Genomic DNA, 144,179 nt, shown 5'->3' on the forward strand with positions numbered 1-144,179 from the left:
ATTTCCTTGATTCCTTGCATCCTCTCTCGTTGCCTCCTTCTCAAAAACCATTGGATGAGATCAGAAAGGAGGGACCTCCCTTCTGATCTTTCAAACCCCAAAAGGAGGCAGAAGGACACAAGGAAAGGCAATTGAGATTCTCATTGTGTGACATTTAGTAAATTGGTCTCCTTCACAGTGGCAGGTGCGTGCAACCTTGGAGTTCAGGTGCTTGAAATCATCAATATGTCAGCAGCACCCCCTGCTGGCATAGATATGTGGCTGTGTCACTTCATTGTCGGTTCTCTCTGAGAAGCTTTCAGACTAAAACTGTCTGGCATCTGAAATTCTGTCACAGATAATGAATGCATTGCATAATTCATCGTATTCTTAAGATGAAAAGGGGTTAGGTTATTTGTGACAGCCTTTCAGAATAGAGAGACACAACTGTCCAATATGACATGTTTCTGTCAGATACACCAAGGGGGCGATATTCATAAAACATTTTAGCCTAGTAGTACTGATCTAGAATCGGCACCCTCCTACCCATATAATTTTATTCATTATGATCTAAAAGGCAAAACTGATCCTAGATCAGCACTTCTACACTATGAAGATGAGCCCTGCTTCTCATTGCAACATATTTCCTAAGGACATTTTCATAGTGCTAAATAATTGTGGGAAGTGCAAAAATTGCCATAACCCTCATTATATAATCTGGCAGCATAGTTTAATTAGGAACTTTTCTTCAACAATGTGTGTTATAAAGAGGTGACTATTCATGCATTGTTCAGTAAAATAAAAATGTAATCACCTGCAAGATTGAGGTTTACAGTAGTTTTGGACTTTTGGACTACGAAAACATCGACCTTTCGTCTTCTGTCAGATTAAATACAGTATTATGATACAATCAATGTAGAAATGATATACAAACAAGTGATTTCACTTCATTTTTAAGACGCATCTTTACATTTCAAACATCAACATCATATCATACAGTCACAGAACTCCTTCCATGCCCAGAATCTCTGTAAGGCATTACTCTTTTTTGGTGGATGTCATGAATGGCAAATATAACTTTAAAAGATAGCAATAAAAAGTGTCTGTCACATAGCAATATGGTGAACACTGGGGGCGTGCCAAGTTTAAAATATTGGGCAAGTTTGTTTTGCATCTCCCAGTGACTTGGGAGGGTGGAGATTTCACTTTAGGACCAATGGAATGGTCTAAAATAGACAAACTCTGCCCTCCGGTGTACCAGGAGATGCATGCCAACTCAGCCCATTGATGAAAATGTAACCACATCCACACATTCTGAATTGGTCCTTGGCACAGTTAGCAACCCTAACATTTAAGGGATTACGTTGCATATCAAACAAACCAAACATTTTATTCTGCAATAATAACATAACACTTCTTGGAATAGTACAAACATTCAAAAAGGACTTTGTTCTGATCCATAATTCTTAAAGTGCAAAGCAAAGCTTCCACAGGAAAAAATACAATACTTTTTGAAAATACCATTAACGCATTGCCAAGCAGTGACTGCATTGCAGTATGTGAGCAATAAAAGCTGGGGAGTGTTCATTAGGCACTGAAGGGAAGAAAACGACAGGGAAGGACAACTAGAGTCCAACTAGAAACACTCATTTTCTTTTTTTAGTTTTACAACTTTTTTTTTCCATTGCGTGCCCTAATGAACACAACCTTAGTAACACCTCACATTACAGTAGCCTCATATCAGTCTAACTTCAGTGGAGTAACTGAAGTACCTGATACATTCAGCTCTGCAGAATTCAAAACTATTCACGCTTTAGCCAAGTCATTATTCATAAAAGATAGACAGTACTACGCCTACTGACCAGACGGACCAGTCACTTGACAGTAGACTACCAATCTCAACTCCAGGACCTGGATTCACAAAACACTTCTAAAGAAAAATTAAGAAGCTTCTTAAGAAAAAAAAAGAGAAAAAGTCCAGAAGATTGTTCATAAGTGCAATTCACAAACATATTCTTAATAATTCATGATTTTCTTATGAACCTTGTAAAATATATTATTTTGAAGGTTTGTGAATTCGGGCCCAGTCTCTCTTTATCTGAAGATACTGCAATGTATTTGGTGAGTGACAGGACAGGTCAGATGGACAGGTCAGTATCTGGAGTGTCTGACATAGCTCTGGGACTGGTAGGACTGATGGCACCACACTCCTCAGGGATACTGTGGGAGGAGTGCCCGTTCACACTGGCATTGAGACACAGCACAGCAGTGCCTGTATGGATGAGACAAAATGGAGACTAGGCTCATTTTCAGCAGGAGAATACAGGAGAAAGTATTTTGAAACGGAGGTGCCTCGTCATACATGAACTTGTCCAATTAGAATCCAAAGTGTTTCGGTACGTTGTGTCCTCCCCTACTACACACCAGCCCCGACTAACAACTTATAAAAAGGGAATGTATGTGTGCAAGAAAAATACTGAACTAACATAACAAAATGCTAAAAAATACACTTTTTATTTATTTCACCTTTACTTAACCAGGTAGGCTAGTTGAGAACAAGTTCTCATTTACAACTGCGACCTGGCCAAGATAAAGCAAAGCAGTGCGACACAAACAACAACACAGAGTTACACATGGAATAAACAAACATACCGTCAATAACACAATAGAAAAAAAGTATATATACAGTGTGTGCAAATTAGGTAAGATAAGGGAGGTAAGGCAATAAATAGGCCATAGTGGCGAAATAATTACAATTTAGCAATTAAACACTGGAGTGACAGATGTGCAGAAGATGAATGTGCAAGTAGAGATACTGGGGTGCAAAGGAGAAGAAAAAAAATAACAGTATAGGGATGCAGTAGTTGGATGGGCTATTTATAGATGGGCTATGTACAGGTGCAGTGATCTGTGAGCTGCTCTGACAGCTGGTGCTTAAAGCTAGCGAGGGAGATATGAGTCTCCATCTTCAGTGATTGTTGCAATTCGTTCCAGTCATTGGCAGCAGAGAACTGGAAGGACAGGCGGCCAAAAGAGGAATTGGCTTTGGGGGTGACCAGTGAAATATACCTGCTGGAGCGCTTGCTACTGGTGGGTGCTGTATGGTGACCAGTGAGCTGAGATAAGGCGGGGCTTTACCTAGCAAAGACTTCTAGATGACCTGGAGCCAGTGGGTCTGGCGACGAATATGAAGCGAGGGCCAGCCAACGAGAACATACAGGCCGCAGTGGTGGGTAATATATGGGCTTTGGTGACAAAACGGACGGCACTGTGATAGACTGCATCCAATTTCCTGAGTAGAGTGTTGGAGGCTATTTTATAAATGACATCGCCGAAGTCAAGGATCGGCAGGATAGTCAGTTTTACGAGGGTATGTTTGGCAGCATGAGTGAAGGATGCTTTGTTGCAAAATAGGAAGCCGATTCTAGATTTAATTTTGGATAGGAGATGCTTAATGTGAGTCTGGAAGGAGAGTTTACAGTCTAACCAGACACCTATTCTAAGTCAAGACCGTCCAGAGTAGTGATGCTGGACGGGCGGGCAGGTGCGGGCAGCGATCGGTTGAAGAGCATGCATTTAGTTTTACTTGCATTTAAGAGCAGTTGGAGGCCATGGAAGGAGAGTTGTATGGCATTGAAGCTTGTCTGGAGGTTAGTTAACACAGTGTCCAAAGAAGGGCAAGAAGTATACAGAATGGTGTCGTCTGCGTAGAGGTGGATCAAGGACATTGATATATACAGAAAAAAGGGTCAGCCCGAGAATTTAACCATGTAGTACCCCTATAGAGACTACCAGAGGTCCGGATAACAGGTCCTCTGAATTGACACGTTGAACTCTATCTGATAAGTAGTTGGGGAACTAGGCGAGGCAGTCATTTGAGGTAACCAAGGATGTTGAGTCTGCCTATAAGAATGTGGTGATTGACAGAGTCGAATGCCTTGGCCAGGTCGATGAATACAGCTGCACAGTATTGTCTCTTATCGATGGCGGTTATGATATCGTTTAGGACCTTGAGCGTGGCTGAGGTGCACCCATGACCAGCTCGGAAACCAGATTGCATAGCGGAGAAGGTACAGTGGGATTCGAAATGGTCGGTGATCTGTTTGTTAACTTGGCTTCCGAAGACCTTAGAAAGGCAGGGTAGGTATATGAATAAATAAAATGAAATCACATGGAAGATGTCTGGTATGTGAATTCACAAACATAGAGTCTGAGAAGTGACATAATTTGGTAATTACTGTAATGTTTGAGGGGAGCAGTGTGCGTGTGTGTGTTTGTTCATTCATATCTCTTACGGTCCATCTCATAAACACAGCTGTCACTGTGAGCCTCTGTGTCCGAACAAGTCCGTGTCCTCCTCTGGGTTGACCTTTGACCTGATAACACACCCTCCTTTGGCGGGAGACCAGACCTGGAAATGACAAAGGCTTCACTTAGAAACATAGCTCCAGGGTGAATTTTCCCCTAGATACAGATCTAGGATCAGCTTCCCCAACCCTAACCATTAGTGGGGGAAATATAAAACTGTCCCAAGATCAGCGTCTAAGGGCAAATTCACTCTACACCTAGAAGCACACGGGTAATGACAAGGACCTTTGTAGTAGAACCAGTGGAATGTTTTCTGTACGCAAGAATACCTGTCGAAATTGTACGTGCCCGGGTAACTTATGGACCGCTTCATCTGCAAATGAAAAAAGGAAATGGACACCGTTAGTACCTGTGCCTATCACTGAATATCAAGGACTTTAAAATTACAAAATATGATTCCTACATTGAGCCTATTCACAGCAGCATAAAAGCGAACATCCACAATTGTGGTATATTCCAAAACCGTTGTATCAAAAGTAAGTAACATAGGAAACTAAAACACAGTCCCTGTTCAAGTCTACAGAAGCCCGAGGCAAAAAAAAATAAAAAATTGTACACTCTTGGAATTCTCATTAGAACGACTTAGTATATCGTTTGAATGACTTAGTATCTTGTTCAAACGACTTTTAGTATATTCTTCAAACAATTTGTATCTCGTTTGTCATTCAAACGATAGTATCCATTTTAAACAAATTAGTATAAGTAGTTTCAACCACTTATCTCGTTTGAATGACTTAATTGTTATTTTGTCTAATTAGGCCTCATTTGTTACGTAGCTTGTCAGACCGTGTAATGATTGCTGCAGCCATTCCATCCATTGATATGATTATTCATTGACAGTTCTTTGATCATGCAGGGCTGCTTTTGAATGCCAGAGCATGTAAATAGGCCGCAGAGCGTAATTTGAGCAGATTTAAAAAATGGTGTCGGCCTTCTCTTCCGCTCCAATGTCACTCTGGTACTGCTCAGCCACAAGTTCTGGCCATGCTCTGCCTAGCATTTTTCGTTTCCTCTATCACTATTTCAATTAGGCCTATTCAGTTGTAATCATTTAGCCTACTCCACCCACAGTAGTCTATATCTAGTTTATATTCTACTTTCTAACTATAGGAAATGTAATTTCAATTTTGAAGGACTTCAAATGTATTAACAGATGTTTTAGGTAGGCAATAAATAGGCTACTGTCAAATGTTTTTCTTGGAATAGAAACACCATAACATAAATCAATTTAATTAAGCTATAATCTCAGAAATAAATAGTAAATAAAAGGCCACTATGAGCTTCTTTTCATAAATAATCATCTCAAACTGCCACAGTCAATTGATTTTGCGCACAGCAACAAGCACCTACAAGCTTCACATGTGCAATGAGTGTGGGAAATGTGCTCTACAAATATATTTGAATTATTATAAAAGACAGAAAAATACACATGTAAAAGCTTAATTACATAAAGGAATAGTAGTGAGAATATAGACAAGAGAAAAGAGGTACGTAATATATTTGAAAAGCCTCAAATTGAAAAATGCATTGAGATAAAGCCGTCACCTTGTGTGGATGTTATTTCAAAAAAATCTATTACATTTAAGTAGGGACCGGCACAGAGTCCAGCAGGACAGTGTCACAAGGCTGCATAGTCGTAGGCCTACACTTCACCATTGCTGTACGGAATACACAGCCGTCCTTGATTGTGAGCTAGAATTAAATGTGTGCAACACTACACGTAAACAACGGTTTTCCATCAATAGAATCAATGTAGGGAGGTAACGTGATATACGAAAATTGCTTAGACCGCATTTACCGGTAGGACTAGTTATCTTACGCGCTCTGGCAGAGAAATAGCCTGTGAGTTCTTTAACAGTAGCCTAAAGTAAAGTATCCATCACCAACAAATTCATGAATTTCCGAGATAATAGGCTGGTTTATGCTGCGAACAACATGCTTTTATCAGGCTACCAAAATCACCTACAAAAACAGGTTCGTGATAGGCCTTTAATTTAATAGTTAATAGCCCACAGTTTACAATAACAGGAAAAAATGTATTTAAATCACTGAAATAAAATGAAGCGGTAGTAAACTTTCATGACATTTAATTTAATCTTTAGTGTTGGCTAATGGTTTACTGAAACATAAGGAAGCTATCTGATTTTCAAATCGCACCGATGACAATAACCTACTAACTTGATGGAAAGGCAAAAAATATATATTGATTTGAAAGCATCCTTGAGAAGGAGCGCTTGAGAGGGAGAACCATGTGCAATGGATGGAGTGTTGCTAAATAAATCCTTGCATTGCAGGGATCCACTTGATTTTTGAATGACTACCTCATCTATGTACCTCACACATACAAATAATTGTAAGGTCCCACAGTCAAGCAGTGAATTTCAAACAGTTTCAACCACAAAGACCAGGGAGGTTTTCCTATGACTCGCAAAGAAGTGCACCTATTGGTAGATGGATTAAAAAAAATACAAAAAAACAGACATTGAATATCCCTTTGAGCATGGTGAAGTTATTAATTACACTTTGGATGGTGCATCAACACACACAGTCAATACAAACATACAGACGTCCTTCCTAACTTAGTTGTCAGGGATTTCAGCATGAGGCCAATGGTGAGTTTAAAACAGTTACAGAGTTTAATGGCTGTGATAGGAGAAAACTGAGGATCAATCAACAACATTGTAGTTACTCCACAATACTAACCTAATTGACAGAGTGAAAAGGAAGCCTGTACATAATAAAAATATTCCAAAACATGGAAGGCACTAAAGGCAGTAAAGTAGACACTAAAGTAATAATGCAAAAAATGTGGCAAAGCAATTAACTTTTTTCCTGATTACAAAGTGTTATGTTTGGGGCAAATCCAATACATTACTGAGTACCACTCTCCATATTTGCAAGCATAGTGGTGGCTGCATCATGTTATGGGTATGCTTGTAATCATTAAGGACTGGGGAGTTTTCCAGGATAAAAAAGAAACAGAATGGAGCTAAGCACAGGCAAAATCCTAGAGGAAAACCTGGTTCAGTCTACTTTCCACCAGACACTGGGAGATGAATTCAACTTTCAGCAGGACAATAACCTAAAACAAAAGGCCAAATCTACACTGGAGTTGTTTACCATGTTCATGAGTGGCCAAGTTACAGTTTTGACTTAAATCTGCTTGAAAATCTATGGCAAGACCTCAAAATGGTTGTTTAGCAATGATAAACAACCAATTTGACGGCACTTGAAGAATTTAGAAAAGAATAATGAGCAAATATTGCACAATCCAGGTGAGGAAAGCTCTCAGACTTACCCAGAAAGACTCACATCTGTAATTGCTCCCAAAGGTATAACATGTATTAACTCAGGAGGTTGAATACTTATCTAATCAAGATATTAGTGTTTCAATTATCAATCATTTTTTTACAAATGTTATAATTTTTCTTCCAATTTGACTTTACAAAGTATTTTGTGTAGATCGTTTCCATTTTAATCCCACTTTGTAACAACAAAATGTTGAAAAAGTCAAGTGGTGTAAATAGTTTCTGAAGGTATTGTAATTAAACAGTATTTTAGGGAGTGCAGATTACCAGCGTAGAGCTGTTTTTACGCAATAATCTGTGTTCTCTTTTGGTGATATCACCATTGCGCATGCACTTGGTGACAGTGTGTTAGATTACAGCCAAAAATTGTTTTGTTGGGTTTGTAGTGAGTCTCTTATAGAACGTCTGATAATTCAGTTGCCTGAGTAATTCAGTTTTATAGACAGCATATTCTTGTACAGTAAAAGCACCTCCCTTGTCCACTGGGTGGATGATTATAGAGGTGTCATTCTGCAGATTTAGGGGCTTGTTTCTCAGAGCGGGTAAAGTTATTCCTAACATGGGGATATGAAATGCAAATCTTTGAAATTGTTGCATGTTGAGTTTATATTCTTGTTTAGCATACATAGGGGACTGTATAGCTATGCTTTGGATCAAGTCAAGCAAGGATGAAACAGATAAGAAGAGATAAGAGATAAAGAGATAAGACATCTGGGTAGTGTTCATTAGGCACCAAATGGGAGAAAACGGATTGAAACGGAGTGACAACCTGTAATTTTCCAATACGAAATGCTCATTTTGCAATATGTTTAAAAACGTTGTCTGTTGCATGCCTTAATGAACACACCCCTGTGATGAAGCTGTACAGAACATGGTGAAGTTGCCCCTAGACATTGATCATGGGTCAAGTGTTGCATTTTCCCCACTAATTGGATTGGGGAGGGGAATCTGATCCAAGATCTGTACCTAGGGGAACCTTCACTAGACAGTACATTGAATACCATCCTACCCGGGCCATCTGTATTGGGGACGGAGAAACAGGGGACATCATCATATCGTCTGGAGGGTTCAACAGCACCATGTCTGTCTTGAACTTGGAGTTGGCCATCTTCATACATTCTTCCAGTGTTTTGATGAAGGTGTTACACGTGGCACTCAGTAAAGAGGAGGCCTCATTCAGAGTCTGGAGCAACAAAGAAAAGACAAGGAGAGGCGAATCAGTCAACTACAATTGGAGATTGGGCACGGACAAAAATAAAAGACATAAATATACACAATATTAAGCCTAATATACACTGCTCAAAAAAATAAAGGGAACACTTAAACAACACAATGTAACTCCAAGTCAATCACACTTCTGTGAAATCAAACTGTCCACTTAGGAAGCAACACTGATTGACAATACATTTCACATGCTGTTGTGCAAATGGAATAGACAACAGGTGGAAATTATTGGCAATTAGCAAGACACCCCCAATAAAGGAGTGGTTCTGCAGGTGGTGACCACAGACCACTTCTCAGTTCCTATGCTTCCTGGCTGATGTTTTGGTCACTTTTGAATGCTGGCGGTGCTTTCACTCTAGTGGTAGCATGAGACGGAGTCTACAACCCACACAAGTGGCTCAGGTAGTGCAGCTCATCCAGGATGGCACATCAATGCGAGCTGTGGCAAGAAGGTTTGCTGTGTCTGTCAGCGTAGTGTCCAGAGCATGGAGGCGCTACCAGGAGACAGGCCAGTACATCAGGAGACGTGGAGGAGGCCGTAGGAGGGCAACAACCCAGCAGCAGGACCGCTACCTCCGCCTTTGTGCAAGGAGGAGCACTGCCAGAGCCCTGCAAAATGACCTCCAGCAGGCCACAAATGTGCATGTGTCTGCTCAAATGGTCAGAAACAGACTCCATGAGGGTGGTATGAGGGCCCGACGTCCACAGGTGGGGGTTGTGCTTACAGCCCAACACCGTGCAGGACGTTTGGCATTTGCCAGAGAACACCAAGATTGGCAAATTCGCCGTCATGGTGTGGGGTGGCATTTCTTTGGGGGGCCGCACAGCCCTCCATGTGCTCGCCAGAGGTAGCCTGACTGCCATTAGGTACCGAGATGAGATCCTCAGACCCCTTGTGAGACCATATGCTTGTGCGGTTGGCCCTGGGTTCCTCCTAATGCAAGACAATGCTAGACCTCATGTGGCTGGAGTGTGTCAGCAGTTCCTGCAAGAGGAAGGCATTGATGCTATGGACTGGCCCGCCCGTTCCCCAGACCTGAATCCAATTGAGCACATCTGGGACATCATGTCTCGCTCCATCCACCAACGCCACGTTGCACCACAGACTGTCCAGGAGTTGGCGGATGCTTTAGTCCAGGTCTGGGAGGAGATCCCTCAGGAGACCATCCGCCACCTCATCAGGAGCATGCCCAGGCATTGTAGGGAGGTCATACAGGCGCGTGGAGGCCACACACACTACTGAGCCTCATTTTGACTTGTTTTAAGGACATTACATCAAAGTTGGATCAGCCTGTAGTGTGGTTTTCCACTTTAATTTTGAGTGTGACTCCAAATCCAGACCTCCATGGGTTGATAAATTTGATTTCCATTGATCATTTTTGTGTGATTTTGTTGTCAGCACATTCAACTATGTAAAGAAAAAAGTATTTAATAAGAATATTTCATTCATTCAGATCTAGGATGTGTTATTTTAGTGTTCCCTTTATTTTTTTGAGCAGTGTATTACTACATGTGCCTCAGGCCTTCTTAGGTGGTGTGAAGAAACTACTCCTTAAATTGGCAACACAATTTGTTACTAAAAAGTGCTTGAAGAGTTTACAACGCTCCAAACTACAACCATTTTAGTCACATTTCACGACCCTTTGACTTGGCTGTGAAGGTTACATTTTTAAAATTGGACATACCGGTGAGAGTTGCACATTTTACCTGGTCACCTCAATCAAAACTTCAAATGTTTTGGGTGGATAAACCCATGCTTTTGTCAAACAGTAAAGTGCATTATCCTCATGGTTCCTGTAATGAAATTGTCTGGCCTGCCACTGTGCCTGTTTTGATGGGGCCGGCTGATGCAATGAGTGAGTCTCTCACACCCTCTTCTCCCCCCTCGTGCACCCCGAAAAAATGCATTATGATTGTATAACATTTAAAAATGTAATTGCGGGGGTAAAACAACTTTGGAAGCAAGCCGCTGTCCATGCAAAAAATAGGAGGATCTCGGCTTTCTGTAGGTATACTTATTATTTCTCAACTCTCAATATTTAGCTCAAAGCACACTGTTTTACAATCAAGATGTCTGATATGGCTTTGAAATACGGAGCGTGCGAACTGCATATCAGCCATCACGAGTGCACTAGGCCTCATTGGGAACATTTAATATACTGTTAGATTAATACATGGCAACACAAGCAGTAGGTGTTATATTTTTAGTCAGCAATCTAGCTAATGTGTTTGAAATGTTCACTCCCTTAGGTGGTGAATTAGTACCAATTTAATTCTGGAGTCCTATTTTGACAGTAAAACATAACAATAATTAATTATCAACCATTCATGACAATCACTGGATTATGTTACATATCAAAAATATATTATATTCCTGCTTGGACATGTTATATGTAACAACGTATTTATTGAATACTATATCAGTCCATTACACTAGCATTGTACATCTAAATTACTTTCTATTGCGTGACCCCGACCAAATTGCTGCTAGTGCCACCAACTGAAAAAGTTACTGGCTCCAGTGCCACCAGGGGGAAACGTTAGTCTGGAGCTCTGGCTCAACCCTGGGCTTGCAGACACACCAAACACCCACGATGAGTGCCTTGCTCAAAGGCACAACTGCAGTACCAGCTTGCACCAGATATTTTCTCGCCAGCCCAGGGATTCACACCGGCAACCGTCCAGATCTTGGCCTGTCGCTCTGATCTCGAGTACAGTGGCACTACCACGACTTCATTTGGCGTAGATGAAGAGTAAAAGAGCAAATGGGGAAAGGTGGATACCTAGTCAGTTGTATAACTGAATGCATTCAACTGAAATGTGTCTTTCGCATTTAACCCAACCCCTCTGATTCAGAGAGGTGCGGGGGGGCTGGCATAATCGACATCCACGTCTTCGGCGCCCGGGGAACGGTGGGTTAACTGCCTTGTTCAGGGGCAGAACGACAGATTTTTACCTCATCAGCTCAGGGATTCCATCTAGCAACCTTTCGGTTACTGGCCCAATACTCTAACCACTAGGCTACCTGCCGCCACGCTGGTGATTTCTGACAGCCAACACTAGGGCTGCATCCCAATGGCACCCTATTCCATACAGTGCACTACTTTTGACCAGGGCCCATAGGTCTCCGGGCAAAATAAGTGCAGTATGTAGGAAATAGGGTGCCATTTGGGACACAGCCTAGCTAAAACCATGCAGGTATAGTTACCTCCGAGCTGGAATTGGAGTGGTCTCCTTCCTGGTCCTCCTGGCCCACAGACTCCTGTATTGTGTGGACCTGCTGCATTAGCAAGTCACAGTAGAGACGCAGCTCGGACATCTTCGTTTTCAGAGATTCTGTCGTCTCTGTTATTTCTTCCAATAAAAAAAACAGAACACTGTTATGTTAGTGAGAGGCCCTTTAAGGTAAGGTACTGTAACTCTAGCCTGGTCAGTGGTCCTAGATCTGTTGGTGCTCTTCAGTTTCCCCCTAGGATTTTTTCCAGCAGCAGTGTCAGAGTTAGCGGTGAGGGGGGTCTCCCTGCGGGGGAGATGGGGTCTTTCTGGGGCATACATCTATACATCTCCATATTTTTTTTACCATTGCGGCCACGATTGCGATATGCTTGAAGGGGAAACACAGCCATTTCCAACTTCATTGCTGTCATTTGGCATCACAATTCCATAAGGATTAGTCAGCAAGAGAGCATAAACAGACTGACATCCAGGTTAAGGTAACACATGATCACTCATCTAAGTTCGGTTCCCTTTTTAAGGGCAATGTGAACACAAAGCTCCCCAGGTTCACTTGTCATTATTCCCGCACCACACAGACTACTGCAACACTTCCCCTGCCATGCCCCTCACATTGGTGCCACAAAACAGAGATGATGATGAGAAAGTTCGTGGGGAAAACATGTCCGTTTTTGGATATTGATTAGCGATTTTCAAGGATGGAGAGAAATTCCCAAATATGTGTAGAGATTTGTACTGATTATTTGTTTGCAATATGTGATCTAATCCAATGTAGATTTGGCCATGTGTTTTAAGGTTATTGTTCTGCTGAAAGTGAAATTCATTTAAGCAATTATTTTACTCCTGAACGTATTTAGGCTTGCCATACCAAAGGGGTTGAATACTTATTGACTCGAGACATTTCATTTGTAAACATTTCAGAAAAACATAATTCCACATAGACATTATTGGGTATTGTTTGTAGGCCTGCGAGAGAAAAATTCAGGTTTACCAAATAAATTACTGGGAGCTTGAGTGTGCGGCTCTCTTTATTTTTATAGCCTACAAATGAAGGATGTAACACATCAAAACATGTAAAAAGTCAAGGGGTGTGAATACTTTCTGAAGGCACTGTACATGAATGATCACAATACAAGTTCAAAGACGGCCGCAATTAGAAAAAAATGAAAAACTAGATTGTGCTGATTTATAGGTACATTGTATCACGTCACAGATTAAAAACTCTGTGGATAGTGCCCAAACAAAGACTTCATATCTGAATTCCGCCATCTTTATGCACCTTCGCCATTACAGCATTATTTAATCTGCAGTATTCTTCTGCTATTTATTCTGTTACCAATAATATTTACATGCTAATATTATGTTCTGATTAGAATTGTCTCATCTTTTAACTAAATGCAATCTATTAGCTTTCAAAATGTTAGTTTTGAAGTTTTATTAGTTGTATTTATGGGATACACATGGTATACATCGTCCAACGAAATGCTTACTTGGAGGTTCCTTCTCGACAATGCAACAATAAGAAATAATAAAATATAAAGTAAATGGCTTAGTAGAATAGAATAAATATTTTAGCATTGGTATAATACAGGAAGTCTAATATTTACAAGTGTATTGTGGAAGGGGGGCAGGGCAGTGTTTAATCTGAGCAGTATAATAAGAGCCTGGTAGCAGCAGTTGTGAAATGTGTGTAGCATGAACGTAAACTCAGCAAAAAAAAGAAACGCCCTCTCACTGTCAACTGCGTTCATTTTCAGCAAACTTAACATGTGTAAATATTCATATGAACATAAGATTCAACAGACATAAACTGATCAAGTTCCACAGACATGTGACTAACAGAAATGGAATAGTGTCCCTGAACAAAAAGGGGGGTTAAAATCAAAAGTAACAGTCAGTATCTGGTGTGGCCACCAGCTGCATTAACTACTGCAGTGCATCTCCTCCTCATGGACTGCACCAGATTTGCCAGTTCTTGCTGTGAGATGTTACCCCACTCTTCCACCAAGGCACCTGCAAGTTCCCTGACATTTCTGGGGGGAATGGCCCTAGCTCTCACCCTCCGATCCAACAGGTCCCGTCGTGCTCAATGGGATTGAGATCCGGGCACTTCGCTGGACATGGCAGAACACGGACAATTCCTGTCTTGCAGGAAATCACGCACAGAACGAGCAGTATGGCTGGTGGCATTGTCATACTGGACGGCCATGTTAGGATGAGCCTGCAGGAAGGGTACCACATGAGGGAGGAGGATGTCTTCCCTGTAACGCACAGCGTTGAGATTGCCTGCAATGACAACAAGCTCAGTCCATTGATGCTGTGACACTGCCTCAGAACACCCTCCACCTCCAAATCGATCCCGCTCCAGTGTACAGGCCTCGGTGTAACGCTCATTCCTTTGACGATAAACGCGAATCGGACCATTACCCCCTGGTGAGACAAAACCACGACTCATCAGTGAAGAGCAGTTTTTGCCAGTCCTGTCTGGTCCAGCAACGGTGGGTTTGTGCCCATAGGTGACGTTGTTGCCGGTGATGTCTGGTGAGGACCTGCCTTTACAACAGACCTTCAAGCCCTCAGTCCAGCCTCTCTCTATTGCGTACAGTCTGAGCACTGATGGAGGGATTGTGCGTTCCTGGTGTAACTCGGGCAGTTGTTGTTGCCATCATGTACCTGTCCCACAGGTGTGATGTTCAGATGTACCGATCCTGTGCAGGTGTTGTTACACGTGGTCTGCCACTGCGAGGATGATCAGCTGTCCATCCTGTCTCCCTGTAGCGCGGTCTTAGGTGTCTCACAGTAAGGACATTGCAATTTATTGCCATGGCCACATCTGCAGTCCTCATGCCTCCTTGCAGCATACCTAAGGCACGTTCACGCAGATGAGCAGGCACCCTGGGCATCTTTCTTTTGGTGTTTTTCAGAGTCAGTAGAAAGGCCTCTTTAGTGTCCTAAGTTTTCATAACTGTGACCTTAATTGCCTACCGTCTGTAAGCTGTTAGTGTCTTAACGACCATTCCACAGGTGCATGTTCATTAATTGTTTATGGTTCATTGAACAAGCATGGGAAACAGTGTTTAAACCCTTTACAATGAAGATCTGTGAAGTTATTTGGATTTTTACGAATTATCTTTTAAAGACAGGGTCCTGAAAAAGGTGCGGAGAATCAGAGCAGGTTGTGGCTGGGGGTGTGTGGGGTCCTTTACGATGGGGTCCTTCCTCAGGCAACATTTTGAGTAGATGTCCTGGATGGGTGGGAGTACGGTCCCAGTGATGTATTGGGCCATCTTCACCACCTGCTAGAGGGCATTGTGGTCGTGGACGGAGCAATTAACGTACCAGGCCGTGATGCAACTGGTCAGGACGCTCTCAAAGCGGTAAAACCTTGAGGACCCGGGGCAGCATACCGAATTTCTTCAGCCGCACTCTTGACAAGAGTGTAGTTGGTCCATGACAAGTCCTCGTGATGTGGACACAGAGGAACTTAAAACGTGTGACTCTCCTGCTTCCTCCTCTGGTTCCTGAAGTCAACAATCAACTAATTTGTTTTTCTGACGTTGAGGGAGAGGTTGTTGTCACGACGCCACAATGCCAGTTCACTTACAGTTGAAGTCGGAAGTTTCCATACACTTAGGTTAAAGTCATTAAAACTCATTTTTCAACCACTCCGCAAATTTTGTGTTAACAAACTATAGTTTTGGCAAGTTGGTTAGGACAGTTTACATACACCTTAGCCAACTACTTTTAAACTCAGTTTCACAATTCCTGACATTTAATCCTAGTAAAAATTCCCTGTCTTAGGTCAGTTAGGATCACCACTTTATTTTAAGAATGAGAAATGTCAGAATAATACTAGAGAGAATGATTTTTTTCAGCTTTTATTTCTTTCATCGCATTCCCAGTGGGTCAGAAGTTTACATACACTCAATTAGTATTTTGTAGCGTTGCCTTTAAATTGCTGAACTTGGGTCAAACGTTTCAGGTAGCCTTCCACAAGCTTCCCACAATAAGTTGGGTGAATTTTGGCCCATTTCTCCTGACAGAGCTGGTGTAACTGAGTCAGGTTTGTAGGCCTCCCTGCTCGCACACGCTTTTTCAGTTCTGCCCACACATTTTCTATAGGATTGAGGTCAAGGCTTTGTGATGGCTGTGTGAGTTATTTAGCTTCTTTTTTTTACCCCAAAGTTCACTTTAAAGAGGACTGCGATTGGTTATTTTAAAGAGGACAATATGTGAAAACACCCTAAAGGATAGGCCTATACAGTACATGTTCAATTAGGACACTGAATGAGAACGCATGAGGGTCAATGTGAGAGGGAGACAAGCACAAGGGAGATTAATGACAAACAAAGAAAACACTGCTGGGTCAGTACCTTTTTCTTTATTGGCCCTCGTGTCAGCAAGGCCGGCTTTGGAACTTCCAAGTGCCACAAGCCACTTCTGTCGTTCGGCAGCATTGACAGCTTTGACGTAAAAATGCTGCTCTCCTGGTATGATCAGTTCCAGTCTGTTATTGTCAGTGGGGTGAACTAATGAAAAATACATCAACACAACCCTTCAGCACAAGAATCAACCATAAATTGAGATTTCAATAGCAAATACTACCTGTACTGAGATTAGAGGGGTTTAACTGGCAATCTGGGATTTAAAAGAACAATGAAGCAGAAACCCTGCCAATGTTTGGGAAAACAGCTGAGGGATGGGAGTTGAGAAATGTAACCACTACCAAATTCATTGGGTGAGTGGCACAATATAGGCCTTTCAGAAACAAATCATACCTTTGATTTCACAGACGGACATCTTAATACTTCCTTTGCTCCCTTTGCAGACATCATCTTGAGAATCATAGTAGGAAATTATTCCATCGTCTAAAACAAACCAGCGTGGCTGCCACCCTGTAATCATTTCAGATGAGCTAGGTTAGTTCTTCTTGCACTGACAACTTCTGTTTTTACAGGTTGGTTCTTCCTGTGCAGACAACTGATGAATCAACATAGCTAGATATCAACACAACCAACCAGTATTACCAAGAACACCTAGTCAAACACTCTCTTCCAGGTAGCCTAAACTCAACTCCACAATTTACGATGGAGTTGAGCGGTGACTAGTGTGAGAAGGGGGCAATTGCGACCTGCAATTTGGGGCAGAATTGCACGTGGGCATTCTTGCATATGTAGGAATCCCTCTTTATACGTCTATTGGTCCATTTTTAAGCTAGGATTCCGGTACACAGGCGGGGGTTGGGGGCGCTCCAGTACAGTAGGTGGCGATAATGCACCATAACGATGGATGCCAACTGACAATAAACTCCACAGAAGAAGAGACGGGGAGACAACGGTCGCTAGCTATGGTAAACAGTGTCCTTCACTCCCGCCTGTCGTGCAATGTTTTCCTGCAGTTCTGTTAACAAGGGCAGTTCTTCGGCAGGCATTTAGGACAATAGGTGCTAGCTAGCAAGCTAGGACTCCGTTACACAGCAAGCAGCAGGCGGGATAGGTAGCTAGCTAGCACACCGGTAGACAGTATCCCTCGCCCCGGCCTGTCAGGCACTGCTTTTCTGCAGTTCTGTTAACAATGGTGAGGCCAGGTGTTTGGCAAGAGGGAGCAAAAGACACTGTGTGCTAGCTAGTTAACTGGGTCATTCCTACATTGCGGTGCATGTTCTGTCGCCAGGAAATATCAGTTCTTATTTAGTTTAAAATGTGATTCCAAAAAAATGTAAATATGAGATCAGGTGTCCTTTACCTTAAAAACACCAAAATATGGATATTGAAAGGGCATTTTATGCATTTTGAATACTTTTTCTGTGGATTTGGGTGTTTTTGCCATGTACCCAGGTGTTATTCATCAACTTCTAATAGAAATATAAGCCATAAAAAAATCCCCCCCCCCAAAAAGTCATTATTTTATAGTCCTAGTTAATAAAATCTCAAAGTTTTTTTTTCATGATTGTATTTATTTGTATTGCATTTAAAATGTTCTGTATTCTTGATATCACTTTCTACCTTGTTAGTTTGTAGTAATTCTCCTTTAAAGCTGTAATTTGTAACTGTTTGGGTGACCTGACCAAATTCACATAGAAATATGAGTTATAGAGATGAAATTGTCATAGAAAGCAAGTCTATGTGGGCTATTTCTATGCTTCCCATTCTTAAATTTAGTTTTAGCCTCAGTTTTGTACACCAGCTTCAAACAGTTGAAAATACAATATTTTTAGTTATGGAAAATATTTTTCACAACTGTTTAGATGGTACAATCATTCTCTACAACAACCTTGCTTATTTTGTCACATGAACTGAAAATAGCCCATTCTATTAGAATTTAAGCAACAGAAAATGACAGAGCGATTTCTGCATAGCACATCTTTAGACTTGCTTTCAAAGACAATGTCATATCCATAACTCCTATTTCTATGTTCATGTTGTTGTTTGGTGGGAAAACAATGGTGCAAAGCTAAATAAATATAAAACACTCGGTTTGATTTATTTTCCCATGTTTCATGACACTTGTCTGTCTCACACATGCATTTCCACCCTATTAGGCTAAATTATATAGAAAATGTAACACATTTTCTAAATGTTAAAATACATTTCATATAGAAGTTCAAAACCTGTTCAAATGTTTACCATTATGCTAGTTTAAGCTCAATCACCCACAGAGCTATGGCTAATTAAGGCTACACATTTCCACCCTGTTAGGTTCTACCTTGCCTAAATATCACTGTTTCCATGGTTAATTATGAATATCAGTCTGAAAGAAGTCGCTGTAAAAAAGACGCAATAGTCTCTACAAGGCAGAAAGTTTAATAAAATTATATTTACACTTAATTTACTGGTTGTACATGCTATTGGTTCTTTTGGCGGTAGGAGGTGGAGATAGGGTATCCACAGGAAAGTGTTGTTTACCCCACTATTTGTGGCGCGGTGGGTTCTGTCGCTTGTGTTTTTAATCTGTTGATGCATTGCACGTGATGCTCAATATGTAAAAAATAGCCGAACATAACCAAATGTAGTCGACCGAAGCACATTTCCTCACAATCAGCTGGAAGTGTTTGCCGTTCGGTTAGGCTCGGCCATATTGTGTAAGTGTTTGTCACATGCGAATTGCATCAGTATTGAAAATAAAAACCAGAAATACAAACAATAAACAGACCAGCATAGGCCTACTTAAGGTCGGGTTGATAACACTACTCTGGGAATATTTTGTCTCACGTTCCTATCTGCAAAAGGACCAACCACACGGACAACCGGTAAAGTATGATTTTATTCAGCACTCTGGCTCATAGAGGTTGTGAAAGGAAACTTTCCTGGTCCAAACGTTAATTTCTATGTCTAGGGTCTTTAGGCTAGGTTCCACCCTGTTATTATTATGCAATGACTGTATGGGGTTATGCACCTAAAATAGATCAAAGTGTCTTAGTTTGACCAATATGTTTTTCTGAAAGTCAAAGATGTCCTTTTCCTGAATAAAAAAATATATACAAATATTTGTTTTGTATTCTAAAGTTATGAGGTCCAAAAGGTACTGCAATGTAGGAATGACCCAACTAGGAGGACTCCGATGCACAGCAGGCGGGAGGCAGGGTGACACCGATAGATATCTAGGACACTGGTACAGTGTTCTTCACCCCCAAAAAACGTTGATAATACTTGTATTTCCCTTTTGACAATATTTTAATCACATAGACAATCAGGGGAAATCCAGAATATCAAAAGTGTCACAGAAGCATGAAGATGGCATATGGGGGGGGGGGGTGAATGCCCACATGCAGGAACGCCCCGAATTGCAGGTCGCAATCATACACAATTGACTAGTGTGGGCAGACTGGAACATCAACATCACATAAAAAAACGACTGATTTCAGCACCCAAAGAACAGCCCGCAATTACACACAACATTGGTAATTGTATGTGACAGCTCCAGTCCGCCCACAAGCACAGCACTAGTCACAGCCCAACTCCATCGTAAATCGTTGAGTTTAGTCGGTTAGTGCAAAGTTAGCTAGCTTATAAGTGTAGGTTGTAAGTTAGTAAGAATCGTATAAGTTAGTTACCTTACACATATATCAAATGACACAGCAAGGGCTGTGAAGGGCAGACAAGCAGAGGTAGGTTGTGTATCTAAGCTAACGTTAGCTTAGCTAAATTGAATGTCAGTGTGACAGCTATGCTAACGAGATAGTCAAGCTAGCTAGCTAAACTATGGACCAAACACATTAAATGCATAACGTTACCTGTCATATAATTTGTCCACTTATAGAGAACTCCTTCCATAATGAGCTTGCAGAAATACCACACGATCCACGTCCCCAAAAATCTCGTCACTAGCTAATACTGATAACGTACCAAAGCTAATAAGCCATTTAGCTTGCCAACTTCATGATGATAGCTAGCTAAAACCAAACTAAATATGTATGTTAACCTCACAGTATATAGTGCCATGTGAATGACTATGCGTCAGCCAACAACACAGTGTAAACTCCGTTCATTTTGTTATCGTTTTGTAATTGAACTAGCGTTGAATAAACAATTGCCAGCGGATTGCTTCCTAGCTAGCTAGCTATATTTGTAAACAAAAATAACGTCACGTCCGTTTTGAGCCTTCAAAATACAAGCTCTCGTTTGATTTAGATGCCTTCTTTACAAGCACAACTTTACACCCCGTAATTATCCTACATGGAAGAGATAAATAGTAATAGCGTAAACTCTGAAAATAAGTTATGTTTTAAACACAGGTTTAGATCTTATACGTTTTGTTCTATGCGTTCATTTTCATCAGCTAATTTCACTTTTTGTGAATTTTGAAGAATTTATGTAATAAAAAAAGCACAAAGGCCTATTCATAAAGGTAATGTTAACTGACTAATATTATCTCATATAACAAAAAGTATAGCATCTCCTAAACCTGTGTCAACCTCAGACCTTATTTTGGCATTTATTCCAAAGGGATGGTTGAACAAACCATAGGAAACTAATTTCCGGGTTCTAGGACTACAAACTGGCGAACTCTATAATCGATTTGATTTCATACCCCCTGCTTTTGGTGAGATGAGGTAACTGGCAGTTAATCCAAGAAAGAAGACGAGTAGGCGGCCTGTCCATTGCAATAAAAACGAGTTGTCTTAGCTTCCCCTGTAAACTAAAGTGCACTTAAAAATTCTCAATACTATTTATCCATCCAGTTAATTTCTAAGGCTTCGTTTCAACCTTGGTCAAAACGGCGGACCATGCATGTATTCTTCTCCTGTACCTTCACCCAAACATGCTGGACTGCTCTTCAAGACTGGTTTGCGCTACCAGAGATAGCGTTTTCAAGCAATTATATCATATACTCTATATGGTGATATTATAAAATATTCAAATTCGGAATTTCTGACCAATGTAATAAATATTGCCCATTTTTTTATCCACAAAGTGACATTTACGAAGGCTATCCACAACTTTGTTTTCCAACATGAATTCCACATTTATACACAATCCCTTAAATTGATGAAGAACAAAAAAATATGTAAACTTCAGACAACTGTTATGGATGCAAATCTGATTTTATGAGAACCCCTGCTACAGTATGTACTGTTCTACTCTTTTTTTTTTTTACTTTTTTTATGTATCCTATTATTTTCATTGTAAATCCTGCGCAGGCCTTTGTTTATATGATATTGTGAAACTATTGTGCCTATTGTTGTAAATTGAATTATTGTGAATCTTTTTTCTTCTTCTTAAAACTTCTAATTTGATTAGAAGACATAACAATTTTACATAAAATAATAATGGTCACAGTTATTGTTTAAATCATCAAATGTAATTTTGATTAATAAAAATGAATTACAATAATAACTCCTTTTTTGACATAATACATTACCAGACAGTTATTTGGACCGATTGAAGGTTACATCAAAATGTTAATTAAAAGGTCCCTAAAGAAATAAAATAACTTAATACAACAAATTTGAACAGAAAGTTAGCAAAAATAGATACGATTTTGCTACTATGGTAAGGAAAATACCTGTCTATTTGTGGAAAAATCACCATGATTCATTCTTTAGAACACATCCCAGTTTACCTATCTTATTTATGGCCCGGCACATGGAAAACAATTTGTCTTTAAAATTATTTGAGCAAAAATTATTTCACTTTATTTGGAATGGCAAGCCAGATAAAATAAAACGTGCCTATTTGTAAATGAATATGAATTTTGAGGGCTTAAAATATTAAAGCATTAAACCTCTCACTAAAAGCATCAGGGCTCCAGAGTGGCACAGCGGTCTAAGGCACTGCATCTCAGTGGTAGAGGTGTCACTACAGACCGTGGTTATATCCTGGGCTGTATCACAACCGGCCGTGATTGGGAGTCCCATAAGGCCGTGCACAATTGGCCCAGTGTCGTCCAGGTTAGGGTTTGGCCGTTGGTAGGCCGTCATTGTAAATAAGAATTTATTCTTAACTGTCTTGCCTAGTTAAATAAAGGTTAAATAAAATGAATTTAAAAAACCTGTCATCGAAAAGTTATACTTAAACCCGAACTTGTTCTCCAGTAGATTAGTAAAAATGGATCATCCCTTTTTCAAAAATATTTCCTTTTCTAAAACAAGCCACACAAAGCTGGTTGCAATTCCAGTTTCATCCTCCAGAAAAGACAGATCAAATATTACAACAACTAATATGGTTAAATTCAAATATACTACACTGAACAAAAATATAAACGCAACATGTAAAGTGTTGGTCCCATGTTTCATGAGCTGAAATAAAAGATCCCAAAATGTTCCAGAATTATGCACAAAAGGCTTATTCCTCTCAAATTGTGTACATACATTTGTTTACATCCCTGTTAGTGAGCATTTTAGCCTTTGTCAAGCTAATCCATCCACCTGACAGGTGTGGCACATCAAGAAGCTGATTAAACAGCATCATCATTACACAGGTGCACCTTGTGCTGGGGACAAAAAAGGCCACTCTAAATGTGCAGTTTTGTCACACAACGCAACACAATAATGAGGCTATATACAGGGGGTACCGAAACCACGTACCGGCGGGGGTAAAGGTTAGTCGAGGTAATTTGTACATGTAGGTAGGGGTAAAGTGATTATGCATAGATACAGTTGAAGTCGGAAGTTTACATACACTTTAGATAAATACATTTCAAATCAGTTTTTCAAAATTCCTGACATTTAATCCTAGTAAAAATTCCCTGTTTTAGGACAGTGAGGTTCACCACTTTATTTTAAGAATGTGAAATGTCAGAATAATAGAAGAGAGAATGATTTATTTCAGCTTTTATTTCTTTCATCACACTCCCAGTGGGTCAGAAGTTTACATACACTCAATTAGTATTTGGTAGCGTTGCCTTTAAATTGTTTAACTTAGGTCAAACATTTTGGGTAGCCTTCCATTTGCGACCAAGCTTTAACTTCCTGACTGATGTCTTGAGATGTTGCTTCAATATATCCATTTTGTGAAGTGCACCAGTCCCTCCTGCAGCAAAGCACCCCCACAACATGATGCTGCCACCCCCGTGCTTCACGGTTGGGATGGTGTTCTTCGGCTTGGAAGCGTCCCCCTTTTTCCTCCAAATATGACGATGGTCATTATGGCCAAGCAGTTCTATTTTTATTTCATCAGACCAGAGGATATTTCTCCAAAAATTATGATCTTTGTCCCCATATGCAGTTGAGAACCGTAGTCTGGCTTTTTAATGGCGGTTGAGGAGCAGTGGGTTCTTCCTTACTGAGCGGCCTTTCAGGTTATGTCGATATAGTACTCGTTTTACTGTGGATATAGATACTTTTGTACCTGTTTCTTCCAGCATCTTCACATGGTCCTTTGCAGTTGTTCTGGGATTGATTTGCACTTTTCTCACCAAAGTACGTTCATCTCTAGGAGACAGAGCGCGTCTCCTTCCTGAGCGGTATGACGGCTGTGTGGTCCCATGGTGTTTATACCTGCGTGCTATTGTTTGTACAGATGAATGTGGTACCTTCAGGCGTTTGGAAATTGCTCCCAAGGATGAACCAGACTTGTGGAGGTCTACAATTTATTTTCTGAGGTCTTGTCTGATTTCTTTTCTTGTCTGACATCATGATTTTCCCATGATGTTAAGCAAAGAGGCACTGAGTTTGAAGGTAGACCTTGAAATACATCCACAGGTACACCTCCAATTGTCTCAAATGACGTCAATTAGCCTATCAGAAGCTTCTAAAGCCATGACATCATTTGCTGGAGTTTTCCAAGCTGTTTAAAGGCACAGTCAACTTAGTGTATGTAAACTTCTGACCCACTGGAATTGTGATACAGTGAATTATAAGCGAAATAATCTGTCTGTAAACAATTGTTGGAAAAATTACTTGTGTCATGCACAAAGTATATGTCGTAACCGACTTGCCAAAACTATAGTTTGTTAACAAGAAATTGGTTGAAAAACGAGTTTTAATGACTCCAACCTAAGTGTATGTGTCATGGTCGTTTGTAGAGACGGACCAAAACGCAGCTCGATATGAGTTCCACATACTTTATTACTAGTGAAAATTAACAAAACAATAAAAAATAAACGAACAAACCATGACTACGTTAGTGCTATGTGCACTAACTCCAAACAATATCCCATAACACACAGGTGGAAAAATGCTACTTAAGTATGATCCCCAATTAGAGACAACGATAGCCAGCTGCCTCTAATTGGGAATCATACCAAAACACCAACATAGAAAAAACTAACTAGAACCCCATATAGAAAATATAAACTAGACTAAACCCCTAGTCACGCCCTGACCTACTCTACCATAGAAAATAAAGGGTTTCTATGGTCAGGACGTGACAGTATGTAAACTTCCGACTTCAACTGTAGTAAACAGCGAGTAGCAGCAGCGTAAAAACAAACGGGGGTGTCAATGCAAATATTTGATTAATTGTTCAGCAGTCTTATGGCTTGGGGGTAGAAGCTGTTAAAGAGGCTTTTGGACCTATACTTGGTGCTCCGGTACCGCTTGCCGTGCGGTAGCAGAGTGAACAGTCTATGACTTGGATGATTGGAGTCTGAACATTTTTGGCCCTTCCTCTGACACCGCCTAGTATGTAGGTCCTGGATTGCAGGAAGCTTGGCCCCAGTGATGTACTGGGATATACACACTACCCTTTGTAGCGCCTAACGGTCGGATGAACAGCTGGTGCCATACTAGGCGGTGATGCAACATGTCAGGATGCTCTCGATGGTGCAGCTGATTAACTTTTTGAGCATCTGGGGACCCATGCCAAATCTTTTCAGTCTCATGAGGGAGAAAAGGTGTTGTCGTACCCTCTTCACAACATTCTTGGTGAGTTTGGACCATGATAGTTTGTTGATGATGTCAACACTATGGAACTTGAAACTCTCGACCGCTTCACTACAGCCCCGTTGGTGTGAATGGGGGGCGTGTTTGGCCTTCCTTTTCCTGTAGTCCATAATCATCTCCTTTGTTTTACTCACGTTGAGGGAGAGGTTGTTGTCCTGGCACCACACAGCCAGGTCTCTGACCTCCTCCCTATAGGCTGTCTCATCATTGTGGTAGGCCTGAGGAGGCACCCCCGTGTTGAGGATCAGCGTGGCAGATGTGTTGTTGCCTACCCTTACCACCTGGGGGAGTCCCGTCAGGAAGTCCAGGATCCAGTTGCAGAGTGAGGTGTTTAGTCCCAGGGTCCTTAGCTTAGTGATGAGCTTTGTGGGAACTATGGTGTTGAACGCTGAGCTGTAGTCAAAGAGCAGCATTCTCACATACAGTGGGGAGAACAAGTATTTGATACACTGCCGATTTTGCAGGTTTTCCTACTTATAAAGCATGTAGTGGTCTGTAATTTCTATCATAGGTACACTTCAACTGTGAGAGACGGAATCTAAAACAAAAATCCAGAAAATCACATTGTATGATTTTTAAGTAATTCATTTGCATTTTATTGCATGACATAAGTATTTAATACATCAGAAAAGCAGAACTTAATATTTGGTACGGAAACATTTGTTTGCAATTACAGAGATCATGCGTTTCCTGTAGTTCTTGACCAGGTTTGCACACACTGCAGCAGGGATTTTGGCCCACTCCTCCATACAGACCTTCTCCAGATCATTCAGGTTTCGGGGCTGTCGCTGGGCAATACGGACTTTCAGCTCCCTCCAAAGATTTTCTATTGGGTTCAGGTCTGGAGACTGGCTAGGCCACTTCTTATGCTTCTTATGGAGCCAATCCTTAGTTGCCCTGGCTGTGTGTTTCGGGTCGTTGTCATGCTGGAAGACCCAGCCACGAACCATGTTCAATGCTCTTACTGAGGGAAGGAGGTTGTTGGCAAAGATCTCGCGATACATGGCCCCATCCATCCTCCCCTCAATACGGTGCAGTCGTCTTGTCCCCTTTGCAGAAAAGCATCCCCAAAGAATGATGTTTCCACCTCCATGCTTCACGGTTGGGATAGTGTTCTTGGGGTTGTACTCATCCTTCTTCTTCCTCCAAACACGGCGAGTGGAGTTTAGACCAAAAAGCTCTATTTTTGTCTCATCAGACCACATGACCTTCTCCCATTCCTCCTCTGGATCATCCAGATGGTCATTGGCAAACTTCAGACGGGCCTGGACATGCGCTGGCTTGAGCAGGGGGACCTTGCGTGCGCTGCAGGATTTTTAATCCATGACGGCGTAGTGTGTTACTAATGGTTTTCTTTGAGACTGTGGTCCCAGCTCTCTTCAGGTCATTGACCAGGTCCTGCCGTGTAGTTCTTGGCTGATCCCTCACCTTCCTCATGATCATTGATGCCCCACGAGGTGAGATCTTGCATGGAGCCCCAGACTGAGGGTGATTGACCGTCATCTTGAACTTCTTCCATTTTCTAATAATTGCGTCAACAGTTGTTGCCTTCTCACCAAGCTGCTTGCCTATTGTCCTGTAGCCCATCCCAGCCTTGCAGGTCTACAATTTTATCCCTGATGTCCTTACACAGCTCTCTGGTCTTGGCCATTGTGGAGAGGTTGGAGTCTGTTTGATTGAGTGTGTGGACAGGTGTCTTTTATACAGGTAACGAGTTCAAACAGGTGCAGTTAATACAGGTAATGAGTGGAGAACAGGAGGGCTTCTTAAAGAAAAACTAACAGGTCTGTGAGAGCCGGAATTCTTACTGGTTGGTAGGTGATCAAATACTTATGTCATGCAATAAAATGCAAATGAATTACTTAAAAATCATACAATGTGATTTTCTGGATTTTTGTTTTAGATTCCGTCTCTCACAGTTGTAGTGTACCTATGATAAAAATTACAGACCTCTACATGCTTTGTAAGTAGCAAAACCTGCAAAATCGGCAGTGTATCAAATACTTGTTCTCTCCACTGTAGGTGTTCCTTTTGTCCAGGTGGGAAAGGGCAGTGTGGAGTGCGATTGAGATTGTGTCATCTGTGGATCTATTGGTGCAGTATACAAATTGGAGTAGGTCTAGGGTTTCCGGGATGATGGTGTTGATGTGAGCCTTGTCTAGCATTTCAAAACACTTCATGGCTACGGACGGTAGTTATTTAGGCAGGTTACATTCGCTTTCTTGGGCACAGTGACTATGGTGGTCTGCTTGAAACAGGTAGGTATTACAGACTGGAAGAGATTGAAAATGTCAGCGAAGACACTTGCCAGTTGGTCCGCGCATGCTCTGAGTACACATAATGATAATCCGCCTGGTCCCGCGGCCTTGTGAATGTTGACCTGTTTAATGGTCTTGCTCACATCGGCTACGGAGAGCGTGATCATAAACTCATCCGGAACAGTTGGTGCTCTCATGCATGCTTCAGTGTTGCTTGCCTCAAAGCGAGCATAAAAGGCATTTAGCCCCTCTGGTAGGATCGCGTCACTGGGCAGCTCGCAGCTGGGTTTCCATTTGTAGTCCGTAATAGTTTGCAAGCCCTGCCACATCCGATGAGCGTCAGAGCTGGTGTATTAGGATTCAATCTTAGACCTGTATTGATGCTTTGCCTGTTTGATGGTTCGTCTGAGAGCAGAGCAGGATTTCTTAAAAGTGTCCGGATTAGTGCCCCTCTCCTTGAAAGCAGCAGCTCTAGCCTTTAGCTTGGTGCGATTTTGCCTGTAATCCATTGCTTCTGGTTGGGATAAGTACGTACGGTCACTGTGGGGACGACGTCGTCGATGCACTTATTGATGTAGCCGGTGACTGAGTTGGTATACTCCTCAATGCCATTGGATGAATCCCGGAACTTATTCCAGTCTGTGCTAGCAAAACAGTACTGTAGCATAGCATCCGTGTCGTCTGACCACTTCCATATTGAGCGAGTCACTCGTACTTCCTGCTTTAGTTTTTGCTTGTAAGCAGGTGTCAGGAGGATAGAATTTCCAAACGGAGGGCGAGGGAGAGCTTTGTACTCGTCTCTGTGTGTGGAGTAAAGGTGGTCGACTTTTTTCCCCTCTGGTTGCACATGACATGCTGGTAGAAATTTGGTAAAACAGATTTAATGATGCAGTCAACTCCATGCTTGAAAATATGAAGAGTGGTACTCAGTGATGTGTTGTGTTTAATTTTCCCAAACATAATGTGTTGTACTCAGGACATAAAGTTTTAAAAAATTGACAATTTTTTGGGCCGTTTTACTTTTAGTGCCTTGTGCACAGACTTCAGTCTTTTCACTCTGTCATTTAGGTTAGAATTGTGGAGGGACTACAATGTTGTTGATCCATTCTCAGTTTTCTCCTGTCACAGCCATTGAACTGTTTTAAAGTCACCATTGGCCACATGGTGAATTCCCTGAGCTGTTTCCTTTGTTAGGTATGCATAAATGGCTGTAAGGGAGTCAGGCGCAGGAGAGAAGATATTGGGTAGCAAACAGAGCCTTTTATTAGGCGAACCAAAAACACGGCACAACGAACACGAAATACAATACGGGTTGACATAACCCAGCGCAACCAGCCTAACGTGCGCATACATGAAACAAACAATCCCACACAAAGACATGGGGGGAAACAGAGGGTTAAATACACAACAAATGATTGAGAGGATTGAAACCAGGTGTGAGGAAAACAAGACAAAACATATGGAAAATGAAAAGTGGATCGATGATGGCTAGAGGACCGGCGACGCCGAGCGCCGCCCGAACAAGGAGAGGACCCGACTTCGGCGGAAGTCGTGACATCCTTCCTCTCTGGCGACTGAGTAAGTAAGGATGCCTGTATCTTTCTAGTGACTGGGTGTATGGATACACCATCCAAAGTGTAATTAATAATTTTATTTTTACACATCTACCAATAGGTGCTCTTCTTTGCAAGGCATTGACAAACCTTCTTGGTGTTTGTGGTTCAATATGTGTTTGAAAATTCTGCTCGACTGAGGGACATTACAGATGTGTGGGATACAGAGATGAGGCAGTCCTTCAAAAATCATGTTAAACACTATTATTGCACACAGAGTGAGTCCATGCAACTTATTATATGACTTTTTAAGCATATTTTTACTCCTGAAGTTATTTAGGCTTGTCATAAGAATGGGTTGAATACTTATTGACTCAAGACATTTCAACTTCTCATTTTTTAATTAATTTGTAAATAATTCTAAAAACATAAATCCACTTTGATATTATGAGCTATTGTGTAACCCAAAATCTAACCCCAATTCTCAATTGATCAAATTTAAAATTCAGGCTTCAACACAACTAAATGTGGAAAAAGTCAAGGGTTGTGGATACTTTCTAAAGACACTGTATAGCCTGATTCAACAAAGGGACAGAAGAAGCAGTAGCAATGATGTAGAAAATGAAGGGAGGAGGCTCTTGGACTGGTCATATCTCAGGAAGTGTCTGTGGTTGGAAGAGCGCGCTTGTTTGAAATGGAAAAGCTTCTCGGTAGCTAATGACAAAGAAGAACATCAAGACAAAGCAGCTGCTTTAGAAGTGGGATGCACTGTTGAGCGCTACATCCCGAGGGGTTTGTGCTGATTGTACAGAGATTGTGACAGCCGGTTAAATGGTGCCCCTTGAGAGGGCAAGAACAAGATGTCAGGATGTATGTCAGGAGAAGTGCAGTATTATCATAAGGGGACGTATACTTGGAATAAGGAGGAGGAATGGAGGGAAAAAGAGGCAAAGGAGTTCGAAGAGAGAGAGGGAGGAAGAGGTTGAGCCTGAGTAGGTTAAACATGGCGGGAAAAAGGGAGATTATTTGTTAAAGAAGAATGACAGAAAGTGTAAGCAGAGTCGGCTGTACGTCAGATCGAAGACAGGAGGAGAAATGGAAGTGAATGAGGGAAAAGTATCGGAGGTGGTAGGTGTGGTGAAGTTCTCGGAGCCCAGGCTAAAGTTGAGTCTGTGACAGTAGGAGTGAAAAGTGGACCCTTGCCTTTTGGCTGATTCATTTGTGGTTTCAGGGTGGGTGAAAACAGAGGTGGGTGCTGTGGAATCGGTGAAGGTAACCAGAAGTGGTCTTGTGATAATTGCTTGGGTTTCTGCTTGTCAGAGGAAGCAGGTGCTCTGTGTTAAAGGAATGGGGACAAGAGATGTGAATTGTTTTGCTCTCAAGGAAATGGTGCCATTGAGAGGAGTGTTTACTGGGGTAGCGGTAAATGTGAAAGTTGACCAACTGAAGGGGAAGATTCATGGTGTTTGTGATGCTCGTCCTTTGGTGCGATGCAGACAGGGTGGCGTGAGTGGTGAAATGGAAGAGTTGTTGTCTGTCCTTTTGATGTTGACACTGCCCAACAAAGTGCTGTTAGGATAGTAAATTATCCCGTACGAGCTTTGTGCCAAATACATTGTTGTTATAGGTGTCAAGCTTATGGGCATGTTGCAGCAGTGTGTAGGAGGGAGGTTCCTAGGTGTGAGAAATGTGCAGAAGGGCATGAGACAAAGGAATGTGTAGCATTGGGGAAAATAGTGGTAGGTGTTAATTGTAGGGGTGCCCATGGGGCTGGGGATCAGAAATGTCCGGTGTAAGAGAGGCAGATTGAGGTTTCCAGGGTTATAGTGCAGAAGTTGTTGTATGCTGAAGCAATGAAGAAAGTAGAGGAAGATGGATGAAGGGGGAGGGATCCTGAGAGGAGTGGTGTGAGTAGTACAGCTGTACAAGGATAGGCCAACAAGTGAAATGTTTCAGTAAGATTGGATTTTTAGCATTTATAGCAATGGTTATCAACTGTACTGCAGGGATAGAATGTAAGTCGCGGAAAATTGAGGTTGTGGTGGCAGCTGCAGAGAGGTATTTGGATGTGCAAGACTGGACATCAGAAGAGTTACAGGGTATGTTAAGTGGTGGTATCCCATCCTTTCATGCTGTTGGCCTGAGGTAGGACTAAATTGATTTAAACAGTTGAGTAGGATGGTGAGTTTTTAGTGAGTGTAGGGTTAGATGGTAGGGTATTTGTTTAAAAAATAAAAATATAATTCTCAAGCAAAGTCTAAGTGAGTTATATTCCAGTCTAGTAGGTGGCGGTAATGCAACATTTATTGGATGCTAACCGCCGTTAAACCTCATCGACAAAGAAGAAGATTTAACAAAGGACTCCATGACGGGTTTTGATAGAACCAAGCAGCCAAGAAAATAAAAACAGTCCGTGTTTTGCGATTCGCGCCAAGTTGAAAGCGCGAGCTCTCATCTCTTCCTTTCCTTTGTGTATCACTTGTGCATGTACTGTCAGGGGCGTGCGAAGTGGGTTAAATTCTTGGCGACTAAGGCAACTTGATACGGCTACTTTTCTCCCAAACATCTGTACACACCGTACCGCAACCATGTCCGTCGGCGTAGAGTCTGGATTTTCAAACGACGAGGTGCTGAACATTCGTTACCCTCTCCACCGGGCGTGCAGGGATGGAGACGTTGTTGCTTTGTGTTCGCTTCTTCAGTGCACCACAAACCAAGCAGACCTCATCACGGAAGACTCCGTCTATGGCTGGACTCCCATTCATTGGGCAGCACATTTTGGAAAGGTAGCTCGCAAACAATCTAAAACCAATAGGGATAGATGATTCATCCTGTCACATTGTTAGCAGGCGTAAATATAGCTAGAAATGCTGTTATCATTTTCGAAGAACTGACAAAGTTAGATTTTCCGATTTGTGATGCTAATCCGATACAATTTAAGTATGTATATTTATCTAAAACGTTACAATGTAGCAAGCTGTCTCTGAACAGCGACTTACGTCATTTCTCAACACTCATCATAAGAAGAATGTTTTCTTATATTTTCTAATTGTTAACGTTAGGTGTTTGTTCATCTCCATAATGTGAAATCAAATGTTATCACCTAATGTCGTGAAACGTGCGTGCGTTCACACCTGAAAGCAACTATTGTGTGAATGTACAGCTATGTAATAGCGACGTTGATTGTCCTAATAGTAAATTCATGCTGCTGTTGAAGCCTAGTTGTCAGTATTTGTTGGGCCATAGAGCTAACGTTAGTCTTCCCGAGAAAGTAGCTAGTCTTCCCGAGAAAGTAGCTAGCCTTCCCTTCCTGTCAGTTTATTTCAGGAAATGTCCAATATTTTATAAAGCATTGCATCGTTTTCTATTGGCTGTGCATGGGCCAATGGCAAACAACCCGCCAAAAAATATCTACAGTTGAAACAACTTGCACGTACCTGCTCTGCATACATTTATAGGCTGTGCTGTGCTCATGGAACAAACCATTTTCTCAAAAGTCTTACATGACTGTGGCATTGTTTTATTCAAACTTTGTTTTACAAGTATATCCCATAAACAAATGTACGTACATTTTTCCCCCCACCAATATCTTTCAAACTCTTGACTTGTTTAATTGAAATGAACTGACAGGCTCCCAACTGGGATCACTGGTACTCACAACTTTAAGAAGTTAAGAACGCAACAGTACATTTAAGAGCACCATAATTGTTTTATTTGTATCTATTGAGATATAGCCTATATGAATTCTAGCTACTTCTGAAGCACATGCTGTGCCCTAGAAAAAAAATATTTAACTGTAAATACACTTTTTTTAAAGCTACACTTTTAAAATTAACAAGTCATGTGTAATATGAGGTTTCAACATGTAAAAGCACAATTTTCCTATTGCAATACATTCTAGAACATTTACACTGTCTCTTTAAGAACGTCAAGTTTCTGATGACAACATGCAAGAGATCTGTCATTCGTATATTGCTATGATCATAGATCTCCTGAAGAAGCGTTTCCTTTCTTTTTGTGCCCCCAAATTTTTGGATATACTGGTAATGTTACCAGGTTGTTAGCTAGCTAATGAGGTAACAAACATGACTGAACAATGTGTAAAACAAATGGTTAAACTTGCCCGCAAATGGCTTTAGAACAACCTGTGACATGGTTTATGAATAAAGGGGTTTGTTTTTCTGGCTGGGTTACCCCAGTGGGAAGAATTTGAGCCGGGTGAAATGTGATTGCATTTGTTTTAGAACCGGGCTGCCTCCTGGGGGTGAGCCAGGTGCCACGCTCTGGCCTATGGTGAAGTCTGCTCAAAACAAAAGGGAATAATTACAGTGGTTTAAAAATACTTAAATGCTACTTAAGTAGTTTTGGGGGGTATCTGTACTTTACTATTTATATTTGACACCTTTTACTTCTACATTCCTAAAGAAAATAATGTATTTTACTCCATACATTTTCCCTGACACCCAAAAGTAGTCATTACATTTTGAATGCTTAGCAGGACATGAATGCTCTAATTTGTTAAACGTATCTATAGGTCATCCCTGGTCTAACCTACTGACTGATCTGGCGGACTCACTAAACACACATGCTTAGTTTGTAAATTATGTTGGAGTGTGCCCCTGGCTATCCGCAAATAAAAAAAATAAGGTGCCGTCTGGTTTGCTTAATGAGGAACTTGAAATGTATACTTTTACTTCTGATAAAGTATATTTTAGCAATTACTTTTAGACTTTTACTCAAGTACTATTTTACTGGGTGACTTGAGTAATTTTCTAATTAAGTTCTCTTTACTTTTACTCAACTATGACGATCACCGCTGCGTAATTAAGTGATGAGTAGGACTGTGTTTTCATATGGAAAAGTGATTGATTTTGAAAACCGCTGTATTGGCCTTTCCAATGATAACTAGTTTTGAAGTTTCAAACATTTATTTAATGGACAATAGATGTTGTATGTTTATGGACGATGCACCATGCTGCCTTGTTGACCACATGACCGAGCGGTGCAGATTTATGTTTGATTTGAGAAGGGCGCTCCTCCCTCCTTGCTTTCGTTCAGTGACGTGACGGGCCATTGCTTGGTTCAACCTGGGCCAGCGTAATAGAGCTCCCTCAATGTAAAATGCATTCCCCCAATCCTCGACAGGAAGAAAAAAACATTGCACTGGTGATATGGGTCAGATCTTTTTAAAGGGATGGTTCGGGATTTTGGCAATGAGGGACTTTATCTACTTTCCCAGAGTCAGATGAACTTGTGGCTACCATTTTTATGTCTCTGTTTCCAGTATGAAGGAAGGTAGAGGTAGTTTGTGAGCATTGGCTAGCGTTAGCATTGGCTAGTGCAATGACTGGAAGTCTATGGGTATCTGCTAGCATGCAAAACTACCTCTAACTTCCTTCATACTGGACATAGAGACACAAATGGTATCCACAAGTTCATCGGACTCTGAGGAAGTAGATAAAGGGCCTAATTGCCGAAAATCCTCGAAGTACAGTGTCTTGGGAAAGTATTCAGACCCCTTGACTTTTTCCAAATTTTGTTATGTTAGCCTTATTCTAAAATGGATTAAATGTAATTTAACTCATTCTTCACACAATACCCCATAATGACAAAGCAAAAACAGATTTTTAAAAAATAATTATTTTTTCCCAATCTATTAAACATAAACAGAAATACCTTACATAAGTATTCCGACCCTTTGCTAGGAGACTCGAAATTGAGCTCAGGTGCATAATGTTTCCATTGATCATCCTTGATATTTCTACAACTTGATTGGAGTCCACCTGTGGTAAATTCAATTCATTGGACATGATTTGGACAGGCACACACCTGTCTATATAAGGTCCCACAGTTGACAGTGCATGTCAGAGCGAAAACCAAGCCATGAGGTCGAAGGAATTGTCTGTAGAGCTCAGAGACAGGATTGTGTCGAGGCACAGATTTGGGGAAGGGTACCAAAACATTTCTGCAGCATTGAAGGTCTCCAAGAACACAGTGGCCTCCATAATTCTTAAATGGAAGAAGTTTGAAACACCAAGACTCTTCCTACGCCAGGCCAAACTGAGCAATCGGAGAGGGAGGTGCCCAAGAACCCGATGGTCACTGACAGAGCTCCAGAGTTCCTCTGTGGAGATGGTTGTCCTTCTGGAAGCTTCTCATCTCTGCAGCACTCCACCAATCAGGCCTTTATGGTAGAGTGGCCAGATGGAAGCCACTCCTCAGTAAAAGGCACATGACAGCCCCCTTGGAGTTTGCCAAAAGGAACCCAAAGACACTCAGACCATGAGAAACAAGATTCTCTGGTCTGATGAAACCAAGATTGAACTCTTTGGCCTGAATGCCAAGTGTCACAGCTGGAGGAAACCTGGCACCATCCCTTCTCACAGTGAAGCATGGTCGTGGCAGCATCATGCTGTAGGTATGTTTTTCACCGGCAAGGACTGGGAGACTAGTCAGGATCAAGTGAAAGCTGAACGGAGCAATGTACAGAGATCCTTGATGAAAACCTGCTCCAGAGTGAAGGTTCATCTTCCAACAGGACTACGACCCTAAGCACACAGCCAAGACAACGCAGGAGTGGCTTTGGAACAAGTCTCTGAATGTCCTTGAGTGGCCCAGCCAGAGCCCGGACTTGAACCCAATCGAACATCTCTGGAGAGACTTGAAAATAACTGTGCAGCGACGCTCCCCATCCAACCTGACAGAGTTTGAGAGGATCTGCAGAGAAGAATGGGAGAAACTCCCCAAATACAGGTCTGCCAAGCCTGTAGCGTCATACCCAAGAAGACTCGAGGCTGTAATTGCTGCCAAAGGTGCTTCAAAGTACTGAATACTTACGTAAATGTGAGATTTCCGGTTTTTATTTTTTATAAATTAGCGAACATTTCTAAAACTGGTTTTACTTCGTCATTATGGGGTATTGTGTGTAGATTGATAGAACAATTTAATACATTTTAGAATAACAGTAACAGAATAACAGTAAGAATAAGAGTAACAGAATGTGGAAAAAGTCAAGGGATCTGAATACTTTCCGAATACACTATTTTGTCGCATATGTGACCAAATTGGTCACACTAGAGCTCTGTGTTTGTCACTGGCAAGGTTCCCCTGGGTGAGGTGGTTTGGATAAAGTTCCACAGATGTTAGAGAAGGAACAGGGCAGAAGAGGGAAGGAATGAGGCAGTTATTAGTTACTATTGTGCCCAAAGCCGAAACAATGAAACAGCTGCGTTCTCTGCCCCGTGTCCACAGCATGGCCACCCGGACTATCATATCTTCATTTTATTTTTATCATTTCGGCACTTCTTAATCTGGAGATGCACATTTGACAGGAGAGAGATTGTTTAGTTAAGTCAGTCAGGCATACACATTTTGAACAGCTGCTTGGATCATGTTTTTAAACTACATGTACTGTATTTACCAAGCCCTGTCTTGAAGTGGGACTTCAGTACAATATCAACTATGACTCATGGCCTGGTCTTTGTTGCAGAGCTATTAGGCTACATGTCCTCCCAGACAACATTATTTGATATGGCGGGTTAAAGTGTCTTTGTTTGCCAGGAAAACAGTAGTGTCTCCCGCCAAAACTGCTTAGGCTGGGTGTGCCCACTCTTCCCACACAGAGGCTGGCCTGAACATAACAGTCAGTGGGAGTGACTGCAGTTGAAGCCCCTATACTGTGACCATATATGGGCTTAGGTGTCCTCTTCGGTACAAGAAGCTCAATACAGGGGGAAAAATGTGGAGACCAACAAGATTAGGGTTGGGACAATGCCAATGTCGCGATTACTATCGAGGCAAGGAAACAAAACACAAAGTGTATTGAACTGCTTTGGGAAAACAGCCCTAATTTTGGAAACAAACAATTATTTTGTCATCCAGAGTCACATTTTCCAAGCTATAGCACACTATCTGACATACAGCAGGTTTTTAAAGGATGGAATCAATCAAATGTATTTATAAAGCCCTTCTTACATCAGCTGATGTCACAAAGTTCTGTACAGAAACCCAGCCTAAAACCCCAAACAGCAAGCAATGCAGGTGTAGAAGCACGGAAGAGTTTGTTCTTCGTGTTTTTATTTTTGGTATGAAAACAATATTGCGATACTGGTATCGTCCAAGCCCTAATAAAGATGCCACTGGTTGGTTAGTGTGCCTTTGGGGTTTACCTCAAACAAACACACTTTCTTTGCTGTGGTTTGGTTTCTGTAATGACAGAGCGCTGAATACAACAGTCTGTAGTAATACACTCACTGTGATTTGCGTAACGGCTGTGTTTCTTGTCAATCATTAACTCTGCTCTCAAAAGAAAAGCTTTTGTGATTGGTCAACTACAGTATGTTGACTCACTCTCACTTTCTTTACAGTTGGAGTGTGTAATGTGCCTGGTGCAGGTGGGCTGCAAGGTGAACGCCATGACGACGAGGTTTGCCCAGACGCCCGCCCACATCGCGGCTTTTGGAGGCCACCCAGAGTGTGTGCTATGGCTGTTGCAGGCCGGGGCCGACATCAACAGACAGGTGGGTCTCAGTCTTACAGGTTACACAACAATGGCACTTATGACTGGATAGACAAAATAACAGGACCGACTACAAGAGCTACATGATTTGTAGGCCTGTTTGTGTCAAACTCACAGTAATTTCCCTGTTTGCAAAAGTGAGTCAAACCTCCTATGTCTATCTTTTCCATGCGGCCCACGTAGGCCAGAATTATCCTACTATGGAGGGATCAGGCTTTCTGGGAGACAGAGCTATAGTTCATGCTGTGTGTCGGTTTGTCTGAGACTGTCTCTTCACGTCACACCAGACTGTTTGACTAGAGAGTATGTATGGCCTCGGAGTCACACCATAGAGCCAACAGGCAGGCAGCCGTGTCATGACCACAGCTCAAATTGGTTCTGCCCCGGCCTGCCGGTGCTACGGTTTGTCTGTGACTACCTTTTTTAAATGCACCTAAAAGAAGCAGCCAGGGAAGCTCTGCTCAGGAATTCAGATTAGGTCGTCATGATTGCATAACACTCCACTGCTTCATCCTTTCCACCTGGCTCTTGCCACTGTGACATTTAGCTCTGTAGCTCTGAACTTGACCCATAAAACCTTATGGGTCAAGTTCAGCAGTCTGATCCAATGTAATGGGGTAAGTAGGAGAAGATTGTGATGCCTCAGAGCTACGGGGGAGCATCGCTACACTGCCCTACAACAAACATACACACATAAATAAATAGTAGGGATGTGCATCGTTCCCTTTTAAGACGATTTGATACGCAAATGGATACATGGACTCCGAAATGATTCAGGAACGATACGTTTTAGTTTGAAACGATTCGGTACGATTCCGTTTACTGCGATATGATTCGATGCACTAATATTTGTTACATAAACGCATTCATTTTCCATTCGATGTATACTGAATATACCAAACATTAGGAAAACCTTCCTACTATTGAGTTATACCCCCTCCCCCTCTCTTTGCCCTCAGAACAGCCTCAACACGTCAGGGCATCGACTCTACAAGGTGTCGAAAGCTGGCCCATGTTGTCTCCAATGCTTTCCACAGTTGTGTCAAGTTTGCTAGATGTCCTTTGGGAGGTGGACCATTTTTGATACACATAGGAAGTGATTTTTGTCCTAGTTATGAAATTATCAACTTTACCCTGTGTATCTAAAAATGACCATATACCCTGATTGTTTAAAGCAAAACTACCAAAACTATTGCTAATGGTGAACCTATAAAAAAATATATATATTGTAAGCCCCGTTCAGCAGGTATAGCCAGCTGAGGGTTGTCTCCGGTAGCTTACTTTATTATGCTAAAACAATTTAACAGCGCATAGACAACAACCACCTAGCAAATTACATAGGTTGTCACTCAACTAATAAAGCCTAATATCTAGCCATTTTTGTGTTTGAATGTTGCAGGTGCCACGCAGATGTGCAAAATCAGGAACAGGCCGCCTACTTCACATTGGTTAGCTCGCTAAGCTGGGCACAGTTTGACTAGGCTAATGATATTCCCTGGGGTTGTTCGGTATGCAAAATGACTTGTAGATCAATGACTGTCAACACCGTAACATGCTTAGTTTGACACTGAAGGTGAAAAACGCATCAGTTGTCACAAAAGATTAGGTATTTACGGAAGGTCGAAAAAGTCGTGAGCAACAGTTCTTGATTTTTGGACCGCCGCAAGCTTAATTTGGATCAGTTTGGGGTCCACGGAACCATGTAATCATATCTTAAACATTTGAATCAGGGACAGATGCATATCAGTGAATGTTACATCTCTAATACATACACACAGAGCCCCTTATCCCTTCACCACCCTTAACTGTTCGCTAACAGTGAAATTGTGCAGCCTGACTTACATTCTGGCTGCATGGAGCAGAACGGGATGGTAGCTGGAGGGCGGATATTCTGGCTAGAGTGCAATGTGTCAGTTCTGCTTGGCTTGAGGGGGTGCCGGAGAGCTGGGTGAGGAGTTCAGCGCCTGTCTCCAGTGCCCACTGTCTCTGTTGGCAGCAGACACCTTTTCACAGCCTCTCTCTGTGATTAGTCTCTCTGGAGGACTGTTGCTGCTGTCTGCAGCTGTGCTCAACTGTTGGGGCATGCTGCACAGATAGTGGCCCCTTTCAGCAGACACTTAGAGCCTTATTTATGAGTGGCCAATATCAACATAAGCGGCAGGTAGCCTAGTGGTTAAGAGCGTTGGGCCAGTTACTGAAAGGTCGTTGGTTTGAATCCCTGAGCCGACTAGGTGAAAAATCTGTGAATGTGCCCTTGAGCAAGGTACTTAATCCTAATTGCTCCTGTAAATCGTCAGCTAAATTACTAAAATGTATTAACAATGCCTTGTATATTGATATATTGCAAGCCATAATGTTTTTCCATTCTCCCCATTGTACTGGTTGAGCGCATGATTAATCCATCTAAAGTGTTCTCTATCACTTTGTATAGTGATGTGTTTTTGCCTTGTCTTGTTCCAGGACTATGTAGGTGAGACCCCTATCCACAAGGCAGCCCGGGCTGGTAGTATGGAGTGTGTCAACGCCCTCTTGATACAGGGTGCTAAACCGGAGTAAGTCCCCCACTTCACTGTGCCCGTTTACACCAAACTGTACCACACAATACGTTGTTACCACGGCAACAACATTATTGTTGAGAAGGGGAACTCCACCAGATGGCCTCCACTCTGCATTCTGCCCCCCCCCCCCCCTTGAAGTCGAGGCAATTTAGCTGTGTGAATTTGGCATCCCGTATTGCTCAATGATTGTCTTTGTGCCACTTCTGTGCTGGGTTGTGTTGTAGAAAATGTTTGTGCCAGTAGGGTATCTTTACAAGCATGCTTGCTCAAACAACAAATTATTTTATGAACCAAATCAGTACAAACATGGCAGAAACGAGTGATAAATCGGATTATTTCTGAGTGACACGAGGGACCTACTTCTCTTTTTGAATGATATCACTAATTGACACAATTGTCACAGCACAGGTGCCAGATGGCTCTGTAATGAAAGGCCTGAACTGGCTGATTCGTTCGGGGTGCTTCTGCAGCAAATGGAGCTTTAAGGATTTGGCTGTTAGGCTGCGCCATAAGCTCATTTGCATTTCGGTGGGGGACATCCAAATCCTCTGTGTCCATAAGGTGACTCATGATAAAGCCCCTTTCCCGAGGGGTTGATGAGGAAGTTGTTTCTGTGTGATTTTATTTAAAAACAGCTTAGTTGGCGACGACGGTGCCAATTAGTCAGTTCCCAACCTTCTCAGTAATACTCTCCCTCGCTGCACTGTATCATTACCATGTGCCATCCACTTCAACCACTCGAAATGATGGTCTTGAATTAAAATCTGCCATCACAACCACACTCTCATACTTATTGTAGGTGACTTTTTGTCCCACTTGTCTACTGCCGTTTGTGCGATACACATGGCTTTTGGAGAATGTTTGTTGGTGGCGTTCCTCATCAATAAGTCTGCTGCTGTAGTGGTTATTTCAATGTTTACGTTTCATTGTCTTTTATTGTAACTCGGTAATGTTAAATAATGTAAGGTTATGCTAACTGAATGCGTTTTAAAATGTCTGTAAATATATACTAGAAATATACTATTCAGAGTTAATGTACTTCTCTCAGCAGGGCATAGGGCAAATGCACATTTCCTCCTTTCTTATACGGAGTCTGGATTTCTCCCTCTCCTTGCTAGTGCCATCTAATAATTATCTCACCATGTGAGGGATGTGACAACAGAACTATAGCATATATGTAGCGTTACGGAACTACAGTGGTATGTGATATCTTAACTTAACCTTGGCCTAACGCCTCGATCACACCAATCGCGTCAGTGCATTTTGGTACACCAGAAGTACATTCATTTCCATCGGAACGCTGCGTTGGCCTTGCAGCGTTGCAGTGCGTTCTGTGTGGTTCATACGTTGGATTTATCAAGCGTATGTGACAAACTGTATCTGGAGACGGCTTGACAGAAATGGTAGCAGAAGGTGAATGTTGAAGTGTAAGTGTTTACTTTGGCGTCTTTTGAATTTATTCAGTTGTCATGTTGAGTTTTTTTGATCTGCTTTAAACTGCATCTTATCGGATACTTTTCATTAGTGTATACGCATGAACTTGTAGCTGGCGCAAACAGTTAGGCCCTGTACTAATTTAGTACGTTTGGTGGTATTAAGGAATGCAGTGTTAAGGGCATACCCCACCTTAAGTGTTGAGTATTCTGTAAGCTTGATAACAAGCATTGTACCTGGACGCCTCGCCTAATTGATTTGACCACATTTACAGTCAAGTTTCACAGTGAAGCCCATTAGTCACAATGACGATTTCACTTCCTTGTCATGTTTTTGTCACAATTTCACAAATCTCCACAAGGATTATTTAATCATGAAAGAATTGAAAATGAGCAAATGTGCATTTGGTCCATGTTTCCTTCCAAAACTATCAATGAAAAATGATTTGTAAGAAACGTGGTACAAGTCATAATATAACTCTTAGTAGTCTGCATCTGTGTATATTTATAGCATTGTGTATTACCCATGCTTTTTCATGCCTTTGACAGCTACTAAGATCTAGTATTTTAGTCCTTATGTTAGTGAAAAGTTTAGGTAAAATGTATAGTGACTAGTAAAGTGAAGGAAGCTCATGTTTCGTAGACTATTTTAATTTGCAGTCACTCAAGAAGATGACATCTGACACTGACATTATCCTCTCAACATTAGTTTGAGATATTTTCAACTATCTTGAAAATTAAAGATCCATGGTAATTCCTTTAAAGTAACTTAAATTGGCACAATACGAGAACCTTAAATCCAATATTTATTCCACATCCACCAATTTAGAATATGGCTATAAGATAAGAACTCACCATTTCTATGGCTTTCAAAAGCCTGGCAAACCTAAATTCATTTCTGTAGCAGGGATTGGTTCTAATTTTAATGGTCAATGCCTCTGTATTGACTTCCCCAAGCCAAGTGAGCCAAAATACTGGATTAGCGGCTTCCATGGAAAAACAGACTATTCAACTGTTTATACCTCAGAGTTGATATTGCCTCCAACTGTGGCTCAATAAGAGTTGAGGTTTTAAATAATGTCTCTCAAAAGTGTCCTTCCTCACCACACTCAATCAGGACTGTAGTGTCTTACAAAAGATGGAAACTTTTGATTTCTCTTGAATCCCTTATGACTTCAAAAAATAACACGTACCAACCAATTATTACATGTTATGTCCTTGTTACATCATATTTATTCTCGTTCAAAGCCTGGAGATTAGGTGAAGGCAGATTTGTACTTGTTCACAATTCATTTGACGTTGTGTCCATGGAGAGGCCGTTCGTATTGATCTTATTGGACATCTCTCCAAATCGTGGGTTTAACGTTAAACTTTAAGGAGCTTTTTTGTTGTAGGATGACTCTGTCCTAGACCACATGATTACTCAGTTTTTCTCTTAAAATAAATCGTAACTCCAAATAGAACATTCTGAGCAGAACAAACCTTAACATTCCTTACCCAAATTACACCATTACATGTTTTTATAACACCCTCCTCAGCTATACCTGATAACATAGCTTGAACAACTATACATCTTGAAGATGCCATTATCAATAAAACATCACAATAAGGTGCAGAGGATTAGATTTGCCTGCTGGCGGGCAAGGAGACTCCAAGCTCTGCTAAAACCACTGACAACTGCGTGACGTTTTCAAGGGATTGTTAAATAATAACTATTTGGTTGTAATATCATCACCTCTTGAAGAGCATAGTCAGAACCACGAATTTCTGATTATTCCGTGCAAAACAATTGCTCACATTTAGCTCCATCATAGTTGTACAGAAAGTAATGGCATTCTTTAAAAGATCAGTAAACAGCCATTTATCATGTAATTTCAGATACGTGAGGGTAGCCTTACGATATCTCTCAATATTGGCCACCATTAATTGGATATTTGAGTGATTTTATAAAATAAAAGTGAACTATACCTGACAGGGTTTAGGTTCATTTCCCATCCTTTATGGGTTCAGCCTGTCACGCAGAAGGGCGCTTTTGCAGATGTACTGTTTGCTGATCATGTTTACTATGTAAGCTACTGGTAGAAACGTTGTACAGTTGACTAGACCTAATGTACATTTTTATCCAAGCAATGTAGGCCTACCTAGCTTAGTTAGCTAACATTATCCCCTTTTGAACATTGTTTTTAAGTGTTAATCGTGATAGCTGCTGACAGACATCATAGGCTTCATTTAATGATGGACCACATTAAATTGGCTAGGTAACAACAGATCACGTCAATATGGCTAGTTAACAAGCAAACTTCAGGGGATAAACTAGATGGCTATATCCAAATATTATTTGACTTGCTTGCAATCCATACTGGTGATGACAGTAGTCCGACTGACAACTTTACTAAGACGAGGACTTGCCAATGTCAAGCTCTTTCCAAAGCCTAATCTCTGATAAAGCAAGCTAAATGACACGCTGCTTAGCTAGCTACATGCCAAATGGATAGGCTACCCTTGCGTATCTGAAAATACATCATCAATTGATGTTTACAGATCATGAAAAGCATGCAGTTACTTGCTGTGTAACTCTGATGGAGCTTAATGTGAGCAATTGTTTTGCATAGAATAATCGAAGGCCTCTACGTTGTTCCAAATTCTTGCATATACTTTTCCGAAATCAAGTTATGTACGTGCCAATGCCTTGATCACCGGGCTGTAGGTAGCCTAGCTGTTAGAGCGTTGGGCCAGTAACCGAAAGGTTGCTAGTTCAATTCCCGAGCCGACTTAAGCAAGTCACTCAGCCCTAATTGCTCCAGGGTTGCAGTTGATAATGGCTGACTGGCTGTGACCTTATTCTCCAAGGTTGTCTCAGGGGGAGTTGGGATATGCAAAAAATACATTTCAGTTCCATGCGTATAATACACACTTGTGCATATGTGAAACAGGACAAATATAAGTACCCATCAAATGTTTATTTATATTTTATTATTAACTACCCCATGCGTTCCAATTCTTTCCATTATTGTCTTACTTTCCATTATTTATACTGCCAGATTCACCAGGACATGGAGCAGTAGTTTTTTTGGTCATTTCTTGTCAACTTATTAACAATCCTCCAAGTGCCATAATTACCAGATTAATTACTCATTAAAATGTTAAGAAAAATTACTCATTGATTTAAAGATACATTTTCAAGAGAAACCAAATGCATAGTCCCGAAATGTATACATGTACAGTTAAGTGACTGCTATATTATTATATTTTTCTACATCATGAGCTTTCAGGTTCCTGAATTTAGTGGGACAGTCAGTGAAGGGGTGAAAATATAGAGAGATATGTTAGGACAGCAGTTCCTGCGTGAGTTTAGGTTGCTTACTTGTTACAGCATAACAATGATTCATTAATGTTTCCATGTTTTATGTAGGATTGTTTCACTGCTTTGAATGTTATTATATTTGATTTAGATCTTGTTGAAATCATTTGCTAAATGGCCATCTAAGAATTGATTGCAAAAAAATTGTACTGTCACTAAAAAACAAATCCCCTGCACGTTTCGATGTTTTGCAGCTATTGAATTTGAACTTGAATTTCTCAAGTAATCCCAGAAAGGGGGAGCATTCCAAATAGGCACTGCAGAATCTGCCACAAGTGCTACAGCGAACATCTTACAGTTGTGGCATTGAGTGTTCTCACTATCGCTTGGTTTCTACACACTGGCAAACTGTCAAGGTATTTCTTGCAGTGATTGGTTTTAATGCTAGGATAGCAGCCATGATAGTCATGTCTAGACCTGCATGTTTAGTTTACCTAATTGTTCATCTAATTTTATTCAGATACTTGCTAACTAACCATAGGATTATTGGTCAAGCTCAGGATTTACAAATCAGAAATGGTGCAGAATGCAGTCCAATTGAGTCATTAGTATGCATTTAGCAACTTTTGTTACAGGTCTTACTCTCAATGCCAGACAAAAGCCACTGGCTTCCAGTTGAAGCTCGCATCCGCTACAAGACCATGGTGCTTGCCTACGGAGCTGTGAGGGGAACGGCACCTCCGTACCTTCAGGCTCTGATCAGGCCCTACACCCAAACAAGGGCACTGCGTTCATCCACCTCTGGCCTGCTCGCCTCCCTACCTCTGAGGAAGTACAGTTCCCGCTCAGCCCAGTCAAAACTGTTCGCTGCTCTGGCACCCCAATGGTGGAACAAACTCCCTCACGATGCCAGGTCAGCGGAGTCAATCACCACCTTCCGGAGACACCTGAAACCCCACCTCTTTAAGGAATACCTAGGATAGGATAAAGTAATCCTTCTAACCCCCCCCTCCCCCCCCTTAAAAGAGTTAGATGCACTATTGTAAAGTGGTTGTTCCACTGGATATCATAAGGTGAATGCACCAATTTGTAAGTCGCTCTGGATAAGAGCGTCTGCTAAATGACTTAAATGTAAATGTAAGAGAAGTAAGCCTAATTTAATACCCAGTCTTGACAGGGTATAAATCCCATAGACTCAATCAATGCCGTTAGAAAAAGATCAATCCTTGTTTACAAGAAGCCTGATAAGCATCTTGTTCATTATTTTATAATCAGACTAAATAACGACAGGAGCCACTGGCATACATACAATGTGCACCAGGCCCAAGTCCATCATAGGATATTGCATACACAGACTTCTCTATTAATAGCCAACACTGTTGCTATATTGGTCTGTTTTCATGGACCCCTGGTATCCGGATGTTAGTGTTGCAAGGCAAAACAGTAGTCCTATTCTTTCCGCACTGAAAGAAAGCCCAAACAAACATGATCACTGAGTTTTTTATTTATTTATATTTTTGGGGACCGAGCCAAAATGGTGCTTTCCTAACTGATTTTTATTAGGATCTATGGATTTGGTTACAACCAACCTCCATTCAACTGATCGCAAATAGGTGAACTGATTGGAAAATAGATGAGCAGACCATTCAAAGGTGTTGGGTTAGGGTTCTTCCTTGCAGGTTGCCTGGCATTGAGAGCGACTCTCCAGGTGACTCCCCAATACTAAGTAATGTCTGTTTATAAGACAGTTAAAAAAAAAAAAAAAATCTGATCATGTTTGGAAACATTTTATTTGTAAGTAGTGGATAGCTGGGGTATACTGGGGAAATAGCTGTATGCAAATCATCTGTTCATTTAATTTGTAATGTGATAGAATTTCAAGTGCACAATCATAACTTACAACTAATTGCATTTTGCTGTTTATTTTACTACACTTTTTGAGCTTGTTATACAAGTGATGAGGAATAAAGTAGAGCTTAGGCCTATGTTGCATTTGTCTGAATTCATAAATGATCAATCTCCATAAGTAGTAGTAATGACCAAATGAATGTCACATAAGACCTGTAGGGCCTATTTCGACGAACATTGGTCAGCGTACTAACACAAGATTATCTCCTGCACAGCTGATCTCAATTACAACCATCATTGGCCACCGATTTTACTACTCCCTAAAGTAGATGCCAAGGTTATTTTAGTCCCGATCGCTGCCAACATTTGAAGACTCGCCGTCTGGTGGTTATCATCGGGAAAAATGAATCATAATTAATCCTAAAAGCGATGTATCAATTTGACAATCATTCCGTACAACTGAAATAAAGTATTTCCTAATTTACCATGGCAAATCTGCTGTGGTAATTTACCCTAGATACTAATGGAAAACAAATTTTGGTGCTCATGTTAATTTTTCATTTCCAATTTATGTAATCCAGTAATTACAATGTGTCTTTACAAACTATAATAATTTCTTATCAAGACCGGGGGGGGATATCCCTGAACTGTCCATATTTGAAATATGTAACTAAATCAAGTCAATCATGATGAGTTACATATCATCTTCATTTATCAAATGAAAATAGTAAAAAGTTATTTCAAATGGCACACATTATTTTGCAATTTTAAGATGAAACGTTTGAATGAAGTCTACTACTACTTCTCTTATATTAAGTATTTTACATTCATCGGGCTTATGGTTTCCGATGCTCCTGATAGGTCATTATTTCGTTGAGGGGTGAGAATAGAGAACCTGGATGACAACAAGTTACAGCAAGCTGTCTGTCAACGGAAGAGCAGCTAAATCACTAGTTTATTCTTGTTGGTTTTTCGTTGCAATCAAGCTCATTTTAGTACGCATGTGCAGTGTGCTTGTAATCATCTGGTCGTATAGTTTTGAGAAGAGAAAAAAACGCGCTAACACAGGGCTCAATGTAAAGTCCCTTGTCTTTGTTGCAATGCACCCAAAAATCTGTTCGACGTTGATATAGGCTGCTATAATGAGCAACCCTGTACAATTGACTGATGCTGCAGTGTTGGGAGACAGTGTCTTAACATTCCCTAATTTCAATGTAATTACAGAAGCTATCGCCAGCAGCAGAATGTCCCTGCCAGAACCAATGTTCTGCCCACAGCCCTCTGAGTGCCAACCCTTCTGATGCCAAACAAGTTTGACATTTACCACCTGTGGAATATACAGTGCATTCTGAAAGTATTCAGACCCCTTGACTTTTCCCACATTTTGTTATGTACAGCCTTATTCAAAAATGGATAAATGTATCAATCTATACACAGTACACCATAATGACAAAGCAAAAATAGGTTTATAGACATTTTTGCAAATGTATTAAAAATAAACTGATATTATATTTACATAAGAATTCTGACCCTTTACTCAGTACTTTGTTGAAGCACCTTTTGCAGCGATTACAGCCTCGAGTCATCTTGGATATGATGCTACAAGCTTGGCACAACTGTATTTGGGGAGTTTCTCAGATTCTTCTCTGCAGAGCCTCTCAAGCTCTGTCCGGTTGGATGGGGAGCGTCGCTGCACAGCTATTTTCAGGTATCCAGAGATGATAGATCGAGTTCAAGTTTGGGCTCTGCCTGGGCCACTCAAGGACATTCAGAGACTTGTCCCGAAGCCACTGCTGCATTCTCTTGGCTGTCTGCTTAAGGTCGTTGTCCTGTTGGAATGTGCACCTTCGCCCCAGTCTGAGGTACTGAGCACTCTAGAGCAGTTTTTCATCAAGGATCTCTGTACATTGTGCCGTTCATCTTTCCCTCGATCCTGACTAGGTTTCCTCCAGATGTGACGCTTGGTATTCAGGCCAAAGAGTTCCATCTTGGTTTCATCAGACCAGAATCTTGCTTCTTATTCTTTTAGGTGCCTTTTGGCAAACCCCAAGGGGGCTGTCATGTGCCTTTTACTGAGGAGTGGCTTCTGTCTTGCCACTCTACCATAAAGGCCTGATTGATGGAGTGCTGCAGAGATGGTTGTCCTTCTGGAAGGTTCTCCCATCTCCATAGAGGAACTCTGGAGCTATGTCAGTGACCATCAGGTTCTTGGTCACCTCCCTTACCAAGACCCTTCTTCCCAGATTGCTCAGTTTGGCTGGGCAGCCAGCTCTGGGAGAGTCTTGGTGGTTCCAAACTTCTTCCATTTAAGAATGATGGAGGCCACTGTGTTCTTGGAGACCTTCAATGCTGCAGAAATGTTTTGGTACCCTTCCCCAGATCTGTGCCTCGACACAATCCTGTCTCAGATCTCTACGGACAATTCCTTCAACCCCATGGCTTGGTTTTTGCTCTGACATGCACTGTCAACTGTGTGACCTTGTATAGACAGGTGTGTGTGCCTTTCCAAATCGTGTCAAATCATTTGAATTTACCACAGGTGGACTCCAATCAAGTTGTAGAAACATCAAATACGATCAATGGAAACAGGATGCACCTGAGCTCAATTTTCGAGTCTCATAGCAAAGGGTCTGAATACTTAAGTAAATAAGGTATTTGTTTTATTTGTAATGCATTTAAACAAATTCTGAAACAGCTTTTGCTTTGCTATTATAGGTTGTGTGTAGATTGAGGAAAAATCTATTTAATCCATTTTAGAATACGGCTGTGACGTAACAAAATGTGGAATAAGTCAAGGGGTCTGAATATTTTCCAGAATGCACTGTATATTGTAATGTTTTTGGCTACCTCTTTTAAATATGAGGTAGACGAGGCCTAAGGAACTGACAGTTTAGGTCAGATGGAAAATGTTCTCTAAACATTTTGTTTACACTGAAACCAAGTAGGGCTGGGAATTGCCAGGGATCTCATAATACGATATTATCACGATACTTAGGTGCCGATACGATATGTATTGTAATTCTCATGATTCTGTATGTATTGCAATTCGATACTGTAATTATAAAAAAATATATATTCTTTTTTTGCGATTCGACGTTCCAAACATATTGCCCACCATATGTCTGCTGCAGAGGAACAGGAGAGCTTTGAGAATTTATTTTGATCAGTTCTACAAATAAAAGTGCTGATAACAAATTGGCTCCCTTAAAAAAAACAAGCTATGCAGTGTTTTGACGCAGGTACAGCCAACTAGCGCACAAATAATATTGCAATATTGTCAAATTGATACCATACGAAATATCGTCAAATAATTTCCCGATAACTAAATCGATTTTTATTTTCTTCCATCACTAAAACCAAGGGTATAACATATTTTCTTAAATGACAAGATAAAGATCAAGTAATATATCTTCTACTTTTTCAACCAGTCATATTAAAAATATACAAATATTTAATTAGATTTCTGAACATCTTGATGTATTGTGGTACAGACAACCCATACTAGTGACATGCACTTTATGACTTGATTTCTTCAATGAATAGTATTGGGAGGCCCATTTATACAAGTGAGTTACGAGACTAATTAAAGGGTTTTGTTCATTCATGAATTCGGACCAGGATTAGCTCACACTGCAGTGGGAGATGGTCAGGTCTAAGGTGAGGATGCTACAATCCATGTTGATGCTGTGTCCATTCCAAACAGTCACTTGGCCAACATGCCTTTCCTGTGTGTCTCAGGCTGTGCTTACACAGGCAGCCCATTATGGGGGGAAAAATCTGTATTGCGCTGCTTGTGTTAACACAGCCTTACTACTTTCACATTATCCATTTAGGGGGAAGGAATACAGTTCCTTAACTTCAATTAAACATTATTTTGGTCTTCTCTGTTCCTGCTTAGACATTCTGAAAATCTAACCTTGTTAGCTATGAATATGGACTGAACTTCTAGGCCTATTCAATGCCTGAAATACCATCTGGGATCATGGCTTTCACGCAGATCTACATTCCGGCAGGGCCTTTCACTTGAACATTTGTCTGTCCATATCCAGGAAGCTTGACGATCTTGGCTTCTCTAACGTCTATAATGAAGGGACACTACACCGGGACTTCATTTTCTCGATGGATCCCACTCTTATTCACTCTGCAAATTATCATATTTTTTCATCATCAACCACATCATGAAGATCTGGACTTTGTGGAGCTTGTTGACATGGCATCCTCTTGGTAAGACTATTTGAACATAAGTTATTGGTAGGGCCCAGAGAACCGGGACCAATAGGTTGTTGCAATAGCCTACATTCTCAAGTCTGTGCTTAAAAGGATAGTTTTCTTACGTGTGTTAACTCTTCTTACCATGTAATTAATCATTCATTGACTCCCAACAACCAACTGAGTATTATAGTGAGTTTCAAAGCAGAGAAATGCTACATCTTTGAATCCTTATAAACAACTTAGATGCTCTGTCTATATGGTGTGACATTCTATGCAGTCTACCTTGCTATCCCAAAAAAAAATGTAAACGGAACACTTTTTCTACCAGTTGGCACAAGGTTTTTCCACAATTTTATCTTTTTGGGACTGCATTCTCTAAAACCTCACTTTTGGATTACTTTGCAGTTGAAGCTCTGGTCCTCTTCTGTCTAGCTGGACCTACTCTATCTACTGAACTACTACGAAAAGTCAAATTCTTTCCTGGATTGTCACGTTTAATGCTACCCATAGATGGACATTAGTCATCTCTTACTGCAGTGTTGGTTTCTACCATCCTTCGTCTATTTTTGTTTTGTTATTTCAGGATAAGAATTGGGTCAGTTTCAGTGTAACTGAGTCAGTGCAATAATCTGTAGAATGATAGCAGAAGTAGAGCAGACAGGGTTGGATATAGAGGGGGCTGTGTGACTTGTCTTGTACGTGCTTGCTTTAGCTTGCGGAAGTTCTTAACTTCGGTCCCATCTCACCGGGCAGCTTAAGGAACGCTAATGGCTTGACGGCGGCAGACCTGGCCCATGCCCAGGGCTTCTGGGAGTGCGCCCAGCTGCTCTCCAACGCTCAAAACCAGCTCAATGGTTTCCACTCCAACGGGGTGCTAAACGGCCACCGCTCTCTCAGCCAAAGCCAGGGTCTCAATGGGCTGGCCAATAGAAAGAGGCTTCTGGACGGCGTGGAGCACAATCACATCAAGAAGGCCAGAACAGACGGTAGGGGCCTATCTAGTCTGATGCAGGGCCTGCGAAATGTTCAAATGTGTGTATTTATCTTTGCCAATGTGCTGATTCGATATGAATCAGTTGGACTATCTTTCTAGCTATTACAAAAATGTAATTGCATGGAATGTCAGTGGGCATTAAAGTCCGAACGGCAACTCTTATAGATACCAAATGAACAACATTTGATCTGTAGACATTCTTATAGTAGGTCATTAACTATGTCTAATTCAGCTCTGTCTGTCCGTCGTCCCTCAGGTGTGGACCTGCCCAAGTGGATGCAGCATGGCTGCGGGGAGGAGCTGGAGACCATGTATATGGAGTCTGCAGACCCCGTCTCAGGTGGGACTGGCCCCTCCACAGCCCCGAAAGAGCTGGATATCTCTACTGTGGTCTCCATGCAGATCCTATGCCGCTACACAAACTCCTGCACCTATTTGTAGTGGCATTTCTTAAAAAGCCAGTTTCACTCTCTGAATCATGTGTATGTATAAGCTAGGTTGTTATGGTCTTGACTTTAATATCTTGTCAAGATCAAGGCATCTGAAAATGTTCAGTGGTTAAGAAATGTATTAAGCTTCTAGTAATGTCAATGTTAACTTTCACTATCCCTGAGCAGCTCATCCCACACCTTCTGCATTTCTGGCACATTCATGTTCAAGATGTAGGAATGCACACATATCCAGACATGCATATTTTATGCATGGAATCCATTAATGCGTTTTCCCATTCCGTGTGTATCCAAATGCCCTTTCCTTACTGTTCAGTTTGAATGATTTCCCTTGTTTTTGATAGGCCTCCCCAATATGGTAGTTGTGTGAATGAACCTCAAAAAATGACATTTGTTTTTCACAACCGTCTGTCATCCACAATTTGGTTATGCCATAGTCGAATCCTGTGTAGAAAAAATATGACTATATCCACATCCCTGCGTGCCATTTATGCTTTGGCAACAACTAAATGGCAGAATCCCTACCTGGACTGAAACTGTAAGGCTTTAATGAATGTATCCTGTAGATTCAGGTTTTCTTGAAAGAGGGTGTTTATGAAAGTACATTTTGACTGATTACATGGTATAAGTGTTATTCCAAGTTCGCCCCTACATATTCCCTTCTGTCAATACCGAGGTTATAGTAAACAAAACTAAATTGTTTTTCCAATTTTTGTTAAAATAATGAAGAACATTTAGTTTCAATATTTTTCTATCTTTGACTGTATAACGAATTAAAATAAAAACCATCGTTCTCCAAGTGGCGCAGCAGTCTAAAGCACTGCATCGCAGTGCTTGAGGCGTCACTACAGACCCGGGTTCGATCCCAGGCTGTGTCACAAGCGGCTGTGACCGGGAGGCCAATAGGGCGGTGCACAATTGGTCTAGCATTGTCTGGGTTAGGGAAGGGTTTGACCGGGGGGGCTTTACTTGGCTCATTGCGCTCTAGCGACTCCTTATGGCGGGCCGGCCGCCTGCAGGCTGACCTCAGTCGTCAGTTGAATGGTGTTTCCTCTGACACATTGGTGCAGCTGGCTTCTGGGTTTAGAAGCACGGTTTGGCAAGTCATGTTTCAGAGCACGCATGACTTAGTTTTCTGAATCTGGTGGAAAAATGCTGCCAGTAGATGGCAATGTTTCAACTAGGCCAAGCTTGTGCATCACTATCACAACCTAACGGGGAAGAAATCTGAGGGTGAGCAATGGTGGCAGCAAAAGGTAAAGCGCTGTATGGGATTATTTTGAGTACATTGCTGGAAAGGACCATGTATTATAGTGTCAGCAGCAAAAGGGAAATCCCAACCAATCTCAAAGTTAATCTGAACAGTGTCCACAAAGAATCATGCAAACAATTTCAGGCTAAGGACAAGGTGAGACAGCCAGAAGCTACAAGTAGCTGCACGGCAACGTTAGGACAACCAACTAGCAGTTTGAATGAAAAGAGCAGAAACATGGAAACCTCATTCAAATGTGTAAAAAATGAATTAAAGCAGCACTGGTTAATTTATTCATCCAGTCTGGCAAGTCCACAAGACCGTGCGATGAACCAGCCCATTGGGCATACATTGGTTGAATCAATGTTGTTTCCACGCCAGTGTGGAATAGATTCTGAATCGACGTCTTTGCCCAGTGGGACTTGATCCCAAATTTAAAACTTCTGCCTCTGCTAGAGTAAACGTGTTGATTGCTTTGCAAATGGGTACAGCAACCCATAAAGTTAAGGACATTCTAAAAGACGCATGAAAAGCAACCCTGTGTGTAGACTGCTGGAGCAAGAAAAGACTGACTGCTTTGTTTATGTGCATATCAGCCTGCTTCTATCACCCCTCCAAGACACCACGTGTTGCTCAGCCTCTATTGGATTTAACATCCACACACCGGAGTGGTAATTGACTGCACATTGGACGTATAGGACATACCAAAGGAGAAGAGCCTACTCGTAACTGACAACGGTGCGAACATGGCTATCAAGCTTTCCAAACAGGCAAGAGAATACCCATGAACAAGAACCACCAGAGCTGGCCATGACTATAAACGGCGTGGCAGAAATGTCTGAATTTGAGTCAGACACTGACGATTATCCTTTTAAATCCAAGTCACATTAAGTTCCTTTAAACATAGCCAAACCTATTACCTGACCTTCAGCTTGTATTACTGCCCCCAGTGGCAAGATGTGAAAATCCCCCAAAAAACAACAAAAGGCCAACAACACATAAATGGCTCCTAGCTTCCCACACATGGGCTACTTTCTGTCCGTAACACTGAAACTAAATAATACAAAAACAAAATAGATAGTTTTATAAAATCATAACTGAATTTCAAATAAAATTTGAAGAACTAATAGAAACGAATACAAAATCACAACTATAGTAACCTTGTCCCATACCCTGTTTGATCTAAAGAAAATTAAGAGAATGAGATACAAGCTGGTGCTTTGGTTTAACTCCTTGTAAATCCTTTGTTTAAGAGCCAAAGGGTAGACTTCTTACTCCCCTGACTTATTTTACATTCCAAAGGAAAGCGATGAGAAATGAACTTGTTTGTACTATAAAATTGGCCAGTTGTGGTTTAATCAGTTCAATGAAACACAATATGGACTGCATTGTATAATAGGCTAATTAAGGATTTGTGCTGTGCCACTATATTTGATAAACCTTAGCAAATAATACATTTTCAATTTTATTTGCATAGTATGGTAGTGATTCATCTGACACCGTATCTTTCAACTGTACATTATAGAAATAATTACCAATGTTTATAGTACGCCTAGATTTTTTTCTGATTCTGACAGTTATTAATGTTTTGTTAGTGTAAGTACAAATCTAGTTTGGCCAGGGGTATGTATTTCTGGTACATTGTCATGCGTTTGAAAGGCACATCGATAGAGAATGTATACTCGAAAGTAATATTTTTATTAACCTTTTTGATGACCTTGATGTGATGATAGGCATTTAATTACATTGAAATCATCTGTCTAGGGTAAAGTAATTGTCTGGGTCATATTCAAAGGTTTATTTTTGTAAACGTATCATGAGAATCGGACAAGGACGTGTTTGCAAAACAAAATCAAGATGCTTACCTCGTATTTATGTGTTTGGAGAGTTGCTACCAAATCCTGTTCATTAACCTGCCAAGTGTGTTCCTTCTATGTGTCATCCAACATTTGAATATGACAGGTCATGTCTTTTTTTCAACAGCAGATGACACCAAAGCCACCACGGGTCAGACGAACGGCAACAATGGGCCACAGAACGGTGCCATCTCCACCAATGGCCACATGCCAAAACACCTCAGTGGGGACAACCCTGCTGTGCTGTCAACCGGCTTCTCCACGCCATGGGGACTGACGGCCTTGGCTACTTCCACTGAAAACAGACTGTCGTCATCACGGTTAGCTAATCAGGAGGCGGAGGAGACCCGGCGGCGTTCAGCCCACGAGATGTGCGGTTCGCTACACCTGACAGGAAGCCCCAGCAGCTGCGTGTCCCACCGGCCTTCCTGGGAGGCCATGGCCAGCGACCTGGGAGACACCCTGCACTACGGACACTACCATGGCTTTGGGGACACGGCAGAGGACCTGGCTGAAGAGCACAGCAGCTCGGTGTGCGTGGAGCAGTGTTACGACCAGGCCGTGCTCAGTGACATGCACCACTACCACGGATCCTAAATCGGGGGAGGCTGGCCCTTCCCAAGAAAGTAGTCAGTCTATCTACCTGCCCCAGCGGTGACGCAACTTTGCCTAGAGCCGCTAGCCTGCCTTAAAATCCAATGGTTACCATAACATCGTTGTTGCACTGGGGATGGAGAGGAGAAAGAGACACTTTGGCCCATCTACCAAAAGGAACAAGTACAGTTGAAGTCGGAAGTTTACATCCACCTTAGCCAAATACATTTAAACTCCGTTTTTCACAATTCCTGACGTTTAATCCTAGTAAAAATGCCCTGTCTTTGGTCAGTTAGGATCACTTTATTTTAAGAATGTGAAATGTCAGAATAATAGTAGAGAGAATGATTTCAGCTTTTATTTCTTTCATCACATTCCCAGTGGGTCAGAAGTTTACATACATTAAATTAGTATTTGGTAGCATTGTCTTTAAATTGTTTACCTTGGGTCAAACGTTTCGGGTAGCCTTCCACAAGCTTCCCATAATAAGTTGGGAGAATTTTGGCCCCAGTTCTGCCCACAAATTTTCTATGGGATTGAGGTCAGGGCTTTGTGATGGCCATTCCAATACCTTGACTTTGTTGTCCTTAAGCCATTTTGCCACAACTTTGGAAGTATCCATTTGGAAGACCTATTTGTGACCAAACTTTAACTTCCTGACTGATGTCTTGAGATGTTGCTTCAATATATCCACATAATTTTCCATCCTCATGATGCATCTATTTTGTGAAGTGCACCAGTCCCTCCTGCAGCAAAGCACCCCCACATGATGCTGCCACCCCCGTGCTTCACGGTTGGGATGGTGTTCTTCGGCTTGCAAGCCTCCCCCTTTTTCCTCCAAACATAACGATGGTCATTATGGCCAAACAGTTCTATTTTTGTTTCATCAGACCAGAGGACATTTCTCCAAAAAGTACAACAAACATTTCGTAAGTGTCAAAGGATTTTATTGACAATTCCATGAAGTTGATGCAAAGAGTCAATATTTGCAGTGTTAACCCTTCTTTTTCAAGACCTCTGAAATCCGCCCTGGCATGCTGTCAATTAACTTCTGGGCCACATCCTGACTGATGGCAGCCCATTCTTGCATAATCAATGCTTGGAGTTTGTCAGAATTTGTGGGTTTTTGTTTGTCCACCCGCCTCTTGAGGATTGACCACAAGTTCTCAATGGGATTAAGGTCTGGGGAGTTTCCTGGCCATGGACCCAAAATATCGATGTTCTGTTCCCCAAGCCACTTAGTTATCACGTTTGCCTTATGGCAAGGTGCTCCATCATGCCTGAAAAGGCATTGTTTGTCACCAAACTGTTCCTGGATGGTTGGGAGAAGTTGCTCTCGGAGGATGTGTTGGAACCATTATTTATTCATGGCTGTGTTCTTAGGCAAAATTGTGTGTGAGCCCACTCCCATGGCTGAGAAGCAATCACACACATGAATGGTCTCAGGATGCTTTACTGTTGGCATGACACAGGACTGATGGTAGCGCTCACCTTGTCTTCTCCGGACAAGCTTTTTTCCGGATGTCCCAAACAACCGGAAAGGGGATTCATCAGAGAAAATGACTTTACCCCAGTCCTCAGCAGTCCAATCCCTGTACCTTTTGCAGAATATCAGTCTGTCCCTGATGTTTTTCCTAGAGAGATGTGGCTTCTTTGCTGCCCTTCTTGACACCAGGCCATCCTCCAAAAGTCTTCGCCTCACTGTGCGTGCAGATGCACTCACACCTGCCTGCTGCCATTCCTGAGCAAGCTCTGTACTGGTGGTGCCCCGATCCCGCAGCTGAATCAACTTTAGGAGACGGTCCTGGCATTTTGCTGGACTTTCTTGGGCACCCTGAAGCCGCCTTCACAACGATTGAACCGCTTTCCTTGACGTTCTTGATGATCCGATAAATGGTTGATTTAGGTGCAATCTTACTGGCAGCAATATCCTTACCTGTGAAGCCCTTTTTGTGCAAAGCAATGATGACGGCACGTGTTTCCTTGCAGGAATCCATGTTTGACAGAGGAAGAACAATGATTCCAAGCACCACTCTCCCTTTGAAGTGTCCAGTCTGTTATTCAAACTCAATCAGCATGACATGGTGATCTCCAGCCTTGTCCTCGTCAACACTCACACCTGTGTTAACGAGAGAATCACTGACATGATGTCAGCTGGTCCTTTTGTGGCAGGGCTGAAATGCATTGGAAATGTTTTTTGGGGGATTCAGTTCATTTGCATAGCAAAGAGGGACTTTGCAATTTATCTGATCACTCTTCATAACATTCTGGAGTATATGCAAATTGCCATCATACAAACTGAGGCAGCAGACTTTGAAAATGTATATTTGTGTCGTTCTCAAAACTTTTGACCACAACTAGATACCTGGTACCATCTTCACAAGATCCTTTGCTGTTGTTCTGGGATTGATTTGCACTTTTTGCACCAAAGTACTGTCATCTCTAGGAGACAGAACGCGTCTCCTTCCTGAGCGGTATGACGGCTGCGTGGTCCCATGGTGTTTAAACTTGCGTGCTATTGTTTGTGCAGATGAACGTGGTACCTTCAGGCGTTTGTAAATTGCTCCCATGGATGAAAGCAGACTTGTGGAGGTCTACAATTTATTTTCTGACTTCTTGGCTGATTTCTTTAGATTTTCCCATGATGTCAAGCAAAGAGGCACAGAGTTCGAAGGTAGGCCTTGAAATACATCCACAGGTACACCTCCAATTGACTCAAATGATCAGAAGCTTCTAAAGCCATGACATCATTTTCTGGAATTTTCCAAGCTGTTTAAAGGCCGAGTCAACTTAGTGTATGTAAACTTCTGACCCACTGGAATTGTGATACATTGAATTATAAGTGAAATAATCTTGTCTGTAAACAATTGTTGGAAAAATTACTTGTGTCATGCACAAAGTAGATGTCCTAACCGACTTGCCGAAACTAAAGTTTGTTAACAAGAAGTTTGTGGAGTGGTTGAAAAACAAGTTTTAATGACTCCAACTTAAGTGTATGTAAACTTCTGTCTTCAACTGTAGCATTGTCGTTTTTGTATTTGATATTTGAAATTCTTATTTTATTACTGTCTGTGTTGTAATGCAAGAGATGTGATTGTGGTAAGCTGATCCTAGTTTGTCTGGTGATGGTATTGCTTAAAATGCAGGTTATTAGAATTATGAGTTATGATAAGTCGGCGATGCCTGAATTTTTTTTTTTTTTTTATTTTTTTTTTTTGTGTGTGTTAGACCAAAAGGGTAAATGACTTGTGTTTGGCATGTAGGTTCTGTGCCAACACAAATCTATTATGGCACAAAAAAAGTGTTTTTTACTGAGTTTGTTGTACCTTGTTGTTCCTTGTCTGTACTTGGAGCAAACAGTATTTATCATGTAGACAATCTGTAAACTGAATTATGACAGTCCTGTTTAGATTCATTTTTGTTGGGTCTTCTGAAATAAATGTTTTATCAAATTGCGTGCTTGACCATGTCTTCCCTTTTGCTTCTATGACATTGCTAAAATGTTTAAATGATTTTTTTGAATGACCTTGTCTTATCTTGCTTGTGCAACTAGCATTTATTTTTAATGGGAATTATAGGGTTGTGTTGGATTTAATAATACAAACTCAATCATGTCTGAAGATGTACAATCATGTGCTTTCATGAGATACTACTGTAATCAAATCAAATTTTATCACATGCGACGAATAAAACTGGTGTACACTTTACAGTGAAATGCTTGATTACGAACCTTTCCCAATGATCCAGAGTTTTAAAAAGAAAATAGTAACTAACACATGAGGAATACAATAACATACACAAGAATGGAGCTATATACAGGGAGTACCAGATCAATGTGCAGATGTACTTGAGGTAGATATGTACATGAAGGCAGATTAAAGTGACTAGGCATCTGGATAGATAAGAGTAAAATAAGAACAGGGTAGCAGCAGCAAATGAGTGTATATGTTTGTAGTCTGTGTGTGTGCATATGTAGTCTCTTAATGTGTGAGGGATATGTGTGGGAGTGACAATGTAGTGTGTGTGTGTGTAGAGTCATTGCAGATATTTTGGATTTTGGGTACCCATTAATTGACTAATTTAGTGGTCTGGCTATTTAGCAGTCTTATGGCTTGGGGGTACTAGCGGTCTTGGCGCCTGTTGATTCGAGAAGGCACCGTGTGTCAGACAACAGTATATGGCTTGGGTAGCTGTAGTCTTTGGCAATTTTTCGGACCTTCCTCTGACACCACCTGATGTAGAAGTCCTGGATGGATAAGGTGTGACTTGACTAATTTTAAGGTAGGTCAAAGACCACAAAATACATTTGTCAAATCTATTTCAAGTTGTTCTTCCCATGCATGTAGTCCTAAAAGTACATGCCATCCCTTGAGCGCAATCTCAAACTCACATGGCTATGCATTCGTGTGCGTCACCTTGTCGCCTCTATGGTCAACCTTTTGTACAACCCCTCACGTTCCAAGGCCACGCCTCCAGCTGAGTCTGTTCCATTTTACACCTAGAAATAGGGGTGTGCATTTGTAGTATCTCTAGACGTGATATTAGCCACGCTGATGGACATTATTGTAGATTTTCAAAATACATTACAAGAATGTATTATTTTTTGAGGATGACAACTATATACAGAACTCTATATACAGAACGCCTGACTCCGCTACATCTCTGCACCCAATCGCGGACAGAATCACGGACATTTCAAATGGAGTCAGGCGCAGGACACAGGCTAGAGCAAAACAACCGAGTTTACTCAATAAAACAAACACGCAATATTCCAATAAGGAAAATACATACAAACTAACACCTACAACAGCCACTAAGACACCAACAATCACGGACAGAACAGAAAGGTATGCCAGAGGGTTAAATAGGGCACATGATATGGGTATTGAAACCAGGTGTGTGTAATACAGACAAAACAAAACGAAAATGAAACATGGATCGGTGGTGACTAGAAAGCCGGTGACGTCGACCGCCGAACACCACCCGAACAAGGAGAGGGGTCGACTTCGGCGGAAATCGTGACAAAAGCTGTACAAAAAAAGTTGGCAAACAAGCACACACTGGCCACGAACGATGCGTTTACAATACCGCGTTGGTGAAAATAGACATACATATTAGGGTGAGGCACATGGGCTACTAACAGCTTACTACACAACATACACTTAGTATTACTTTCTTAGCTACAGTATACATATCTCCCTTGCATATTACATAATTGTACACCACCACAGAAAGCACTGAGAGACAGACCATGTTGTAATGCTGCTTTATTAACTCAACGATATATATATTTTTTTACATTGTTTGTAAACTGATGTGTGACACGTATTAATGCCAAAATAACATGCAAAACAGGCAAGCCCCCAAAATTGTGTTTTATTTATATATATACACTACCGATCAAAAGTTTTAGAACACCTACTCATTCAAGGGTTTTTCTTTATTTGTATTATTTTCTACATTGTAGAATAATAGTGAAGACCTAAAAACTATGAAATAACACATATGGAATCATGTAGTAACCAGAAAAGTGTTAAACAAATCCAAATATATTTTATATTGAGATTCAAATAGCCACCCTTTGCCTTGATGACAGCTTTGCGCACTCTTGGCATTCTCTCAACCAGCTTCACCTGGAATGCTTTTCCAACAGTCTTGAAGGAGTTCTCACATATGCTGAGCACTTGTTGGCTGCTTTTCCTTCACTCTGCGGTCCGACTCATCCCAACCCATCTCAATTGGCTTGAGGTCGGGGGATTGTGGAGGCCAGGTCATCTGATGCAGCACTCCATTACTCTTCTTCTTTGTAAAATAGCCCTTACACAGCCTGGAGGTGTGTTGGGTCATTGTCCTGTTGAAAAACAAATTATAGTGGGACTAAGCACAATCCAGATGGGATGACGTATCGCTACAGAATGCTTTGGTAGCCATGCTGGTTAAGTATACCTTGAATTCTAAATAAATTACAAACAGTGTCACCAGCAAAGCACCACCACACCATAACACCTCCATGTTTTACGGTGGGAAATGCACATGCAGAGATCATCCGTTCACCCATACCGCATCTCACAAAGACACATCGGTTGGAACCAAAAATCTCAAATTTGGACTCTAGACCAAAGGACAGATTTCCAACGTTCTAATGTCCATTGCTCGTGTTTCTTGGCCCAAGCATGTCTCTTCATCTTTTTGGTATACTTTAGTAGTGGTTTCTTTGCAACAATTCGACCATAAAGGCCTGATTCACACAATCTCCTCTGAACAGTTGATGTTGAGATGTGTCTGTTACTTGAACTCTGAAGCATTTATTTGGGCTGCAATTTCTGAGGCTGGTAAATCTAATGAACTTATCCTCTGCAGCAGAGGTAACTCTGGGTCTTCCATTCCTGTGGCGGTCCTCCTGAGAGCCAGTTTTATCATAGGGCTTGATGGTTTTTGTGACTGCACTTGAAGAAACTTTCAAAGTTCTTGAAATTTTCCATATTGACAGACCTTCATGTCTTAATGTAATTATGGACTGTCTTTTCTCTTTGCTTATTTGAGCTGTTCTTGCCATAATATGGACTTGGTCTTTTACCAAATAAGGCTATCTTCTGTATACCCCCACCCCCACCCACCTTGTCACAACAGAACGGATTAGCTCAAACGCATTAAGAAGGACAGAAATTCCACAAATTAACTTTTAAGAAGGCACACCTGTTACATTTTTTTTCAATTGCTAACAAGCATCGGTCAATACAGAAGCCACTTTTTCAAAACTCTTCACATAGTCTGCATTCCCAACATGCATCAAACCACCAAAACGCTTCATACATGTCTCACAATAAGCTCGTTCGACCATAACACTGGCAACAATTCTCACTCAGAAAGCATACATTGTCACCCATAACACACTGACCTACAAAACACTAACAACAGGGAGCATTACATGAATGATGAACTTTTCTCTTTGAAGTTTGAATGATTTTTCACATGAATAAGTATTTCATTATAGAATAAGAATAACACCATTTCACTTTAATGACTGTACTAAATTATATGTAACAAGAATGAATCGGAAATGCAGCCATTTGCTTCAATAGCCTTTCATGTTTTCTATATCTTTGCATATAGTAATTTTCTTCTACCCCCAAGCCATTAGACTGCTGAACAATTCATAAAAATAGCCACCGGACAATTTACATTGACCCCCCCCCCCCTTCTTGTACACTGCTGCTACTCTTCGTTTGTTTATTACCTATGCATAGTCACTTTGCCGCCACCTACATGTCATCTATATTACCTCAACTAGCCTGTACCCCTGCACACTGACTCGGTACCGGTGCTCCTTGTATATAGCCTCGTTATTGTTACTTTTTATTATTTCTTTTTATTTTAGCCTACTTGGTAAATTTTTTATTTTTCTTGATCTGCACTGTTGGTTAAGGGATAGTAAGTAAGCATTTCACGGTAACGGCTACACTTGTTGTATTTGGCTCATGTGGCAAATAAAGTTTGATTTGAGCTCTGCTGCGCTGTATCAGCCCAATGTACAGCGTGCTACAGCAAGGCCGTTTTGGTAATGAATATATGCCTCAAGATAGATAGGGCAATTCACCTATTACAAATTGTTTATGTGAATGCAGTCATACACACAGTTGTCTTACCAAAATAATGCAAACTAAATGCTGAAAGTAATAGCCTAGTTATTCATGCTTGCAACAAAAAAACAGAATAGATGTTTGGCTTAGCATACAGACACAACTGCGAATGCGAACAGAACAAAACAATGGTACAAAGTAGTAGGTCTATTAAACAAAATATCAGTTCGATAAAGTTAGTTAACAGGAAACACAGTAAACTAAAGGTGAATGGAGATCCAAATAACCAAAACACAGCCTACTATGGTGAGATGCAGCCATGCACAGCTGTCTTCCCAAATAAATAGACCTATACAGGCCCGCTTCAAACATGGAAAATCATGCCCCTAGCTCATGAGTTCAACATAAACAATTTTCCAATACGTAAAGTAACATCTACAGCAACGAAAACCAATAGGCTACCAAGAAAACCATAATAGAATGTATCTATGTCTATGATGAAACATCCTGATTTGCGGTTCCTCCTTTAAAAGTTGTGTCATACTGCGGTACACCTTGCGTGCTGCTGCGGCATTCTGGGGCAGTCATTCAATTCTCAGCCATTCTTTCTGTTACTGCAAGTTATTGCTAGTTTGACCACCAGAGGGCATCTTTGAGAAGCATTTTATAGTATTCCGTATTGGCATTACCAGAGAATTTCAAACCTTTCTTGTAATAACATAGTATATGGGATTGATTTTAAGAAATTTGGCCAAATTAATTTGATTGATATTATGGTGTTTCCATTCGGAGAAAGAAGAAAAACTAAACCCTAGGGGTTTCTGTTAAGATGGAATGGAAAATATGGCGCTGTACAACGTGATTGTCGGGAGTAGGCTACAGGATTGGGGAATTCTAAATTGTTTGCCTTCATTAGACAACTTTGTTACAATATTTCTGTAAATCAGTGATATTTATTCCCAAAGTAATTCGTTATGGATCCATAACTAAATAAACATCTGCATTTTGAGAGAGTATTTTTTAAATCTTTATTTTATGAACGAAATGTGTTTATTTGTTTATTAGGCTACTGTGCAGTCTACAATACATACTGTAGTAAACATGGGAAAGTGCCTAATTCCTTACATAAGGGAGAGCAGGCCATGTCTGTAATACAGAATGCAGGTCACACGGGAGGCCAGTGTTATTTCATAGTTGTGATGTCTTCACTATTATTCTACAATGTAGACAATAGTAAAAATAAATAAAATCCTGGAATGAGTATGTGTGTCCAAACTTTTGACTGGTACTTGCTTAATTAATTTGATTAATATTATGGTGTTTCTACTCCATGAAAAATGAAAAACCCTCTGGGTTTCCGTTAGGATAGAACAGAAAATATAGCGCTGTACAACGTGACGCTCATAAATTCAGAGCATTGTCGGTTTGTAAATTCAGACCGTTTCGCTCTCGGAGCGCACACTCGACGTTCGGGCCAAGGAGTAGGGTTGATTTGAGCGTTCTGGCCTTACAACGGCCATAACGCTGGCTAGCTACTTCCAGACACAAATGAGACCACTCTGACTATTTTTCTCGCCCTAGCAGAGCTGGTAAGGCAGTTTTTGTGTTAACCAGAGTGTTGATGACTGTAAATGTGCTGCTGGAAATATTCAACGGGTATTGAGCGCTCGTAAAGTAATTATTCTGCGCTCTGGTACACTGACGAGAGTGCTCTGAAATCCGTGTAGATAGAAGGCTGGACACATGACATTTTTAACAACGTTCTTTTCTGATAAAAAACTAGTTAATTGCATCCGCCATGGAGCCCAGTTTCATAATATGACCATATTTCCCAGCTACTTGCCGTCGTTTTGAAGTAATCACGAAAAAAAACAGGCCTTAGTGCATTTTTCACCCTGCCAGCTCCTATTAGTTATATTGAGCACCGTGGTACCAACTCGCCTTCCGAACGTCCTATTCCCAGTTTATTGTTCAACGTCACAATGCCTGCTTCGCTATTGTTGACAATGAGACCTGCTCACATTGTTTTATAGTTAAAATGTAAACAACAAAAATAATATCGGAACTCTGCAGTCTTCCCATTGTTTCCTATGGGGGAAATATAGGCATGTCTGTCTATTTCATAAAATATCTCGCAATGTGTATATTTAGATATTTTTTCAAGTCGACGCCATTTTAAACATGAGAATCCCCTCTTTTTAATTATGTAAGCCTGGGCAGCTAGCTCGGTTGTCATCAAATGCTAGCCCCAAAATATTTTTTGCCCTTGGAACGCTGAGCTCCCCCCATTGTTTTCCTATGAAAAGGCCTGCCGTTCTATTTCGCCAAAAAGTTTTTTTCAAGTAGGGCACCATTTTAAACAGGAGAATCTCCACCTTTGTAATTATATAAGTGTGCAGCGAGCTCGTTTGTCATCGATCGCTAGACCAGAAAGTCAGAAGTTTTTATTTTTTCCCTACTTTTTCTTTCAGAGACATAAGCACAGTTGACACCATCGAGGTGCGGATGATACTTTCTACACAAGTAGTTTTTTTCCAGTTTCGTCCCACGAACAGATTGTAGTGGTAAAAGAAAAAGGGATACATTTTTAATGGAATTCTAAGCATCACTCCAGTAAAAACCGGCTCTGCGAACATTCGATTCAATTAATTTGCTATGGGCTCGCGCTAGGTGAACCCCTCCCGCATCTGAACTGGCTGACACTGAGGGCACAGCATGATCATAGGTGAGATGTCAGTTGGTCGGGTCAACAGGAAGTATTATTAAAGAGATGCTTTACATTGAATTACAGACAGAGATGTAGTAGTCCCAGAGTTAATGATCCAAGGTCAGTTTAGCATTTCACCTCCTGATTATGATGACTGACCCTGTTAGAATAAAAAAAACAAGGCTTAATCATGCTCTCTCTCTATCCATCTGTCACTCGTCTGCAGGTATGTTTGGATGTGAGAGAGGAAGCCAGTCCCGTCATCGCCACCTCACCCGCTCTTAAGATAAACAGGGGGCCCAAGGAGACACCGCAATTGTGATGAACTGAGAGAATATTAGGGTAGCACTGTAATTCATGAATCATATGCTGTCTGCCAATGTTCTTACCTCTTTCCCTTTCTGTCTTCTACACCTCTCTCCCCACCTCAGAGCAGGAGTGGTAAACACTGTTGAAGTGTATAATTGTAATACATACATGCATACTTGCAGATATGAAAGCAGACAGTATTTAAACCACGTACAATATGCACTCAAGTTTAACTGAAGTATTATCAGAAACCTGTTTCATCGTTTTCTCAGCTTCTCATTTCGTAAAAACCGGTCAAACTGATGACATTTCGCACAGGAACAATCTTTCCACTGTTTTGGAGTTATTGCATTTATTCGGTCCCTAAACGAAATACAACTTCATCAGTGTTAATTAGAATACTAATACATAATCTTTTTTGATGTAAGACATTATTCTGGTGAGCACTACTTTATTTAGTCTTCTGGAGAAACAAGTTATGACAGAAGAGAACCTGCATGTATCTAACTACAGTTAACAAATAAATGGCCTACCAAATGTCAGAAATTATAAGCAGAAATGTATCTAAATTAGGGATAAAAGTAGCCTAAGCCAGTAGACTACAAGGTCCAGTACAGAGCATCGGCAAAATAAATTATTATGGTGGATAGAACTGCTCAGCTAGCCTACATTCTGAAGTGATTTGTTTGACAATTAGATGAAAACATCACACAACACCCATGATCTCCGAAACTAAGCCTACGCAGACCGTGAAAAACAACTGTAAACTGGATAAGATGTTTACATGCCACAGTATCCTGTCTAAAATCAGCATATCCCAGGCATCTTATCCGGGTTTCTCATAACCAGAATTCAAGGTTTTTCGGGTTATTGTAAATGGGATATGATGTTTATAGGAGTCAAAAACAGAATACTTGAGTATCCCGAATAACAATGGGATATTGGAGTGCATGTAAACGTGATCAGTGATATGCATGGGCATATTTTGGGGAGGTTGTGATGCAGCTCTTCCTCAGTGTAGAATCAACTGGACATGTACTGTTACTGTCCTGACCCCATTCAGAATGTACCCCATACACTTGATTGACCCACATGCAATCCACAACCCGCCACACCATAGTCCCTGTGTTTATGCATGAATGCCTCCGGCAGTGTATGTCTGTCTCAAACATGTATATAGCGAGAACACATCTGACTTCATGTACAGTATCAGCACAGGTTTTTAAAATGTTTTTTTTTTTTCACTTGTAATAAAAAGGGCAACCTTCATAAAAAATATATTTTTAAACAAGCATTTTGTTTGCTTTATTCAAAACGAGAAATACCAGGATGTAATGCAGAGATGAAGAAATTGAGCGACGTCGCCGTGATATTTTAACAACCATCTAATTTTGCCATTCATCTTAAATAAATATTCTATGGAATGTTAATTGTGTAGCTCCACTGTGTAACCCACAATAGATCAGGTGAAAAGAGCAACGTTAACTTTGCTGCACATTATGCACATTACAAAAGGCTACATACAACCACATAACATGCTAATAATATCAGAAATGACTCATTATAAAACACAGCAACACAATTGTGACCTTATTTGGGGATGAACATCTGTTGAAACAATACAGGAAACCATTTCAGGTTGTTTATTTGTAAAGGCGTCATTCATGTTTTCTGGTAAATCTTTTACAGCTTGCTGTAATTATATAATTTTTTCTGACTATTCATATATGACTCAACACTATACACGCCAGCTACTACAGCAACTGAAATGACTGCAACACTTAACAAAGAGCTGCAGTTAGTTTTGGAATGGGTAGCAAGGAATAAGTTAGTACTAAATATTTCCAAAACTATTGTATTTGGGACAAATCATTCACTAAACCCTAAACCTCAACTCTGTCTCGTAATGAATAATGTGGAAATTGAGGTGACTAAACTGCTTGGAATAACCCTGGTTGGTAAACTGTCATGGTCAAAACATATAGATATAACAGTAGCTAAGATGGGGAGAAGTCTGTCCATAATAATGCGCTTCTCTGCCTTAACAACACTATCAACAAGGCAGGTCCTACAGGCCCTGGTATTGTTGCACCTAGACTACTGTTCAGTAGTGTGATCAGGTGATATGATATGTGGTGGTGTAGGGACGTTATGTGATGTACTGTTTTATCTTTAGCTCATTCATTACAAACAGTTCACTGTTTTATCTTTTGTTTTATATATAATGTGGGTGCTTTGGTGTGTTTGGACCCCAGGAAGAGTCTAATGGGGATCCCTAATAAATACAAATTATACACTGAGGATACAACACATTAAGAACATCTGCTCTTTCCATGACAGACTGACCAGGTGAAAGCTATGATTCCTTATTGATGTCACTTGTTAAATCCACTTCAATCAGTGGAGATGAAGGGGAGGAGACAGGTTAAAGAAGGATTTTTGACACAACAGTGGGAAGCATAAAGCATTGAAGTCAACATGGGCCAGCATCCCTGTGGAACGCTTTAGACACCTTGAAGAGCATGCCCTAACTAATTGAGGCTGTTCTGAGGGCAAATATTGAGTGCAACTCAATATTAGGAAGGTGTTCCTAATGTTTGGTAAAACTCTGTGTCTGGGACAATCTTCACTTTATGGGTTGGCTCAGCTAAGTTCCTCCCCCGTCAGGCATGTTTGTGACATTAGTGAAGTGATGTGGTGACTAGTGTCGTTGTGAGCTCGTGAGATAACAGCGGCGAAGACTTGGCTTCAGAAGCTGGACAGAATCCAGTATATAGCTTTAAGGATATGTTCTGGTGCATTTGAATAAACATCTGTATGTGCCTTACTAGTGGAGGCAGGTGAGATGCCTTTGGATATACAGAGTAAAAAATTGTCATTAGCTTATTGGGTTAGGTTGAATGGCTGTGAGGTTGAGCATCCCACTGCTACACTTCTAGATGACGGTTGGGAATATACTAGTAGACAGGCAGTGGTTTTGGTTGGACAGTTGGACAGTTGGAAGCTTGCTAATGAGAGTGGTTTGAAGGAGTTGGAGGTTGGCCCTTCTGTGGTGATAGGGGATGTTCCTCCATGGTTACTCCCAGATCCTGTTGTTGATCAAGCCTTGGTAGAGAAAAGAGACAATTGGTCACAAGTCAGTGATAGAGGGTAACTGGTTAACAATTACTTTGTCGGAAGTTTTTCACAGATGGATCCAAGGACCCAGAATGTGGGCGCACAGGAGCAGGCGTTTATGTTCCTGAATTTGATGTGCAGATATGTAGAACAGTAACAGATGAACTGTCAGTATACTCAGTTGAACTGTTGGCGATAATAGTTGCCTTCCAGTGGGTGGAGGAAGTGTAACCTGTTAGAATTATAGTATGCTCAGATTTGCTGTATGTATTGAATAGTTTATCATATGGTAAATGGAATAGGAGTGACCTACTATTGGAGGTATTCATGTTATTATGGAGAATTGAGAGAATTGGTGTATTAGTGAGATTCTGCTGGGACCCAGGACATTTGGGTGTGGAAGGGAATGAAATTGTAGACCAGTTCTCCAAAAGAGCTTTAAAACGAGATATAATTGATATTAATGTTCCACTGGGTAGAGGTGAGGCCAAACATAAGATGTGTGGCAGAAGAGATGGGACTCTGAGAAGAAGTATTTACAGTGCATTCGGAAATTATTCAGACCCCTTCCCTTTTTCCACATTTTGTTACGTTACTGCCTTATTATAAAATGTATTAAATAAAAAAATGTCCTCATCAATTGACACAATACCCCATAATGACAAAGCGAGAACAGATTTTTAGAAATGTTTGCTAATTTGTTCAAAATAAAAACCAGATACCTTACACCCTCTAGTGGTGTGGGGCTGTGCTTTGGCAAAGTGGGTGGGTTATATCCTGCCTGTTTGGCCCTGTCCGGGGGTATCATCGGATGGGGCCACAGTGTCTCCTGACCCCTCCTGTCTCAGCCTCCAGTATTTATGCTGCAGTAGTTTATGTGTCGGGGGGCTAGGGTCTGTCTGTTATATATGGAGTACTTCTCCTGTCTTATCCGGCGTCCTGTGTGAATTTAAGTATGCTCTTTCTAATTCTCTCTTTCTCTCTTTCTTTCTTTCTCTCTCTCTGAGGTCCTGAGCCCTAGGACCATGCCTCAGGACTACCTGGCATGATGACTTCTTGCTGTCCCCAGTCCACCTGGCCGTGCTGCTCCTCCAGTTTCAACTGTTCTGCCTGCGGCTATGGAACCCTGACCTGTTCACCGGACGTGCTACCTGTCCCAGATCTGCTGTTTTCAACTCTCTAGAGACAGCAGGAGTGGTAGAGATACTTTCAATGATCGGCTATGAAAAGCCAACTGACATTTACTCCTGAGGTGCTGACCTGTTGCACCCTCGACAACTACTGTGATTATTATTATTTGATCATGCTGGTCCTATATGAACATTTGAAAATCTTGGCCATGTTCTGTTATAATCTCCACCCGGCACAGCCAGAAGAGGACTGGCCACCCCTCGTAGCCTGGTTCCTCTCTAGGTTTCTTCCTAGGTTTTGGCCTTTCTAGGGAGTTTTTATGCTTCTACACCTGCATTGCTTGCTGTTTGAGGTTTTAGGCTGGGTTTCTGTACAGCACTTTGAGATATCAGCTGATGTAAGAAGGGCTATATAAATACATTTGATTTGATTATTTACAAGTATTCAGACACTTTGCTATGCGACTCGAAATTGAGCTCAGGTGCATACTGTTTCTATTGATCATCCTTGAGATGTTTCTACATCTTGATTTGAGTCCACCTATGGTAAATTCAATTGATTGGACATGGGCTCCTGAGTGGCACAGCGGTCTAAGTCACTGCATTTCAGTGCTAGAGGCATCACAACAGACACCCTGGTTTGAATCCAGGCTGTATCACAACCGGCGGTGATTGGGCGGTGCACAATTGGCCCAGTGTCATCTGGGTTTGGACGGTGAAGGCCGTCATTGTAAATAAGAATTTGACCTTACTTGACTTGCCTAGTTAAATAAAGGTTAAATATTTTAAAAATGTATTTTTTAAAAATTGGAAAGGCACACACCTGCCTATATAAGGTCCCACTGTTGACAGTGCATGTCAGAGCAAAAACCAAGCCATAAAGTCGAAGGAATTGTCTGTAGAGCTCCGAGACAGGATTGTGTTGAGACACAGATCTGGGGAAGTGTATAAAATAAATTCTGCAGCATTAAAGATCCCCAAGAACACAGTAGCCTCCGTAATTCTTAAATGGAAGAAGTTTGGAACCACCAATACTCTTCCTAGAGCTGGTTGCCCGGCCAAACAGTAATCGAGGGAGAAGGGCCTTGGTCAGAGAGATGACCATGAACCCGATGGTCACTCTGACAGAGTTTCAGAGTTCCTCTGTAGAGATGGGAGAACATTCCAGAAGGACAATCAATCTCTGCAGCACTCCACTAATCAGGTGTTAATGGTTGAGTGGCCAGACGAAAGTCACTCCTAAGTAAAAGGCACATGAAAGCCCGCTTGGAGTTTGCCAATAGGCACCTAAAGAAACAAGATTCTCTGGTCTGATGAAACCAAGTTGGAACTCTTTGGCCTGAATGCCAAGCGTCACATCTGGAGGAAACCAGGCACCATCCCTATGGTGATGCATGGTGGTGGCAGCAATTTCTGCTTCAACAAAGTACTGAGTAAAGGGTCTGAATACTTATGTAAATGGAAGGAAGAGTTGGTGTTTGCTCGATTGCGCTTAAGAAATTGTACATTGAACTTGTCATTACATGTGGTTGGCAAGCATGTGAATGGTTTGTGTCTGGAGTGTATGGTCGGTGAAACGGTGGAGCATATGTTGTTATTTTTGTAAGTATGTTGAAGAGAGGGTTGGATGAAGTGTAGGGTCATTCAGGTTGGGAAAGGATTTTGTGGATGGGGGAAGGGTCTATTAGAAGTTAGTAGTGCTCTTTTTTATTTTCTCAGAAGTACTGCGTTAGGTAGGAGGATTTAGAAACGTTATAAACCGTGAAGGACCACACACTCCAGCACAGTAGGTGGCGGCATGCACCTTTAACGTTGGTTTGCGGACCACTATTATATCATAGAAGAAGAGCTCGCGAGATCTGGATGTATTGTACGAGGCTAGTTGTGAACGGAATGCAACTTTGTAACGCCGAGTACAGCAGCTTTCAAGATTCGGTTTATGCACGTGGGCTTTACAATCAAATATTGAAGCATGTCGAGGTAGCGATCAGGCACAACGGACGACTTAACGACACATTTGGAAGTGGCAGTTGAGTTGCCTGCTAATCTACATTACTTAGCTATATTGAGAACTGTCAAGCTAGCTAGCTACTTGTCTGTCACACTTGACACAAGAGACTGGACGAGTGGCTCCGTCGCCAGGTACATCCTATTCTTTTGCACTCAGTTGTAACCATGTGGCCCTGCATAACAATATTTAGGCCGCTTCTATTGAAATTAAGATGCAGGTATGCTTTCTCAAAGGACATTCAGCTAACGTTAGTGTCACCAAGCAAACTGATCTTCAGACCCAGTGCATCATGTACAGGGGTGGGGAAGAAATGGACTCGACCAACAGGATACGACACGGGGTTGAAGACCTACAACAGCCTCACCAAACAGAAAGAACCACTGGTATTGGCGAAGGAAGGAATTGCTACTTGGTATGGAAAACATGGGATTTCATATAGCTAATTTACTGCTGCTGACCGGGTATTGACGGTAGTAACTATTTGTACTGTTACTGCAGGTATAGCTGTGGACCCACTGTCTATGACCATGCTCACCTGGGGCATGCATGGTAACCCACTCTCAAAGTATATTTTCAATGATACAAAATTAAATGTCATAAGTTGATTTTGCTGTACCCAAACGGCTGAACTTGAATCTCTCTTTTAGTTCCTATGTCAGATTTGACATCATCCAGAGGGTTCTATCCAGGGTCTTTGGCATCAATGTCATTCATGTCATGGTCATCACTGACATCGATGATAAAATCATTAGAAGAGCTTTGGAGGTAGGCTTATTATACCTCCAATGCAGACCCTATAATCGAGATGCTGATGATATTGATGTATTTTTCGTACTTTGATTATATTTTTGATGACATTGCAGAAAAGCATATCTCCAACAGTCCTCGCCAGAATGTACGAGGAGGAATTTAAAAATGACATGTTAGCCCTGAAGGTGTGTGAGTATGTAATGTTTGCTGGGTGGAAGACATTTGAGCTTTTGTTAGCTGTGTATTATATAGTACTTACCCTGCATACATTAATTACTGCACATATATTTGATATGTTAGCAAAGATATGCATGTTTATTTATATTTTTCAAGGTTCTTCCTCCTGCTGTGTACTTGAGGGTCACTGAGAATATACCTCAAATCGTGGCTTTCATTGAGGGCATCATCAGAAATGAACACGCCTATGCCACAAAACAAGGTATGTCTATATGTAAAAGTCATTGTTGATACATTCTCGTTGTTACTTTCTCAAGCCAAGATCAGTTTGTAAATAGTTGCAGGATCTGAATTCCGGGTGTTCATTCTTCTGCAGGGGACGTGTATTTCGATATCGGGTCCATCGGGGACCGTTACGGCAAGCTTATGGGTGCTAGAGATGCAGCTGGTGAGCCTGGTACGTGTTTACATCACTTCATTGTGACATGTTTTTGTCATACTTTAAAAAAATGTATTTCACCTTTATTTAACCAGGTAGGCCAGGTAGACCTGGCCAAGATAAAGCAAAGCAGTTTGACAAAAAACAACAACACAGAGTTACACATGGGATAAACAAAAGTACAGTTAATAACAATAGAAAAATCTATATACAGTGTGTGCTAATGGAGTAAGGAGGTAAGGCAATAAATAGGCCATAGTAGCGAAGAAATTACAATTTAGCAAATTAACACTGGAGTGATAGATGTGCAGATGATGATATGCAAGTAAAAATACTGGTGTGGAGAAGAGAGAAAAAAACAATACGGGGATGAGATAGGTAGTTGGATGGGCTATTTACAGATGGGCTGTGTACAGCTGCAGCGATCGGTAAGCTGCTCAGATAGCTGATGCTTAACGTTAGTGAGGGAGATACGTCTCCAACTTCAGCGATTTTTGCAATTCGTTCCAGCCATTGGCAGCAGAGAACTGGAAGGAAAGGCAGCCAAAGAGGTGTTGGCTTTGGGGATGACAAGTGAGATTTACCTGCTGGAGCGCATGCTACGGGTGGATGTTGTTATGGTGACCAGTGAGCTGAGATAAGGCGGTGCTTTAAGTCAGAACCTTTCAGAGTAGTGATGCTGGTCGGGCGAGCGGGTGCGGGCAGCGATCGGTTGAAGAGCATGCATGTAGTTTTACTAGCGTTTAAGAGCAGTTGGAGGCCACGGAAGGAGTGTTGTATGGCATTGAAGCTCGGAGGTTTGTAAACACAGTGTCCAAAGAAGGGCCAGATGTATACAGAATGGTGTCGTCTGCGTAGAGGTGGATCAAGGAATCACCCGCAGCAAGAGCGACATCATTGATATACAGAAAAAAGGGTCGGCCTGACAATTGAACCATGTGGTACCCCCATAGCGACTGCCAGAGGTCCGGACAACAGGCCCTCCGATTTGACACACTGAACTCTATCTGAGAAGTAGTTGGTGAACTAGGCGAGGCAGTCATTTGAGAAACCAAGGCTGTTGAGTCTGCCGATAAGAATACGGTGATTGACAGAGTCGAAAGCCTTGGCCAGGTCGATGAAGATGGCTGCACAGTACTGTCTTTTAACGATGGCGGTTATGATATCGTTTAGTACCTTGAGCGTGGCTGAGGTACTAAACGCTGTGATTGCACAGCCATGATTGCAGCTGTGATTGCACAGCGGAAAAGGTACGATGGGATTTGAAATGGTCAGTGATCTGTTTGTTCACTTGGCTTTTCGAAGACTTTGGAAAGGCAGGGCAGGATGGATATAGGTCTGTAACAGTTTGGGTCTATTGTCACCCCCTTTGAAGAGGGGGATGACCGCGGCAGCTTTCCAATCTTTAGGAATCTCGGACGATACGAAAGAGAGGTTGAACAGACCAGTAATAGGGGTTGCAACAATGGTGGCGGATTGTCTAGCCCAACTGATATGTACGGGTCCAGGTTTTGCAGCTCTTTCAGAACATCAGCAATCTGAATTTGGGTGAAGGAGAAGCTGGGGAGGCTTGGGCAAGTAGCTGCGGGGGTGCGGAGCTGTTTGCAGGGATTGGGGTAGCCAGAAGGAATGCATGGCCAGCCGTAGAGAAATGCTTATTGAAATTCTCGATTATCATGGATTTATCGGTGGTGACAGTGTTTCCTAGCCTCAGTGCAGTGGGCAGCTGGGAGGAGGTGCTCTTATTCTCCATGGACTTAACAGTGTCCCAGAACTTTTTGGAGTTAGAGATGGAAGGATGCAAATTTCTGTTTGAAAAGGCTAGCCTTTGCTTTCCTGACTGACTGTGTGTATTGGTTCCTGACTTCCCTGAAAAGTTGCATATCGCAGGGACTATTCGATGCTAGTGCAGTACACCACTGGATGTTTTTGTGCTGGTCAAGGGCAGTCAAGTCTGGAGTGAACCAAGGGCTATATCTGTTCTTAGTTCTACATTTTTTGAAAGGGGCATGCTTATTTAAGATGGTGAGGAAATTACTGTTAAAGAACAACCAGGCATCCTCTACTGACGGGATGAGGTCAATATCCTTCCAGGATACCCGGGCCAGGTCGATTAGAAAGGCCTGCTCGCAGAAGTGTTTTAGGGAGCATTTGACAGTGATGAGGGTTGGTCGTTTGACCCCGGACCCATAACGGATGCAAGCAATGAGGCAGTGATCGAAAACAGCTGAGGTGTATTTGGAGGGCAAGTTGGTCAGGATAATATCTATAACGGTACCCATGTTTACGGATTTAGGGTTGTACCTGGTGGGTTCCTTGATAATTTGTGTGAGATTGAGGGCATCGAGCTTAGAGTGTACTTCCTTTGTGTTTGGAAGACTACAGTATGCTTTTTCAAAACCATAGGCAATGATTGACTAACTGATACATGTTTTGGGTAGGAACTAAGCTTTAACATACTGTTTCCTAGGGGACACAGAGAAACGGGACAGCAGAGATTTTGCCCTGTGGAAGGCTTCCAAGCCGCAGGAGCCCTCCTGGGAGTCTCCCTGGGGCAAGGGAAGACCCGGCTGGCACATCGAATGCTCCACCATTGCCAGGTGCCAACCTCATTTTACTAACCCTTGGTTATTGAAGAATAACCCTATATTCATCATTTAGGACTAACATAGTACCAGATCTGTTTGTGCTGTCTTGCTAATGAAAATGACCACTGGAGTTGGCAAGACGGCACAAACAGATCTGGAACCAGGCTACTTTAGGTCATCATCATGTCTTTGCTTTTGTTTTCAACTCATTCTCTGTCACAGCAAGAAATATTTGCCTACCTACCATGGCCTCTGTTTAATCTGATAAAATATGCATTTTATTATCACCATGTAATTTATATGTTGGGAGTTCACCGTATGGAGTTAAATAATCCCCCTGGTGTCTGTCACTTTGGGCTGAAAGTATATGGGAATGCATTTCGATCCGTTTTCCGAAGGTTTACTTTCACCTCTCTGGTCTCCAGCTCTGTGTTTGGAAGTCAGCTGGACATTCACTCTGGGGGCGTCGATCTGGCCTTCCCTCACCATGAGAATGAGATCGCCCAGTGTGAGGCCTACCACCAGTGTGGCCAGTGGGGGAACTACTTCCTGCACTCAGGTAGGACTCCACAGTCCCGTGACACGTAGGTCGTATTCAGTAGGGCACACCGTAGCAAAACGGAAATGATTTTCTTCTTATTGTACATGTCCAATGGAGTCTCTTTATGTTTCAGTCGGTTTTATTTAGATTGAAAGATAATTAACATGACTGTGATGTCCACTTACATGGATTATGCTTTACTCAAGTCCTCCATGGGTAACGATGGAGATGATTCATATCTGTATTTCTACTTTTACTTTATTTTCTTATGCAGGACATTTACATCTTAAAGGAAGTGCTGAGAAAATGTCAAAGTCCTTGAATAATTATATATCGATAAAGGTAAAGTGTTGATCTACAGTACATTACTACTTTTAAATCAATAAACATCATTACATGGTTTCAGGCTTGCACTATAGAAAAGGTCATTCGTTTTATAACAAGCCTTCATTCTTCCTAATTGAGGTAATATGTACTTCATGTGTATTCATCTCTCTCACTTGTAGGATTTCCTAGAATCGTACTCCGCCAATGAATTCCGAATGTTCTGCCTTCTGACCAAATACAGATCAGGTGTGAACCCTTTTTGGTTGTTTTGATGATGGTAAACTGGTTTTAATTTTACTCAAGTGATGTTGAGCTCTGGGGTCATCTTTTTTGTTGTTCGCAGCAATCGACTACAGTGACGCCAGCTTGAACGAAGCTCAGAGCTCCCTGGCAACCATTACTGCCTTCACCCATGATGCCCAGGCCTACATGAGGGGCCAGCTGCAGTGCCAGGCTGTGCAGGAGGGGGCATTATGGGAAAGGTAGGGCCTACATCTCCTTTCTGCTATTATACTTTATATGCAGTGTAGTACCGCATTGAATACACACATACACATTCATTCTAGTGCAGGAACGTCGCATCAGGAGAGTCACGTGCATTCTCAGTTCATTGAGACATTACTGCCATTTTTGTTTCTGATGACGCCTTTGTCAGGGTGATACGTTCACTGGCATATTTTACACAAGGTGGGTCACTTATCTATGTTTAAGTGTCGTAGGTCAGGTTGAACAGTTCATTTTCCTACCATATCCCATGTCCTTCGGAAGGTAAGCAGATTAACCTCGACCAATTCCTTGGCGTCTGTGTTTTCAAGGTTAGCTGAAACCAAAGCAAACGTTGTCAGAGCGCTGGCAGATGACTTTGATACGCCAAGGGTCGTTAATGCCATCATGAGCCTTGTTTACCATGGGAACCGCCATCTTCAGCCCGTCACTAAGGTAACCTGTCCAAGATGAGAACCATGACAAATGTAGCGTACCACTCTGAGGAACAGTTTCAGGCAAAGAAAGTCAACGTCTCAGCATGTCAACACACAACTAACCTGAATAAGATGTAACATAATCACAAGTCATACCTTCACACATTGCATTGAATTGTTACAAAGATGACACAATTTCTCATGTAGATATTCCTGTGTTTCATAAGGGGATGGCTTATACTGTATGGTGAATGGTTCACTGTTACTTGTTGTGCCTTGTCTGAGTAGCCTGACAGATCACCAAGGAGCCCAGCTGTGTTTGGGGCCTTCCTCACCTACATCAGGGAAGTCTTTGATGTCCTGGGGGTCGACCTGCTGGACAGAAAGGTCAGAGATTAAAGTTCATAGTAACACACAGCTGGCTGACATTATGACGGCACAATAGGAGTGTATCTCCTCAAATACTCAGCGCACCACTAAGGCCGGGGTTCAATCCGATCGGGCTTTGCACCTTTTAAAGCAATGTTCGCGGAGACCGTATTCACAGTAAATGCAGCATATGTCGGCTCAATCAGAAATAGACTTTAAATATCAATAAGCACTATTATACGGATCTACCACTGATTGGATTGAATCCTGGCCTTATTCCAGTGCAACATATGATTGTGTGTCTGCACCGTTTTAATGGTAAATGTCCATAAACGATTGCCACCATCTCTTTGATGTAAATGCCAGCAGTATTGGTAGTATGGGGTAGTATGTTGTCTTTTTGATGCAAGTTACTTTTTTTCTGTGGTTAAAATGGCACCTATTATTGGCCTAAAATCAGGTTAATTATAACCATTTTATGTTACATTTGACATTTTTGTAATTTAGCAGACACTTTTATCTAGGGCGACTTAAGTGTAAGTGCATACACGTAAGTGCATACATTTTTGTACTGGTCCACCGTGGGAATCGAATCCACAAACCTGAGCCACACAGGACCATAACCCTAACTGCTTTACTTGTTCCATATCTCACCTCTCTTCATCTTCAGGAGGCTCATTCTGTTGATTCTTCGGGGACCCTAGAGAACGTGGTGGAGCAGTTGGCTCGTTTCCGTAGCGATGTGCGGGCCTTCGCTTTGTCCGTGGAAGACATGCCCCCTGGAGAGCCCGCCCATGCCAGTCCAAGACAACGCTCCGAAAAGTTACCCCTCCTCAAGGCCTGCGACACCCTGCGGAAAGACCTTGCGTCTATGGGAGTGCACATAAGGGTTAGTGTGTGTGTAGGTCAGTGGAGGCTCCTCAAAGGAGGAAGGGGAAGACGATCCTACTCAGTGAGTTTCATTAAAAATAGTGAAACATTAAGAAAGTTATCCTTTTTAGATAAATCTATACTAAATATATTCACACCAAATAACTGATTAAAACACTGTTTTGAAATGAAGGTCTACAGTAGCCTCAACAGCACTCTCAGGTAGCACCATGGTGTAGCCAGAGAACAGCTAGTTTCTGTCCTCAGGTTCTGTATTGAAGTCAATAAACCCAAGGAGGCTCATGATTCTCACCCCCTTCCATAGACTTACACAATAATTATAGCAACTTCCAGAGGACGTCCTCTAACATATCAGAGCTCTTGCAACATTAACTGACACGTTATCCTACCAATCAAAAGTGTGGACATTTACAAGCTAAAATGAACGAGAGAAACTGTGCAAATTACTTGTGCTAATTTTGTTAGCATTTTGGTAATTGACACCCAATGGACTTTTTGCATTGTTAGCGCCCCCTTGTATGCTAAACTGGTAATAGCATACATCCCAGAATGGCAGAATAACAGTATAAAAATCTCGATAACACCCAAGCATATTGTAGCGGGTTTACTAACGCGTTACTTCTAGTAGCTATGTTGACTGTGACATTAACTAATATGGTGATAATTGTAGGCTGTGTGTAGCGGTTAGCGGGTATGTTATGAAAATTTGTCTTGGAGAGGTTTTTTCACTGGGTCATAGACAGCTGTTGTGCACCAAGGTCCACAAGTGAAGAGAAAAGGTAAGATGCGAGAAGGAATTATACATCGAGCAAGGTGATGATGCGGTTTGTATGTGGCTGCTATGAAAGTGAACTGTGTGTGCGGGTGATCAGGGGTGTATTCCTTCTGCCAATTCTGTTGCAAAACGTTTCTTAAATGTAAGTAAATGGGATGGACCGACCTGCAATAGAAACTCTTGTTTTGGTTGTAAAATGGAACAAATGTTTGGACTAGATGCAGGCAAGAGTGTGCAAGGCGGTATTGAATGTGTCACTGCCACCTTTCTCTCAAACTCCTGTGCACCTATGTTAATACGTTATAAACTTACATATGTAGGTTAGGTTGTAGCAACCTCATGATGGGTATAGGGCAAATTCAAGTATCATGTAGAAGCCTAAACCTATCGATGTTACATTGAGCGGGGTGAATGGAATATGAATGACATGAGTAAAGAACGTTTTGGAAGCACTGGATTAGCTCTCATTTAGCATTTAATTGTCATTTCCTTTAGGCAAGTAATATTTGAATGAAGAAAAAAATCACATTTAACACTTGAAATATTTTTCCTCAAAAGTAAAACCTTAGGTTTTAAAGTAAAACTAATCCAAGAAGTTGAACACTTAGAAACTTTATGCCATCTATTGTCTAAAAATACATCCTGCATAGCTATGAACTGATATTGCAAAATATGCCATACTGTTATAACTTGCTTGAAAGACTTGAGTGTTTGTAGTATGAGGTTTAACTGGGTGACATTCCTTCATTATGACTCAAGTTGTTCTTTTTTTTCTGGATTCAGGACAGAGGCCCCAACTCCACGTGGGAGATTTCGCAGAAGAGGCCAGCTGGCCAAGACAAGAAATAATAGAACAGAATTGCGAACAGAATGTGCTTAGATTGAGTTTTGTATGAAGATTGAGGACTACCACAAAGACTGGGAGACATGGTTGGAGCTGCTATGATGTTGACGGTTTACTCAAGACTTTGGAAGGATTGGTATAATGGATTTGTCATAGGGCAGGTTGGACTATATCACAGGCATTGGATATGATACTATCACATAGTTATAAATGGGATTGTCATAAAATTATACTTAGGTCTGCAAAAAAGTGTTGACAGAATTGTATATAAAATATTGTTAATGTAAAATATTTTTCACCAAGCTACTTGATTCAAAGTAAAATGTATTTCAGGGGAATGACTATCAAATATGTAAATCTTTTGAAATCAGAATTGTCAAATTATTCCTGTGCAAAATGCCATTTAAATTATTACACACTAAAACAAAATATAAATGCAACATGTAAAGTCTTGGTCCCATGTTTCATGAGCTGAAATAGAAAATCAAAGACATTTTCTATATGCACAAAAAGGTTATTTTCTCAAATGTTGTGCACAAATTTATTTACAACCCTGTTAGTGAGCAATTCACCTTTGCCAAGATAATCCATCCACCAGACAGGTGTGACATATCAAGAAGTTGATTAAATGGCATGGTCATTACACAGGTGCACCTTGTGCTGGGGACAAAAGGCCACTTTAAAAGGTGCAGTTTTGTCACCCAAAATAATGCCACAGATGTCTCAAGTTTTGAGGTAGTGTGTTATTGCCATGCTGACTCCACGAATATCCACCAGAGCTGTTGCCAGATAATTTAATGTTCAATTCTCTACCATAAGCTGCCTCCAACGTTGTCCAGTGGATTTTGCCTGCTATTTTTGTTCAGTGTGTCTTTCTGTTGTTACATTATACTAATTGCTACTGATTTCATCAACACACACACATTAGAGGGGGAGGAAATATAGAAGTAAAAAGATGCCAACCATTGTGATAAAATGTTAATTTCTCAGTTTATTAATTGTTATCAAATAAACGTCACAAGACAAATATAGCACAACAAATACAATAGCTACACCCATGCAAATATAAAGGGAAACTCCTCTTTGGGTTGGTGGAGAACATTTACATTTTCCAATCAAATCTCAGTAATTTGATTGATGTTCCTGCATGCTCGTTGGCCAGATACTACTTTAAATCGACCAAGTTTCCCCTGTCATCATTTTCTGAGTGAACTCTGATCATTGAGCAAGCTGTGTCACAATTTCATTGATATATCCGTTCATGTAGAAACGAGTCATATGCTTTTTATTCTGCGGTGGATGCTAAATGGGTAGAAGTTGACTCACGGTTGGTTTGGTAAATCCTATGCATTCTTTCGCTTTAGACCGACACATGTTCTATGCATGTCAAAACCGAAGGCCACCTGACAGACTGGAACAGTAAGGAAGCTTAATTGCTTTGACAATTTTACCAAATACGTTTTTAATGAAAGTCAATTGCACTTTTGAGATCGTGTCGCCTGTTCGGGTGTCTAGACGGAGAATGAAAAGACCCATGCCTGAAATGAAAAGGGCGAGGAGGCCCGACGTGAAACTGGTTATATTGGGGGACATGAACGTTGGGAAGACCTCTCTGTTACACAGGTACATGGATAAACAGTTCAATGATACCATTAGTACCGTCGGCGGTGCGTTCTACTTAAAGCAGTGGGGACCCTACAACATATCGCTTTGGGACACCGCAGGTAGGTATTTTTTATGATAAAAATGTTTTATTTCCAGTACTAGTATAGCACATGGGGAAAGTGCAGTGTCAATTTCTACTTTTATTTAGCATTTTTAAGTGCACAGACAGACTAATTGCAACTAATTATACTATACCCATCAAGCGTAATTTGTTGACAGACGCAAGCATTAATATGTATTTTCCAAATTCACAGGGTTTCAAGAAAATATCTTTTTGAATTTGTATTTTATGTCTAATTTTGGGGGAGGATTGTTTACAGTGAGGAAAGAATGGGTGGAGGTAGTGCTTGCCACAGTAGTTAGGTCTACTTTACATACAGAGCTCAACTGAAGATAACATCTTATCTTGAGTGACTGGATTTTTCCATTCAATACAGCAACCAGTAGCTTTTGTGTGTGGAATACCCACAGCATAATACAAATGGGTATATATGGTAAAAGTTTCTGTCTGCCCATGTATTGTGGAGCGACCGTGCATTCATAAACGCATATAAGGGAAAGGGGCTTATAATATAAAATAAAAAATGGTGGAACTTAATTGGAAAACATGTGATGTGGTTCCATTCACTGGCTTAATATATTACCTCGTATTGACTCCCGCAAGGGAGATGGGTTTCTTGGAACAGTTCTTAGCGTGCAAGTCTGTTACCCAGAAGGCTGAGGGTTCGCAGACCACCTTGGACAAGCTCACTCTCCCTTCTTGATTCCTTACACTATGTAACCATCTAAACATGCTTAATGTTTCACTACTAGGTCGGGAGCAGTTCCACGGGCTCGGCTCCATGTACTGCCGGGGCGCGTCCGCTGTCATCCTTACCTACGACGTGACCAACTGGCAGAGCCTGGCCGAGCTGGAGGAGCGCTTCCTGTCTCTCACCGACACAACCAATCACGACTGCATCTACGCCGTGGTGGGCAACAAGGCTGACCTTACTGACCCCCCCAATGTGGAAGAAGACTATGAGGGGGGTTACCCTGTCCACACACCGCACTATGCCTGCCACCTCATCCCTCCAGCCTCCCCTACTACGGTCTCCCCCGTGGCCAACCGAGAGGTTCGAAAGGAGGACGCCGTGGCGCTCTACCAGCGTATCCTCCGGTACAAGGCGCTGGATGAGTGTGTGAGCCCGCCTGCAGAGAGGATGTGCTTTGAGACGAGCGCCAAGACGGGTGCCAATGTGGATGAGTTGTTCGAGACGCTGTTCGAATTGGTGCTGCCGTCCATCCTGAGGATGAGGTCGGAGAGCGAGGCCTCACCCACCATTGACCTGGAGGACTATGGGCCGGTGTCCAGCAAGCAAACCAAGGGGGGCTGCTGCTGAACGGTGTAGGGTGAAGTAGCCCCAATATGCTGATCTTGGGTCTATTTTGCATTTTCCCCACAAATGGGTAAGGTTAGGATTGTGGGAGGGGAAGCTGATCCTAGATCTGTACCTTGGGGAACGTTTACCCCAAAGCCTGCTGAAGACGACAAGGAAGTAGTCTTGGGGAGAATCTCAATTGTATACTCCTCGCCTCTTCTCTCCTAGTATTCTTCTCATAACCCATTGGATGAGAAAGCCAGAGGTCCCTTCCCTCTGACCATCTCCAAACCTATTGGAGGAGCTGGAGAGAGGATGCGAGGAGTATGCAATTGAGAATCTTCCCTGGAGTTAGGGGTTGGTATTCACAGACGTACACATACGTACACATACGTACACCCACATTGTTTCTACTTTAATACAGAAGGATTACTCATCAAGTGAGCTCAACTGCTCAGCTAGGCCAGGTTACCGAACAGGCACTGGGCATGTGCCCCCGGGCCCCTAACCCATGTTTTTGTTGCATATGATACCAAAATGTGTAGAATTGTAGGTTTAAAACTGCAAAATGATCTTAACCTCATGGCAAAATGTGAACAAAATGAGATGCATTATAAAATACCAATAAAACAAAAAATCTGCCCAATGGCAAAAGTGTAGAATTGTAGGAAATTGGCTTTAAAACTGTATTTGTCAAAATTTGCTCTTAGCCTGATGACAAAATGTGTAGAATAGCATTAGAAAACTTCACTTTTTTCTCTCTGCACCATGGCAAAATTTGCTAATTCTGTAAGTAAATCCAGTAGTCCGGCACTGCTGTTCAGATTTGATGGTTTCAAACTAAAAAGGAAATGTCACTTTTTTTCAATGTTTTTTAGTCAATTCTGATCTTGGGGAGTTTTTGGACTGAGTTGCACAAAAATGTCACTTCTGAGCTGTTTGTCCTTGATAGAAAAATGTAGTTTCACTTGATTTTTGTGGCATTTGCCATTTTCAGACACCTTTTTATTTCTTTGTCTTTGTTTACCATCTGCCTAAATTAAAGCCATTCTACCTCCAATAATAGTTATTTAATTTCCGCTTTCTGTGAATATCATGTTTTTTAATTTCGAAGGCACCATGTTATTCAACATATGGTGTAAAATGCTACCACAAGGGTGTAGTGTAGGGACTGTTTTTAGAGAGCTCCTATTGAATATGGAGGACTAGGAATATGGCCAAAGAACCAAAATATCCTCTTTACCCCAAAAGACATTATGTTGCCACCTTGACTAAGAAATTGAACAGAATTGATGTACTGGTGAGACTGAGTCCCTGATGAGATTTCAAACTACTGTGCTTCATTTTAAACAACATTTTCACACATCCACTACTCAATGTTCTTAGAACGTTTTGATTCTCTGGGAATTTAGAACGGAAACATTTCGATATGTTCACAATCCACAACTAGGGCTGAATGACATGTTATTGTGGCCACTTTACTCACCTGTCACCTTAGCCTTTGGAACGAGTGTTCTAGTAAGAGGTTTACATGCCCGAGTGTCTGTCTAGAACTGTGCCGTGGATATGATGGTGTTTGTCTTGAGCTGGTTAAATTAAGCTCCCTACCTGACAATCTGGGATGGACTGGGACCAGAAATGTTCTACATATATATACACATATACAATTTCACATGTGCATGTGTCTGCTCAAACGGTAAGAAACACTCTATGAGGGTGGTATGAGGGCCCGACGTCCACAGGTGGGGGTTGTGCTTACAGCCCAACACCGTGCAGGACGTTTGGCATTTGCAAATTTGCCATTTGCCAAATTCGCCACTGGCGCCCTGTGCTCTTCACAGATGAAAGCAGGTTAACACTGAGCACATGAGCACATGTGACAGACGTGACAGAGTCTGGAGACGCCGTGGAGAACGTTCTGCTGCCTGCAACATCCTCCAGCATGACCGGTTTGGCGGTGGGTCAGTCATGGTGTGGGGTGGCATTTCTTTGTGGGGCCGCACAGCCCTCCGTGGGCTCGCCAGAGGTAGCCTGACTGCCATTAGGTACCGAGATGAGATCCTCAGACCCCTTGTGAGACCATATGCTTACACATGCACATTTGTGGCCTGCTGGAGGTCATTTTGCAGGGCTCTGGCAGTGCTCCTCCTTGCACAAAGGCGGAGGTAGCGGTCCTGCTGCTGGGTTGTTGCCCTCCTACGGCCTTCTCCACGTCTCCTGATGTACTGGCATGTCTCCTGGTAGCGCCTCCATGCTCTGGACACTACGCTGACAGACACAGCAAACCTTCTTGCCACAGCTCGCATTGATGTGCCATCCTGGATGAGCTGCACTACCTGAGCCACTTGTGTGGGTTGTAGACTCCGTCTCATGCTACCACTAGAGTGAGAGCACCGCCAGCATTCAAAAGTGACCAAAACATCAGCCAGGAAGCATAGGAACTGAGAAGTGGTCTGTGGTCACCACCTGCAGAATCACTCCTTTATTGGGGGTGTCTTGCTAATTGCCTATAATTTCCACCTTTTGTCTATTCCATTTGCACAACAGCATGTGAAATTTATTGTCAATCAGTGTTGCTTCCTAAGTGGACAGTTTGATTTCACAAAGTGTGATTGACTTGGAGTTACATTGTGTTGTTTAAGTGTTCCCTTTATTTTTTTGAGCAGTGTAGATATAGATAGATAGATAGATACTCAGCAGAAATAGAAATGTCCCTTTTCAGGATCCTGTCTTTCAAAGATAATTTGTAAAAATCCAAATACCTTCACATGTCTTCATTGTAAAGGGTTTAAACACTGTTTCCCATGCTTGTTCAATGAACCATAAACAATTTATGAACATGCACCTGTGGAATGTTCGTTAAGACACAAACAGATTACAGACGGTAGGCAATTAGGTCACAGTTATGAAAACGTAGGACACTAAAGATACCTTTCTACTGACTCTGAAAAACACTGCGTTTATCGTCGAAGGAATGAGCGTTACACCGAGGCCTGTACTCTGGAGCGGGATCGAGGTGTAGGGTCCGTCGTGGTCTGGGGCGGTGTCACAGCATCGGACTGAGCTTCTTGTCATTGCAGGAAATCTCAACGCTGTGCATTACAGGGAAGACTTCCTAATCCCTCATGTTGTACCCTTCCTGTAGACTCATCCTGACATGACCCTCCAGCATGACAATGCCACCAGCCATACTGCTCGTTCTGCGTGTAATTTCCTGACAGGAATGTCAGTGTTCTGCCATGGCCAGCGAAGAGCCCGGATCTCAATCCTCGAGCACGTCTGGGACCTGTTGGATCAGGGGGTGAGGGCTTGGGCCATTCCCCCCAGAAATGTCCAGGAACTTGCAAGTGCCTTGGTGGAAAGTGGGGTAACATCTCACAGCAAGAACTGGAACATCTGGTGAAGTCCATGAGGAGGAGATGCACTGCAGTACTTAATGCAGCTGGTGGCCACACCAGATACTGACTGTTACTTTTGATTTTGACCCCCCTTTGTTCAGGGACACATTATTCAATTTCTGTTAGTCACATGTCTGTGGGACTTATTCAGTTAATGTCTCAGTTGTTGAATCTTGTTATGTTAATTCAAATATTTAAACATGTTCAGTTTGTTGAAAATAAACGTAGTTGACAGTGAGAGGACGATTCTTTTTTTGCTGTGTTTAGAAAACTCCCGTTGGCAAAAAAATGAAGTGCAACACAAATAATTTGTTCCGAACTGAGAGCATGTCCACGATGTGTCATATGAGGGCTGAGAATATTGTTCAGATGAATGATCAATTGTGCAGAAAAATGGAAACGCTCAAACAGATAATCATCAGGGAATGGTAAAACATGCAAGCAGAGTCTGATCACCCTCTTCCCGACTGAGATTTCTGCGGAGTATTTGTGCTTCTATATCAACTGGCTCTTCAAGAAAAGGACACGCCATGTCTGACACCTCCTTCAGTCTGCAGGCTTTTGATAAAGAAGAGAAACTCGGGGTAAGTTGAAAACCTGCCAGCGTGCAGGTTAGCTTAATGGAGTATGTTGCCATAGTGACTGACTCAGAGTTAAGCTGAACTGGCTTTGTAAAATGGGGCCCAGGTCATCTGATAAAGCAACATCAATCTCCTTATTGGTCAATAGCCCTTACACCGCCTGGAGGTGTGTTTTGGGTCATTGTCCAGTTGAAAAACAAATTATAGTCCCACTAAGTGCAAACCAGATGGGATGGCGTATCGCTGCAGAATGCTGTGGTAGCCATCCTGGTTAAGGGTGCCTCGATTTTCTAAATAAATCACCAATAGTGTCACCAGCATAGCACCCCCACACCATCACACCTCCTCCTCCATGCTTCACAGTGGGAACCACACATGCAGAGATCCTCCGTTCACCTACTCTGCGTCTCACAAAGACACAGCGGTTGGAACCAAAAATCTAAAATTTGGACTCTTCAGACCAAATGACAGATTTCCACTGGTCTAATGTCCATTGTGTCTGTTTCTTGGCCCAAGTAAAGCCTTTTCTTCTTATTGGTGTCCTTTAGTAGGTGTCTCTGCAGCAATTTGACCATAAAGTCCTGATTCATGCAGTCTCCTCTGAACAGTTGATGTTGAGATGTGTCTGTTACTTGAACTCTGTGAAGCATTTATTTTGGGCTGCAATCTGAGGTGCAGTTAACTCTGCTGCAGAGGATACGTTAATTAGAGATAACTCTGGGTCTTTCTTTCCTGTGGCGGTCCTCATGAGAGCCAGTTTCATCATAGTGCTTTATGTTTTTTTTGACTCATTAGGCTCAAACGCATTAAGAAGGAAAGAAATGCCTCAAATTAACTTTTAACAAGGCACACATGTTAATTGAAATGCTTTCCAGGTGACTACTCTATGAAGCTGGTTGAGAGAATCCCAAATGTGTGCAAAGTTGCCATCAAGGCAAAGGGTGGCTACTTTGATGAATCTAAAATATATTTAAATTTGTTTGACACTTTTTTGGTTACTACATGATTCCATGTGTTATTTCATAGTTTTGATGTCTTCACTATTATTCTACAATGTAGAAAATAGTAAAAAATAAAGACAAACCCTTGAATGAGTAGGTGTGTCAAATTTTGACGAGTACTGTATATGATGGGTACTGTGTATATATACAGTATCTGTTGAAAGTTTGGACACACCTACTCATTCCAGGGTTTTTCTTTTACTATTTTCTAATTTTAGTACAAATAAAGAAAAACCCTTAAGTAGGTGTGTCAACTTTTCCCTGGTACTGTGTGTGTGATATATCTCTATCTTGTCATTGGTCAAGCTCTTTGACTTAGATACTCTGATCTCATGGACGTTGTCAACGCTCAGGTCAACACTGAAAACAGTTGGGCCTATGTTTATATCCACTGTAAGTAAAGCAGGTTGATCTTGACTTAAATATTGACCTACTGTTTGACTCCCAGACGTCTGTTTTCTTACCATGTATTGTATTCATAAAGGCTGTGTGCTTTCTACAATAAGTTTATCTTCGCCCACACATGCTAAAGAAGTTTGTCTTGTGTTTGTCAGTGTAAATTGATTGGAAAGGGGTATAGCACTGTAGTGGGAAAAAAATTATGTTTGTACTTCTCACTGTCTTTGCATTTGCACAGCAGCTGAATACGTCTCGATGTAATATGTTAGCATTTGTGCTACACTAGTAAGCATGCATGTTTGCCAATCCATATAGTAGGGCTGCACGATTAATCGAGTTCAGATCGAAATTGCAATATTGACATGTGCAATATCCGTATCGCAAGAGGCTGCGATTCTCCTTTGACACTCCATTAATACAACAAAAACTATACTATGGCACCTCTTCCAATGAGATGCGCAGGCGTTTCCCAAACTCGGTCCTTGGGACCCCAAGGGGTGCACGTTTTCATTTTTGCACTAACACTACACAGCTGATTAAAATGATCAAAGCTTGATGATTAGTTGATTATTTGAATCAATTGTGTAGTGCTCGGGCAAAAACAAGAATGTCCACCCCTTGGGGTCCCGAGGAGTGAGTTTAGGAAACCCTGATTGCTGACCAAGCGGGCTCTCTCAGTTTTTGCATGGCATGCACATGCTGGCCAATCACAAGTGTCCTAAGCGCAGTTAGATGCTAGAGAGGAGAGCGAGAGCTTTACCTCAATAAACCTCGGGGAAATGAGTGCTGCGACTGCTAATGGAGATCGATTTGGTGCCAAAGCATCTTCAGTGGTATGGCAGTATTTCGGCTATAGGCAAACAGATATTAACCATATGCAAGTGTTGTGTAAAAAGTGCTTCAGAGTTGTGACGACAACAAATGTATTCAATAATCTGAAGAACAATCCCCTACGACGACAATCCCCCCCCTCAGCCACAGCCAACCACCTACGTTAAACAGGCATTGATTGACGATTAGTTTTCAAAACATCCCGCAGACACAGAAATCACAGAGGCTATCACCTCCACTGAGTAAACAAAGCATTAAGAAAATCTGCTCTTTCCATGAAATAGACTGACCAGGTGAATATGGGTGAAAGCTTTGATCCCTTATTGATGTCACTTGTTAAATCCACTTCAGTCAGTGTCGATGAAGGGGAGGAGACACGTTAAAGAAGGATTTTTAAGCCTTGAGACAATTGAGACATGGATTTTGTATCAAGAATCCATTTTCAGTTTGAATTATATCTTAACCCAAACAATTCAACAAGGCTGACCTGACTCCGTTCCATTGAGGGGAATGGGCAAGACAAAGGATTTAAATGCCTTTGAACGGGGTATAGTAGGTGCCAGGTGCACCGGTTTGTGTCAAGAACTGCAACTCTGCTGGGGTTTTTCAACCTCAGCAGTGGCCCACTACCAATGGACATCCAGCTAACTTGACACAACTGTGGGGAGCATTGGCGTCAACATGGGAATCACCTAGCCAAAGAAATGGTTCTTATTTACACAGTCAGTAAAGACAGCTTCAAGAAGATGAAAAACAAGCTGGACAGCACAGATACAAGATTCCCCCTCCCAAGTCACCATCCCAATACTGTAAAACAAAATTAAGGGAGAAGTTGAAACAAAACTCACACGTTGATTATTAGGTTACTTTATTTGTATTTATTTTATCTTTATTTAATCTGTATTTAACTAGGCAAGTCTTTAACTGGGCTCCCGATTGGCGCAGCGGTCTAAGGCACTGCATCTCAGTGCAAGAGGTGTCACTATAGTCCCTGGTTCAATCCCAGGCAGTATCACAACCGGCTGTGATTGGGAGTCCCATAGGGCGGCGCACAATTGGCCGGGGTAGGCCTTCATTGTAAATTCGAATTTGTTCTTAACTGACTTGCCTAGTTAAATAAAGGTTACATAAAAAAAATAAGTCAGTTAAGAACAAATTCTTATTCGTAGGCTGTCATTTACAATGGCGGCTTACTACGAGACTACAACAGACCTTTGGTCTAGTAAAACAACCGAGTCCTACTGTACATTAGTTTGACAGTAGACTTCATTGTTGAGGAGTTTCAACTGAACGGTCGGTGCTTGCAAACATCATAGGCTACTTCTCCAGAGATCACACAGAAGAAAACATCGCTCTTGGGTTGAGAGAATGACTGGGGCCTGATTGAGGAGCAGCAAGTGTACATAAGGATAACAGAGCAAATGTTTTAAAGGCCATCTTATTGAATGGACAAGACTCCATTGTTTTGGACACGGGCTGCACCTTGCAATCGTTAGGCTACGTGCTACAGGTTTTTAAGGCACTTAGACTCATCATTTAAATTATAATAATGATTGAGCCTACACATACAGGGTAATTACACAATCATGATCTTCCTATTCCATCTGCAGCCTATGGCTACCTGAATAAATAACTTAGGTTATTTAAGAACTCAATGGTAAAATAGGAAATATGAATTCAATGTTTGTTAATTAATGAACAAGGGCTGCACTTATTGCACATTAGATTTTAATGATCCTGTTAAAAATGTATGTTTGTTAATATGTGTATGTAGGTTCAATAATCTTGTCTATTATGTGTAACAGTGTTGGAAAAAAAAAAAAATTCATTTAGTTTTGTATTCAGTTAGCACAGTATGTATTAATTCATACGAACTCATTTTAGAAGTGATGCTCTCTACCCTGACGCTTGTTTTAACCATGTCTGATGCAATTAAGTTTTCACCTAAGTGTTTGAAAATCACAATTCATAATCGCAATATCTGCCCACAAAAATCACAATTAGATAGGGCTGCACGATTTTGACAAAACTATCATATACTGTACCTTCCATCCATAGGATGAGCTCTGGAGGACCTCCTCAGCTCTCCCTACCTGAACAGTGGGCTTCCTCCCTGGGGATATTAACCAGGTGACCCACCCCTACTTCTGGAGCCGGCTTATGCCAGTAAAGCTAAATCACCCTTGTGCTAAATAGCTGAGTTAATTCCCCATAGACCAATCCCAGAGGTGTAAAATGGCTCACAGCGAGAGGAAGTTGTGGTCAAGTGTCTAGCACTGGCCCTATAATTCCTCAGTAGGATTATACAGTAAACGAAAGGGCCAAAGAGTAGCATGGTCCCAGATATCTTTGGTTTAACAATGACCATAGGAGTTGGCAAGGCAACACAAACAGATCTGGGAATACGCTAGCTCAAGGGTCCCCTTAAAACAAAATTATGTCATAGGGTCCACATGGACTCAAATGGCCACACCCCTTGATGCCCTCTCTGGCGCTCTCTCTGGGTGAAGTCTCTTGGTCTGACCCCAGTGTGGATTTAATCCCACCCCACACTGGCACTATGTTTGGGCACCATATGGATGAATGAGGGGGTCAGTATCCTCAGATCGTATGATTAAAGCACAAGTGGTTAAACTTTAAACTCTCCTAACCTTACCCTCAACAACAACCTGCCATGGCCCACAAGGGAATTTGGGAATTCTGTTATGGGACAGCAGGATTAAAGAATGTGCTTACTCTAGATGCTGGCTTGACACTATTCCAGCTCCCGCCTGTATTTTAACGATTTAAGGGAAACAACTGAATGCTGAGAGGGAAATGTCACCAACAGCCTTTCTCATCTTTTACAATCAGGCCAGTCATCTGTATTTATCTACCATAGCTTGAAATTGTAAATAATTTCAGAATACAGCAGTAGAGAATGTGATTTTAAGATTATTAACTTTTTTTGCAACAGCAGCAGTTTATTTGTTTCCTTGGGCATTCATCAATTGTTGGCTATATGTAGTATGTTTGTTGGCTATATGTTGCTTTGGATATTGTGCGTGTGTGTTTCTGTGTGTGCGTGCCCCTGCAAGTGCATGCATGTGAACGGGGGGCCGTTGGAGGAAAGTAACAGAATATTTTTAGATCAGTGGGACAAGGTTACAAACACTGCCTGAAAATAACTGCTATAACTTGATAGCATGTAAACAAAGTGGTTATTCCTAAATACTCTGCTGCCCTTGCTAACATGACCAGTCACCTCCAGAACAGCTGGCTAGCCTCTCAATCACTGACCAATCAATGAGCTGTCCTTCATCTGACATAGCCATTAACGGCCTCTTTGTCTTTCCTTAATGTGACCACAGGAGTGAATGATGAATAAGGGCCTATAGATAGAGATACAACCCATAACAGAGACCCACAGCAGCAGGGACATGGATGATTGACAGTTAAGGGGGTGGTGGACCATTCTTGATACACGTGGGAAACTTTTGAGCATGAAAAACCCAGCAGCATTGCAGTTGTTGACACACTCAAACCGGTGCGCCTGGCACCTATTACCATACCCTGTTCAAAGGCACCTAAATATTTTGTCTTGCCCATTCACCCTCTGACTGTGGGATGCAACAACTAACAAGGAACTTTGTTCCGGTACGTTGTTTTTTTGTCACTGATCATTTGGACAAATCACGATTTCGCAGCTCGCATCTTTAGAATTTCGGAAGGAGATGGGGCATTTGGCCTATACACTTACCCGAAACGTTCTCTGAGTTTCTGTTCAGAGGGTTGGAGACTGTGCTAGTCCCGTTAGTACATTTTCTAACACATCTCCCCCAGAACTTAATCGAGCATCTGATGCAATTACGCAAAAATGTTGTTCTGGGTGTTCATTTGAAGCTGACAATGAGTATGGGGTGATTCTCATTCAAATCAATCTGTTTAGAAGTCCATCACTGAGGACCTATACTCCCATCTGCTACCCTGAGCATGGCCTACCCAACCCAGACACAGTGCATGTATGGCTGGGGTAGCTACCTAGGGATGACATGGTTTTCCAATGTTAACCTGTGAGGCAGTGTGTGCCCCACATAACCTTTTAGAAAGCAATAGTAGATATATTGTAGATGCACCAAACTCACTCACTCACTTACTCACCCAACCATGCCTCTCGGAACACAAGGCCTTGACACAAGATGACCAATGCTTTGTGGACTGCTGGTGTCTCCAGCCTTCCTCCACCTATCCTTCACCATGTCTCACTTTTCCCTTCAGTGCCTCTCTTTTCCCTTCAGAGGTGAGGAGAAAGGAAGCGAGGAATCAAGGAAAGGCTAATGAGATTGACCCAGAAAAGGCTGCAGACACTGGATATGGCTGTCGTACGCGCTTTAATCCACCTTCCAGTCACGTCCCAGCCAGGCCAGCTGTACACCTGACATCAGCAAACGCTAATCAGATATGAAAGCAAATATGTAAATGACCCAACCACTTGAAGAGGGGCTGCAGACTAATTGGCACTGATGTATCCATGTGTCAGTCATGTCTTACAGTGATTAACTGTTAATAATTCAGTAATTATGGTGCTGTGATTAACTGTTTGTGGTGACCCTGTCGTCATGCTGTGCCGAAACATGAATCTCTCAATCTCTCAAGTCTCTTATGATTTCACTGTTCTTTTAAAAGCTTCATAATCCTTTAAGAAACATTAGGTGGACAGCTTAAGTGTTTCTCAGCAGAAGTTCTAACTTGCGCCACCATCTTGTCTATGCTGGTTGGTCCTTGGCTAAAGTAGGATGCTGTTTCAATGTCATTGTGGCTGCAGTAACTGCCCTTTATGCCCCAAATACTGCATCTCTTACGGCTCCACACCAGATGGGTGCAACACTGTGAGGAAAGGGGGCCTCCTGATTTGAATATCAGATGGGCTTGCCTGGCATAAACAAAATACTTGTTTTGAAATATCATCTGGGCCTAATGGTTATTGAATGTAGGGCATTGGTATAAATAACAACTCATAACCTGAATATGTATAGAATACATTAGTGAGTGTACATTAGTACATTAGATGTAGTGGCCATCTGGCCATATTGGGATTGTAGGAAAGAAGAAGGCTCAGGACTATTCAATGTTCACCATCCCCTTTTGAGGAAAACAGCACTCAGCCTTTTTCTATACATATGTTTTATGAGATTGGAGAACACATTGGAAGGGATCTTCCAGAGGGAGGGATCTTCCTCCTTACAGAATCTTTCCAGATCCTTGATATTCTTCGGTCTGCGCTTATGGACTGCCCTCTTCTATTCAAACCACAGGTTTTCAATGGGGGCAAGTCGGAGGACTGAGATGGCCATTGCAAAACGTTGATTTTTGTGGTCAATTAACCATTTCTTTGTGGATTTTGATGTGTGCTTGGGGTCATTGTCTTGCTGGAAGATCCACTTGCAGCTAAGTTTCAGCCTCCTGAAACCAGGTTTAGGTCTAAAATGTCCTGGTACTTGTTCAACTTATCGTAGACATTAACAAGGGACCCAGGACCAGTGGAAGCAAAACAGCTCCATAACATCAAAGATACACCACCATACTTTACAGTAGGAATGAGTTTATTTTTTGCATATGCATCCTTCTTTTTCAAGGCAAAACCAACCACTGGTGTGCATGGCCAAAAAGCTCTATTTTGGTTTCATCTGACCAAAGCACCCAGTTCCAATCCAAGTGCCAATGCAGTTTAACAAATTCCAGGCATTTACATTTTTTGGTTGCTCTCAATAAAGTTTTTTTTATGGCAACCATTCCAAATAGCCTATTAACATGGAGGTGGTGTCTAATTATAGGTTTGGAGACTTGGTGACCCCAAGATATGACCAAGTTCTGTAATTCTCCAACTATGGCTTTTGGACTTTTCTTTGCCTTCCAAACCATCCTCACTGTACGTGGGGACAAGATACACTTGCGTCCTTTACCAGGCAAGTTTACCACTGTTCCAGTGGTTTTAAACGTCTTAATTGTTGCCCTAATAGTGGTAAGTGGTATATTAGATTTTTCAGTTGTTATTATTGCCTGATTTATAAAAGTCACAAACCATTTTTCTCTTTTTTCCATTGAGAGTTCTTTGCCTTTCCCAATGGTGATGGAAGACAAGGGGATTGTACGTCTCTTACCTCATTTTTATACTTTCAAAATAAAGAGAGTCGCACACTCCGTATATAAACTCCCAATAATTTATTGGGTGACCCTGAAGAAGGCACAGTGATGCCGAAACATTGGTAAATACCCAATAAATTACTGGGAGTTTATATATGGAGTGTGCAACTCTCTTTATTTTGATAGTTTATAGTTTATTCGCCGTTAGCACCTCCACACAAAATAATCTTTCTGGGTCTGCGCCAGCTCATGTTTTTTATTTTAGCTAATTTTTATACCCCAGTGAAACTGGAAACCATGGAAGGCCACATAACATTTCCTTAAAATGAGATTAACCTAAAAAAGTTGAATGTTAATGCAGATTTAATGTTGTTTATTTTGTTTATTTTATTTCTAAAAATCTTTCGGGGTTCCAATAATTTTTACACCTACGATCACATACGCTCTGTGTAATTAACGTACACACACACACACACACATGCACACACACACACACACAATGCCACTAATCCAGTTTGACAGTTTAGATTGGAGACCAATCGACTTCCTGAAACTGGGGGTGATCATTTGGTTTACCGGGCCTCAGGGAGGCCCGGTAAACTAATCCTATGAATCGAATGAAAACAAACAAGCAGCATCTGAAATTGCACCCCTATTCCCCATGTAGTGCTCTACTTTTGACCAGGGTCCATATAGGTCAAAAGGCTGCGTCTGAAATGGTCGTATTCCCTGCTTGCAGTTTTTAGTATGATCAATGGGCCCCACCCCTGTCGGTATTTAGACCAGGCTTACCACAAGTTTAGATAGCTGGCCTCTATCTAAAGATTTTTATCTGACATGGGCTAATTGAGTGACTGCTGCTGCACAACCACATTTAGAAATTGCACATTGTGTATTCTATTATTCTAACTCTCAACAGTAAGTTGAGACCGACTGAGTCCCCCCCCCCCCCCCCCCCCCAAAAAAAAACCTACAAAAGGGGGACCGCAAGCCGCCGCCAGTTGCCCACTCCTGCACTATATAGTGCACTACTTTTGAGCAGAGCCCATATAGAACCCTCGTCAGAAGTAGTGTATTATATAGGGGGTATGGTGCCATTTCAGACACAGCCAAAGACAGGGCTCAGCACATGGACACAATTCAAATGCTAGTCCTAAATTAGTCCATATTCTTGTATCACCCTGGAGCTGCAATACTCTGAAATGTTAACCACATAGTTACTACAGCATATTACTACCAATATTTGGCTGGCCATAGCTAAAGCCCCACGAAGGGATGCTCATCTAAACAGCCAGACCCTAAAAAGCCAGTCCCCTTGCAGAGGGACTTTGCTAAACATGCTGGCAGACTGTTAATAGGTGCCTTTCAATCTCATTGACGGCGGGGGGTCAGACACGCTAGTGTCAGGATTTATTACCCGTCTGTATTGAGTGTTCCCTAGTTCTCCTTGTAGCTTTCCTCCCATTCCGTGATGGTGGAGATGACCGGTGATTAGGCTGTTGGCTGCTATGGACGGCCGCCGCTGAGGTGAGGTTATTTCAGGGTTGTTGTTGTTAGTTGCTGTTGTGTAAGGGAATAGATCCCTCGATGTCCTGTCTGTTTGTCCGTCTGACTTCCTAGCACCTGCATATGCGCACATGCACAGACACACATAAACACACACCTCACACACGCACACGCTGCACGCACGCACGCATGCACACACACAAATGAAAAAGGAGAAATAATGTCTGTTTACCCCCTCTGCTTTTGCCCTGTTATTATTTGTATTATTTATTTGTTATCTTGATCTTTGAACTCTGAGCTTTCTATTTTAGCTTTTCATTCAAGTTATTTCCATTCCATTGGATGGCCCTTTTCCATCTTACAACAAAATGTAATCCAACTCCTTATGATCTGCCAATGCAATGTCAAATCAAATCAAAGTTTATTTGTCACGTGCGCCGAATACAACAGGTGTAGACCTTACAGTGAAATGCTTACTTACAGGCTCTAACCAATAGTGCGAAAAAAAGGTGTGTGTGTGTGTGTGTGTGTGTGTGTGTGTGTGTGTGTGTGTGTGTGTGTGTGTGTGTGTGTGTGTGTGTGTGTGTGTGTAGGTAAGTAAAGAAATACAATATAAGTAAAAATACATTTGAAAATAACAATAGCAAGGCTATATACACACGCCGGTTAGTCAGGCTTATCGAGGTAGTATGTACATGTAGGTATGGTTAAAGTGACTATGCATATATGATGAACAGAGAGTAGCAGTAGTGTAAAATAGGGGTTGGCGGGTGGTGGGACACAATGCAGATAGCCCGGTTAGCCAATGTGCGGGAGCACTGGTTGGTCGGGCCAATTGAGGTAGAATGTACATGAATGTATAGTTAAAGTTACTATGCATATAAGATAAATAGAGAGTAGCAGCAGCGTAAAAGAGGGGTTGGGTTGGCGGCACACAATGGAAATAGTCCTGGTAACCATTTGGTTCCCTGTTTAGGAGTCTTATGGCTTGGGGGTAAAAACTGTTGCGAAGCCTTTTTGTCCTAGATTTGGCACTCCGGTACCGCTTGCCATGCGGTAGTAGAGAGAACAGTCTATGACTGGGGTGTCTGGGGTCTTTGACAATTTTTAGGGCCTTCCTCTGACACCGCCTGGTATAGAGGTCCTGGATGGCAGGCAGCTTAGCCCCAGTGATGTACTGGGCCGTACGCACTACCCTCTGAAGTGCCTTGCAGTCGGAGGCCGAGCAATTGCCGTCCCAGGCAGTGATGCAACCGGTCAGGATGCTCTCGATGTTGCAGCTGTAGAACCTTTTGAAGATCTCAGGACCCATGCCAAATCTTTTTAGTTTCCTCAGGGGGAATAGGCTTTGTCGTGCCCTCTTCACGACTGTCTTGGTGTGTTTGGACCATTCTAGTTTGTTGTTGATGTGTACACCAAGGAACTTGAAGCTCTCAACCTACTCCACTACAGCCATGTCGATGAGAATGGGGGTGTGCTCGGTGCTCCTTTTCCTGTAGTCCACAATCATCTCCTTAGTCTTGGTTACGTTGAGGGATAGGTTGTTATTCTGGCACCACCCGGCCAGGTCTCTGACCTCCTCCCTATAGGCTGTCTCGTCGTTGTCGGTAATCAGGTAATCACTGTTGTTTCGTCTGCAAACTTAATGATGGTGTTGGAGTCGTGCCTGGCCATGCAGTCATGGGTGAACAGGGAGTACAGGAGGAGACTGAGCACGCACCCCTGGGGAGCTCCAGTGTTGAGGATCAGCGTGGCAGATGTGTTGCTACCTACCCTCACCACCTGGGGGCGGCCCATCAGGAAGTCCAGGATCCAGTTGCAGAGGGAGGTGTCTAGTCCCAGGTTCCTTAGCTTAGTGATGAGCTTTGAGGGTACTATGGTGTTGAATGCTGAGCTGTAGTCAATGAATAGCATTCTCACATAGGTGTTCCTTTTGTCCAGGTGTGAAAGGGCAGTGAGTGTGGAGTGCAATAGAGATTGCATCATCTGTGGATCTGTTTGGGCGGTATGCAAATTGGAGTGGGTCTAGGGTTTCTGGGATAATGGTGTTGATGTGAGCCATTACCAGCTTTTCAAAGCACTTCATGGCTACAGACGTGAGTGCTACGGGCAGGTTGCCTTTGTGTTCTTGGGCACAGGGACTATGGTGGTCTGCTTGAAACATGTTGGTATTACAGACTCAATCAGGGACATGTTGAAAATGTCCCTGCCAGTTTGTCAGCACATGCCCAGAGCACAAGTCCTGGTAATCGGTTTGGCCCCACAGCCTTGTGTATGTTGACCTGTAAAGGTCTTACTCACGTCGGCTATGGAGAGCGTGATCACACAGTCGTCTGGAACAGCTCTCATGCATGCCTCAGTGTTGCTTGCCTCGAAGCGAGCATATAAGTGATTTAGCTCGTCTGGTAGGCTCGTGTCACTGGGCAGCTCGCGGCTGTGCTTCCCTTTTGTAGTCTGTAATAGTCTGCAAGCCCTGCCACATCCGACGAGCGTCAGAGCCGGTGTAGTATGATTCAATCTTAGCCCTGTATTGACGCTTTGCATGCTTGATGGTTCGTCGCAGGGCAAAGCGGGATTTCTTGTAAGCTTCTGGGTTAGAGTCCCGCACCTTGAAAGCGGCAGCTCTACCCTTTAGCTCAGTGCGAATGTTGCCTGTAATCCATGGCTTCTGGTTGGGGTATGTACGTACAGTCACTGTGGGGACGACGTCCTCGATGCACTTATTGATAAAGCCAGTGACTGATGTGGTGAATTCCTCAATGTCATCGGAAGAATCCCGGAACATGTTCCAGTCTGTGATAGCAAAACATTCCTGAAGTTTAGCATCTGCTTCATCTGACCACTTTTTTATAGACCGAGTCACTGGTGCTTCCTGCTTTAATTTTTGCTTGTAAGCAGGAATCAATAGGATAGAGTTGTGGTCGGATTTACCAAATGGAGGGCGAGGGAAGAGCTTTGTACGCGTCTCTGTGTGTGGAGTACAGGTGATCTACAATTTTTTCCCCTCTGGTTGCACATTTAACATGTTGATAGAGATTTGGTAGAACTGATTTAAGTTTCCCTGCATTAATGTCTCTGGCCACTAGGAGCGGCGCCTCTGGGTGAGTGGTTTCCTGTTTGCTTATTTCCTTATACAGCTGACTGAGTGCGGTCTTAGTGCCAGCATCTGTTTGTGGTGGTAAATAAACAGCCACGAAAAGTATAGCTGAGAACTCTCTAGGCAAGTAGTGTGGCCTGCAATTTTTCACAATATACTCTACTTCAGGCGAGCTAAATCTAGAGACTTCCTTAGATTTTGTGCACCAGCTGTTGTTTACAAATATGCACAGACCGCCCCCCCTCGTCTTACCGGAGTGTGCTGTTCTATCCTGCCGGTGCAGCGTATATCCCCCTAGCAGAATATCCATGTCGTCATTCAGCCACAATCCCGTGAAACATAGGATATTACAGTTTTTATGTCCCGTTGGTAGGATATTCATGATCGTATCTCGTCTAATTTATTGTCCAATGATTGCACGTTGGCGAGTAATATTGACGGTAACGACAGCTTTCCTACTCGCCTTCTGCGGGTCCTGACGAGGCATCCGGCTCTTCGTCCTCTGTACCTGCATCGCTTCCTCTTGCGAATAACTGGGATGTCGGCCCTGCCGGGTGTTTGGAGAATATCATATGAGTCTTGCTTGTTGTCGAAAAAATCTTTGTCTAATCCGAGGTGAGTGATCGCTGTACTGATATCCAGAAGCTCTTTTCTGCCATAAAATACGGTTGCAGAAACATTATGTACAAAATAATTTACAAATACCGTGAAAGAAAACACATAATAGCACAATTGGTTGGGCGCCCGTAAAACTGCTGCCATTTCTTCCGGCGCCATTTTAGAACCAATCTTGATACAAAAACGACTTATTATAATAAGTTATGATATTTCTACACTGATTTATGTTTCTCTCTCTGCATATTCTCCTATGTTTATTTACACTACACAGCTCTATTCGTTTCCGTACGCCACTTATGTCAACATCCCAGACACATAACATGATATTTAATTGAAGAAATTAGGATTATGGCAGGCTAGCCCTATCAGGCTCTGCTCTCTAATTTCATGTGTAATTCTGCACCGCTGAAAAACATCAACAAAAACAGCCTGTCAAGTGGAATGTAAAAGGGCTTAAAATTATCCTAACTAATCATACTCAAATAGAAATAGCACCGAGCCCAAACAGGCGGTTTATACACAACCTAACGTTGACATAATCCACATTTCCTGATATACTACAATAGCTAGTGGGAACATGATTCTAGGGCCATTTTAAGTTCAATCGAATAGGGAAAAAACGTTTTGTATGAACTATGATAGTTGTTTCCCAAATAGGAGAAAAGCATGATCTTAATTGTAGTATAATAACCAGAGAGGAATAACAGACTTATGTATATACCATATCATAGGATTGGTATGTACATGCAGTTACTTTTACTTGATTGGTACCACTTTTACATCTAATGTTCTTTTTCCCATTTTGATAGGGACATAGCTGTGATTCAGAACACAGATAGGGGTAACATCTTGATAGTGTACTGTGCAGGAACTTAGATTATAGGCTTCACATACACAGTAAGGTAGAATATCAATGAACCTCATTTGGGATCTCTATTGTTTCCCAAGGGTTTTGCTTAGTCAATCACGAAGAGTTGGGGATTTGCAATTGGCCACGGACTGCATGCAATGCAAACAAAAACGAGTAAATAGGATGTCACTAAATGGTCGCCTAAAGTGTCATGGTCCCCTGGAGGTGTTGTCTAGTTCCCGGTTGGTCACGGGGACGTCACCTAATGGTCGCAAAGAAACGTCCCCCCCAGGGCACGCACACCATTGCCAAGCCCATCAAGACCCTGATTGGTGATCCAATCACAGCTCTTTGTCTTTTGGCAATGCTAGGGACACCCCCCCACACACACAAGCAGTGCTTTTAACATACAGTGTTTTGAACTTACATATTTGGCACACTTTGACATACATGATTACATTGTGTATATTTATTCACACAGTGTTAATTCTTTAATGTGTCCGGGATTGGAACTCATAACCTCTTGGTTCATTGCGCCGAAATCCTTAAGGGACCTAATGGGAACGTTGCCTAATATTCTCAGGACTTCCCCTGTATGCTGGGTAATCATGTGGATTTATGTATTGTGACAGGTGGTTGGGAGGGAGAGCAGAGCAGCTGCATCTCTTAGGCAGATGGCACGCTATTCCCTAGTGTAGAACTTTTGACCCGAGCCCTGTACTATATAGGGAATAGGGTGCCATTTGGAACGCATCCTCATGCGACAGCTGGGAGTCTTTACAGGCCCCTCTCTGCCCTACTCAGCTCTGTGATGATTACATGTGTTGGGTTAGCAACATTGTGAATGATCATCATGGCAAGACATTCCTCTGTGCTCCCTCTTCTATGGCTTTGCCTGGCAATCACCCAGAGAGGAGTATATTCAAATCATAAAAATGTTACCACACACAGTACCAGTCCAAAATTTGGACACATCTACTCATTCAAGGTTGCTTTTTTTGTGTGACTATTTTCTACATTGTAGAATAATAGTGAAGACATCAAACTATGAATAATACATATGGAATCATGTAGTCACCAAAAAAGTGTCAAATATATTTTATATTTGAGATCCTTCTTAGGGCACCCGAGTGGCGCAGCGGTCTAAGGAACTGCATCTCAGTGCTAGAGGCATCACTACAGACCCTGGTTCAATTCCAGTCTGTATCACAACCGGCCGTGATTGGGAGTCCCAAAGGGCGGCGCAAAATTGGCCCAGCGTTGCACGGGTTAGGGTTTGGCCTGTGTACGCTGTTATTGTAAATAAGAATTTGTTCTTAACTGACTGGCCTAGTTAAATAAAAGACACTGTCTGTGATTTATTTAGAATTCAAGGCACACTTAACCAGCATGGCTACCACAGCATTCTGCAGCGATACGCCATCCATTCTGGTTTGCGCTTGGTGGGGCTATCATTTGTTTTTCAACAGGACAATGACCCAACACACCTCCAGGCTGTGTAAGGGCTATTTGACCAACAAGGAGAGTGATGGAGTGTTGGCTCCTGAGTGGCACAGCGGTCTAAGGCACTGCATCTCAGTGCTGGAAGCATCACTACAGACGCATCACTACAGACCCTGGTTCGACCCCGGGCTGTATCACAACCAGCCATGATCTGGAGTCCCATAGTGCGGCACACAATTGGCCCAGTGTCGCTCGGGTTAGGGGAGGATTTGGCTGGGGTTGTAAAATTAGAATTTGTTCTTAACTGACTTGCCTAGTTAAATAAAATAAAAAATCAGATTACCTGGCCTCCACAATCACCCTACCTCAACCCAATTGAGATGGTTTGGAATGAGTTGGACTGCAGAGTGAAGGAAACGCAGCATTCCAGGTGAAGCTGGTTGAGAGAATGCCAGGACTGTGCAAAGCTGTCATCAAGGCAAACGGTGCTAACTTTGAAGAACCTAAAATATAAGATATATTTTGATTTGTTTAACACTTTTTTGGTTACTACATGATTCCATATGTGTTCTATCATAGTTTTGATGTTTTCTACAATGTAGAAAACATTTTAAATAAAGAAAAACCCTTGAATGAGTAGGTGTGTCCAAACTTTTGACTTGTACTGTATATGGAGAGAACACGTGAATAAAGAGGGTGAGGTGGTTGAACGAAGGACAAAAACAAAGAAACAGAAATATATTTGCTAGACAAAAATATATATTTGAATCATAAAAATCGGTTATCACATACATGCCGAGAACGCGTGAATATAGAGGGTGAGGGATTTGAAAGAGCGAAAAAAACAGACAGACAGAAACATAGCTGTGGGAAGATGTTTGGGGTGGGGGTGCCAACAGGGCCGGTAATAGATGACTAGTAAAAGACCAGAGCACTACTTTTGTGGAAAATATTTTTTGGGGGGGCGGTTTGTATGTATGTATATATTTTTTTCATTACGATTTTTCAAGGGGTGCTGCACCCTCAGCACCCCATTTCCCACAGCTATGGAAATAAATATATTTGAATCATAAAACATAAACATGTTATCACATATATGGAGAGAAAACGTGATTATAGGCTAGATAATGAGGGGGTTGAAGGATTGACATAAAAAACAACAACTGAGAAAAACATTACCATTCAAGAGAGCGAAATAGGGTAAGAGAGCATTGAGAGAGCGAGGGAGAGAGTGCATACATTCTGTTTCTTCTGGAACACTGTACTATACAGTACGCAACGTGCATTCTCTGTAAACATGTATGTATTTACAGCTTGCTGTGAGTCAGCATTTACTTTTTTACTCCTTTTTCTCCCCAATTTGTAATTACAGTCTTGTTCCATGCTGCAACTCCCGTACGGACTCGGGAGAGGCAAAGGTCGAGAGCCAAGCGTCCTCCGAAACACGACCCTGCTAAGCCGCACTGCTTCTTGACACACTGCTCCTGTAACCCGGAAGCCAGCTGCACCAATGTGTCGGAAGAAACACCTTACAACTGGCTACATGCATGCACTGGCTCGCCACAGGAGTCGCTAGAGCGCGATGGGACAAGGACATCCCGGCCGGCCAAACCCTCCCCTAACCCGGACGACGCTGGGCCAATTGTGCGTCGCCTCGTGGGTCTCCCGGTTTTGGCCCGCTGCGACACAACCCGGGATCGAACCCGGATCTGTAGTGACGCATCAAGTTCAGAGAGCAGGACGAGATAAATCAAAGGTAGCTAGTATTTAGCATCGTGGCCCACAATTGGCAGGATGATCCAAGAGTTCGCAGATATTTGCTCCCTTGCTGCTTTTTGACTGTAACACCAGTGTAACTCTAATGTTTATACCCTTATGTTATACTAGGGAAATTGTGTTTTCATAGCTAAGGCTGACAGTGTAGACTTGTGAAGAGTATAGCCCAAAGGCCGGCAGATGGCGATATTGAGTCATTTCATCTTACCGTCCAAAGGGAGTGCATGTAGCTGGCTATACACTCATATCCCCCGTGGACCGGTACGTACATAATACATTCTCCATTCAGGCTAAAAAGGTGGCGATTTCCTCCTTAACTCTATTTAATGGCGAGAAGGCAGACAAAAATGGGGGAAATATGGGTACTTTCTTTATGAAACACCATTTTCTACCACCATGCTAGAGTGGCTAAGGCTTCTTGCTGATGTTGCGCTCTGCGTTCAGCCAGGGGTAATCAACACACTGCTGTTACCTGATTGGCTGAACGTTATACGCAACATCCAAGACTAACATTCCTAGCCATTAGCCACTCTAGCATGGGTGTGGAAAATGCATATTTTCCCCTTTTTTTCTCGCCTTCTTGCCAATATAATTTAGTTAAGGAGGAAATCAACACCTTTGCAGCCTGAATTGAGAATGTTTTATGTACGAACCAGTCCACGTGGGGTACGAGTGTATAGCTGGTTGCATGCACTCCCTTTGGACGGTAAGAAGAAACGATTCAATATCGTCATCTGCCAGCCTTTGGGCTAGGAGGAGCAGAATCAACAACCTCTGCATAATCAAAACAGTTGCTTTGTGAGAAGAGTTAGCCATTGTTATGTAAAGGACAACTGAAAAGTACCAGTGGCCCCAAGTGAGAGCAGGTCCCCCAGAGCCATGGCCCAGTGAGACACGGATGCCAGGCCGCATAGATGGAAACAGAAAAGTCTGAGCCTTTTGTATAAAACACTGGGGTAAATTCTCTATGGGAATGCGCCATAAGACAAGTCAATAAAGCAGTAGCTTTACAAACAGGTGTTTTTATATGCAGGGACCACGAGCTTAGGTTAGCCTATATGAAGCACTTGTTTTTCCAGCACAACGAATAACAAGTGTGTTGATGACGCATAGCTTACACACCGAATGGGAGTAGGGGGCATCATTTATCCATGAGTGAGAATGTTGTGTTAGCTGAGAGGTCAACTGTGCATGCAGATTTGTATTTTAGAAAAAAACAGAATAGGGCTTCGGGGTCAATGAAATAAAATAAATGGTATTAAATCTAGTCGAGTTTCTCCAGTAGGCCTTTATGTAACATCCCCAGACTGGAAGTGTCTGGTGGGACTATTACATTTTTTCCCACGGGAGAAATAAAGTTATTCTAATTCAAAATAAGCCAGATGGTGGCAGCATTTCAGGCTTTTACACGCAATAGACGCTCCTGACGCACCAAGTAAAGAGAACCCAAAACAACACACATCTCATCCATGTCGTCACTATCACGATTTAAACACCTATACTCCAACCTAAACGTGATTCCCACACTATGACAAGCGATTTAAATGATTTTGTTGAAAAACTATCTATATGCATTAGATATGTGTGCACTAAAACACAATTAGCACAGGTCCATCTGCGAGATCAAATGGTGTAAATTGCAGGCTTGTTGATGAACCATAAGTGGAAAGTAGAACGCATATAGAGGTCGAAAACGCAGCGCACTGCTGGAAAGGGACAGGGATATCCAAGCGCGCAAATATATATCACAACGCACGGTTACTTTTAGGTGGAGCGACGCTTACTCAGCAAGTGGGGCGCACCATGACATGAGGGTGTTTATAATTTTACAGCATAATGTGCTCTGCACTACAGGCTCACAATACGAATGGTGCTCAGCTACATATTGTGCATTTGATTAAGAATAAACATTCATAGTTTCCCACAATATAAAGGGTAGGCCTATTGTATTTCCACAGCAAAAAACTACAACAAATGTTATCCTTTATATTATGCGCCGATGCTGAAGGCAAAAGATCATAGTTCAATGCAAGAAGCAACACCGAGCCTATTTCTGCTATGTAGAATGCCTGCATTTGGACACTAATCAGTTATTACATCGTTACAATGTAGCGGAAGGAGGCGTTAATTGGCTATTTTGATACATTTAGCCTACGTTACAGTGATCTCTGCTGTACTGTACATGGAAATGAAAAACTGGCAATATAGGAGGCGGGCTTAAAAGAACGAGAGGGGAGGGATAAGGCTGCTGTGCGTCGGGTCCCGTTTACTAGCTGTTCGTTCGTTCCACCAATGAGTCCAATGAGCTGGGCAGAATTGGCTAGATTGACAGGCACGCCTCTTCAAGGTTGCGCCGCCTTTTATAACTGTAGTCTTTTTTTTACTGCAAGACAAAACTGGATATAAGAACGTCACATGTTGTTTTTCTCTCCAGCGCAGTCACTGTGGCGTTATTTGGTGCTTAACTGTTGCAGATAGCGGACGGGAATATCGGGTCATGGAATAAGTAAGCGGATTCTCGGTGCTTTGGAAAATAGCACAAAACAACTTCTCTAAAAGTAAGTGAAGCGTGCGCATCAGAATGGCGAGTCCCCACACGAATGGAGGACACTTGTTGTCTAATGTGACCAATAACAGTAATAACATTAAGAAATGTGGATATCTAAAGAAACAGAAGCATGGACACAGACGTTTTTTCGTATTGAGAGAACCCAGCGAGAGTTTTCCTGCGCGGCTGGAATACTACGAGAGCGAGAAGAAGTGGAAAAACAAGTCGGCTGCTAAAAGGGTGATACTGCTGGACTCCTGTCTTTGCATAAACAAGCGAGCTGACTCCAAGCACAAACACCTCATCGCCTTTTACACCAAGGACGAATACTTTGCAGTGGCAGCCGAAAACGAGCAGGAGCAGGAGAGCTGGTTTCGAGTGTTGTCGGATTTGATCGAAGAGGGGAAAGTCTATGACAGCCCCGCGTCTAATTCCACCTCTCTTTTCTGTTTCGAGGAGGCGAATTACAGTATGATCACGCCGGCCACTGCCTCTTGCAAGGAGGTATGGCAAGTGAATTTGAAATCCAGAGGACTGGGTCAAACAAAACATTTGACAGGGGTGTTTAGGCTGTGTTTATCCAGTCGGACTATCAGCTTTGTGAAACTGAACTCGGAGGTTGCAGCTGTCAGTTTACAGCTCATGAATATCCGGAGATGTGGCCACTCCGACAGCTTTTTCTTCATCGAGGTTGGTAGGTCAGCTGTCACTGGCCCCGGTGAGCTCTGGATGCAGGCGGATGACTCGGTGGTTGCGCAAAACATCCACGAGACCATCCTGGAGGCGATGAAAGCCATGAAAGAGCTGTCAGAATCAAGACCGCGCAGCAAGAGTCAGGCGGCTAGCACCAACCCCATTTCCGTGCCCACAAGACGCAACTTGAACAATCTGCCCCCAAGTCAGACAGGGTTGGTGAGGAGGTCGAGAACAAACAGCATAGTGGCCACATCCCCAATGAGCAAGTTCACATCCTGTCGGATAAGGACAGCTAGTGAGGGGGATGGCAGCATGGTCAGGCCAGTGTCTATGTCAATATCTATGAGCGGGAGCCCCACCAGTCCCTTCTCCAACCGGAACCCTCTGAGCAGGTCCAATACGCTCTCCACTGGCCGCACCTGCCGGATACTGGAGTCCAGCCTCCAGCACAGCCGCTCCATGCCCATCTCCAACTCCCCTCCCTCAGTCTGCAGTTCCATCTGCCTCTCCCCCATGAGTGGGACCCTCCCCACCCCTGTTGCGGTCCACCGCCCCTTCAGCTGCAGCGCCTCTATCTCAGGCTCCCTCAGCGACGCAAGCTTCATGCTATGCAACGAGCACAGCTCCAGCCCAGGCGACACCTCCAGGCTCCTACCCCTCACCAGGAGTGACACCCACGACTCCCTCTCCAGCACTCCTCCCTCCCGGGAGATCAACGACCTGTGTGGCTACATGATTATGGACAGGACGAATGACCAACGGCAGGTGTGCCAGGAGGAGGACTTGACATCGGGGAAGGCGTACAGGAAGAGGACATACTCCCTCACCACACCACGCCATCAGAGGGTGCCCGCCCAGCTGTCCTCTGCCTCGTTGGATGAGTACACCTTAATGCGGGCTGCCCACCACACCAACAGCGGGCACCACTCCGGGCGCAGCTCCACCTCCGCCTCCCCAAAGGTGTCCTACCCCAAATCCAATGCTAACCAAGTAGGGGATGATGGCTATATGCCTATGATGGCGGGTGTGGCAGCGCCGCCCGGGGGTAACCACAGCAAGGCAGATGCTTACATGCCCATGAGCTCCATGTGTGTCTCGGCTCCCAAGCAGATCATTAGCCCTTGGGCCCAAAACCACCAGTACGAGGCCGGCGACCAGACCAACTCACCCAGCAGCGGAGGCTCCTTGGAGGACAGTGGCTACATGAGGATGTGGTGTGGCTCCAAGTCGTCCGTTGAAAGCCCAGACAGCCGCTCGACCTACATGAACATGTCCCCTCGCAACGCCGCTTACACCACCTCGCAGACCCCCCCGGACTACTTCCTAGACCAGCTTCCGGGTGGTGAGCCTTCCATCACACCCATCTACTCCACAGACTCCCTGCCACGCCCCATCAAACTCCACCAGGCTTCCAAGGAGGCGGGGGACACTGGTGACCAGTACGTCCTGATGAGCCCGCAAGGCCATCAGTCGCTAGGTAGGGAGTCAGACGACTACTACTCGGTGATGACCAATCCGGCCCCGCCCAACTCCTCGGTGCCCTCGCCCATCAGACATAGCCGGGGGACTGAGAGCCTGACGTCCCACCGGGGGAGGATGGGGCGGCCCAACCGGCTTTCTCTGGACAGCTTTAGGATCCTACCCTGCATGAACGAGCACCTCTTGCCCGGGGAACCCAGGAGCCCGGGCGAGTATATCAACATAGACTTCAGTGAGGGCACCAAGTACTCCCCGCCGTCAGCATCCAATGAGAGCCAGGAGTCGTCTCTGGGCTCCTGTGGCGGCCAGCCGAGGTCCCCTCTCTCCGACTACATGAACCTGCACCATGTCGTCTCACACTCACCCAAGGCTGGAGACACCCCTGCCGGACGGTTGGACACGGTCCCTGAGTCATCCCTGTGCCCTTGTCCGGATGGGGAGGGAGTGTACCGTCTCAGATCGAAGAGGGATTCCAAGTTCCCCCAGAGAGGCAAGGATGAGTACACCGAGATGCCATTTGGACTTGGAATGGCCAACATGCCTCCCCAGTTCGTCCCTCAGACCTCAGCAAGGTACAGTACACTCAGTACTCTAGCCATAATGTCAGTTGTAATAACGTTATTCAGCAACGTTATTTGGCTAGTTATAGATTAAGAGATTCCCCTGGCACAGCGGGCACTTTGTGGTGTTTTGTAGGTGGATTGAGTTCAAGGGGATTTGAGTTCATGATAAGGATAAAATATTTTCTGTATCACATCTATCTATGGCTGTTTTGTAATAGACCATGTATTGTAATACATATTAACTCTGTTTATTATCTTCAGCCCCAGTGCCAGAGAGAAGAGGCTATCCCTGGGTGAGCAGGTCCTCTCGGGGGGCATGGGGGTGTTCCGTCTTGGCGCTGCCAACCCCGTGGATCCTGACGGGGCCGCCAAGGTGATCCGGGCCGACCCCCATGGGCGCAGGCGGCACAGCTCCGAAACCTTCTCTTCTACGGCTACCGTCACCCCCGTGTTCCCCTCGTTCGCCCATGGGGACGCCAAACACCACAGCTCGGTGGAGAACCTGTCGGTGCGGAGCAGCGAGAGCTCAGACGAGGAGTGTGGCAGCCCCATGAGTAGAGAGACCTCTATGGGCTTCCAGAATGGACTGAACTATATTGCCCTGAACCTGATGGAGGACAGGGACCGGGAGGGACCTTGTTGCGAAGACCTGACCACGGTCAGCTTTAAGCCGGCCAGCAGCTGCAAGGGAGCCCTCCATGGATTACATGTCGCACCGTACGTCTGTTTGGGGTTCAAGGAGGCGGTCACCTCTGTCAAAGGTGAGTGATGCTTCTCTGTGTGTGTGTTTAGTAGCTGGCTGGCTTTAGCTGCCCATTTCATGGCTGGCCAGAGTTTGTAAACGTAGGGTTAGAGGTCTGCAGTGGTCATATACTTATGGCAATGGTGCTGAAAACAACTTTGTCCAAACTTTATAGGAAGAAAACATGATACTTAAATCAACACATTTTTAGACATAGGAGAATATTTCAATGTTTGTTGACTGGCTGCCTTAGAGACCATACTTTGATTCTATGTTTGGGGTGAAAAATGTGTCCAGCTCTATGGTGATCATGGACATTTTAGTTTATGGCTTCACTCATTTATACTGGAGGGTGCTGTCACTGTCAACAACGATAAGGGGAGAACTGGCATTTTATGAAGGACTGGCAATGAGTTAGAAATGAATGTTATTTCAGTTCGTACAGCATAGGCCCCTTCCTACTTTTCAGCTTGCTATTCTGCCATGTGTATTGCGATAGACGAGATAATGAAAAACACATGAGGGGAAAAACATATTTCGAAATGGACACGTTGAGATTACTTGCTGTGGCGCCCTTGGCTTTCGACTGCACAAAATTAGATTGTTCTGTTTACCACCAAAGATGCGTAGGTGGTACATGAATTCAAAAACGGACCCGCAGCGTGACGAATGTCGGACTTTTGAAGCACTGAAGTAAACAAGTAGTGGGTGGGTACGTAGGAACCATGACACTGCAGGACATAATGTTGCATCGTTGGCGTTATGCACGTCCTTTTCCAAATATAAATTACAGCAAAATTGATTTTGGGCACCAGCCATCTTATAAAACAAGTGTTTATTCTCCGTGTCATACTAATTATATTAGAGAAGGCACACAAACGAATATGGTTGCTCGAATTACACACTGAAATGACACACAGTGTGCAGGCGGAGTGTATGCATGAACATGGACAGTGAAGAACGAAGGGTTGAAATAATGTCAATATAGATTAACGTTGATGTAATGGCTGAATCTTGGTTTGTTTACATTACACTTTCATTGATCTCCTATTGACAATCATGTTTATAGCAATTATCAATGCATTACATGTTTAACACATTGTGCAATGGCATCATCTTTAGGCTTGGGCGGTATACCATATATGGGGTATTTGCAAATAGCCACAGGATGGTTTTTCAATACCATCAATACTGTTTAAATGATTTCTTAGAATTTTTTTCATAAATTTGAATATTTGTAGCTACTTTTTAAGTAAATACCTGCAGTCAACTTGTGCAATACGTTAGGAGATAAAGAACATTGCATTCTTAATTTCATAAGCTACATAAACTACATTATGAAGTTTATGGTAGTCCCCAGTCACGTGGTGTTTGTTTACAAGCGCATAACAATGAGACTGGAGCCTTGTAAGTCACTCACTGTTGTGCAGCACGCGCCAGTTGATCTAATTACAGTATGGAATTCGCAACTAAATGTTTGCTATCTAGATATCTTAGAACTGTTAACTGTCTAAAATCTGCTAAATGCTCTGCAGTTGTGCATTTGGTTTGCTAATTTAGTAGCTAGTTAGCTATTTGGCTGAGTGGTTAGCTTCTTTCAAAATCAAACATTTGCTTGGTAACAGCAGAGAATCCCTTCTTGGATCAAGAGCCTTTCTGGCTAATATTTGTTTTGTACGTGCAGCAAACTAAGTAGCATTTTTGAGTTGCTTGTATACTTGTTTAGGTCAGAAACTGTACAAAATGTTCGCAATGCGCTCGTTAGCATTTCGTTAGCATTCTCAATCGGATTTTACATGTACTTGTTAGCATTGCTAACCTAAGAATTAGAGTATAGTAGGGTTTGAAAACAGTGCCCCTTGTGTTCAGTGCGGTATTACCGGATGTCCTTGTATGGCACAAGGTCGGTATGACAACCTGGATACCGCCCAAGACTAATCACCTTATTATTTGTTTTAAAGTGTTTGCTAAAAAAACAACATCTACTATACATAAGCAATAAGGCCCGGGGGGGTGTAGTACATGACCAATATATCACGGCTAAGGGCTGTTCTTACGCACAACGCAGCCGTAGTGCCAGGATACAGCCCTTAGTCGTGGTATATTGGCCATACACCACAAACCTCTGAGGTGCCTTATTGCTAGTATAAACTGGTTACCAACGTAATTAGAGCAGTAAAAATGTATGTTTTGTCATACCCGTGGTATATCACGACTGTCAGCCAATCATCATTCAGGGATCGAACAACCCAGTTTATAATGTCTGATATACAACGGCTTTCAGCCAATCAGCATCCCAAACTACACGGTTTATAATGACTGTTAATATACAGAACCAGTCAAAAGTTTTGACACACCTACTCATTCAATGTTTTTTATTTTATTTTTTACTATTTTCTACATTGTAGAATAATAGTGAAGACCGCAAAACTATGAATAAACACACACGGAATCATATAGTTACCAGATTCTTTCGATTCTTCAAAGTAGCCACCCTTTGCCTTGAGAGCTTTGCACACTCTTGGCATTCTCTCAACCAGCTTCACCTGGAATGCTTTTCCAACAGTCTTCAAGTTGTTTGCACATATGCTGAGCACTTGTTGGCTGCTTTTCCTTCACTCTGCGGTCCAACTCATCCCAAACCATCTCAATTGGGTTGAGGTCGGGTGATCGTGGAGGCCAAGTCATCTTATGCAGCACTCCATCACTCTCCTTATTGGTCAAATAGCCCTTACACAGCCTGGAGGTATGTTGGGTCATTGTTCTGTTGAAAAACAAATGTTAGTCCCACTAAGCGCAAACCAGATGGGATGGCGTATCGCTGCAGAATGCTGTGGTAGCCATGTTGTTTAAGTGTGCCTTGAATTCTAAATAAATCACCGACAGTGTCACCAGCAAAGCACCCCACACCATCAAACCACCTCCTCCATGCTCCATGGTAGGAACCACACATGCGGAGATCATCCGTTCACCTACTCTGCGTCTCACAAAGACACGGCGGTTGGTCCCAAAAATCTCAAATTTGAACTCATCAGACCAAATGACAGACTTAATGTCTAATGTCCATTTACTCGTGTTTCTTGACCCAAACAAGTCTCTTCTTCTTACTGGTGTCCTTTAGTAGTGGTTTATTTGCAGCAATTCAACCATGAAGGCCTGAATCACACAGTCTCCTCTGAATATTTGATGTTGATATGTGTCTGTTGAACTCTGTGAAGCATTTATTTTGGGATGTAATTTCTGAGGTGCAGTTAACTCTAATAAACTTATCCTCTGCAGCAGAGGTAACTCTGGGTCTTCCTTTCCTGTGGCGGTCCTCATGAGAGACAGTTTCATCATAGCTCTTGATGTTTTTTGCGACTGCACTTGAAGAAACTTTGAAAGTTCTTGAAATGTTCCATATTGACTGACCTTCATGTCTTAACGTAATGATGGACTGTCGTTTCTCTTTGCTTATTTGAGCTGTTCTTGCCATAATATGGACTTGGTCTTTTACCAAGTAGGGCTATCTTTTGTATACCACCCATACCTTGTCACAACACAACTGATTGGCTCAAACGCGTTCAGAAGGAAAGAAATTCCACAAATGAACTTTCAACAAAACTGGTTGAGAGAATGCCAAGAGTGTGCAAAGCTGTCATCAAGGCAGGGGTGGCTATTTTGAAAGAATCTCAAATATATAAAATATATTTTAATTTGTTTAACACTTTTTTTGGTTACTACATCATTCCGTATTTGTTATTTTATAGTTTTGGTGTCTTCACTATTATTCAATGTAGAACATAGTAAAAATAAACAAACCCTTGAATGAGTAGGTGTCCAAACCTTTGAGTGGTACTGTACTACTATAATAACACTTTTCACGTTATTCATTCATAAATATTTATCTGCAGAGCTAGTATGCAAATCCTTCAGAGATCTGTTTAGGAAAGTGCTGTGAGAATGCTGTACTCAAAGTAGGGATCCATCCTAACCAAGCTAGATCATCTTGTCAGTGTTTTTATGACATGTCAGCCCTTGGCAGCTCCTTATACACTGCCTGTTCCTTCCATGCCTCAGTCAGAAAGGCAGGCAGGCAATAATGTTCTGCAGCCCCAAGCAACCATCACTAAATCATCCAAGGCATATCACAGGTCCATCTCAGTCCTGGTGTCACTGGGGTCAGTATTCTGGCCCAGAATAGTCCCTGTGGCGGCTATAAACAAACCAATATTCCAGTCTCAGGGGCAAGGCACAAGACTCAGTGTTTTGACAGTCATTCACTCATTGTACTTTGTAAACATTGAGGTGCAGGAGACTTGTTGACAGGTGAGGGTATTTTAGTTTCCCTCTCCTTGTACTTTTGTCAAACACAATTATAGTGTGTGTGTGAGAGAGACTGTTTCTCTGTGTGTGAGGCCTCATCCATGTTACGCGTCCCTTGGGAGGTGGCATCCGTGCCAATGTCTTTCATGAGTTTGGCTAGTCGCTCCGCAGGTCAGAAAAACAAGTGAGCTCATTGTTTACTAGACGCCAGGTAATGACGAGGTGTCACGCTCAGAATTCCTGTCTGTGTTGCGAAGGCTGCTGGGAGGGATGGGTCAACTGAACACTATTGGGTTTTTGTTCCCTATTGGCGCAATGAGGGGCCTGGACTGGGGGGATTGAGGCCCCGGGATGGGGCAACAAAAAAACATCAAAACATGTACATGTGGACTGGCATGGACACAGTACATACGACAGAGGTGGTTGCTGTTGTTGTTGGCAGGTGATGTAATTGTTGTCATGGTTACCTGTGTCAAACCTTTTAGCTCTGATTTTATTGAAGTGATAATGCCTTCGAAGCCGGTGTTTGGAGGATATATTGGCACAGATGTTGTTAGGCAAACCGTGCCAATATATCCTCCAAACACCGGCTTCGAGAGCATTATCACTTTTATACAACGGGTTACCAACATTGACGTTTTTTTGTATTTTTATTTATTCATACTATTTCATTCTTCCACAAGATATAGTCCTACCCAAGCCGGCTGGTCGTTCGTTCTATCGTTTCGGTTTCCAGAGATGCGAACCAGTCGTTCAGTTTTTTTTGTTCTGTATCTATTCACGCGACCCAGATGTTCGTTCTAAATGTTCCATTGCCATACTGGCTGGCAACATTCTTATCGCTTGCTAGCTAGCCAACTGCGACTAACTTAGTCACGTCAAAAAGTGCAGCCAGAGTAACAGCAAAGTAGCAACGTTTGCATTTGTTTAACCTTTCTGGTGCAGGCGTTCCGCTAGCGACCCACCTCGACAACATCCGGTGAATTTGCAGAGCGCCAAATTCAAAATACAGAAATAGTCATAATAAACATTCATAAAAAATACAAGTGTTATACATCGGCTTAAAGATGAACTTCTTGTTAATCCAGCCGCTTTGTCAGATTTCAAAAAGGCTTTATGGCGAATGCATACCATGCGATTTATCTGAGGACAGCGCCCTGCTTACAAAAGCATACAAACATTTTACAACCAAACCAAGTAAAAGAATTACAAAAGTCAGAAATAGTGATAAAATTCATCACTTACATTTGAAGATCTTCATATGGTTGTAGTCACAAGAGTCCCAGCTACACAATAAATGTTCGCTTTGTTCGATAAAGTCCCTCTTTATATCCCAAAAACTCTGTTTTGTTGGCGCGTTTTGTTCAGTAATCCACTGGCTCCAAGGCGGTCAAAACATGCAGACGAATACATCCTAATAGTACCGGTAAAGTTCGTCGAAACATGTCAAACGACGTTTATAATTAATCCTCAGGTTGTCAATTGTCTAAATAATCGATAATATTTCAACTGGACAATAGCGTATTCAATAGAAAGGAAAAACAACGAAGGGCGCGCAATCGGTCACGTGTGCAAAACCAGCTCTGCATTCTTCCTCAGTCCACTGACAAAAAGGTCTCATTCTTCTTCATTTTTCAGAAAACAAGCCTGAAACAATGTAAAGACTGACATCTAGTGGAAGCCATAGGAACTGCAATCTGGATCATAACCCATTAGATACTGTATAGGCATTCAATTGAGAATACCCACATCAAAAAAATCTGAGGGTTTTCCTCAGGTTTTTGCCTGCCATATCAGTTCTGTTATACTCACAGACATTATTTTAACAGTTTTGGAAACTTTAGAGTTTTCTATCAAATTTACCATTTATATGCATATCCTTGCTTGTGGGCCTGAGTAACAGGCAGTTAACTTTGGGCATGCTTCTCATCCAGACATCGAAATACTGCCCGCAAGCAGTTGTGTTAAGCTGTTTTTTAGTGACATTTATTTGGATACATCCATAACAATGAGCCAATGAGGCGCAATTTCGCCTGGCATACAAAATATGCTCTCGTCAGGACACTGTTGTTCAGAGCTAGCCAACAACACAGCTTACGCGATCACTTCAAACTGAAGCTGGAAAGACCGGAAACTAGCTGCACTTTGTTTCGTTTTACCTTTGTTCAATTGACATGTTTGTATATATCCCCCAAAATTATGCTAGCTAATTCATGATTTTGACTGGCTGAGGATCACTGCCTGCCTGTCTGTCTTGTCCCAACTCCCGAAATGTTCATTACTATGGGACAGTTGGAGATCGAATTTTAATATTGAAACAATGTTGCAAATGTCGGAGAGACAGACCCCAGCTAGCAATGAGGAATCTGCCACTTTTCCTGGGGGCCGGAACTGATTAAATCGGCCCGGTGTCGGACTCAAAATGGATGACTGCACAGAATCGGCCCAAGTACATCGGGCCGTTTCCGTCTACCGGAATTCAGCCGCCTTTGCCGGTATCTTACCAGAATCCCCCCAGAACCGTCCCGATGCAAATTTAAATAAATGTATCCAAAATTATCAAATTTTTTTTTTTTTACATTTTATATATATATTTTTTTCAAATATTACTATTATACATTTTATACATACAAATTATACCCATCCACGGAAAAAAAACGTTGGAGGAAACACCATACACCTGGTAACCGTTTCAGCGTGCATGCACCTGGCCCGCCACATGAGTCGCTACAGCGCGATGGAACAAGGACATCCCAGCCGAACAAACCCTCCCTATTCTCGCGAGGGTTTGGCCGGCCGGCATGGGTCTTGAACCAGCATCTGTAGTAATGCAGTTAAATACTACACAGGACTCTTAAAGAATTTCATTTAAATGTTAATTGTATTTTTTTGATTACAGAAACAATGAAAAAAATATGGGGAAAAATATAATGAAATGTTAATTATATAAAGCAGCCCGTGTAATCATCTGCCAGAGAGTAGCCCCAGTCGTCCAAAGCCCCAAGTAATACATTTGGGCCAGATAACTCACGCCGGAATCGGCCCGAGCTCAGTCCCTGCATCCTAGCCATGAGTAATACTGTCATAATAACAAAGGGAAAACAACATGTTTTTAGACATTTTTTGCAAATTTATTGAAAAAAATTAAATGCAGAAATATCTCATTTACATAGCTATTTACACCCCTGAGTAAATACATGTTGGAATCACTTTTGGCAGGAAATAGCTGTGAGTCTTTCTGGGTAGAGCTTTGCACACCTGTATTGTACAATATTTGCACATTATTTGTTTTATTGTTCAAGCTCTGTCAAGTTGGTTGTTGATCGTAGCTAGACAGCCATTTTCAAGTCTTGCCATAGATGTTCAAGTAGATTTAAGTCAAAACTAAGTAAGCCACTAAGGAACATTCAATGTTGTCTAGGTAAGCAACTCCAGTTGTTAAGTTAACACATTTGGCCTTGTGTTTTCGGTTATTGTCCTGCTGAAAGGTGAATTTGTCTTCCAGTGTCTGTTGGAAAGCCGACTGAACCAGGTTTTCCTCTAAGATGTTGCCTGTGCTTAGCTCTATCCTGGTTCGTTTTACCATAAACTCCCTAGTCCATGCCGATAAGATGCATACCTATAACGTTATGGCGCCACTAGGGTTGCAAAGGGTCAGAAAATTTCTGGGAAATTTCTGACATTTTTCTGGAAATTTTCCATGGGATGTTAAGCCTGGGAATTTTGGGAATTTTGTGCATGCACAGTGCATTCTTCCATCACATGTGCATTGCACTCTTCCATCACATGTACAGCTGATTCTCAAGATATTGCACACTAATGAGATGCTATTGAGCCCACACTACTACACTGTCTGAGCCAAGGACTACATGCTTTCTGGTAAGTTTTGATTACAATACTGGGTGGGGTGAATATATTTTATGACACAATTTTTTGTTAACTAGTAAATAGTAAATAAACTAGTAAATAGTTTTTTTGACTCAATGGAGGAACGTAGTCCGAGAAATGCTGATGAATGTCTTGCTCGAGCTGTGTATGCAACTGGTTCACCTCTGATGCTCCCAGGCAATGTCTGTTGGAAGAGATTTCTGAATGTTTTTCGCCCAGCATACACCCCTCCAACCAGACATGCTTTATCTACTCATTTGCTGGATGCAGAGTTCAGGTGAAGGTCAAGCAAATCATAGAGAAAGTGGACTGTTTTGCAATCATCTCTGATGGGTGGTCAAATGTTCGCGAGCAAGGAGTAATTAACTAAATCTCCACCCCTCAACCAGTATTTTACAAGAGCACAGACACAAGGGACAACAGACACACCGGTCTCTACATTGCAGATGAGCTGAAGGCAGTCCTCAATGACCTTGGACCACAAAAGGTATTTGCACTGGTGATAGACAATGCTGCGAACATGAAGGCTGCTTGGTCTAAAGTGGAGGAGTCCCACTGTCACATCACACCCATTGGCTGTGCTGCTCATTCATTGAATCTGCTCCTCAAGGAAATCATGGCACCGAAAACAATGGATACACTCTACAAGAGAGCCAAGGAAATGGTTAGGTATGTGAAAGATCGTCAAGTTATAGCAGCAATCTACCTCGCCAAGCAAAGTGAGAAGAATAAGAGCACCACATTGAAGCTGCACAGCAACACATGTTGGGGTGGTGTTGTCATCATGTTTGACAGTCTCCTGGAGGGGAAGGAGTCTCTCCAAGAAATGGCCATATCACAGTCTGCCGTTATGGACAGCCCCATCAAGGGGATCCTCCTGGATGATGTAATTTGGGAGAGAGTGGTAAGCAGCCTGACACCTATAGCAGTAGCCATTGCACGGATTGAGGGAGACAATGCATTTTACAGATGTATGTTGAACATGTTTTTGGGAGATGCGATGGATCAATAATCAATAATTATGTCTACTTATGATAAGGTAAAAGGTTTCTGTCTCCATATGATATGGTAAATATATCCAATGCAAAAAAACATCTACATTTATATGGTATTCATATTAATTTGCAATATATTCCTGTTAATTCCCATATATTCCCACGGAAAGTTTCCACCTCTGAATATTTCCCAAAATGTGCAACCCTAGGAGCCCATTCTTGAAAATATAAAGAGTGGTACTCTGGCGTATGCTGTGTTGGGTTTGCCCCAAACATAACACTTTCTATTCAGGACATAAAGTTAATTTCTTTGCCACATTTTTCTGCAGTTTTACTTTAAGATGCATGTTTTGAAATATTTGTATTCTGTGCAGGCATCCTTCTTTTCACTCTGTCATTTAGGTTAGTATTGTGGAGTATGATCCATCCTCAGTTTTCTCCGATCACAGATATTAAACTCTAACTGTTTTAAAGTCACCATTGGCCTCATGGTGAAATCCCTGAGTGGTTTTCTTCCTCTACTGCAAGTCAGGAGGGGCACTGGTATCTTTGTAGTGACTGGTTGTTGGAGGCATTGGAAAACCTCCCTGGTCTTTGTGTTTCAATCTATGTTTTGAAATTCACTCTTCGCCTGAGGGGGCTTACAATTATCTGAATGTGTGGGGTACAGAGATGAGGTAGTCATTCAAAAATCATGTTAAACACTTATTTCACAGTCCATGCAATTTATTATGTGACTTCTTATGCACAAAGAGGTAACAAAGAGGTTGAATACTTATTGACTCAAGACATTTCAGTTTTTAATAATTTGTAAAAATGTCTAAAAACAATTATATTTGAACATTATTGGGTATAGGCCAGTGGGCCAAAATCTCAATTGAATCCATTTTAAATGTAGGTTGTAACACAACAATGTGTAAAAAGTAATGGGGTGTGAATACTTTCTGAAGGCATTGTATATGTGACTACGGCACGCCGGATGCTTTTAAAAGCAACAAACAAACCCAATTGTGAGGCGCCCGAACAAGGTGTACAGCCTCGGCGGCAAATTGAGCTAATCGGTTGTTTACTGAACAGTCTGTCGGACCAAAACAACCATCCGCGATAGCGAACTGGAGGGGTCAAAGTGCTTCAAGGTACACTAAACAGTACATGCTTTTGTATGTGGACATCCCTTCAAATGAATGGATTCGGCTATTTTCGCCACTCCTGTTGCTGACAGGTGTATGAAATCGAGCACACAGCCATGCAATCTCCATAGACAAACATTGTCAGTAGAATGGCCTTACTGAAGAGCTCAGTGACTTTCAACGTGGCACCGTCATAGGATGTCACCTTTCCAACATGTCAGTTCGTAAAATTGCTGCCCCGGTCAACTGTAAGTGCTGTTATTGTGAAGTTGAAATGTCTAGGAGTAACAACGGTTCAGCCACAAAGTGGTAGGCTACGCAAGCTCACAGAACGGGACCACCGAGTGCTGAAGCAAGTAGAGCGTAAAACATAGTCTGTCCTTGGTTGCAACACTCACTACCGGGTTTCAAACCGCCTCTGGAAGCAAGTCAGCACAAGAACTGTTCGTCGGGAACTTCATTAAATGGGTTTCCATAGCCAAGTATCCGCACATAAGCCTAAGATCACCATGCGCAATGCCAATCGTCCATACAGAAATGGTTTGTCGAGATCGGTGTAGAAGAGCTTGACTGGCCTGCACAGAGCCCTGACCTCAACCCCATCAAACATCTTTGGGATGAATTGGAACGCCGACTGCGAGCCAGGCCTAATTGCCCAACATCAGTGCCCGACCTCACTAATGCTCTTGTGGCTGAATGGAAGCAAGTCCCCGCAACAATGTTCCAACATCTAGTGGAAAGCCTTCCAAGATGAGTGGAGGCTGTTCTAGCAGCAAAGGGGGGACCAACTCCATATTAATGCCCATGATTTTGTAATGAGATGTTGGACGAGCAGGTGGCCACATATTTTGGTGACTTCTCGCTAGTCAGAGGCCTAATACGGTGTTTATCATTCAACTTCAAAGCCACACAATGAATGAGTGGGAGGAGAGGGAGAGAGACATGGCGGTTTTGCTAGGTACAAAGTACCAACCCAGCTCCAGCCATTCCAGGTATTTAGCGCCTCCCCGACATCATGTGCGTCTGCCTGGAATGCCACCACAGGATTGTATTTGGACAAACGGCGCCCCTCAGACAAACTCAAACTCCCTCTTCTCTCTCCGTCACTGTCAATCAGTCAAAGGAGTTGCGACTCGGTGGTGACACTGTTGATCGAGATTTAGTGTGATTATCTAGACGACAGTCAGTTGCATAAATAGAGAGGTCACAGGGACAGTCACTGTGTTTCTTTATTTTCTGCCTCAGCAGGCCAGGCCACCAACTCTGTTTACCTCTGTGTGCTAATGTAAACCCTATCACACTGACCTAAGAGTGTGCTAACGTGAGCTAACCCCATCTATCCCCATGATCTGGGCGCTCATCCTATGTGAACAAGGTGTTAAGAAATTAGTAGACGTGGCAGGCAGAGGCTAGGTTTAGGGACGTCTCTGTCTCTTCCTCTCTGGAGGCTAATAGCCTTTTATCTGATCAGGTGTTTCTCTCTCTCCTTTCGCTCTCTCATATATATTTGACCACACTCTCTGGGATTTGACGTAAGGTGTTTTGCCCTAATGGCTGTTAGCAGCAAGGGTAAACACCCAGAGTGTTTTTGTGTGCAGACACACACACTTGGGCCTCCTTGAGAGGGGAGTGCGTGCTCCTATGAGCGGCGCGCGGTGAAAACGGCAAATTCTTCTTGAGTGGTGGCGGATGGCTGCATCCGGGAGGAAGGGGGGGGGGTAATACACCTGCCGTGCACCACTAGCTTACCCTCAACCCCCACATTTGCCCCCTCCTCCACCCCCACTTCCTCCACCTCATTAACCGATGGACCACGAGCATGTAGCACACACGTGTCTCTGTCCCAAATTGCACCCTATATGATGCACTACTTTTTATCAGAGTGCAATGGGCCCTGGCCAAAAGTAGTGCACTATATAGAGAATAGGGTGCCATTTGGGACGTAGGAACAAGCATTAGTCACTGGTGAGCACTGGACAGTGCCTTGCACGCCAGTCAAGGCAGGCTAGCACCACCCACTACTATACACTAATAACTACACACCATGTGCTGCATCTGCTGCTGCAGGTGCAGCCCAGGGGCCAGTCTAATGTCCATCAACCCGGGGTGAAGGGGGGGGGGGGGGGAGAGAGGTGGGGGGATGAAGCCGTAGCGAGTAGCTCACACTCTAGCACAGCTATCTGATATCCACTCCATCCAACCTGTCCGTGACTGTGAATCCGAGCCGCGATTGTTCATCTCCAGAGTGCGTGTTGAATCGGATGTGATCAAAGATCATCATCGTCAGCATTTGTCAATGCTGCTTTCGGTTTTAGAAACACGCAAATACAGTAGAATAGTGGAACATCACGCACGACAGATGCAGATTCTTTTCGCCCTGGGCCAGGCCTAGTGTGTGTGTTACGTGTTTTGTTTGTTCTTAGAAGAGGTCATCTGGTTTCAAAAGCACAACACACACTCTCCCCTCACCTCTTTTACTTTCTCTCTCTCCCTCACTCCGGGATCAGAAGTCAGGGAGCATGCTCAATGAGGATCTGCATTCATTTCGAAAGTAGATGAGATTATAGAGAAGAGAATATTAGAGCCAGTTCGACCCTTCCTCGCTTGTTTTGTCTCTCTCTTTCCCGCTCTTTTCCTGTTCTCTCTTTCTTCTTTTGGTGTTCTTTTCTTGTAGTTATTTTTGTTGTTGTTGATAACTCTGTGCTACCTCTCTTTGCATGTTTCTCTCTCACTCACTCTGTTTGGTAGTACACACAAACATCCCCTCCCAACACACGCACTGCTGTGTCAGAGTTTCCGGCAGGTGGCGGTTGCAGTGCAGATGCTGTGACACGGTGACTAAACTAGGCCAGGATGTTCCCGGCTCCAGATAACCCACGCGGCAGGCGTCGCCAGGCAGCGCTCCCTTACATTTAGCCTCAGCAGCAGCAGCCATGGTTAGAGTTAGAGATGAGATTATGCACTGTGTGTGGCTGGGGATTAGACACCGCCACCCTGTCCAGGTTACTCATTATGGAGGTGGGATGAAAGTGTGCATACACACTCTCAATCTCTCTCTCTGCCTTAGACTCACGTAAACACACACCATCTTCCAAAACCATTCACAAATTTGCTTTAGTTGTTAGCTGCGCTGAAGTTCAGTTTCGGCATTGTAAACTGCCAAAGTCCACCATAGTGGCATGTGTATTATGTGTGAATAAGCAGTCTATAAGGTGTACAATCACTGAACAGCAACATTTCAGAGCCTTTGCAGTGAGGTACAAGGGCCTCTGCCCCAACCGTGCCGTCTGTAATGAGGTTTGCAGCGCCACTCTGCTCTCCTGCTCTGCTCTCTAAGCCCCTCCTACCATCACCAGTGGCCGGGCCCATTCTTGGAAAACCCAGATGGCATAGAGGAGCTCCACAACTGAAGGTGCTTTATCCCCCTACTGCAGTACTCCTAACCCCCCTCCTCCCTCCTCAGCCCCTACAAAGCTGCTGCTGCTTGCTTGGCGTGATACCGTCCAAAACGCATCGCCCCCACTGAGCTATAATAATAATAATAATAACCATCCTTTTTCTTGATCTCTTTATTGTTATTATCACTATTATTGATATGATAATCATATTATTATAATAATAACTAATGTCATTATCATTAGTAGGCTTAATATAGAAGCCTTGTATAACCACCATTGAGCTGTAGGCCTAAGAGCACATCCTGTTTAGTCCTAATACCGTAACTTACTTAGGCCTATATTTCAATACTTGCAGTATATAAGCTACAGTAATGTATCAGCTATAGTAATGTATCAATCATGAATTAATTCATGTCATCACACAGCATACGAGTCATTCATGATTTGAAATGCAATCAAGCCTTTAGTTTTTTTTTAAATGGCAAAGTGACTCTTGAATAATTAGCATAAACAGTAAATAAATAAACCGTGCATTTTGGAAATTGCATTCACGAATGAATGCGACTGGTTTTAGTCTTTGCTGTAATAAAGGCTTTGCAAAAAACAATAGACTCTGGTATGCTTGTAATTTATTTAGTGTTCCAAACGGTCAGAGAAATTATTGTACCTGTTTGGTACACACAATATGCACACGGCACTTGCTCCTTACCTTACTTTTCTCGATCTCCAGTATTTTCCACAACTAGTCAAACATCTGGCTTTCCCTTTACCTCATTAGCAACCAGTAAACATTCCCCCATATCGAGTTTGTCAAGTCCTCTGCATCCATTTTGCTGTCACGTGTTAAGGCGTTCAGAGTTTGTTGAATTTATTGATGTGATTATGATATGCTATAGTTCAGGCCCTATTGGTCACATGCGATGCATACCTGTGTCACGTAAAGAGAACAAGGGTTGAGGGAATAAGGAATATTTTTCCTTAACAAATGAGGGATTTCGGTAACAGACTTTTTCAGTCACAAATGGCTGTAGTTATTATTGCAGCTTCAGCAACATGGACAGCGCGATAAACACAGTTGATGTTATGTGGTGGTCGCTCCAGCAGGGAGAAGAGCGAGACAATGGGTGCAAGTCACACAGTCACTCGCTGTAATTTTTTGTAACACAGCTCAGCAAGTTTGAGCCCGGCCCGATCAAATCAATTGCGGTCGGACTCCCTAGTCGTGTGTGTGTGAGAGAGAGAGGTGCGACGCACACTTGCTGTTCCAGTTGTCTAGCTTTTTTCCCCCGACAGCTACAGATGTAGGATGTTAATTTGAGCCAGTTTACTACAGCAGGAGATTAATCCTGCAGCAACAGGAAATGTGGATTATAGTTAATGGAAATGTTTTGTAGGAGTTGATTTCTTAGTTAGGGCCTTGACCCAGAGTCTGACACTTTAAAGTGGAAATTACAAACTTTAGAAGCCTTTTTAAACCTTGAATACACTAAGTTTGCTGCGCCGGACAATTCTCAGAAACAAAAGACTGATCAAATTAACATCCTACATCCTATAATTCAGAGTGTGTTGTTGTGACACACAAACAGGCTCAAAATGTATCTCTCCGAGGATGGAATGAATGGTAACAGGAGGCTGTTTTACATCCATCTCTCTCCTAATTTCAGATACCAGCGTGGGTTTTTTGGTCTATAGGAGTTGTTTGTGGTAGCAATGGAAACTAAGAACCCTAACTTGAGGTAGCATAACCAAATAATCATAGGAAATCTAAGAGATTTATAAGCAATCCAAGAATTTAAGCTAATTGCAGTCTGTACTACTCTATGTAATGCAATGCTTTTCTTTCATTCCCCCACAGACTGAACAGGACAGCGGACAATCCAAGCCCTCATCATCCTTGCTCTGAGACGGACCGTCATACATTGGGGTGGCCGAGACAACCTGCTGCTGTAAATGAAGTCAGTCGGTGCCTCGTGACCCAACAAACACCCCCACCATGACTAACTCTCTCGCCCACGAAGGGGAATCCTAAGACTGGTGCTGTCCCAGAGACTCTGTACTAAAAAGTAGATGGGGGCAGAGGCTCCTGTATGTGGGGGGCCTCTATGTGTCTAGAGGCTATATTTCTAGCTCTGTTTATTTGTTTAGAATTTTCTCTCTGGTTTTTGGTTTTGGCTCGTGGACTGTGAGTAGCCTGTCTGTTGACCCCCAGGACATGTAAAGCAAACCATGGTAAGGCACAGTATGTGTACTTACACCCTCCTCAAAAGACGCGGCCCCCCCGCGCACACACACACACACACACACACACACACACACGGTATGCAGATATTATTTATTTGCTTACATGAGTATGGATGGGTCAAAGTTTGTGTGTGTGTAAAAACGGACACCATGATCGTTTCAGTAACACATTCACTAACAAACCGTTTAAAATAATCCAATCCCTACCTCAGAAAGAGCAAGGTATGAGAAACGTATAGATATATTTAGGTTCTATTTATTTTGGAATGTTTCATGTAGACCAACCCAAAGCCTTGTCTCTGTGGTTCTATTTGTACCGCACAACAAAGAAAACCTGATTTATTCTACTATTTTCTTAAATCTAATTTAATCTTAGCATGCTTTATCGTGCTACAGTTGAAGTCGGAAGTTTACATACACCTTAGCCAAATACATTTAAATTCAGTTTTTCACAATTCCTGACATTTAATCCTAGAAAAAATTCCCCGTCTTAGGTCATTTAGGATCACCACTTTATAAGAATGTGAAATGTCACAATAATAGTAGAGAATGATTTATTTCAGCTTTAATTTCTTTCATCACATTCCCAGTAGGTCAGAAGTTTACATACACTCAATTAGTATTTGGTAGTATTGCCTTTAAATTGTTGAACTTGGGTCAAACGTTTCGGGTAGCCTTCCACAATAAGTTGGGAGATTTTTGGCCGATTCCTCCTGACAGAGCTGGTGTAACTGAGTCAAGTTTGTAGGCCTCCTTGCTCGCACACGCTTTTTCAGTTCTGCCCACAAATGTTCTATAGGCTTGAGGTCAGGGCTTTGTGATGGCCACTCCAATACCTTGACTTTGTCGTCCTTAAGCTATTTTGCCACAACTTTGGAAGTATGCTTGGAGTCATTGTCCATTTGGAAGACCCATTTGCGACCAAGCTTTAACTTCTTGACTGATGTCTTGAGATGTTGCTTCAAAATATACACACAATTTTCCTGCCTCATGATGCCATCTATTTTGTGAAGTGCACCAGTCCTTCCTGCAGCAAAGCACTCCCACAACATGATGCTGCCACCTCCGCGCTTCACAGTTGGGATGGTGTTCTTCGGCTTGGAAGCCTACCATTGTTTCATCCAAACGTAACGATGGTCATTATGGCCAAACAGTTCTATTTTTGTTTCATCAGACATTTCTCCAAAAAGTATGATCTTTGTCCCCATGGGCAGTTGCAAACCGTAGTCTGGTTTTTAAGGGCGGTTTTGGAGCAGTGGCTTCTTCCTTGCTGAGCGGCCTTTCAGGTTATGTCGATATAGGACTCGTTTTACTGTGGATATAGATACTTTTGTACCTGTTTCCTCCAGCATCTTCACAAAGTCCTCTGCTGTTGTTCTGGGATTGATTTGCACTTTTCGCACAAAAGTACGTTCATCTCTAGGAGACAGAACGCGTCTCCTTCCTGAGAGGTATGACGGCTGCGTGGTCCCATGGTGTTTATACTTGCGTACTATTGTTTGTACAGATGAACGTGGTACCTTCAGGCATTTGGAAATTGCTCCCAAGGACTAACCAGACTTGTGGAGGTCTACAATTGTTTTCTGAGGTCTTGGCTGATTTCTTTTGATTTTCCCCTGATGTCAAGGAAAGAGGCACTGAGTTTGGTAGGCCTTGAAATACATCCACAGGTACACCTCCATTTGACTCAAATGATGTCAATTAGCCTATCAGAAGCTTCTAAAGCCATGACATGAATTTCTGGAATTTTCCAAGCTCTTTAATGGCACTGTCAACGTAGTGTATGTAAACTTCTGATCCACTGGAATTGTGATAGAGTGAGTTATAAGCGAAATAATCTGTCTGTTAACAATTGTTGGAAAAATTACTTGTGTCATGCACAAAGTAACCGACTTTCCAAAACTATAGTTTGTTAATTAACAAGAAATTTGTGGAGTGGTTGAAAAACGAGTTTTAATGACTCCAACCTAAGTGTATGTAAACTTCCGACTTCAACTGTGTATGATATTGTGAGGATAATAATGATACAATTTAAGAGGATTTATTACTAGTTCCAGTTAGGTGAGAAATGCATATTAAAGTACATTCATGTAGGAAGAACGCAAAGATGTTGGTCTGTGTACTTCCTAGTAGTAGTCAGAACCTCGGCTATCCCAGGCATTTACTGTATATGCAATACATTACGCATAATCCCTAGCTCTAACCTGATTACATGGTAGAACATCTCAATGATATATAGTTATGGGGGTAGAACCACATGATTTTGGTTCATGGGGATTGCCACTGCTGCTGTAAGCACGATGAGTACCTAGAGCAAGGGTCCTGGTCATTAGGCATAAAATGGACTGAAACAACCAGAGACTACTTGGACTTCTAAACGTTTGGTGCCCTAATGAACACTACCCAATTTATACACCTATTTCTCACAATTTGTTAGATTGTAATACACTAGAGACATCTGAATGTATCAGAGCACTCGGTGTCGTAGAAAACGACAATTGAAAATTAAGTGGGAGGGGGAGACATTTATCAAACTGTATTATTTAATATGTACTACACTTATGATTTATTTTCTCTGCAAAGGCCTTTTTGTGTAGATTATGTACATAAGAGTTTATCTGAAATATGTCGATTTTGAAGAGATACATTTAGTCAGGTTGCAATGAAATTACTAAACAATGTAAAGAAAATATTTTTCAAAACGTGTTTTTGAATTGTAAAATGTATGCTTTTACCTCCTCACAGTAACTTGTGAATACATCTATAATATTTAAAAAGAGAAATACCTTCAGTATATTTTGTTATCTTTGCCTTGTTGATAACAATTTACCCATATGGCATATGCAATAGTGAAATACATTAACTTAGTTTGGAACCAAATGTTGGTATATTTGTAAATAAAAATTATTAAGGAAACTATTTTGCCCTTAGTATATTTATTTCGGCCAACTTTTGATGCTGTTTTTGTTACTGGAAACGTATAGTGTATATACAGTGGGGCAAAAAAGTATTTAGTCAGCCACCAATTGTGCAAGTTCTCCCACTTAAAAAGATGAGAGAGGCCTGTAATTTTCATCATAGGTACACTTCAACTATGACAGACAAAATGAGAAAAGAAAATCCAGAAAATCACATTGTAGGATTTTTAATGAATTTATTTGCAAATTATGGTGGAAAATAAGTATTTGGTCACCTACAAACAAGCAAGATTTCTTGCTCTCACAGACCTGTAACTTCTTCTTTAAGAGGCTCCTCTGTCCTCCACTCGTTACCTGTATTAATGGCACCTGTTTGAACTTGTTATCAGTATAAAAGACACCTGTCCACAACCTCAGTCACACTCAACTCCACTATGGCCAAGACTAAAGAGCTGTCAAAGGACACCAGAAACAAAATTGTAGACCTGCACCAGGCTGGGAAGACTGAATCTGCAATATGTAAGCAGCTTGGTTTGAAGAAATCAACTGTGGGAGCAATTATTAGGAAATGGAAGACATACAAGACCACTGATAATCTCCCTCGATCTGGGGCTCCACGCAAGATCTCACCCCGTGGGGTCAAAATGATCACAAGAACGGTGAGCAAAAATCCCAGAACCACACGGGGGGACCTAGTGAATGACCTGCAGAGAGCTGGGACCAAAGTAACAAAGCCTACCATCAGCAAGGGCATTGAAGATGAAACGTGGCTGGGTCTTTCAGCATGACAATGATCCCAAACACACCGCCCGGGCAACGAAGGAGTGGCTTCGTAAGAAGCATTTCAAGGTCCTGGAGTGGCCTAGCCAGTCTCCAGATCTCAACCCCATAGAAAATCTTTGGAGGGAGTTGAAAGTCTGTGTTGCCCAGCAACAGCCCCAAAACATCACTGCTCTAGAGGAGATCTGCATGGAGGAATGGGCCAAAATACCAGCAACAGTGTGTGAAAACCTTGTGAAGACTTACAGAAAACGTTTGACCTCTGTCATTGCCAACAAAGGGTATATAACAAAGTATTGAGAAACTTTTGTTATTGACCAAATACTTATTTTCCACCATAATTTGCAAATAAATAAATTAAAAATCCTACAATGTGATTTTCTGGATTTTCTTTTCTCATTTTGTCTGTCATAGTTGAAGTGTACCTATGATAAATTACAGGCCTCTCATCTTTTTAAGTGGGAGAACTTGCACAATTGGTGGCTGACTAAATACTTTTTTGCCCCACTGTATATTCAACCGTGCTCTCACTGTTAGTGTTCATCTTCTGTTTCTTACTTGAGAAGATTGAAATGTGAACTATACTGCCCTACCAAGCAAAAAAGGCAGAAACTGCTTGTTTAGTTGAAAATGAGTTGTCATTTTTGCTACATTAAATACCTGCTTAATCATGTGGACAAGTATCCTGCCTCTATTGTGTTTTGGAGAAAATGGGGGTCATGTTAGCTGTAACTGCATAAAGTAAATGTGACAGCAAGGTTAATAAAAGCCATTTTTCTCAGTTCCACGCTATGAGCAGTTAGTTCCTTTTTGCTTGGTAGGGCAGTATACCGAGAGGGCACAGATTTCATCATGTTGTATTCCATTGTACATACTTCATAACTGTTTATTGTGACGCTCTAAGGAGATGATTTAATTCTAATTTAAGTATTGCTTTTGTTTGTATTGATTATGGATAGCAACAGGCAATAATAAATCACTTTATTTAAAGAGATCTCTCTCTCTCATACAACACACAGGGTTGTAAAAACCCCCGCCCCCAAGACACTCACATTCTCATTTACACATTTTCTTCTACGTGGGTAATTCAGTTCACATGTTTGTGCCAGTCTATATTTTGAGCCCAGGAGAGGCTTTGAGGACAATCGCTATTGAGCACTGCACGCGACTACAGTCCCTATCCCAATTACCTCCGGTTTGTTTTTCAGGCAAGGGAGAAGCTACAGAACCAAAGAACGCAAAATATACATAATGAAAACAAAGCATGAATAAAGGGGCTGCATCCCAAATGGAACCTTATGCCCTCCATAGTGCACTACTTCTACCATAGGGCTCCAAGGTATTGCTTTCAGATTAATGGATGCCAGAGCTAACATAAAAAGACTTTATCAGCCATACTGTTGAATTTATTAGATTAACTTTTTTTTATTTTATAATGTCAAAGAATTTATACTGTACATCATTGGAGGCTGCTGAGGGGAGGACGGCTCATAATAATGGCTGGAACGGCGAATGGAATGGCATCAAACTTGGAACCATGTGTTTGATGTATTTGATACCATTCCACTGATGCCGCTCTAGCCATTACGACGAGCCCATCCTCCCCAATTAAGTTGCCACCGACCTCCTGTGCTGTACATTCTGCATTGTTGGCGTTCTCTGATGGTACTAAGTGGAAAATGAATACAGTCAGTATCACCAACTAACACGTTTTTATTGTCTCAAATGGCAGCCTATGTCCGATGTAGTGTACTACTTTTGATCATGGCCAATAGGGCTCTGGTGAAAAGTAGTGCACTATGTAGGAAATAGGGTGGCATTTGGGACTCAGTGGACCAACTCATGTAATGGGTTGAAAGGAAAAGAACCCTCCCTCCCGTCAGGATATTCCAGGCTTTTGAGTATTTCTGACTTTTTCAGCTGCTTGAAAACATTTCTCCTTTTAGAAGGAGACCATAGAAAGCTAATATTCAGCAAATAACTTCCTTCCTGTTTAGTGCCGGACGCAGGGCTTAATAGGGCAGCCAGAGAGGGTCAAGAGGGTTCTTTCTCTCACACACACACACCACAACACTCACATCAATAGGCCAACTGCTCCAGTTGTCAACCATGGTGCACATAGTACTCAGCTGTATTGTCCCTGAGGAAGCTCTATCCTGCCTCGGTACACTTGATGGAACAAACAACACGCCACTACGAAAAAACGCGTAACAGAGACAATGTTCTCTCTTCATTCAGAATATACCTGCCCATTTGCATCCCCATACCTCCCATCAGGATATTCCCGGGCTTCCGAGTATCGTTGCCTTTTCCTGCTGCCTGCAAGCATTTCCCCTTTTAGAAGGAGACCATAGGAAGCTCATGTTCAGCAAATTACTTACTTCCTGGTTACAGTATCGGACATCAGACAGAGGGATTAGTAAGGCAGCCAGAGAGGGTCTCTCTCACTCTCTCTCTCTCACACACACACACACACACACACACACACACACACACACACACACACACACACACACACACATATGCAATACTTGATGACTGGAGCTCAGCAGTCAGGCAGAAATGCAGTCTTATGTGTTCTGTACCCCCCACTGAGCTACTGTTCTGTTCCAGTCTCACAGGACCTGTTTATGGGCATATTTGTTCAAAACTACAACAGGTAAGAAAGAATGGATAAGAAAAGAAAGGGGGCCTTGAGTCTTCTTTGAGAGTGTGTTGTCCTTTGATAAATACAAGGGTATGACCGCTGGTGGAGTGTGAAGGGGAAATTGTTTAATCGGATCACTTTATCACAATCTGGAGGATATGGGAAAACATGATTGTTTACTGCCGCTGCACACACACACACGCACATAATTATAACCAAACCCTTTCTCGGTCTCATTCTCTTTTGCCCTTACACCTACGCACCCAGCTGAGAGGAACATAGAAACACAAATAGAACCCCACTTGAAACAACCCCAGCTACCTCGTTTTTCTTTTGACCGTGAATGTGGTCAAAGAGCGCTGACCTCTACAAAAGGACCACACCACGACCGCAGAGTGACAGTGACATTTGGCCCCTCAAATTATGGTGCCTGTGGGTCCCTTCAAAAGGTCCTTCATGTTCTCCCCATCTCCCAACATCTGGTCACGTTAACTCCACTGCTAAATCAGAGTTTTCCAAACAGTTCCAGACCATTAACCGTAAGAAAACACATCTGCCATCCGCCTTTTCAAGCTTTCAACTTACTCTTGAAAGTTGCAATAGTAGAATGTACAAGGTGCATTTTCTAAATTGGGAAGTGCATGAGCAGTTTTCCTCTTGTCATGTCGGTCATGGCAGACCTTAGAGATTATTTATAAATGTCCAGATCAACTACCCACTGGGCACGGATGCCAGTTCAATGCCTAGTTTTGGTTTCATTTGGTTGAATTGTTAACTAATGTGAATTTAATGTGAAATCAACAAATTTAGTTTCAAAGTTGGGTGAAAAAAAGACGAAATTCCCATACTCCCATACTTCCCATACTCCCGATTGGCGCAGCGGTCTAAGGTACTGCATCTCAGTCCTAGAGGAGTCACTACAGACCCTGGTTCAATCCCGGGCTGTATCACAACCGGCCATCATTGGGAGTCCCATAGGGCGGCGCACAATTGGCCCAGTGTCGTCCGGGTTTGGCCGAGGTAGGCCGTCATTATACAATTTGGAATTTGTACTTAACTGACTTTTCTATTTAAATAAAGGTGAAATAAAAAAAGTATTAAAAAACTGATGACTTTTTAAAAATCCAATCAGTTTTCCACGTTGATTCGACGTCGTCACATATAATTTATTTGTTGAAATGACGTGGAAACAACGTTTATTCAGCCAGTTTTTGCCCAGTGGGTAGCCCATATCTACCCCCAAGCCATAAGACTGCTAAATAGTTAACCAAATATGTACCTGGACTATCTGCATGGACCCTTTTTGCACAAACTCTTTTGACTCATCACATACACTGCTGCTACTGTTTATTATCTCTCATGTTGCCTCGTCAATTTACACCTAACTATATGTATATTACAGTGCATTCGGAAAGTATTCAGACCCCTTTGACTTTTTACACATTTTGTTACGTTATTTCTAACCTTATTCTAAAATGGATTAAATGGTTATGTTTTCATCAATCTACACACAAAACCCCATAATGACAAAGCAAAAACAGTTTGTAAAAAAAATGAAATATCACATTTACATAAGTATTCAGACCCTTTACTCAGTACTTTGTTGAAGCACCTTTGGCAGCGATTACAGCCTCGAGTCTTCTTGGGTATGACACTACAAACTTGGCACACCTGTATTTGGAGAGTTTCTCCCATTCTTCTCTGCAGATTCTCTCAAGCTCTGTCAGGTTGGATGGGGAGCGTCGCTGCACAGCTATTTTCAGATCTCTCCAGAGATGTTCGATTGGGTTCAAGTCCGGGCTCTGGCTGGGCCACTCAAGGACATTCAGAGACTTGTCCTGAAGCCACTCCTGCATTCTCTTGGCTGTGTGCTTCGGGTTGTTGCGCTCTGGAGGAGGTTTTCATTAAGGATCTCTCTGTACTTTGCTCCATTCATCTTTCCCTCGATCCTGACTAGTCTCCCAGTCCCTGCCGCTGAAAAACATCCCCACAGCATGATGCTGCCACCACCATGGTTCATCGTAGGGATGGTGCCAGGATTCCTCCAGATGTAATGCTTGGCATTCAGGTCAAAGAGTTCAATCTTGGTTTCATCAGACCAGAGAATCTTGTTTCTCATGGTCTGAGAGTCCTTTAGGCAGTGGTGGAAAAAGTACCTAACTGTCATACTTGAGTAAAAGTAAAGATACCTTAACAGAAAAAGACTCAAATTAAAGTGAAAGTCACCCAGTAAAATACTACTTGAGTAAAAGTATTTGGTTCAAAATATACTTAAGTATCAAAAGTAAATGAAATTTCAAAAATATACTTAAGTATCAAAGTAAAAGTATAAATCATTTCAAATTTCTTATATTAAGCAAACCAGACGACACAATATTCTTGTTTATTTATTTAAGTCAGGGGCACACTCCAACACTCAGGCATAATTTACAAATGAAGCATTTGTGTTTAGTGAGTCCGCCAAATCAGAGGCAGTAGGGATGACCGGGCATGTTCTCTTGATAAGTGCGTAATTGGACTATTTTTCTGTCCTGTTAAGCATTCAAAATGTAACGAGTACTATTCGGTGTCAGGGAAAATGTATGGTAAAGTAAAGTACAGATACCAAAAAAAAATGACTTAAGTACTTTACACAACTGCCTTTAAGCGGGCTATCAAGTGCTTTTTACTAAGGAGTGGCTTCCATCTGGCCACTCTAGCATAAAGGCCTGATTGGTGGAGTGCTGCAGAGATGGTTGTCCTTCTGGAAGGTTCTCCCATCTCCACAGAGGAACTCTGGAGCTCTGTCAGCGTGACCATTAGGTTCTTGGTCACCTCCCTCACAAAAGGCCCTTCTCCCTCGATTGTTTAGTTTGGCCAGACGGCCAGCTTTAGGAAGAGTCTTGGTGGTTCCAAACTTCTTTCATTGAAGAATGGCCACTGTGTTCTTGGGGACCTTCAATGCCTCAACACAATCCTGTCTCAGAGCTCTAAGGACAATACCTTCGACCTCATCATGGTTTGGTTTTTTGCTCTGACATGCACTGTTAACTGTGGGACCTTATACAGTGACTTGCGAAAGTATTCACCCCATTTGGCATTTTTCCTATTTTGTTGCCTTACTTCCTGGAATTAAAATAGATTATTGAGGGGTTTGTATCATTTGCTTTGTCTACCACTTTGAAAATGCAAAATATTTTTTGTTGTGAAACAAACAAGAAATTAGACAAAAAAACTGAATTTGAGCGTGCATAACTATTCACCCCCCAAAGTCAATACTTTGTAGAGCCACCAGACATTTAAATGTTTCACCTTAAACCACTCGAGTGTTGCTTTAGCAGTATGCTTAGGGTCATTGTCCTGCTGGAAGGTGAACCTCCATCCCAGTCTCAAATCTCTGGAAGACTGAAACAGGTTTCCTTCAAAAATGTCCCTGTATTTAGCGCCATCCATCATTCCTTTAATTCTGACCGGTTTCCCAGTCCCTGGCGAGACAAAATAGAGTCGCAATTCAACAGCTCAGACACGAGGTATGTGGCAGGGTCTACAGTCAATCACGGATTACAAAAAGAAAACCAGCCCCGTCGCGGACCAGGATGTCTTGCTCCCAGACAGACTAAATCACTTTTTTGCTCGCTTTGAGGACAATACAGTGCCACTGACACGGCCCGCTACCAAAACCTGCGGGCTCTCCTTCACTGCAGCCGAGGTGAGTAAAACATTTAAACGTGTTAACCCTCGCAAGGCTGCAGGCCCAGACGGCATTCCCAGCCGCGTCCTCAGAGCATGCGCAGACCAGCTGGCTGGTGTGTTTAAGGACATATTCAATCAATCCTTATCCCAGTCTGCTGTTCCCACATGCTTCAAGAGGGCCACTATTGTTCCTGTTCCCAAGAAAGCTAAGGTAACTGAGCTAAACGACTACCGTCCCGTAGCACTCACTTCCGTCATCATGAAGTGCTTTGAGAGACTAGTCAAGGACCATATCACCTCCACCCTACCTGACACCCTAGACCCACTCCAATTTGCTTACCGACCCAATAGGTCCACAGACGACGCAATCGCAACCACACTGCACACTGCCCTAACCCATCTGGACAAGAGGAATACCTATGTGAGAATGCTGTTCATCGACTACAGCTCAGCATTTAACACCATAGTACCCTCCAAACTCGTCATCAAGCTCGAGACCCTGGGTCTCGACCCCGCCCTGTGCAACTGGGTCCTGGACTTCCTGACGGGCCGCCCCCAGGTGGTGAGGGTAGGTAACAACATCTCCACCCCGCTGATCCTCAACACTGGGGCCCCACAAGGGTGTGTTCTGAGCCCTCTCCTGTACTCTCTGTTCCCCCACGACTGCGTGGCCATGTACGCCTCCAACTCAATCATCAAGTTTGCGGACGACACTACAGTGGTAGGCTTGATTACCAACAACGACGAGACGGCCTACAGGGAGGAGGTGAGGGCCCTCGGAGTGTGGTGTCAGGAAAATAACCTCACACTCAACGTCAACAAAACAAAGGAGATGATTGTGGACTTCAGGAAACAGCAGAGGGAGCACCCCCCTATCCACATCGACGGGACAGTAGTGGAGAAGGTGGAAAGTTTTAAGTTCCTTGGTGTACACATCACGGACAAAGAAAATACAACTTCTTAGTGTCCTTGTGTAATATACAGTTGAAGTCGGAAGTTCACATACATTTAGGTTGGAGTCATTAAAACTCGTTTTTCAACCACGCCACAAATTTCTTGTTAACAAACCATAGTTTTGGCAAGTCGGTTAGGACATATACTTTGTGCATGACACAAGTAATTTTTTCAACAATTGTTTACAGATGGATCATTTCACTTTTAATTCACTGTATCACAATTCCAGTGGGTCAGAAGTTTACATACACTAAGTTGACTGTGCCTTTAAACAGCTTGGAAAATTCCAGAAAATCATGTCATGGCTTTAGAAGCTTCTGATAGGCTAATTGACATAATTTGAGTCAATTGGAGGTGTACCTGTGGATATATTTCAAGGCCTACCTTAAAGGCCTAAGGAAGTTAAAGCTTGGTCGCAAATGGGTCTTCCAAATGGACAATGGCTCCAAGCATACTTCCAAAGTTGTGGCAAAATGGCTTAAGGACAACAAAGTCAAGGTATTGGAGTGGCCATCACAAAGCCCTGCCCTCAATCCTATAGAAAATTTGTGGTCAGAACTGAAAAAGCATGTGCGAGCAAAGAGGCCTACAAACCTGACTCAGTTACACCAGCTCTGTCAGGAGGAATGGGCCAAAATTCACCCAACTTATTGTGGGAAGCTTGTGGAAGGCTACCGAAATGTTTGACCCAAGTTAAAGGCAAAATTCGCCCAACTTATTGTGGGAAGCTTGTGGAAGGCTACCGAAATGTTTGACCCAAGTTAAAGGCAAATACTAATTGAGTGTATGTACACTTCTGACCCACTGGGAATGTGATGAAAGAAATAAAAGCTGAAATAAATCATTCTCTCTACTGTTATTCTGACATTTTACATTCTTAAAGTAAAGTGGTGATCCTAACTGACCTTAGACAGGGTATTTTTACTAGGATTAAATGTCAGGAATGGTGAAAAACTGAGTTTAAATGTATTTGGCTAAGGTGTATGTAAACTCCCAAATTCTGTGTTCAACCAAACAGGTGATGGGGATAGTTGCTTTTCTCACGTTCCTTAACCTCCACACTTGTAGCTCTACAACTTATGACACAACATATCAGAGTCAAGAATCTTTGGATAATTTCCTTTTGCTTGGCAATGTATAATTTATTAAAGTAGTTGAGACAAATTATTTTCAATATTATTGTCAGACATGGAGGCCTCAGGGCTGCCAGTGTCAGCCCTGATAATACAAAAGTATGTGTGTGTGTTTGTGGACATAGTTTTTGCATTTTGCAGGTGTGTTTCACACAGGACCAGAGGAAGCAAGACAAATGTGTGAAGGACTGGTTGCTGGGAATCCTCTCGTTTGAGTATAGAAGGAGTGTCCGTGTTTGAAATATGGCCCGAGGACTGACATGTGAGTATGAAAACAAACACACAGCACAGCAGGCTGCTGAGGGGAGAACGGCTCATAATAATGTCTGGAATGGAGCAAATGGAATGGCATCAAACACATGGAAACCATGTGTTTGATGTATTTGATACCATTCCATTTATTTCGCTCGAGCTATTACCACAAGCCCGTCCTCCCCAATTAAGGTGCCACCAACCTCCTGTGACACACACACACTGTCATAGCCAGCCAGTGACTTCCCCTAGGAAAGTCGTGTATGCAAATCCCTAGCCTGACAACCCGATGTGTGACCTACTGTCTTATTTGCAAAGATGCAAATACAAATCAAAGGTCAAAGTAATCACTGTCTACTAGTCAAAGAGGAAAACTATTTACTTTGAAAAACTTTATTTAAACAGCGCAAACAACAATCATTAAAAAAGGAGGATGATGTGAGGAATAGAATATGAAAGACTATACTATTTTGTTTGAGCGTAAGTGTTTCACAGTTGTTTGTCTCTCCCCCCCCCCCCCCCCCCCCAGTGTGGCTTGTATCTCCACAATAGAATACACACTGATGGTATCTTTAATATGTGATCCACTTTTTTCATGTCAACACAGGCCCTTCCTGTTGGATGAAATCCTACACTTTTAAGCACTCTTTGCTGTTGTAATCAGCTTGTTGACAATAACCCAGCAGAACGGGGATTAAAAGTTGCAACAGGTTGTTATACTAGATTTGACGGTAAAGGAGAGAGAGGGAGGGAGACACAGTGAGAGAACGAGAGGGAGAGTGAGAGAGTTAATGTGAAAGAGGCACCAGTTGTAGTTGTTTTACTGCCAGCTGTATCAGCCATATCAGCCTGTGTGCAACTCTGTTCCATGAGTCACTGTTCATTCTCCGTTTTCTCCTAGGCTTCACAGATGGGAAAGTATAGGAAGCCCTTGACAACACACTCAGGCTGCATCCCAAAGGGCACTCTATTACTTATAAAGTGCACTACTTTTGACCAGGGCCCTCATAGCGCTTTTATCAAAAGTAGTGCACTATATAGGGAATAGGGTGCCATTTCCGACGCAGAAGACCCTGGTCAAAAGTAAAGCATCGGTAATAGGGTGCCAATTCAGATGCAACCTCACTGTTTACAGCTGTCAACATTTACATGCAAAAGAGTGGGGAGAATATGGCATAGCATGTCTCATGAAAAACAAGTGCCTTTGATGAGTTAGCAAGGCAGGTAGGTCTAGGCAAAGGATATTTAGTCGTGCATATCTTCACAGTGAAGCATGCATTTGATATTTCATCGCTTGATTGATGATGATGACTGGCAGAATTGTTCTGTTTTATATGGTGTGAGTCCCAAATGTTACCTTATTCACTACATATTTCACTACTTGGTGCACCGTATGGCAATGGTCAAAAGTAGTGCAGTATTTAGAGTGAGTTTGTTGGTCGGTGGAGCAAACAGGCACGCACACACGCAGGCAGGCAGGAGAGCGAAGCTATGAACAGCAGACTATAACGCGACTGTGGGCTTTGTCCCAAGCGGACCATAGGGCGGATAGACCGACATTTCAAAGTCGGCCATAAACTTAAGTCTGGTACTATCGAATGGAAGCACGCTATGCTAGTGAGCCAGCCTTCGACTGACAGACAGCAGCCTGAATCAGGTCAATACATGCAGCAGAACGATGGTGGTGGAACGCGGCTGGAGCCCAGGGAGAACCCTGGGACTTTGCCGGGGGGCGATAGTGAGTGGTCGGCGGCGCAGCCGCTGGGAGACGAGGGTGAGCAGTCGGCAGCGGCGCAGCAGCTGGGGGACGAGGGTGAGTAGTAGACGGCGGCAGCGCAGCAGCAGGGGGACGAGGGTGAGCAGTCGGCGGCGGCGCAGCCAGTCAGAGCAGTGGTGGAACACGGTTGGAACTGAGGGAGCAAAGCTGCATCGGGGGGAATTTGAAGGGCAGTGAGAGGCGAGGTGAAAAACATGACTTTTTGACAGAATATGAAGGCTTCATTCTGGGTAAAAACCCTTCAGTAAAACGCATTGACAATACCCGGTCCAGTCTATCCTGAGTACGGGAATAACTCCAAATAATGTCAGAGGGCAATGCCAATGAAGGACTGTGTTCCAAGGCTAATTACAGGCGTGTCTGAGTGGTATAGCCAATGTGAAGCGCGTGGTTTGGCACCATCCACGTAAAAAATCTATTGGGCTGATGTTCAAAGTTTTCTGAAGTATCTTCTGCAATTCCGACCGAAAAGTCTGCGGACTGAAGCCGGTGGAATTAGAAAGGTGTTACTCTGCTTGGAAAAGATGGATCGGGATTCGTGGCAGACCCAGGCAACGCACAGGGCAAAATTTCGCAAACGATGTAGAGACGAGGTGCTCAGCACTGAGCAGTTAAGCCGGTTCATCGAGCTATCAGGCTATTCCTTCGGTTCTCAATAGACTGGAAGTCCGAGCCACCTGCTCTGACAGGCGTATAGGTTTGCGGCTCTCATAACCAGCCGGTTGGCAATATTTAATGGCACTAGGCGATCCCCAGTCACCATGTTCAGTGAGAGGGATTTTATGGAAGTAACCCACGAAACTGGGGGCTACCAGCTGTGCGTTGCAAGCCACAAAACACACTGCTTGAGGGGGAGGGCATGCAGGGAATGTTGTTTTTCAGCAGAGCTCTGTCATTAAATTACATTGGATTCTCCACCCAGGTGCCGAAGGTTGAAAACGGCCATGGAGCCCCAGCACCCCCCTGAAGGCATTAAGAGCCATTCCCAAATACGCACCTGGTTACCCATTCAATCACCAGGTGCACGGCTGAAAGAGAGAAGTGTGCGCTTTGTCATTTTTTTGACCATTCCTCTGGTCCCAAATTTGGACTGGCACCCTCTCTGGTGATGGGCTATAGTTACCGAACAGGACCTAGCCCACCCAGAAGTCCCTCACCTCCGCCCCCTGTACTTTTTTCCCACCACACTCCAACACGATTTTCCTATATTACATTTTTATCCCAAAACAGTTTTGATTACATGGAAATGCACGTCTAGGCGTGCCCTTTGTGCTCACCCCCCCGTCCAGATTGGATTTTTAGTTTCCAGTTATTAACGGTTAAAGACGTGCTTGGGGTTGGGGGATTTATCCCCTCCTGGCAGGGCAACACCTTAGCTCGGTGAGGGCGGGGCTTATGACGATATTGCAGCCTGCCCCGTAGTAACCCCACTCAGTTCCAGGTTGGCTAGACATGTACCGGCGCGATATGAGAAAGCTGCTTTTCAACATGTTGAGAACCATGATATCTCAGAAACGGCACCAGATAGAGACTTCTCGCCTTTTATCCCCTCTTAGGGGGAGTGGTGGGCTGCCATCCCCCCCCCTCTCTCTCTCTCTCTCTCTCTCTCGCATCTCCCTCTTTCTCTCCAGCGGGAGGCCCTCAGACGTATGTGGGAAGAGGTTTTAATGATGT

The 144,179-nt window shown here is 42.5% G+C and overlaps 5 protein-coding genes across 6 annotated transcripts; 4 read left to right on the forward strand and 1 right to left on the reverse strand.

The window, feature by feature from the left end:
* Positions 1 to 915: 915 nt before the first annotated feature.
* Positions 916 to 20,674, reverse strand: LOC120033588 (pleckstrin homology domain-containing family A member 3-like). The gene is made up of 8 exons (XM_038980001.1): positions 20,347 to 20,674; positions 16,892 to 17,008; positions 16,487 to 16,642; positions 12,088 to 12,233; positions 8,665 to 8,838; positions 4,617 to 4,660; positions 4,275 to 4,390; positions 916 to 2,251 (listed from the first exon to the last, which is right to left on the reverse strand). The coding sequence occupies exons 1-8, from the start codon at positions 20,384 to 20,386 to the stop codon at positions 2,118 to 2,120; spliced, it is 927 nt and encodes a 308-aa protein (XP_038835929.1). The 5' UTR covers positions 20,387 to 20,674; the 3' UTR covers positions 916 to 2,117.
* An 11,006-nt stretch (positions 20,675 to 31,680) lies between these two features.
* Positions 31,681 to 56,535, forward strand: ankrd10a (ankyrin repeat domain 10a). 2 transcript variants are annotated; one of them, XM_038979821.1, is made up of 6 exons: positions 31,681 to 32,034; positions 37,615 to 37,767; positions 40,227 to 40,318; positions 51,872 to 52,104; positions 52,369 to 52,452; positions 55,797 to 56,535. In XM_038979821.1, the coding sequence occupies exons 1-6, from the start codon at positions 31,837 to 31,839 to the stop codon at positions 56,264 to 56,266; spliced, it is 1,230 nt and encodes a 409-aa protein (XP_038835749.1). In that variant the 5' UTR covers positions 31,681 to 31,836; the 3' UTR covers positions 56,267 to 56,535. The 2 variants fall into 2 exon arrangements, with proteins under 2 accessions (XP_038835749.1, XP_038835750.1); XM_038979822.1 differs by having other exon boundaries at positions 55,800 to 56,535.
* A 16,423-nt stretch (positions 56,536 to 72,958) lies between these two features.
* On the forward strand, positions 72,959 to 82,204 carry LOC120033595 (cysteine--tRNA ligase, mitochondrial-like). The gene is made up of 15 exons (XM_038980013.1): positions 72,959 to 73,529; positions 73,616 to 73,666; positions 73,765 to 73,882; positions 73,981 to 74,052; positions 74,201 to 74,306; positions 74,421 to 74,501; positions 76,954 to 77,083; positions 77,497 to 77,630; positions 77,887 to 77,954; positions 78,119 to 78,185; positions 78,283 to 78,421; positions 78,755 to 78,878; positions 79,148 to 79,246; positions 79,899 to 80,117; positions 81,678 to 82,204. Exons 1-15 carry the CDS (start codon positions 73,282 to 73,284, stop codon positions 81,741 to 81,743), a joined length of 1,722 nt encoding a protein of 573 aa, XP_038835941.1. The 5' UTR covers positions 72,959 to 73,281; the 3' UTR covers positions 81,744 to 82,204.
* Positions 82,205 to 83,042: 838 nt separating this feature from the next.
* Positions 83,043 to 85,756, forward strand: LOC120033720 (ras-related protein Rab-20-like). The gene is made up of 2 exons (XM_038980162.1): positions 83,043 to 83,462; positions 84,217 to 85,756. The coding sequence occupies exons 1-2, from the start codon at positions 83,204 to 83,206 to the stop codon at positions 84,783 to 84,785; spliced, it is 828 nt and encodes a 275-aa protein (XP_038836090.1). The 5' UTR covers positions 83,043 to 83,203; the 3' UTR covers positions 84,786 to 85,756.
* A 22,990-nt stretch (positions 85,757 to 108,746) lies between these two features.
* Positions 108,747 to 128,856, forward strand: LOC120033714 (insulin receptor substrate 2-like). The gene is made up of 3 exons (XM_038980152.1): positions 108,747 to 111,682; positions 111,935 to 112,434; positions 127,987 to 128,856. The coding sequence occupies exons 1-3, from the start codon at positions 108,969 to 108,971 to the stop codon at positions 127,989 to 127,991; spliced, it is 3,219 nt and encodes a 1,072-aa protein (XP_038836080.1). The 5' UTR covers positions 108,747 to 108,968; the 3' UTR covers positions 127,992 to 128,856.
* Positions 128,857 to 144,179: the final 15,323 nt, after the last annotated feature.

This window comes from Salvelinus namaycush, chromosome 40 (assembly GCF_016432855.1).
Source record: "Salvelinus namaycush isolate Seneca chromosome 40, SaNama_1.0, whole genome shotgun sequence".
Classification (NCBI taxonomy): domain Eukaryota; kingdom Metazoa; phylum Chordata; class Actinopteri; order Salmoniformes; family Salmonidae; genus Salvelinus; species Salvelinus namaycush.

Bases quoted from the DNA above. Each gene is read 5' to 3' on its own strand.
- LOC120033714 (XM_038980152.1), top strand. From the start codon at position 108,969: ATGGCGAGTCCCCACACGAATGGAGGACACTTGTTGTCTAATGTGACC. The intron at 111,683-111,934 runs GTACAGTACACT...TATTATCTTCAG, and splicing joins GTCCCTCAGACCTCAGCAAG to CCCCAGTGCCAGAGAGAAGA.
- LOC120033588 (XM_038980001.1), bottom strand. From the start codon at position 20,386: ATGGAAGGAGTTCTCTATAAGTGGACAAATTATATGACAG. The intron at 4,661-8,664 runs GTAGGATGGTAT...TTTCATTTGCAG, and splicing joins CCCCAATACAGATGGCCCGG to ATGAAGCGGTCCATAAGTTA. The intron at 2,252-4,274 runs GTAAGAGATATG...TCATCCATACAG, and splicing joins CTGTGTTTATGAGATGGACC to GCACTGCTGTGCTGTGTCTC.
- ankrd10a (XM_038979821.1), top strand. From the start codon at position 31,837: ATGTCCGTCGGCGTAGAGTCTGGATTTTCAAACGACGAGGTGCTGAAC. The intron at 32,035-37,614 runs GTAGCTCGCAAA...CTTTCTTTACAG, and splicing joins GGGCAGCACATTTTGGAAAG to TTGGAGTGTGTAATGTGCCT. The intron at 52,453-55,796 runs GTGGGACTGGCC...TTTTTTCAACAG, and splicing joins GTCTGCAGACCCCGTCTCAG to CAGATGACACCAAAGCCACC.
- LOC120033595 (XM_038980013.1), top strand. From the start codon at position 73,282: ATGTGGCCCTGCATAACAATATTTAGGCCGCTTCTATTGAAATTAAGA. The intron at 74,307-74,420 runs GTATGTCTATAT...ATTCTTCTGCAG, and splicing joins CGCCTATGCCACAAAACAAG to GGGACGTGTATTTCGATATC. The intron at 78,186-78,282 runs GTGTGAACCCTT...TGTTGTTCGCAG, and splicing joins TCTGACCAAATACAGATCAG to CAATCGACTACAGTGACGCC.
- LOC120033720 (XM_038980162.1), top strand. From the start codon at position 83,204: ATGAAAGTCAATTGCACTTTTGAGATCGTGTCGCCTGTTCGGGTGTCT. The intron at 83,463-84,216 runs GTAGGTATTTTT...TTTCACTACTAG, and splicing joins ATCGCTTTGGGACACCGCAG to GTCGGGAGCAGTTCCACGGG.